Here is a 141,537-nt window from a genome sequence, read left to right on the forward strand (position 1 = left end):
AAGCCCTGCTGTTGTTTTTTTTTTTTTATCCAGTTAGGTTTTTGATGAGGTAAAAGTCACCCTGGTTTCTGCAGGTGCAGAGTTGAATGAAGGAGGTGCAATGAGAGATCAAGAAACCTTCATCACCTCCCTGGCAGCCTCAAGGTAGCACAAAGCAAATAAAACTCAAGGTTGTTACTGGTTAGGGCCTGTGGCAGCCTTGAGAATTAGCATCTGCCTTCCAGTAAGATTTTAGCCAGATTTCCTCTCCCTTTTGTGACCTCTTGGGCCCCAGACACAGTCTTGGAGTGATGATAAGCTGCATTTTTAATACACCACCCCCTGACAGCATGGACTGCTTGGCATTCACCCCAGGCCTTCCACAGGATCATTTGTGATCCCCTGGACTGCAGGGACAGCTCTGGACATCCCCACCAGCTCCCAGAGAGGGCTTCAATGCCAAATGAACACTCCCAGAGCTGCAGAGCTGCTCTCCCAGCGAAGCAGCCCCATGCCTTGTGCCCACGGTAGGACACTGCAGGTGCTCACACCACCAGCAATGAAGCTGCAGGTGCAAAGCCCTCTAAATTCAGCATAAAGCTGGGTTGGCCTGACCCTGGGGGACGAGAGGGGAAGAAGGTGAGGAGCAAGGCTTGCTGGGAAGATGCAGGAACTCCTCTGCCAGAAGTGATCTCCAGAGCTTGAAGTTAGCCAGGGGAAAAAAGTCACAAAGCACACACTTCTAATGGCAACACTGCATTGCTTGTTTGCATAGAATCTTCTGCTTTCAAGCGATCTATAAATCAAAATACAACCCTTGTAATAAGCTGGCCTTGCCAAACACCTCCTCTGCCTTCATCCAGCTGAAGGCTCGTCAACTGAGAAGTGTCAACCAGCTGAAACTTCAGGATACCCTAGATAGGAAAAAAACTTATTCAAATTATCCCTTCTGGCCTCAAACTCCAAGAGCTCAAACCTTCTTTGAACCCTTATCAAAAGTGAAGCCATTTCTTGTAGCAGCCAAGCTAGCTGCCAGCAGCATAGGAGCACACCACTCACCTTAAAAAAGCCAGCATTAATATTTACTGACTGAATGCAGGCTGCAGAACAGCTCTTATCTGTGCTGTTTAATTGTGCCAGCTTTAAGAGCAGCCCAATAAAGGCATGTCAGCAAGGCTTCTTTTTTTAAAGAGTGTGCCAAGGGATCTTGTTGTAAGTGAAGATCTGGGAGAAAAGCGAGGAGATTCATTGCATTAAGTGCTCGGTGTAAAAGTGGGTTAGACAGAACTGCTCTCCCTGGGGGGCTGCCTCTGCCAGTCACCTGGGGAGAAGGATCTTTTAGAGAAAAGCCAAACAGTCCTCAGCTCTACCCAGTGAATTTAGGATGGTGGCCCTTTGCCAGCCCAGTTCTCCTCCTCAGCATGAGCACTGGGTGGGTGGCACCCTCAGCCCCCCGTGCCCATTGGCACAGCTCAGTGAGGACATTCCACAGCAAAAGGCAAGCTTTCCCATCTGAGCCTTCAGATGCCGCTCCTGGGGTCACATCTGCACCACCACTGTCACTGCTGGGACCAAGGTCCCCTCACAGGTTCCCTGTTTGTCTCCCTACACTCCACATTCTCACTGCCAGACAATATTTTCCTACTGGCTCCACTTGGTGTTTCCCAGGGCAGAGTACCAGACATCTGGTTCTTTTATTTGAATTGTGGCACAGCAACACATCAGCTCAAGGCAGGGAGGGACCCCAACAAAGCAACCCCTGGGCTTGTCTGCCCACCCATTCCTCACACAGCCTTCGTGTCTCTCTCGGTCCCATGGGGATATTGATATTTGTTCTGGGGCCTTCTCTGGGCCCTCCAGAGTCTCTGGGTGACTGCCAGCCTCCCCACCCCCTGCCACAGCTCCAGCATCACCTGCCCCCAGCTAACCCAGGTCACGGTCTGGAGAAACCCCAAGGAGCAGCTTCCAACCACCCCAGCCCAGTGGGAAGGCAAGGCCTCACAGGGCATTTCCCAGCTTTCTTATGCCCATGGTGGGTTTCTGTCCCTTCATTTCACAGCCCAGCACTGAGGCACAGAGCAGGGCAGGCTGCACCCCTGGCCCTGCTGGCAGCAGCATCCCAGAGCCTGCAGCCTCGCTGCTGGGAGAACTGGGAGCCACAGAGGCTGATTAGCCTTGTTTCTCCAGGCTGCAAGGAGAGCTTTGAAGATGCAGGCAACAAAGGGGAAAGTTTCATCTCACCTGAAGCATTTTGCTAAAAATAGCTGCTCTTCCCCATCACAAGCTTGCATTTGGTGCTGTAGTATTTTAAAGGGAGGTTATAACAGACAGCTCCCTCCTCTCACCCCACTGGATCTCAGCAGCAGCACATGCACACACACTTTACAGCATGCACAGCACCCTGACAACCAGGCTGCTCTCAAGGCTCATCAGTATTAGGTCCAGCTCAAGAAGCAAAACCCAACCCATTTGCTATGGAGCAATAATTGCTCACATCCCCTTGCCCTTTGCAGAGGAATCACAAAACTCAGCAGCTCACTGCAGGAGGAAGAAGGCTAAAACAAGAGGCAGAAGCAAGAAATAATCCCTAATTCCAGCAAAGAATGAAAAACCCAGGCTCTGCAGTGCCTTAGACCCATCTCTGGGGGCATCTGGTTGCACTGCTGACACTCAGTCCCTCATCACAGCCCAGAGACCTCTGCCCCACAGTTCTGCTGCCAGGATTAACCCAGCCCAACCTAAAACCTCCCACAGAAGCACAGCACCTATCAATCAGTAAATGTGCTGATTGGGATCTGCAGGTGATTTTTCTGCAGTCTGTGGGGTGGGCACAGAGGCTCTCTCCAGGATCACAGGAGGCTGGAGAGGAGCTGGATGCTGGCAGCAGTGCCAAGGTTGCTGCTCCCAAGCCCAGATTTTGTTCCTTTTCAGGCCCTAGGTGAACACAGCCCTTTGCCAAAATATTCAGTGCTTAGAATAATTCCTCAGCAAACACCCCACCTGGAGAGCAAAGCCTTCCTCTCTCATGCTCTGGTTTTGCAACAAGATGTTTTTGCAGGAGGGTTTTAAAGTCATCCAGTGTGCTACAGATCACCAGTGGGAGATGATGTTTGGGCTAATGCTCAACTACATCTCCTAGGGCAAAGGCCAGCGAGAAATACTGCAGGAGAGCAGGGAGGGAGGGAGAGGAATTCCCTGAGCAGAAATTATTTTGAGCACAGAAAGCTGCAGAGCAGTGTGGAGCGAGGCAGAAGAAATTCAGGAGCGAGAGAGGTGGCTGTGCTGGGGGGACACAAAAGGACAGAGAGGAGAGGGAGCTCTGGGGACTCCTCTGGGGGGTAGGAGTGGGATGCTGATCAGGGGGGCTGTGTGTGTGTGGAGGATTTCTGTCAGGAGCTGGCTCAGCAGAGCTGCTCCCTGCAAAGGGATTCCCTGTGCTGCCTGCGATTGGTGCTGGCACAGTGACGAGCTGCTGGAGAGGATTCCTCTTCCCTGCACATCAAGCCGAGCTGGAGGAAAACAGCAGCCCCATCCCCCTCTGCTCCCCTCCAGAGATGGGGGATTCCTGCCTCTGCCAGGGCTGAGCTCACACAAAACCACACAGCCTCTGCCCAGGGAAATCCCGGGGGATTTGTGCTCTCTGTAAGATTCAGGAGGGAGGGGGCTGTACCAGCACAGCACTGAGGAAGGGATTCAAAAATTCAGTTCCTAATGAGAGCCAGCACATCAGCTGCTGTGCCTGAGACCCCCTGAGCCATGGGAGGGTCCTGTCTGTCCCCACAGATGGGGACACCGGACACCAGCCAGTCCTGCAGAGCAGTCCAGCTCCTTCCTGCAGGTGAGGCAGCCCACGAGATGGGACCTGGCTTCTGCTCATGCCTTAAGGAGCTGCAGCAGAGGCTAGATGGAGTTTAGGGGAATAAAGAGGAGATTTATTGAAGTGCCTTCAAAGGCCACACCCTGGCAGTGCCAGAGCCACAGCCGTGGCTCTGCCTGGATGGCTCCAAGATGGGAGCAGAAGAGGGCTTGGTCACGAGATCTCACATTTTTATCAGTTCTGCTCCATTTGCATATTGGAGTTCATTGTCCAATTCCAGCTCCAGCCCATGCAGTCCCATCCTTCTTGTTTTTCTCTCTCCAGCCCATGTTGTTTGTGCTCTTGGGGCTGAGATTTGGATAATTTGTCCTTGGTCCCCAGCTGGAGCAGGAATTGTTTTGTCTCCCTGCTCTGTGCAGAGAGCTCTCCATCCCCTAATATGAAGCCCAGACCCACACACTAAAGCAGCACAGAATCTAAAAAATAGAAAAGCCAAAACCTGAAGCATCAGTTCCCACTGACCAACCCCTTCTGCCTTTTCACCCTCCTGAGAAAAGGACACAAGTGTCTCCTCACCCATTCAGATCGTGCTCAACCACATCTGAGTGCAAAATATTAGAGCCTAAAGCCTGTGTGGAGTTCAAGGTTTGTTATAGTGACAAAACACTGCTCTCTGACATAGACCTCTGTGGTGACCTCAGAACACTGCTCTTTTCTTGTCCCTCCTGCCAAGGGAGGGTCACCTTCACTCTTACCTTGAGGAGGATCAGGAGCAGGAGCTGGCTCATGCTCTGCCCAGCTGGGAGGCATTACAATAGAAATTGCACTGTAGGGGCTCAGCTGGGACCTTCTTTCCAGAAACACCTCGGCTGTCTGCCTTCCTCCTTGGGTGTGAGCTGCAGGGGGATCCACAGAGAAGCACCCCTCTGTGTGCTGGGGAAGATAGAGGTGGGCATCCCACCCCTAGCTGGGGCTGGTGATGCACTCCGAGCTGTTACACAGCTGTAGCATCCTGGGGAAAAACTCTTTGGGCTGGGTGTCCTGCTGGTTGGGCATTCCCAGATGCCACAGGTGACTCTTCCCAGGATCACCTCTCACTCTAGGCTGGTGCTTTGGGGAGGAGCAGCACTCAAAGCCCTGGTGTGAAGCACAAGGCTCCCAGAGCCACTGCAGAACTGGGGGCTGCTGGAGGGGAGCCCCTGCAGGAGACCTGGGCCAGCCTGCAGCCCTGGCCAGGGAGAAGCCAGAACCACACTGAAGCGTCCCCTTGGCGTCATACCCAGGCAAAAAGCAGCAGGGTGTTTATCCTGGCATAGTGGGGCACTGTGTGGTTGTCACACTGTCCCAAGTCACGTGCAGGGGGGTAACATGTGCCTGCCTGCTGTACCAGGGGACAAACTCCTTTGGGTGGGGAGGTCACCCCTGGAGTGGGAACAGGGACTTGTGCAGCTGCCATTGGTGCAGGGAGTCCTGATCTCATCTCCAACATCCCAGAGATCCCCTGTGAAAGCAGTGAAGGTTTTGGCTATGCAGAAAAATCTGCTTTTTTAACTCCTCTGCCTCTTCACTCCTCCTAGTTCCCCAGGGAATACTCTGTGTGAGTTCTAACAGTGAACAAGAACTACTTAATGCTTGAAAAGCCCTGGGTCTTAAACCATTTTAAAAATGAAAAAGGTAAGGCAGAGTTGCTGTCTTCATCCTGCAGTGGGGAGGGTAAAGTACTCCAGAGTGTTGATGAGAAATGTGGGATATCACAGCAAAAGCAGAGCCTGAGCCTCCTGCTGGAACCCCAATCCCTCTGCACCGCCTGCCTTTGCCCCCACAGGCAGAGATCTTGGCAGGAAATGGGGGACTGGCAGATAAAAAAGTGGTTCAGCCGCTGTGCCCCTCTCCCTGCCAGCCGGGTGCAGTGATGCCGTTTTTCTCCCGTCGTTGTTCAGCCTGGCAGCACAAGGTGGAGCGAGTGAGTGCGGCAGGAGGGAGGGAGGGAAGGAGAGAACGCGAGTGTGCGAGGTTGGCATTTTTAAGTCTATCAAACATTTCTCCGTGTTGCCGATTGCGAAGTGCCGCCCGCGGCCCCTGCTCCAGCATCCCGCGTTGCCATGCCAACAGAGCCAGCCTGCCCCTGTGTCGCCAGGGGCCACTCCGCTTTCCCGGGAGCCGCGGGCTCCTGGCAGAGGGATGTGCATGTGCCTGGCCGATTCCGACTCCCAACAAGAGCATTCTTCGGTAATTGCCCCCCAGAACCGGGGATGCTGCGAGATGATTTACCCCTCTTCAGCGCTTTTAAGATGCCATCGCCAGTGCTTGACTTAATCAGGACATCCTGGCACGAAAAGCAGCTTCCTCCTGACCTCTGCACTTCCACTGTGAACTGGACATGATAAAGCAAAGAGCTTTTCCAGTTCCCTCCAAGCCTGGAGAGTTGTGGGTGTAAATGGCACCACCAGGAGACAACAGACCCCCTCGGGGTGTTGGCTGACTCCAAGGACAGGGGAGCAGTGGATTTGCTGCCCGGTCCTGAGCTCACACCAGTGTGACAAGGTGGGGATGTGGCACGGGGCTTGTGCTGGGAGGGAAAGCAGGAGCACATCAACCAGCCTGGGAAAGCAGGAATGCCCTTGGATCAGAACTGCCCTGTGTGGATGGCTCATGGTGTGAGGGAGGTTGGGCTGATCTCCAGGGCTCGCTTGCCACCAGTGTTTCTGTGATGGATGTCTGGGCATCACTGATTTGTTGGTTCAGTTTTCCCTGCAGAGCTGGGCCGTCCTTGCTGGAAGAATTATGTTGGTGGTCTGGGAAACAACTTCACATCCAGGAGCTGGAATGGTGGCCTGGAACAGGCTCAGAAGCTCTTCCTTCTGCTGGGTGGGTGCTGGCTGTTACATATCAGTAATGAGATGGTTGGCTCACAATTAAGGGGTGAACATTAGCTGTGTGTTAAGAGAAGTTTGGTAGATGTGCAGCTATGTTACTGCAATGTGTCCCCCTTGCATTGCTATCATGGGATGGCCTTGGTCATTGGGGCATTTGGGGAGATTGGTTTGTTACTGTGGCAACACCTGCCCTCCAATCAAGGTGTAAGAAAGTGATCTCCACCCCTGGATGGCAAGGAAGGAGCTAGAAGACAAGACTTTAAGAGGAGCTAGAAGCATAAAAAGCAGAGCATCTTCATTTTGAAGATGAGCATGTGGCTGGTAGTCGTGGGGGCTCCTAGCGCTGTAATTTTGCCTTATTTAGTCCTTTTGTTGTTGCTTTTTTTTGTTTGGTTCATTTTTTTGGTTAAAGTTTAATAAGCCTTTAAAATTTTAAAAAGTGGACAGTCATTTACCACGTGGCTAAGGCACCTTAGGTGCAGGTTCCCTGGGGACACAGGCATCCAGCTCTGTCTTTGCCCCTGGCCCTGCCTCTGCAGCCTGGCCCTCATGGTTTTATCTACAAAGTGCTTTGTCCTCTCCAGCCGTGGAGGAAAAGCCTCCCCTGCTCTGGGGAACAGAGACTGGAGCAAGGGAAGAGCAGAAATACAGGTCAGCTCACTTCAGTGAGTGTGGTGGTGTGCTGTGCCCTCCTTTAAAGAGCACCCAAGAAGATGTGAAGCCCTGAACTGAGCTGGTGCTGTGAGGTTTTTATCCTTGGCAGTTCACTTCCCTTGGGACCCTGGGGAGGGCAGCAGGGGCATTTGCTTTTATCCAGCTAAAGAAACCAGCAAAAACACACCAGGGGTATCTGCAAGCCCTCTGTGAGCAGCTGCTGGCTGTGGAACACCATCACCAGCCAAATCTGTAACTGAGATGGTGATCCTGCCTGGCCACACCTGCCAGGTGTGTTTAACCCAGCCCCTGCTCATCTCCTCCAGCCTTTTGGGTTGCAGGTGAGGACCAGAAACACCAAAGCAAGGAGAAGGTGGTGCTCCGTGACCTGGGAGTTTAGGGTTTGCTGGGTGCCAGCTCCCACCTGCAAGCCCTGCCTGCCCATCCCACAGCAGAGCTGAGCTCTGTGGCCATTCCTGCTCTCCAGCCCTTGCCCTCCTGCAGGTTTGCAGCGAGCTTTGCAGGATGCTTTGCACTTCTCCTTCCAGTTGCTTGGTTCTCTTGCCTCCCTGCTGTTTCCTTGGAAAAGTTAATTTCCCCTATGGACTTTCTTTAGATGGAAACATTCCCCCTCAGTGGAGATGGTGAGCACAGAAAACAACAGATTCCAGCCTGAATGGAAATAATTAGAAACACCTTTTGGTGAGGAAGAAATGGGCATGAACTGAGAAATCTTGCACCCATATATCCATGCCTAGGGTCACCCTTTGTGTGAGATTTCTTATATTGTTTTCTTTTTCTCTCTCTTTCACTCTTTGTTTCCCTCTTCTTCTGTCTCCAAACAGCTAAAGGTGAAGGAAATTAAGATTAGATGTGGCCTGGATTTATGGCAACAGCTTCCCAAAATCTCCTGTTCCAGCTCCAGCTCACTCCCTACCACCTTTTGCAGCAGCTGTACCAGCAAAAAACAAATGTAACATGTTACTAAAGTGTTATGTCTCTTTGTGCACTCACCTTAGGCTGGTGCTAGCTGCAGCAGGAGGTGTTGGGTGGTGGAAAATCAGATGTTACAGCTATTGCTTCAGTTATAGATAGCTCTGCCTGGGAAAAGGCAGTAGAGTGCGAGGGGATGGCTGGGAGAGGATTCACAGGGAACACGCTGAAACCCTCCTCTGAACAGATTTTGGAGTGTTACTCCTGAAAAAAAAAAAAAAAAATGCTTTTCCTTGGGAAGCCGAGGCAAGGACAGCCGTGGTCAGCAGTGCAGCTGGCACGGTCAGTGTGGGCAGTGCCCGTCCTGGGCTCCAGCTGCTCCCCCTGCAAGGAGCAGCAGCCCCCAGGAATGCTCTCAGGTGCTCTGCTGAGCCTGAGTTTTTGAAGAGAGAGCAAGAGGATTAATTTTCTCAGAAAACACGGCACAAAGTGGAGATGTTCTGCCGAGAGAGGATGATTTTTTTCCCCCTCCATACTCATGATAGAAAATTGTAATAGGCTTTGTTCTGATGAGTGTTGCAGTACTTATCAGGGTAAATTTAGTATTGCCTCCTATTATAAATGACAAGAAAGGTACAGCTGAAAACAAAACTTTATCCTGACATTTCAGAAGCAGCTGTACTTATATAAAATATTTTTGCTCGTCTTTTCAAATTGGGATCAATTAACTGCTGGGTTTGGAATTTCCTGCCAGGTCAAAGTCCTATTACAGCACTGTTTATAGTCAGACTGGGTAAAAAACCACCAAAATGGAAAGTACTGAGGTAAAAGTTTTAATTATTAAGAGTCTAGAGCTGAGAACAGGAAAATCACAGCCCATCAACAACCCTACTGCTCCCTTACCATGTGAGTGTGAGCAAAATACCTTGTTTTATGTGTCCCAGAGGAAACATGGATGAATTCCTCCTCCTGAGGACACTGTGGGATGGTGTGGGTAGGCTAAAACAGCAAAAGGGGAAGTGGAAGGGTGGCAAAAAGGGATGAGGATGTCAATTTTTGCAATGTGCTCTGTGCAGGGGCAGAGTTGGTGTCAGGGGAGTGGTGTGGGGGGCTGAGCTCAGCCTCCATCCTGACCCAAAATGGGCTGAAATGAGCAGGGAGAGCTGGGCAAACCCCACGTGTGGGACAGAGCAGCACTTCAATACATTTCTTGGGAGCGTGTGGTAGGGGGTCCCCTCTGCTCTGGATTAAATACAAGGACAGATGTAGAGGGAGATCTGTGGGTTTGAGAGAGATTTTGAAGAGCAAAAGCAATTGGTATGGATGGAAACCACTTGCTCTCCTTGTCATTTGCTCCTTCCTTCCTTCCTTCCTTCCTTCCTTCCTTCCTTCCTTCCTTCCTTCCCTAAATGTGGAGGAAATTAAGATTACTCTCACAATCTCTGTGTGGCCATGCCTTATCCCCTCAGAACACTTTAAGTGGGAGTAGAAGCCTCCTGGGGATTTCTCTGAGAGCTGGTGCCACTCCCAGTGTCACCTGGTGTGGATGCTCACTGCTCAGAGCAGCTCCCTCAGCCCAAACCGGCGTAATCAGCTTCAAAACTTGTCTGAGGGCAGCAGCACTCTGCATATCCCTCAGAGATGAAGAATCACTACAGGTGTCAAAGGAAAGCTGCATTTTGCTGCAGTTCTTCTGTCAAAGCTGGGACAGCCTGAGCAGAGACAGCAGCTGTCCCTGTGAGGTGACAGCCAGGAGCCTTTGCAGCTCCTTGAGTGCCCAGGTGTCTTCTCTGGGCTCTCCTTTCTCCTCTCTTTCTCCCTACCCTCAGTTGGGTTTTTATCTCCCTCTTGGTTCTTGGCAGGTTTTCGTGGCCGTGTTTTCTCTCCCCCTTCCCTCTGCTCCCTGCAGACACAGGCAGCCCCGTGGCTGGAGCTGCTGCTCCCCAGCCTGGAGAAGACCTGCCCTGTGCTCCATCACTCTCAGCCTGTTGCCAGGCAACCCAGCATCACACGGATTTCACTCCCAAGCTCCCAAACAAACTGCAGATACAGGGGATTTTCCTCCTGCTCGTCCAGAGAGGGACCTCACCTGCCTCCCTGGCAGCTCTGAGGGGTCTCCAGCGGTCACTGCTGGCTGCTGGCTTTGCTGCAGCTCCTCACTTTGCCTCCCCACCTGCCACCTTGGCACCTGGGAGGGCACACACTGAGTTTTGTTGGTTTGTGGGGCTCCCTGTGGGCACAGCCCCACTTGGAGTGGCGGCAAACCCTGCCATGATCCTTGTCTCCCTCAGGGAATTGCTGAACAGCCATCCCACCCTCACACTGCCCAGGGCTGGGGAATTACACAGGAGTTCTGTTTTCACGACTGCAAAGGCTGCAATGGCTGCAGAAGTTGAGGCAGAACCCCAGGTTGCCTGCTGTGAGCGGGCTGATGGACTGCCAGATCTGCCTCAGGGGCAGGACACACGTCTCACTGTGTCCCAACCCATAATGTACAAACCGTGTTTCCTGACAGCCATATAACACTCCTGAGAGCTAATTTTGGCACAATTATCACCCTTTTCAGGTCGTAAAAGTCACTCAGCACTCAGCCACCTGATTAGAGCTGTCAGCCAAAGCCTCCTGCAGCCACTGCAGGGGTGAAACACCACGGAAAAGCACACATGGGTTGTCCCATGAGCCAGACAGGAGCACGCATCATGTTCCCAGGGGGAACGTGCTGCAAATCCCTGTCCCAGGCAGGAGGAGTGCCAGAGGAAGGAAGCACACCTCTCCCAAAGCAGGATGTGCCTTCAGAAAGCACATTTTGCAGGTGTCCTCCTGCATTTCCACACTAGCAGCTGGACTCGGGAGTGTCCAGCTTCCACCACAGAGTGACCAGCTTCCATCACAGAAAGTGACCAGCTTCCATCACAGAGTGACCAGCTTCCATCACAGAAAGTGTGTCCAGTTCTTCCATCACAGAAAATATGTCCAGCTTCCATCACAGAAAGACTGTCCAGTTCTTCCACCACAGAAAGAAGCCTGCTAGCTGGCTTGGGTGTCTGAGAGAGACCAAATTTGTCAGGTCAAAAACCTCCCAGCTGGGAATGGGGCACTACCAATGGAGACTAGAACATGGTTAAGGGGGTCCTGATCTGCCCCAGAGAAGGAACTGAGCAGAGCAGCTCTCTCCCTCACGATGTGACACTGGAAAGGTGCAGACTGACACTATGGGGATCCTCGTGCATCCTTTGCTGGGACCTTTCAGGCTCCATTAGCTCTCTGAAATGCCTGTGCAGCAATGCACACGGCGTGGGGCATAAACAAGAAGATTTAGAGCTCCCTGTGTGGTCACAGAGCCATAATCTCATCACAGTTACAGGTCATGGGGAACAGGAGAGCTGCTTGAGGCCTGGAGGAAAGCCAAGTCACTCCAGTGCTCAGAAAGGGCACGAAGGAGGACCCAGGGAGCTGCAGGCCAGGCAGCCTCAGCTCCAGCCCTGGAAAGGTTATGGAACAGCTCATCCTGAATGCCATCTCCACGCATGGGGAGGAGAAGGAGGTTACCAGGAGCAGTCAGCACGGGTTCAGCAAGGGGAAAGCATGCTCAACCAGCCTGATAGGCTTTGGGGATGGAATGGTGCCTGGTAGGTGAGGGAGAGCAGTGGTTCCTGTGTGCCCTGGCTCCAGCAGAGTCCTTGGCACTGTCCATTACCTCCTCACAGGGAGGGTGGGACGCTGAGAGACTGAGGTTGGACAATGGGTTGAGAACTGGCTCAGGGGGCTCTGATGGTGGCACAGGGTCCAGCTGGAGGCCTGTGACTGGTGCTGCTCCCCACGGGACACTACTGGGCCCAGTCCTGTTCAAATTAATTCAGCCATGACCTGGAGGAAGGGGCATTGCCTGTGGAGGACACACCACGAGCTCTGTCACGGGACAAACACAGGGGAGGACTCCAGGAGATCCGGGCCTGACCCCCGAGGCTGAATGGAGCGCAGGTGTCCCCAGGGAGCCTCTCTTGTCACCTTTGCTGTGTCCTCTTGGCGCAGGTGCTGGATGCTGCAGGGCTTTAGGGGAAGGCAGGTGGCACCTGCTCTGGGAACACTCTGTCCCTGCAGCCAGCAGGGACCAGCAGCTGGGCTTCTCAGCTTCCTCCTGGGTGCTGAGCCCTAGAACAGGAGAGCTGCGGGGCCAGAGGGAGAAAAAGGAGATGAAACCATCCACATCCCCATGTGGTGCTCAGGAGAGGAATTTTTTACTTGGATCCTTGTCGTCCATTCAGCTGCTGCTTCCAGATGTTTTTGTTGTAGCTCCGTGGCTCAGACCAGGAGCTCTGACTCAGAAGGGGACTCCTCTGCTGGCACAGGTGGGCAGGAGCATCCCTAGGAGTGAGACGTGGGACTCCCTCTGAAATGGGAAGGCCTAAAATGGGGGACATGGCCCTCAGTGAGTCCATCACTGACAATAATGAGCAGGGAGGCATTTTTGGGCACTTCCTCCCTCTCTGCAGGGGCTGAAGGGCCTTTTCCTTGCCTTGTGCCCTTCACACTGCCAGTCCCAACACGATCAGAAATGCCAGTGCTCCTCCTGAGCACCACGATGGAAATGCAAAGAGGAAATCATCCCGGGGACTACAGACAGACAGATCCACAGGACTGGGCTCTGCACCCCTCAGCACGTGGGCAGGGGTGGATCCACAGCTGCCCTGGCACCACAGCTCTGCTGGGGATGTGTGGCAGCCCTGAGGCTGCCCTGCACACCTGCCCTCCCTGTCACCCACCTCGGGGTGGCTGCAGCACATTGTCCTTGTGCCACAGGACAGTGTCACTGTCACCCTGCAGGCTGCCTGTGCATGGCAGGAGGAGGCTGTGGTGCTGGGAGTGATGTTCTTTTGTTGTAGGCATGAGGGCTAAACTTCAACCACCACAGCTATCAACAACCCCAGCCAGCACAGCACTTCTGCACACTCCTAACCCAAGGACCTGTGCTCAAAGGCCAGACCATTTCCTGAGTGAAGGAAAGCCCAAACTGAACATTGTCTGCAGCCTCCTAAGCTCAAAGACAGGCTGGAATGGGTGGTGGTGCATGAACCCACCTCCAGGGACAATCCTTTCTCCCTTCCCACCACATTTTGATGCTCTGCTTGTAGAGATTTGAGCACATGGGCCATACAGGACTGCAGGTAAATTCTGCTCATCAATTCCTCCATTCACAGTTCCTAAGAATGGTCAGCATTCCCACTTACTCTGGACTGCCTTGCAAAGTGGTGAAGGATCTTTAGCTCAGCAAAGATGGGGAGCCCTGTGGATGCACTCTGCGGCATTTCCTCACAATATATAATAACATCTAGCACCTGGTGTGTCCAGGCAGAGAGGCTCCTGGGCTAACCCATGAGGAGGCATTTGTGAATAGGCATTTCCTCAGGAATATATAACATCTAGCACCTGGTGTGTCCTGGGCTAACCCATGAGGAGGCATTTGTGAATCAGAGGATGCAGAGTCACTAAAACAGGAGTCACAGCTGCCCAAGCAGCTGCTGGTAGCTCTCAGCCCCACCAGTCCAAGGGGGCTGTGACTTGTGGTCTTTCCTTGCCAGCACCTGAGGGTGTTTAGGTGGTCCTGGGGGGGGATGATGGAGCCTTTGTCCTCTAGGATAGCTCGAGGGAAACTTTTCCTGCAGGAGCTGGGAGTGCAAAGGCTCTTTGGTTTAGTGAGCTCAGTCCTGGATACAGCTGCAGCAGGAGACAGAGGCTGTGTTCTATACAGGGTGGGAAAACTCCCCTTTGTCTCTGCTTGTCTCTATCTCCACCTCATGAGGAGCACTTCATTTACTTTCAGGTTGTTTTCCACCTTCTGCACAGAAATGCCAGCTGTAAGGCTGTATTTTCTCCTTTTCTGCAGGACTTCCATTAAATTCCTGGTTTTATAAAAGTTCTTTTGCTTCCTCAGCTCTTGTCCTTGTTCTGCTCTAGAAGAACAACCATCTTCTTCTGGGAATTGTTGGCTGGGCAGAGGAGCCAGCTCTCCAGCTGGCTGGGAGAGGGGGTGAGGGAGATTTTTCACCTTGATGGCAAGCCCTTGGGAAAAGCAGAACTTGGGGCTTGGAGCTGGCTGTGACACTGGAGAAGAAGGGAGGCCAGGGTGTGGAGATTTCAGCAGAGCAGCAAGTAAGAGAGGAGTGAAAATGAGTGATTTGGTAGTGGAGGACAGCAAATGGCCACAAACACGATGCCCATGGCCTCTGCAGGGTGGTTACAGCCACAGCTGGCATCCCCAGCAGCCTCTCACGGACACTGGCAGGGTCAGAATGTGACCTTCAGAACAACCCATCACTGGGCTCTCCCTGGAGAGCAGGCAGCTCCCAGCAGGGGAGGGAGACACAGCTTTTGGGGCTCTGGGAGGGGCCCATCTTCTGGAGGGCAAGGAACAAACCCCTCAGTGAGCATGGGCACATCTGCATCAGCCTTCATGAGAGCCACCAGAGGTGGGCACTAACTCCAGAGCTCCTCTATCCAGAACGTGGCTCCAGGCAGGGTGTTCAGCAGCACCCAGCAGCTCCTTTGGATGCATTCCCTGCCAAGCAGGGCTTTCCAAAGTTCCCTGTTGTGGCTGAGTGGTCAGATAATTCATGTGACACGGTTTCTGCTCCCAACTGGGAGAACTTGCAAGCACAAATGTCACCATTTGTGAGCATAATTTTTCCTCTTCGTGTGTGCCTCTGACATTTGCTTTTCACTTACCTTTCCTGCCAGTAACTTGCAATCAGGGCTGGTGGGAGGGAGCAGAGCAAAGGGGGCAGAGCAGGAAGGGACCAGGCAGGGCTTAATGGGGCCTCTGGTGCCCGGGGGCAAATGCTTCTCATCTCCCCAAGAGCTCCTCCCTGGTGCCCAGCAGCTTAAATCAGAATAAATGCTTCAGAAAGCCAGTGCTGTCAGGAGCTCTGCGTGCTGGCAGCAGCAGAGGAGGTAAATGCTGTACCTGTACACAGCCAGCACCTGATGGCACCAGGCAGCTCATGCTGGGCACGTGGGGACATCCTGCAGGACCAGACCTGCTGGGCTGGCTCCTCTTCTTCAACAGAGTTGTGAAAAAACCCTACAGCTCTGGCCATGGACCCTCAGCCACAGGAATTAGGGAGCCACAAGCTCCTGGGGGTGGTGACAAAGCATGAATTGCCTGTGACACTGGGCATGTGGGAGCCCAGGAGTGTCCTGAGGGCACAGTGCAGGGCCAGTGCTGGGAGCCCAGGCACACAGGCTTGCTCTGGGCTGCCATGCAGTGAAATGCCACCAGCTGGGTGTCCTGGAGAGGTCCCTGCACCCTGCACTCACTCCCTGTGGAGGCCACAGTGAGTGGCCAGCAGTGAAAGCCATGGGCAACATGGCCCTGACTCCACAGGGACAGGCACATTCACTGGCAGGTGACAATTGCCACTTACCTGCTTTGGTCTTTGGGAAGGCAGTGGAGATCACTGCTCTGAGCTAAATTTGCTAAGTCTGGACCAGCAGGGGTGGTCTGGGCACTAAACCAAGCAGAGAACCTTTTCCACCAGCCTCAGCAGTAAGTGAGAAGACCTTCTCCCCTCCCACTGTAGCCCAGGCTCACTGTAGATCTTAAACCTTCTCCCAACCTTCCTTTCACCCACGAGCCCCCCACGTTCAGTGCCCCCAGTGACTCCAGGCCAGCTCAGCACAGCACTCAGCTGTTCCTTGGTTTGGTGGCTCTGCATGGCCACAGCCCATGTGGCCTGCCAGGGGAAAGCTCCTCAGAAAGGTCACTCCCCACCAGGCTTTTTGGGAGAAGGAGATTGGGAGCACAGGATCTGTGGCATGCCTCTGATGAGGAAACCACATAGAGCCAAGCCAGGCATGAGGGAAAGGAGCATTAGGAACCGCAGACACAAGGATGCTCCCAGATTCACACAGAATTCACAGAATCACCGGGTTGGAAGAGACCTTCAAGACCATCGAGTCCAACCCAGCCCCAGCACCTCAACTAAACCCTGGCCCCCAGTGCCACATCCAGGCTTTGTTAAACACACCCAGGGATGGGGACTGCACCACCTCCCCAGGCAGCCATTCCAGAACTTTATCACCCTTTATGTGAAAAACTTTTTCCTGATATCCAGCCCGTATTTCCCTTGGCACAGCTGCAGGCTGTGTGCTCTGGCTGTGTCAGTGCTGCTGCAGAGAGAGCCCAGCCCCAGCTGAGCACAGGCACCTTCCAGGAGCTGTGCACAGTGAGGAGGGCACCCCTGGGTCTCCTTTTCTCCAGGGGAGCACCCCCAGCTCCCTCAGGGGCTCCTCTCAGGTTTGTGTTCCCAGCCCCTCTCCAGCCTCGCTGTCCCCTCTGGATGTGCTCAGTGTCCCCAGGTCCTTCCCAAGCTTAGGGACAGAGCTGGTCACAGCACTCGAGGTGTGACCCCAGCAGTGCAGGGACAGGGCAGAGTGACCTCCCTGCTCCTGCTGGACAGATCTCCCTGCAGGGAGGGCAGGCCAGAGCAGCTCCCCAGTAGCCACTGGACATTACCCTGTGCCCCTTCAGAGGCATTTTGGAGCTGGTCCTGCCCAGCTGCAGTGACACATCTCTGCCCCTGGTCCCAGAGGGCTTTGGAGACCATCTACACACGGGTGCCAGCCAGGACATACCTGCTCAGAAGGGCTGCTCTGAGCTGCCAGGCAGGTGCAGAGGAGATCCCATCCAGGCTGGTGAGAGCTCAGATGTTTCCTCCTTGAGCCATGGCTTCTGCTCTGCATTCAAAGTGCTGCTGGATCTCTTCTTTTTCCTAGAGAAAAAAAAAAAAAATCCTTCGTGGTAGTACATTACTGCATGCCTGATGGAGAGTTCCTTCATTATATTATTTTTTAAGACAAAGATCAGAGGCTGGTGCACAGGAGGCTGTGATGATTTCTATGGCTGTTACCATTCCAGCAGGCAAAGCCCCAGCACCAGGAGCTGATCCCCAGCAGCATTTCTGGAAGTTCAGGCTCCCTTTTCCCACAAACTCCATTGTATGCATAACAGCATCCTTCAGGGAGAGCTGAGCATCCCTCCTGAGCTGGGCTTCCCCAGCCTGGGGGAGTCTCCAGCCCCAGCAGAGCCTCCAGATCTCCCCCAGTGCCCCTGGAGGAGGCCACCAGGCCACTGGGCTCTGTGGCATGGAGACATTCTGAGTAAATCACCTCATTTTCCATCTCTGTGGCTGCAGGAGGAAGCTCAGCCTGTGCTGATGACAGTGTTTCAGGCAGCCACAGCACCCACCAGCGCTCACAGCTGAGCCACTCTTGCCCAGGCACAGCCCCCCTCTTGCCAAAATGCCATCACCTTTCCCATCATCTTCCCTGCGCCCACCTCCCCGGGGAAAAAAACCCAAAAATCCACCTCAGCAAAAATGCTCATCCATCCTCTGTGCAAGCCAGCAGGGGTTAATGCTGTCAGCCATGACGTCAGGATCCCAATTTGTCCGGAGAGTCCCCCTCCCCAACCACAAACTCCCTCTCTCCTCCCCTCCTCTTGTGACTTTGCAATGAGCAGCAAAACTCCACAGGAGCTGCGGCACCAGCACTAGGGAGACATCCAGCCCTGCCTGCGAGAGCAGCCCTTCTGCAGACAGGCATTGATATTATTTTCTACACATGCATATATGTAAATTTTTTTATTCACGGGGCTGCATTTGCTGTTCCTTTTTTATTTAATTTTTTTCTTTTTAGCCTTTTCACAAAAGCCCCAAACCTCGCGTGTGACGAGCCTGAGATTTCCCTAAAATAAAATAACTGCACAGTGGGGCTGGGTGGCTTCCCCTTCCCCCGTTGGAAAATAAAGAGGAAAGGGGGAGCAAATAGGTAAAATCCAGAATAAAATCATATTGCTCGAAAACTCACACGTCCTCCCTCTCTCTCTCTCTCTCTCTCTCACACACACACACACACGCACACACACACACACGCTCTTTCTCCTCCTCCTCCTCTCTGAAGGTGGGTAGCAGGAGCCATGCAACATCTGCAGAACCGGATGGCAAAAGAGCAGGAGGAAAAATAATCCAAGTGGAGTGCTCAGGGGACACTGAGTTGGGTTTTTTCTTTTTCCTTTTTTTTTTTTTTTTTCATTTTTTCCTTCTTCTTCTTCTGCCGCGTACCTGTGAGATTCGATTTCACATTTTGCTGAGCCCATTTTGGGGCATTTTATTTTTCTTTCTCTTGGGATTTTCTCCATTGCCAGAGGATGTCTCTTGTTGAGAGGATGCTGACAGAAAGAAGAAACGAATTCTTTGACTGGCACTGAAGGAGCGGGGGGGTATTTTTCCCCCTCATTTTTTAATTTTTTGTCATTATTCTTTTTCTCTAGGAAATCATTAACTGGGGGGGGGGTTGGTTTCTTTTTTCCCTCCCCCCCTTTTTTTGGAGGGGGATTTCAGAAGATCCATCTTTCTTTCCCCTCCCCTCCAAAGATTTTTTTTTTCATCCTTCGTCTTTGTGGAAATGTGGACATTTCAGGCAGACAGATTGAGTGGAATTGTCTCTGCTTTAGCAGCTCTTTGTCTCGCCTGCTGTGCGCAAAGGTAAGGATTGCGATCCCAGGCTGCAGGGACGGGGGGCTGGCACAGGGCTTGTTTGTCTCGCTCGGGCTTTTCTCCATCGAGCTGGATGTGGGCAAGAGGAGGGGGTTCTTTCCCCAAATCGCTTCCCCTGCCGAATGCTGTTGTTACTCCCCAGCCCGCGCCGCTTGGGGGGAGGAGGGATGCTCGTACACGAGATGCGGAGCAGACTCTGCGGCCGGAGCCCACCTCGCGGAGCGTGTGTGCGTGTCCCCCTGCCCAGCCCGGGGGAAAATGGCCAAACGAAGGGCTTTGCCGGGGAACATGGTGCCCGCAGGAGCCCCGGAGCTGCGCTGCCTCGGCCGTGCTCACGCAGCCGCGCGGGCTGCGCCGTGCCACGGCCGCGGCTCTGCGGAGCTCCGGGGGCGATGCCCGCGGCCGTGCCCCGCGCGGACCGTGCCGTGCAGCACCTCCTCCGTGGGTGCCATCCGTCCGCACCCGGCCCCGCGTGTGCGCAGCCGGCCGTGCCCCGTGTGTCGCTCTGCCCTGCGTGGCGCCGGCCAGAGCTGGCAGCGCTGCCCTGCCCGCTCGGGCTGGTCCCGGGCTGTGCCCGGAGCTCTCGCCGCGCTCCGGAGCTGCGGGCAATCGTGCAGCCCGGCCAAGGTGTGCGGAGCGCACCTGTTTGCTCGCTCCTCCGCTGCTTTCCCGCACGGGGGGAGCGCTGCCTGCTGCTGCTGCTCACCCTGCCTCCCTGCCTCCTTCCCTGCCTCCCTCCGCACACCTGCGGGCAGGTGCGTTTGTCCCTGCGCGCTGGCGGGGGGAGCTGTGGCATCTCCGTGCCCAGCCGTGCTCGGGCAGCAGCGCGCTCCCGGCGCACACACGCAGCCCTTGCGGGGCTGTGGGTGCCCACATTTGTGCTCCCATCGCTATAAACACGCACAGGGGGCTGTGGGTGTCCACATTTGTGCTCCCATCGCTATAAACACGCACAGGTCCTTGCAGGGCTGCAGGTGTCCACATTTGTGCTCCCGTCATTATAAACATGCATAGTTCCTCTTGGGGCTGTGGGTGCCCAGATTTGTGTTCCTGTCATTATAAACACACACACACACACACACATACACACACAGTCCTTGTGGGGCTGTGGGTGCCCAGATTTATGCTCCTATGGTTATAAACATGCACACGCACAGGTCCTTGCAGAGCTGTGGGTGCCCAGATTTGTGTTCCTGTGGTTATAAACACGCACAGGTCCTTGCAGGGCTGTGGGTGCCCACATTTGTGCTCCTATGGTTATAAACATGCACACGCACAGGTCCTTGCAGGGCTGTGGGTGCGCAGATTTGTGTTCCTCTGGTTATAAACACGCACAGGTCCTTATGGGGCTGTGGGTGCCCACATTTGTGCTCCTATGGTTATAAGCATGCACACGCACAGGGCCTTGCAGAGCTGTGGGTGCCCAGATTGTGCTCCCATGGTTATAAACACGCACAGGTCCTTGCAGGGCTGTGGGTGCCCAGATTGTGCTCCCATGGTTATAAACACACACAGGTCCTTGCAGAGCTGTGGGTGCCCAGATTTGTGTTCCTGGTTATAAACATGCACACGCACAGGTCCTTGCAGGGCTGTGGGTGCCCAGATTTGTGTTCCTGGTTATAAACATGCACACACACAGGTCCTTGCAGGGCTGTGGGTGCCCAGATTGCTCTCCCGTGGTTATAAACACGCGCAGGCGCAGGCGCGCCCACCCTGCCCACACCATTCATGCATGGTCCCGCTGTGTGGGGACACACACGCAGGCAGCTCGGGAGGCACTGGCCAAGCTAATGTGTGGCATTCAAAGCCCACAGCAAGCCCCTCTGCTCAGACGTGTGTCCTTGCATGTGTGTCTGTCTGTCCAGCACTGATTCTCACCCATAGTCTGCGTGTGTGCCTGTGCACAGCTCGGAGACAAAACACTCTCCATGTGCACGAGCCTCCAGCTACTCCTACACACCCCAGCCAGCAGCACGGGGTGCTGGGATGGAGAGGTTTGGCTGCAAGGGTACGTGGCTGTGCAGAGCACATGGCCACAGACATGGAATCAGGGGCACAGCGCTCCGGAATTCAGATCACAGGCTGGCTGTGAGTGCTCCCCGAGCGGATGCAGACCCACATTCGCCAGGAATAGCACTGGCATGCAGCTGCTCGCCCACAGCTGGGCAAATGCACGACTTGCCTCCTCAGTGGGAGGGATGTGGCTTTTTGGATCACAGGGAGCACTGGGAGGCAAAAGACCTTGTCCTTAATCATGATGGTTTATTCCCTCACTAGGCCACATTGTAGCCGGTGAGGAGGAAAGAGTCCCCGTGGCTCTCTTCCCACTCTGCCCCTTTCTGCAGGGCCCCTGACACATTGTTTGCTGTCTCTACCTCAATTTCCCTTCTTATATTAATGAGACAAACACTGACTCCCGAGTTTATGCACTGCAGGAAGCCAAGCAGAGGTGCCAAATCCCTTGAGAAATGCACAGTGTCCACATTATGAACATGGGAGTCTGTGTACCTAGGAATGGCTGTCTAGAGATGAACGAATGCTGCTGCACGCTCCCGATGCTCAGTGACAGGACTGTTCTGCATGCTGCAAAACCTCACACACGTGCAGAGAAATCCACAGGTGCAAGTGGACCTTGCAAGCCTGGGCACGGCGTTGTGAAAGCGCCCACCCGTGCACACCTCCCTGGCCTTTCCACAGCGATTAAAGCCCTGCGAGGAAGGGCTGTACCCTCTCAGGGGCACGCTCAGGAGTGGAGCTCAGACCCCTTCCCCTGCCAGCACGAGGGCTCCTTGGCTGTGCGTGCACCAGAGCTGGGTGCTGCCTCACATTTGCACATCCCCGTCCCGCTGAGAAATTCCTGCACATCCAGAGCCCCGAGAGCTGCCCAGGCTCCCAGGTGGTCCCACGTGCCTCCACCCACAGCCCTAGGGAGAGTTTGGAGCACCAGACCCATAAATGCCTGCTTCTGTGCTCCTCATAAGTGGTGTCCACAGCCCAGTGTCTCATCACACCCCAGCAGAGCAGGGTCTGCACCCACTGTCACCCCCAGGCACCTCCAGGCCCTGGCTGGGACGTGGTCACACACATGCACACACCTCTGTGTGTGTTATGTAGCCTCACCCAGTGCTCCCCTGTGTCTGTGTGCACAGGCAGGATGTCCCTACCCCCTCCGTGCAGCCTGTCTGTGTGTCTGTCTGTCTGTGTGTGCAGACACAGGGACATGCCAGCGGCAGCCCCTGGCACAGGGCTGGAAGAGGCAGTGGCGTGGTGCAGCTTCCCAGGTTGCTGGGATGGATGTGGGAGGCGGTGTTGACAGGGAGACATGCTGTTGTGGTGGGTGACTGCAAAGAGCAGCAGTTGTCACCGGCAGGGTCTCTATTCTCATGCAAAGCAGGGGACGAGGGTGGCACAGAGGCTGGGGATTCAGGCACAAAACCCGATACACCCCGCAGCACTCAATAGGGCCAGTATTTTTAGCATCCCCTGCTTTCTGGTTTCCCACCTTCAGTTTAGGTTTGGCCCTGGGGCTGATTTCAGGAGGAGCTCCTTCCTTGCTGTAACGTCTGGATGGGTGGTAGGGAGGACATCTGCCCCCTCTGTGTGCAGGTGAAAGGGCTGCCAGGGAAAGGATTGCTGCTCTGGCACACAGAGGGGAAGATGGACTCTCCTTCCCTGGCTCTGCCTCTTGATCTGCGTTGCTAAGAAGTCACAGTGATGCTGAGTGACAGAAACTGAATTTTTACATGGCAAAGATCAGCCGTATATCGAGGCCTTAGGAGAAGAAGCAGCGTTGCTTTCTTCAATATCTTCCCTGTTTGCTTCAATAAGCTGAAGAAAGCCCTGGGTGCAGAGGGAAGCAGAGGCTGCACTGGGCTGTGTGACAGGGCAGGGCGCCTGCTGGGGGCCACTCCTGTAGTGGGGACCTTGGGACGTGCCAGGTCTGTGCTGGCTGATGTAAGACCTGGAGCAAGAGCCCAGCTGGGCTGAGGAAGGGGAGTGAGACTGCAAGGGAGAGCTGCAGCTGCCCCAAGCACAGAAAGGACAATTTCTGCCTCTGTCTGTGCACCCCTCTGTGGGCAGGAACAGGGAAGCCCCCCAGGTGTGTGGGTCAGGGGCCAGGGTGCCTACACCAAAGGGACACCAAGGGACAGAGCTTGGGGTGCCCTGGAGTCAGGGTGAGCTGCAGAAGAGCAGCCAAACCCTGCTGAGACTTCTGAGCCCCTCCCAGGATGGTCAGGAGTCCTGTGGGGCTCGTGGGCAGGTGGGGGGCTGGGAGCTGTGCCAAGGACAGAAGACACGAGTGAGAGAGAGCACAGGGAGGCTCTGCTCGTGGCTGAGGTGCTCTGCTGCCCTGGGGTGTGACGGATGCTAAGGGACCTGGCCGGGACCCCTGGTGCCACACGGGATGACGAGAACTCTCTTCTTTTGTCTTTCAGCCCCTCCACTGGAAATATTTCTGTGGTGAAAGAGATTGTGGACAAACTGCTCAAGGGCTATGACGTCCGCCTCAGGCCCGACTTCGGAGGTACCGTGGGGCAGGGGCAGGGACAGGGGACAGGGACAGGGGACAGGGGATGTGCCTGTGCTGGCCCCTTGGCACTCACACCGCGGGCAGTGCTCCCCTCAGACATCTCCAACCCTATCCCTCACATCCTTACATCCTTCTCCCTCACATTTCTGTCACCCCTCCTGCTTTTCCTTCTCCTCTTGCTGGCTGCTCTCCTTCCAGCCTCACCCATCTCTGCAGGCAGATGTTTGTCCATGGTGTGACATTTCTGGGGATATTTTGTCACAACAGAAACACTCAGCTTTTCCTCTGCTCCCAGCTTTCCTCCATCATGGACAACAAGTGACCCCTCCTCCATTTCTGCTCCCAGTGCCAGATATTTTGGCTTTTTTCCCTGCAGAGGGTCGAGGGGATTGCTGATGGGGCTGTTGGTTGGCCTGCAAAGCTGCTCCCTCAGCAACAGTGAGGCATAAAATATTCCCTGGGGAGCTGGTGGCCTGGCTGCCACTCAGCAGGAGGGGCAAGGGTCTTCAATGCCTCCCTTGGGTCCTGTGAGCAAGCAGGAGAACCACAAGGGCCTGGTGGAGATGAAATATGGAAAATCTTTGGGCACTGTCATGTTCCCAGGTCCAGTTGAGATCCATTTCTTGGAGAGGAACAGACACTGGAAAAGCACAGGGAGGGGGATTTGAGGGCTTCTGGACTCAGCCTGCCAAGCTTGGCTGTTTTAAGTCTTTTCTGGGCAATGTTGAGGAGATGTGAGGGGCTGGGGGATGCTCAGCCCACGGGAGGACAGCTACACATCCAGGTGTCCCTCTCCACAGCACTGATGGGCAACAGGCTCATGCCTGTGCTCTCAGGGGGAAGAGAGGCCAGGCACAATTATTTAGTGCCTCAAGGGAGCAGTTTTCTCCCAGCAGGGCTGCTCCATAGTTCCCAGAAGCTGGGAATGAAGGAATATCCTCCCTGCTTTCAGCAGGGTTTGAAGGCACCATCGCTGTTCCCCACGACCAAACCTGTCTCTCCTTGAAGCCTCTGGTTTCCCTGCACCTCACCCAGACCTGCCCCATGCTCTGACCACCCCATACCCTTCAGCAGAGTCCCTTCCACCCCACAAACACCATCCCCACCACCCTCATCTCCTTGTTCTACCCCGTGCTGGAACAGGGGCTTTCAGGAGGCAGCACCAAGCCCTGCTGGGCCTGGCCTCAGGGAGGGCTCTGGGTGGGGAGATGGTGCCCACCCCTCCACAGTGCTCAGGGACCCCTGGGAGGTCACCCAGGGCAGTGGGAGACATTCTGGCTGCAGCATCCTGCAGGCAAACAGGGCTTCCAATCTTCCCTCTCTCCTTTGAACATGGGATAGGCTGGCTTTGATTTAAAGGCTCTGCCCAGCAAACACGAAATGTCCCTATGACCTGGCCAGGCCTGACCACAGAAATTGGTGCAGTCACATTTTATGAGGGTGAGAGCCGTGGAGATGACATAAAACTGGAAGAGGAGCAGGGTGTAGAGGCATGGCAGGGACTGTGATCCAGTGCAGCAGGAGGAGAGCTGGCTCTGCAGTCAGGGAGCACAGGGAGCCACGGGCTGGGGCCACCAGGTTTTGTTCCCTGATTCCAGGCCCTAGAGAACCCAGGACAGGGCTGGGCCCTTCCTCTGCCAACCCTACAGATCTGTGCAGTGCTGGGGCTGGGCTTGGCAGGCACTGCAGGATGGACGGGGCTGGGCAGCCCTGGCTTTTCATTTGATTTGGCTCTGAATTCCCAAAGTGCAAGCTGCATTTCTCCTCACTCAAGCAAAGAAATAGAGTTATGACCATAACTCCCTTCCCAGTAATTGCCCCACTGCTGCCCTTCACCCTTTCTTGTCCTTCCCTTTGTTCATGAGAGCAAGGTCCTGTTGGGGAGCACCTTGGTGCTCGTGGTGCAGGGATGCCCAGACTATCAGCATACCTGGCACCCTCCCCAGGACAAAATTTCTGCAGCATTTCCAGCTGGGCTGACACAAGGGTCTGGAGGCTGGAGATTGTTGGTGTTCCAAGGCCAGGGAAAGGGGTGGAAGGTTCCTTGTACCACTGCTGTACCCAGAGCTCACCAGCTCTCTGGGCTTTTGGAGCAAGCCCATTTCTGGGTGCAATCCAGTGGGATCATGCCAGGAGGTGTCTAACCCTGTGTGGCTCCCAGTCCTGTGTGGAGAGGGTGAAGTTCTCCCCAGTAACTGGTGTGCAGCTGGCACAGCCACAGGACCCACAGGAACAGCCTGAAGCTGTGCCAGGGGAGGCTCAGGCTGGATATTAGGGAAAGGCTCTTTCCCCAGAGGGTGATTGGAACGTGGAACAGTCTCCCCAGGGAATGTTCATGTCCCCAAGGCTGCCAGGCTCCAGGAGTGTTTGTACAATGCTCTCAGACACAGGCAGGGGTTGTTGGGGTGTCCTGGACAGGGCCAGGAGTTGCACTGGGTGATCCTTGTGGGTGCCCTCCTGCTGTCATGTGCTGTGATTCTGTGGGAAAGGCACAGTTTGGGCAAAGCCCTGGGGCCTGTGTGTGTGCAGCCCTGCTGTCCCCAGGGCCGTGTGGGACTGAGCTCCAGTTCCATCACCCTGAGGACTGCCCTGCTCTCCAGGACTGCCCTGTGCTCCACCTGGACTGTGCTGCCACCCCTCCTCTGCCTCCCAGCTGGGCAGGTGGGCTGTAGCCTCTCTGTGGGAGGAGGTGATCCCACCACCAAGGTGGCACCCCAGAGGGGTGGCAGGTCCTGCTGGGAGCCCTGTGCCCCACAGGGATGTCATGGAGCTGCCTCAGGGCTGGCCAAGAGTGGCCAGGGGCTCTGGAGGACAGGCAGCTGCCTGCCTCAAGTGGGAGGAGTGCCCAGGAACCAGAGTGAGCTGTGCCTCTAAAGCCAGAGCCCTCAGCTCCCTGTGGCTCAAGGGTGAGGCACCAGGGGCAGGAATGTCACAGCAGCCAGTGCTGGGCTTCCTGGAGGTGTGGGCACAGCCAGGTGCTTCCCAAACAGACTCCCACATGAGGAATGCAACCCACCGACACGATGAACCAGTCTGGCTTCCCTTTCTCCCTTCCCTGCTCTTCCCTGCTGCTTTCCCCATGTTTTCCTCCTGCAGCAGAGTTGTCCTGTCCCCACATCAGTGGCAATCACCCTGCCCTGTCCCCACCCTCTCAGCCTTGGGCACAATGTCCCAGCTCCACATCCTGGGGTGCCTCCCCCCTTCACTCCTGCCTGCAGAGCAGGAGCAGCTGGGACCCTTTGGGTGTGAGGGCACATGGAAGGATGTTCCCATGTTCCACCTGCCATGCTGAAGCAGCTCTTTCCCCTCACCATCTTTCTAAGAGAGTCCCCAGGCTCATCCCAGCACCCCGACCCTGCCCAGGACGTGGTGCTTCCACAGCTCCAAACACAACTCGTGGCTCCCCAGTTATCTTTTTTTTTTTTAATTTTTTTTTGAAAAAGAGAAAAATAACTCCGCCTAATGCCAAAAGGAGGACAGGCCTGCTGGGGATTGCAGTTCACTTTTTAATTTTGAGATGCCTCGTTAGCTCTGGGCCGAGCTGAGTGGCTGAGAAGCATCAGCCTCTCGCTCTCCTCCCTCTCCCCACCCCCCTGGAAACCCATTAGGCGATGAGCAGGTCAGCTCTCAGGGGTGGTGCTGGGCAATGAGTGCCATGTGCTCACCTGGGGAGCTGGGCTGAGCAGGGGACACCAGAGGGGACAGCTGGAGCCGTGGGGAGATGAGGGAAAAATCTGGGAGCAGCTCCATGGGAAAGCCAGCGTGGTTAGGAGGGAGCAGCCTGAGGGACAGGCCCCTCTCGTGTTTCAGCTGCTGTCCCCAAGCCCTGCAGTGTCACCCCGTGCTGGAGAGACGTGGGACAGTGCCAGGGTGGGACAGGGCTGGTACAGGAGAGGGCCTGGCAGGGAATGAGGGGACAGGAGCTGGCAGACAAGCCCAAAGGGTCTGGCCAGGGTTGTGGTGGGATCTGGAGCAGCCTTCAGGAGGGGTGTGCAGGGAGCAGCAAGAGACAACCAGGCCTCCAAGAGACAGATCTGTGTCCTGGCACTGCAAGACCAGAACAATGCAGAGAGGGGGTTTTGGACAGCACATGCCAGGTGGGTGCCATGAGCTGGCCCTGGGGGATGGACAGCCTGGGGTCATTTATATAGCACACTAATTCCACCACCAGGTGAGCAGGATGTCCATGGCTTAGGGCTGGCTGGGCAGGGGGTGCTGCAGATAATGTCTGGAATCATCTCAGAGCAGCACCCTGGCTCCTGTAAGTGCTCTTAGGCACTCACTTCCAGAACCATTAGCTCCATAGGAGAAAAAAAGGGAAAGAAAGCAAACTAAGATGGTATTGCCCCAGGGTAGAGAAGCAATGAAGGAATGGCAGGAAGATCCCACTTGAGCTCAGTGACTCAGCTGCTCTCTGTTGGTGCAACGTTTCCAGCCCAAAACTTTGCAAGAGTTCCAAGCAGATGGCTCTTGATGGTTTTCCAGCATCGTTTGCAGGTCTTGGTAGCCAAAAGCAAGGTGAGGGCACTCTCTGCTCCTTGCTGCCAGCCCTCCTGGAGTGCAGGGTTCCTGGTGTTTCTCCTGGGGGGAATGCAAGTGTCTGGAAATGTCTGGTGAGAACAGAATGACCGTGAAGCCCTTGGGATTGTACAGTAAATCCTGGGTTTTCGTGCCTGTGGATCCAGCAGATTTCCCTGCTCCATTTTAAATTCAAACCTCCCTAAGAAAAATTAGCATTTAAGGGGTCTTGGGTTGAAATGAGCCTGCGTCCTGTTCCTCATCTACTTTGTGTGATGGATGAGGCTTCCCAGCTCTGATCACCCTCATTTAGGATATCCAAACCCCTCTTTGCTGCAATATCTTGGCCTTCCTCCCTTCTGTGCCCTGCCCCTCCTGCTCTCAGCCCCTCTCGGCTCCATCACACCTCCACCCTCCCGGGCACCCAGCCCTGCTCCCACGTCCTGTTTATTCCCCAGTATTCCTTCTACAGTGGCCACTCCAGATTCAGTGGAGCTGGGGGTGAAATCCTCAGCCTTTCCCTGTGTAACAGCATCACTTGAAAGCCAGAATTGTAAAAATAAATGATTGCTGATGCATAAAGTGTTGCAGTGAAGCATTGTCAGTGGTTCAGGGCTCCAAAACTGGCGGGGCTGAGCGGCTGCGCCGGCTGGCACGGCTGCAGCAGCAGGGGATGGGGTGCTTGTGTTATTTCCCTGCCCAGCAGCCCTGTGTGCCTGGGAAACTGCTGCTCTTAGTGGTCCTGTGCTGGAAGGAATGGGAATTTGGTTTCTTCCATGGTCAAGGCTGGCGGTATTGTTCAAGCCTTCCCAAAAACATCCCTGTTTTCCACTGTGTGTCTGGTGGTGGTTTTTTCCAGGCAGCTAGATTGCTTTGGATTTTTGAAGGGGAGGGGGGGAAATTTTGGGAAAAATGATTCAGAAATTTCTGAGAACGAGCCAAAGCGTGTACGTGCTGGGTTTTTTTCCCTGTCCTAAAATGTTGGGGGATGAAACTGGCGGTACCTACTGCAGGGCTGGCCCCTGTGCATGGGGAGCAGGCATGTCCCCGGGGCCACCAGCAACCTGGCTGGCACAAGGGCTGTGTCCCCACTGCCTCTGGTGCCAGGGCAGCACCTCAGAGCAGTGGTGCTGCTGCAGGAGGACCAGGATGTGGGGCTGGAAGAGGGCAGTGGGTGCTGGTCCTGGGCTGGTGTCAGGGCTCACCTGCCTCTCTAGGCTTTAGTTCTCAGCTTTCCACCCCTCTTCTGTGGCAAAAAAATGTTTAAATCTCAGAGCAGCTAGATTCAATTTTCCTTTTTCTTCTGAGATGCCTTGAGCCAGCCCTTTTGGGGCAGGGAGCTGGGATTTGGCAGGAAGGCTCTCGTCCCACCAGGGACAGCTCCTTCCCTGCTCGCAGGACTTGCCCAGAGCTGGGCACGGGGTGAATGTGAAATGCTGCACTTCACAGAGCCTGACTCCACCAGGAAATGTCACCCTCCTGTCCCCACACCGTGGCTGGGCAGAAAGCAGCTCTGAGTTTGGAAGCAGAGGGGTAATTATGGATCAGGCTGGGGAAAGGAGTTAATTGAGGAAGGAAAGACAGAAGCTGTCTGGGAAGTCTGTAAACCCCAGTGTCACTCAAGGCCAAAGGAAAGGTGAATACCTACCAGGGCTGTCAGCAGTCCCACTTTCCTTCCTGAATAAAGAGCATTAAGAAAAGGCCATTCCTGGTCAGTAAAACTGGCTGCAGCTGTGCAGCCCTCACTTCCTCCCCAGTTTATGTGACTTCTGGCTCCAGACCATGGGTCACATCCTCTCTAGGGCTAATCCAGAAGGAAGATGACAACCTCCTGCTGTTGTGTCTTACTTCATTAACTGAAGTGGCAGGAAATGAAAGGATCCCGTCCTTCTTGGGACATATGTGGATGTTAACACATTGCCACATGATGGAATTTCTATTTTTTTCACTTTGCTCTTTTTATATTAAATACATGCTGCGAAAAGGACTTGGAGGCTGTAAAGTCAGCCACACAAGACTTCAGAAAAAGCCAGAATTGGGTTTCTCCAGGGATCTACGTTTGGTCCCCTTATGAGGGCACATCAGAAGGCAAGGTCCAAGAGTTGCCTCCTCCTGAGCAGCCCTGCAGAGCACTCCAAGGTGCCATTTACACATGGAGCTGATTTTTCCCCTTCCCTTCCCTGCAGAGGGGGACAGGCTGGGGGCATGGCAGTGGGGACAGCTGAGGTGGCCACAGCAGGTGATTAGGGTGGGTTGATTGTCTGATGCAAAGGCTGGGAGTGAGCACCCCAAGTCCGTGTTGGACTTGTGCTTTCCTGGCTGTTCTGTGCTCCGACCTGCTCTCCACACACCCTCAGCTGTTTTTGTGAGTGCTGTCAAGCACAGCAGTACAGCAGGAGCGTGTTCACACCTCTCTCCCGAGGAGCCAAAGGTATCCCCTGCTGAGGGGTGCCCAGGGAGGGGGTGACTTTGCAGGATGCTCGGCAGCACTGGAGGCAGGCAGTGCCTGTTTGGAGCACAGCTCCTCCTGATTTCAGCCACAGTTGTGAGCACTCAGCCCCGGTGCCCCGAGAGAGACACACAGAGTTCACTGAAACCCAGGAGCTCCAGGTGGCTGGGGTAGGACAGAGCACACAGGAACCCTGTGGCACAGCCACAAAAACATCTTCCCTTTCCTTGGACTTCCCCTCACTCACTGCAGGGTGGGCAGGGCACTGTCAGCGCTGCCCTCCTGCAAATCCATCCTCCATCAATCAAGGAAAAGGAATGAGCAAGGATGCTGTGGACAGTTTAATTAAGAACTGGCTCCATAACATCCATTCAGCAGTGGGCATCCTTCCACCTAACCTTCATCCATTTTGTTTTCCTCACGATTTTGTTCTTGAGGGCAATAATATTTCAGGATGTTAGACCAGTCGCTTCCTCCATTGTGACAGAGCTGGTGAACCTCTTGCTGCACGTTGAACACCCTTGTGCATTCAGGTGTGGCCACACTTATCATCCTCCTTTCGAGACAGGAGTCTCTGGCACAGAGCAGTGGAAGCTGTTTCGGGAGAAGACAGCAGTGGAGATGAGCTCCCCTGAGCCTCAGCCCAAAACTGGCCTTGGGTTTCTGGGCAAGCTGTGTGCCTGCCACAGAGCTGTGCCTGCTTTTCAGCATTTGGTGTCCAGTGAGGAGCATAAAGTTTCACTGTCATCCATTTTCAACTGGAACTGGAGGAGATGCTGAGTCTCATGCCTGTGTGGGATAAATGCACTTGGTTGCCCTTTTTCTTCCTTTTCCCCCTTGGCTGGTGCAGCCTCTCCCTGCAGCTCTGCTCAGGCCCTGGCACAGCTGCTCTTCCACTCCATGGCAGGGCCCTGGGCTGGCAAGGACCTCTCAGAGATCTCTCTTAAAACAAAGACGTCATCATCATTTTAACTAAGCTTTTATTCCAGGAATTTTGCCTCCACCCTTAGTCATAGATTTTTTTGCATCAAGATGCAATACATTTGAGTTACTAATTAGCAGAATAATTCCAATACTTCTTAATTAATTAACTGACTAAAAGCAGATTGTTGTTTATAGCCAGATTGGCCACCTCACCTGGACCCATGCTCCTCCTTGACAAACATCTACGTAACACTCACCATTTCTGAGATTATTCCTGCCAGTAAACTTGCCTTCGAGGGACTGCCACTGAAAGCACAATGTGAAAGGAGTGTAAAATCCATTAGTAGAAGTCCTTTTGATTGCTCAAAATATATTCTCACCGCCCTGGAGCTGTTCATCAGAGCAGCTTTACATACCTGCATTGTTCATCTCCTAAGACTCCCAGTATCCCAGTTAGGCAGAGAAGTATTTTTAATCCATGTAACACGAAATAGAAAAACCAAGGAATGTGCTGCCGTTGTGCTGCTGTGTGAAAGGGACTCTGTGTGTGCATGTCACTTTTCTCACCCATGTCTGGTTCAAAGAAAAAGAGTTGGAGGCTACAGTGTCAGGCTGGCTGGATGTGAGAGGGTTTTCTGGTGGTACTGACAGTGTCTGGTCTGAAAAATCCATTCTTGCAGAGAGCCCTTTCTGGGGGTTTTTCTATCTTGATATTTCACATGAAACATCATGCACTTGTTAAAGCATGATGAGAAACACGGACAAGACAAAAGATGTGTTTAATGAAGGCACGAGGTCTTTCAGAGGAATTCACATCTCCTGTGTGAGAAAGGGCAAAGTTGGGTGGTGGAGCCCTGCAGGATGAACAGAAGGGTCAGTAAAACAGGTTTTCTGGAGACCCAGGGATCGATCCTGTTCTCGTGAAATGGAAGGAAGCAGAGCTCTTCTCCCTTCCTGCTGGGATGTGGGAGCACTGCTGTTTGCTTTGAGCAGGCTGGGTTGGGCAGCACTGATCACACCTTCCTATAGGCTGTTCTTCTGTTGTAGCATTTATCCCTGGTTCTGGGCCATAGCTAAAACCTCTTTTTTTCCCTCTGATCTTTCCCCCCTCCCCTTCCTGTTTCTCCTGTTCTTTGCAGTCCTGCAGGAATTGTGCTGTTAAATAATTGTGCTTGTGACAGGGGTGAGCCTCAGCCCAACCCACCATGTCCAGAATTCCCCTCCCTAGACCTCAGGACCTCTTAGTTCAACTCTGGGATGACTCTGAGTGCAGCTCTAGTTGGAAGAGAGACTCTGTAAAATTACATCTTGTTGTTCCATATTTATTCTCCCTCAGTGGTTTCCATGTCAAACTTGCTCAGTTTACCAGTCAAAACAAGATATTTCTACCTGCCAGCTCTGCCAGCTCAGCCTGGGCTCTGGAAATCAAGCTGTGCTCTCTCTGCCCTGGACATCATCACTCACCAGAAAGGATTCTCAAATCAGGGCTGAGCTGGATGTGATGTTGAGTGTGCACAAATAGAATTTGTTCTTGGGTGGTATTAGGGGCTCTGTATGACAGATATCAGCAAGGCTCCTGTGCTGTGATAATATTGACTAACAGATCTCCCCACCACCTGGGGGAGGATGGGACACCTCTGGGGACATTTTACAACTTGAGGACACCAGAAGGGGGAAGATTTTTGGGAGTGATGGTGAAAACCCACAGCAGCACCAGGAAGGGCACTGGGAAGCTCTGCTTCCTGCTATTCTCTTTATTTGTGAGAACAGACCTAGCACCTCCCGAGCTCTGGGCCATTGCTTGGTCACCAAACTGTGACCTCTCCTTCAGCTGTGGTGTCCTGTGGAGCCCCCTCAGGGAACAGGCAGGTGAGCCCACCTCTTGCTGTGGAGAAATGTCATGGTATAGCCATAGGAAAGGCTCTTAATTAATGGGCATTAATCTTGTTCACAAATCATTCCTCTTCTGGTGGGTGAAGCAGAAGGACTTTCCTCAACACCCCTTCAGAGAAAAATGGAAATTTTGTAAATTTGATCATTGGCAAAATGTTTAAAAAGCCACTACAAGTGGCAGAAAATATATTTACTGTGTATGATTGTGTCATAGAGTAGGAAAACCAGGGAGGGTGTCCTGTCCTGCTTTCAGCTTTCACTCCTGGGCTTCTGTAGTAAATCCCCCTCAGCAAGGAGGGGACACCAGAGCCTTCCCTGTCCCCATGTGAGGCTCCACTCTGAGCTTGCAGAGCCATTCCGGGCACTGAAAGCCATGGTGGGCTTTTATCTGTGACCCAGCCCAGGAGCAGGGAAGAAATTTGGTGACAGCCTTGGTTCCTGGGACACTTTGTCACCCTACACTCACGTTTGGGACAGTCAGCTGAGCTGGGAGAGCACCAGCGTGCCCCTTCCTCTTCCTGCAGAGCCAGGATGGGCTTTCTGGCCAGCAGATCTCTCCAAACACATCCCCTCAGGTACCTGGAGTAGTTCTGACTCTTCTCTTACACTCTGTGAGACGATCCCTGCTCCCTTTAAGGTGCTTGGTGCTGGTGACACCACAGCAGGTGACAGGGGAACCTTGTGCCAGGGGAAGAGCCCTGTCCAAGGGCTGCACTGGGTGCTTCAAGGGGTGATGCACAAAAAAGGGGGTGCCCATGGCAGTGGCAAAGCTCTGGGTGTACGATCAGAAGCTGTCAGGTGAGGAAAGGAGGCCACCCAGGTCACAGATGTCACCTGGAGAAGGTCTGCAGGAAAGCCCACTCTCCTGGCCTCTGGAGAAGGATCTCAGCTTGGCAGGAAATTTTTGGAAGTGAGGGAGAGGGTAGGCTATGAGCTGAATTCCTCTTCTTATCCTCCTTTCACAGCAAAAATAGAACATTTATCACAAGTTCCCTACATGTTTTTCTTCCCTATTGCACACTAGCTCCTTGCTAGTATTTGAAGCTCCAGAAAAAAGAAATTGATGAGTACTCAAGTTAATAATGTGTGCTTATTGTGTTGATGAATTGCTGGAGATGAATATATATGTAAAAGCTCTGCAAGATTCACTCATCCATGCATCCTGAGTGAAAGCAATTATTTTGGTGAGCAAATGGGACTTAGTTTTATGTCTTAATAAAGAGGTTCTGGGCTAAAAGGCAACTTTTGTTCCGGACATTATTGCAAATCAAGCCTTACTGAAATAATGGACACACCAGCACAGGGGGCAATCTTTCAGAAGTGATCATCCTAGAATCCTTTTTTCTACTAAACTCTTTATATTCTTGGTCACCACTGAATTTAGTAAGATCTTCTCTGTTTCAGACTGCGGAGAAAGGGCAGGACCACCTGAACAAAGCACATCCAAGAGCCTCAGAAACTCAGGGATGAAAACTTGTGATCCCATGGATGACATTTGGAAAGGGGGAGGCTTAGTTTTTGTGTGTGCTTTGTTTCTTGTGATTCCTAACCGAGATATGAATTCAGTGTGAATGCAATGATATTTTCAGACCTGACTCACTCCATTTTTTTCAATACGTGCCCTGTAAATTGTCCTGACTGCCCCTAAGCATAAGCCTTGGGCATGATGCAAGTTTAGCACCAGGTCCCAACCTGGCCATCTTGTTCTTTTTGTTTTTTCCCCACATGCTGGGGATGTCCAACTGGATCCAATCCAGGAGTTACATCCTTTAAAGACAAGAGTCTGTAAACAGAGATGAGGAGGTGTGACTAACTCATAAAAAAAATTGAAAACAGGGAGGAAAAAAGAGAAAACACCTTGTTGTTGTCACTTTGATAAAAATGACAAGTCCAGGTATTTTGTTGTTGTTACAAACACTTCTAAGACAGAGAAAGGGATTTGATGTGAGCGGAGGAGCTTGTGTTAACCCATTTAAATTAATTTGGCTCAGCTCATTTGCAGCTAAGGGGATTAGATGGCTCAGGATTTGGTGATGTGAGAACGTTTTCCCAGACAGGTCACATCCCATAGTCCAGGCCAGGTCTGCAGATGTTTTGGGGAAGGATATTTGCAGTGCACACAAAGAGGCTCCTCCATGGAAAAAACATCTATTGCTCACGTGCCAGGAAAGCCCAGCACTGAAAAGCTGGGTCAGCACCTTTGTGCCCTGAGTGGGCAGGTGGGAAGTGAGACATTCCAATGGCAGCTCGGGAGAGAATTCCAGAGCTGCCAGGCTGGGAAAACTGCTAAAGGACCTCACCTGTGGGGCACCCTGGCAACCGGGAATGAGGGGTGGAGCGGCCTGGGGAGGGAGGGGCTGGATCCTGTGGGGTGGGATGGGATGGGATAGGATAAGATGGGATAGGATAGAGGATAGGATAGGATAGGATAGGATAGGATAGGATAGGATAGGAGTCCCACACATAGCAGCACCACCCCTGCCACTGGGGGTGGTTTGGCTGTGAGGAGGAGGGTGGTGCTGTGCTTTTCCAGGTATTTTGCTGCACTCCTACCTCCTGGCTCTGTAAGGAGTGTTGTGATGCTGGGGGAGGTATCCCAGCACTTGGGATTCAGCCCTAAACCTGCTTTAAAACCTGTGTGCCTCTGTGGGCCTTGTAGCACCAGAACTGGTACAGAGATGGAACATTTTGCATTGTAATGAGTGTTTGTGAGGCTGTGATGAGTCCTGGGGGCTGGTCTGCTCAGAGACTGAGATGGGGAGCTGGAGATGGGGCAGCTGCCTGTGCTGAGTGTGTTCTGTACATGGTTAAATACCCTGCTTACTTTTGCACCCAGGGATTCAAAATATCTCGTGTGTGTGTGCAATCCTTTCTGAAGAGCTGCCCCCTTCAAAAGCAGGGTGACAGGTGCTGGGCTGGGAAAGGAGGAGCAGGAGGGTGCCAAAGTCTTCTCAGCCTGCCACAGCTGGGGAAGCAGAGTGTCTGGAAGTGCCCTGGCTGGGTCTAGGAGATGGGGCAAACACAGGCTCTGAGTAGAAGCAGAAGGACTGGGCTATTCCTGAGTCCACCAGAGCTCCCCAGGCAGGCAGAGCTTTGCCCCAGGGCTGCTCTGGCAGGGCCCCTGGAGAGATGCAGTTCCTGCCAGGATCCTGACAGAGGTAGGAGGGAAGTCTTCTCAGGTGGAGCGATGTGGGGGTGGCTGAGGAGCGTGGGCACAATGCTTCACGCTGCTGCTGGGGAGAAGAAGCCTGGCTTGTGTTGCTTTGCTGTCAGTCTACAACAGGCACTTGCTTGGCAAGCCCCGCTGTCCTCCTGCTACTACTCGTGGTGGGAGAGCTGGAGGGACCTGGGATGCTCAGTGTCTCTGCTTTCCTGGGGTTTGCTCGGTGTAAACACAGGGAAATGTGGTATTTCATAGTGCCAGCTCTGCAGAGAGGGATCCTACAGGGGAACACCAAGTGTGTGCCCCGCAGGCTGCAGAGCCTTGGGGCTGGTCCCTGTGGGTGCCCTGGGGACACGGGGAGGGCAGGTGAGCCTATCCTATCCTATCCTATCCTCCAGGGCAGGCTGGAGCACTGCCTTCATCTGCCAGGGGCCGGGTCTCGATCCACCTTCTGCCATGCCCCTGCTCCAGCAAAGCCTCCAATGGCAGTGACACCCCTGCAAAGCAAGCTGGCCATTGTCTCAGCTGGGCACTGCCAGCTTTAAGGGATGGATGGGAGCTGGCACTCAGCCCTCTTGGTAAAGCTCTTAAGGAGTTGATTGCTTGGACCCACTGGTCAATGCCAGGGTGATGGTGGTGAGTTCTGGTGAGGTGATGCAGTTGTGTGTCTCTAAATTAGAGCTTGACAAACCTGAGAACTTCTTTTCCTCTTGCTTTGCTGGTGCCTTACCAAATGTGCATCACTGGGCAAGAGATTCACAAGCAGAAGATGTTGGAAAACTGTTTTCATCACTGAGGATGAAACAGCTTTAAAAATCTATCTCCTGAATATTGACCTAGGTCTCTTCCAAGAAGAGATGATGTTCTGGGCAGTCAGTAACTATTTTTTAATGCTGAGAGCCCTGTGTGTGTGTACAGGTGCTCTGTTGGACTGGGTCCACTGGCAGTCCAGATGCTGTCAGGCTTGGTGTCTACTCTCTTGTTCCATTTTTAAGCCTGTACATTTGAGACTTTGTTTTTATTCAGCTTGGGTAGCTGTCTACCAACATCTTTTAAAATCAACCTTGATTTAGCTTCCTCTGTAATCCTTCAATCCCTCTGGGACAACCTTTACACTGTTTTTGCAGCCAGCTGATTGTTCTCTCTCACTTCCAAATTTCCATGGGATATTTGCAATATCCCACTCTAATACCTACTAATCCATTAAAAATACCCATGAGATAGATTAGGTAATCCACTGTGCCTCACAGAGTGTGCTCCTCAACTCTCTGCTCCCCCTGGAACAGTCCCAGAACGGGTGCTGCCTCTGCCCTGGGAAAGCACTGTTCCTCCAGAAGGATCCCTCAGCACTGGCTCAGGAGCAGGCACAGTTTGCTTGAGAAAATGTTCTGTGACTGTTCAGGTCCATAGGGAGGCTTCATGTGACAACAGGCTGGGACTGAGGCTGCTGCCATGCAGGTTAAGCTGTGTTTGCAAAGAGCATCTCAGGGAGCAGTGCTGGCAGGAGCAGAGGTCAGCTCTGCCTGCTCTGCAAGGGCTGTGCCTCTGATTCTCACTGAGCAGGAGCCTCATTGCTTGCACCCTGTTCTTGTTTGGATATTCCAAAAGTCTGCTCAAGAGCTGTGCTGTGGCTGTACCCTTCCTTGGGTGTTCCATCCTGCCTTTGTGCTGTCCTTGATATCCTGGTGAGAGCTTCCTCCAACTTGGCATTTTCCTTGGGAAGTCCCAGCCATTCCCCTTTCTTAAATAAATATTTCAAATCCCCTTGTCAGACTGGGTGAGGTGACAATGCCTGGATGCCAGGAGAGGACAATGGCACGGGCTGGAAATCCTCATTATCCTCCTTGCACAGGGTGCTCCTGTGCCTGGTGTGGTGTAGATGGATGGAAACCCCACCAGGGTTAGGCAAAATCTCATTCTGTGCATGGGCTCAGTGGTGTAAAAAGGGCCAGGCACTCCCTAAAGGAGTATGGGAAAATGTAGGAAACCTAAGAAATACCCACAAAACTGTTTTCTACCAGACCTACTTGGAGAGCAGCTGCAATCTCCATGGGAACTAGTGGGGGTAGATATCCTTCCTGCCCCTGCAGAGCCATGAATCCATGGGGAAAGAGCAAGCATTGACATCCCCAGACACCCTGGAGGCCAGGGCCCTGTCTTTTAGCCCCAAAATCCCACTGAGAGATTCCTCAGCAGTGACAAGTCCCTCATAAAACCTGTCCCCCCAACAAAAAAGCCAATGCCAGATTTGCTAACTTGCCTTGAGACCACCTCTCCTTCTGGTAATGTGTAAGAGTGTAAAGCCATGGAGGGCTTTGCCCTTTTAAATCCAAGGGATTCCATGGGGTGACCTGCTGGGAGTAGAGGGAGAGCTCCAATATCAGCCTCTGAATGTGTTTGATGTTTCTGGCTGTTGTGCTAAACCTGGCAAAAGAAATGTACAGCACTGGCTGTGGGTGGGGGAGAGATCATGGGAATAAGAGTGGGGAAAAAAAAAAAAAGTGGGAAAAGGATTGGAAAGTGTTAAATGGATGTTTAAACCTGGATTTTACTGGAAAAGTTTGAGTAGGTTCTTAAGGGACCCTGCTGAACTCAGTGCTTCTAGATGTCACTGCAAATCAGAGGTGCTGGATGAAAGTGGTTCCCAGAACATTTCTGCTTTCATGATCCATGGTCAGCTTTCCTTGTTCCTCAAGCAATGTTAACACTAAACTGAGTTTGTGCTTGATGCTGTACATAAGCTAAAATAAAAGGAAAGGAACAGGAAAATCAGTGTTGGGAAAGTTCTTTGTGATTTGGCCTGTGTAGCCTGCTGGGCTGGCATCTTTTAGATGTTCTCTCACTGCTGTAGCAGAGCCTTGGTCCTGAGATCTGTAAGCACAGCTATTATGCAGACAGCAATTTGTGAGCTCCTCTTGCAATCTTCCTGTGTGCTGAAAAGCCAGGAGCATTTCCATTCTGCCTGCACTGGAGTGTAGTAAATTTGAGTGTCCTGACAACAGGCTGGCCTCTGAGTTATCTTTTGGGTGGTTTCAAAAAACTATGGCACAGGACTAATTAGTCCATCAGCCAAAAATGGTTCAGGGCTATCTGTTTTGGGAGGGCCAGAGGGAGATTTATGAAGGGGATGAATGTTTCCATGCTGGCAGCAGCTCCTCAGCCAGCCACAAGCCCAGTGCTGGATGTGCTGCCTTCTGCACCTCCAATTACCTGGGAGCTCCTGGCTCCCAACTCACCACGTCTGTCAGGCCTTGTGTAACCAGCCCGTGACGTGGGCACTGGCTCTGAGCTGCAAACACAAAGCCAGGCTGCCCCCAGGTCCAGTGCTGGGGACAAAGCAGAGGAGCAGCCTGGGTGAGCCATTTCCTGCAGAAAGAACGAGTGGCTGCTGAACGCCCCTGCCTCGCTGAGGAGCGAAGAGTGGAGGGAAAAGTGCTGGCAGTGGAATGACAGCAGTGTGCTGGTCGTGCCTGTGGTGAGACTGAGATTGCCCCAAGTGCTGGTCCTGTTGGGTGGGGGGTCACTGAAAATGCAAACCTGGCCCCCCTCCTGCCTGCCTGCACCAGCCTGTCTGTGCAGAAACACTTCCACCAGACAGTGCAGGGCAGCCTTGTCTGGGACTGGCTGGTTTGGGGCTGCCCTTCAGCTTCTGGAGGGTTTGGAGTGAGGAGCAGGGCTTTGCATGGATGGAATCTCATGCCCATGGGTGTTTACCATTGCAGGGTAAGGCACAGACCTGTTCTATATGTGGGTTTAGTAGCTGAAGCCTCTAATTTCCTCTGGTTGGCTTTGTTTACTCAGCAGAAGACCTAAAAGCAGCTTTCCTGCTGCTGCAGGGATCTCAGAGACTGGTGATGCCACAGGCAGGGTGCAAGCAGGGAATGCTGAGGCTCATGCACAAAGCTGTCTTGAATAATTTCTCCTCTTGTCCAGAAGAGACAGGGCTGTGCTCCCTCCCTCTGCACGCACGATGCAGTCCAGTGGCAGGAGCTCAGCTGCCCCTTTGCCATCTCCAACCTCCTCCACAGAGTGAGCAGCTCCCAGGATGGCTGCAGCGGGTTTGGAGATGTTTCTGTGGGTTCAGGAGGATTCTGTGCAGGAGAGGTTGTTTTTTCTTTTGTCTCTATGAGTGTGTCGTTGCTTCAATGGCTGGTTTGTGGATACCAGGCTTTAAAATAGAGATGTAGACAAACTGGCAAAAGGCCAGAGGAGAGCAGCACTAATTGTCAGAGCTTTAGAAAACATGACCTCTGAGGAGAGGTTGGAGAAATCAGGTGCATTTAATCTAGACAAGGCAGTATGGGTGGGGGAGGGAGGGGGATGTCATGGTTTCTCAGAACATAAAAGCTGTTGTTAAGGAAGGATGATTGATTTATTCTTTCACTGTCGTGGAGAGGTGGGGGGGGGAATGATGAGACCAAACTACATTTAAACTGCAGAGAAGATTTGGTTTGGATATCTAGGAAAAGCCTTCAGTACAGTGAAATGTGGGAAGGTATTGTTCAGGCAAGCTGTGAAGCTTCTGACACCCTGTTAATGCCTTTGTTCCTGTAGTTCAGACTAAAGGGTAATTTTCAGGCTGATGCCTGTCCCTCAGCACTGCAAACCTGGCTCTGCCAGCAGGGCCAGCTCCACGTGGTCAGGAATGCAGGAACCAGGAGCCTTGAAGCGCTGGCTGCAGCTCATAAAAATGATGTGGCTTCAGTGGCCCAGAAATGGAGCTCTGTTCTCCTGCCCACTGGTTTGGAGTCTCTTGGCTGTGCCTGAGTTGCAGTTGGAGGTCTGAAGGCAGAGGAACCCAAGCTTGCTCAGTGTTGACTTCCTTGGGTAGGAGTGAAGAGGGGATAGCTCAGACCTCAGCTCCGGGCAGCTACCTGAGTAATCACCTCCCTGTTTCACTGAATTTTGTGCTTTTGTCTCAGTGAGCTCAGAACCAGTCTGAGTTCTGGGAGAGATGTCCCAGTCCAGGCTGCCATCACCTCTGGCTGGAGTGCAGGCACACACAGCCTTGGAAACACAGCCTTTCTTCTGCACTTGTGCAGAGTTATTTCTGTTAGCAACGTGACTCCAGGTGCTGGGGTTTGATGCATTATAAAATAAAATGTGAAAGTAATAACTGGTTGCTGGGAAAATATTGCAGATTAGCACAACTTGTTCTCTACCTTGACTGTGTTTATATTTGACAAGTATCACTTGCAAAAAAAGGACAGCTTTTATTATAACTCTTTTGTCTGCTTCTCTTCCAACTTCCTGAGTGCCTTATTCTCAGGCATCAAACTACTTTCAGGACAAAATGTTGGTGAACTCTCCATTGGTGGTGAGAAACAGGGATGTGTGAGGGTGCCATTCACTGCAAAAGTTGCAGAATTTCTCACACTCCCTCACTCGTGATCTTGCCTATAAATCCTTCCCAGGCAGAAGCTTTTTCTTTAAGGGGAGGAAGTCTAGTTCTTTGTAGCCACTGGCAAGGCACAGACAAAAGCATGGGCCTTTAATATCAGGTTTACTTCTTTTGCCCTGTCTCAGATCCACAAATGCAGAGTTCTGTCTCTTCTGGACAAATCTACAGATGACGTTATCCCATACTTGAAATACCCTACTTTTGTATCCCTCTTGCCTGAAGCTATTAACGTTGGCAGAATTGATGTCCTTTGTTTATTTTTCTGTACTACTTAAAGTCTGAATGTTGGGCACCAGCTGGCCTGGTTTTCCATTGGGCTGCACTGAGAGTCAGGACATATTTTAGTGCTGGCTGTGTCCACGCTCCTGAATGCCTGTCCTGAGCAGACTGGGAGCCAGCAGGGCTGGAGAAGAGAAATGGTTGCCTGGCATCAAGATGAAGTAGGTGCAGTAAAGGCAGGGCTTGCATTTGATTGTTTGTAGGACAGTCTCACAGGAGCCCATGGGCTGCACACCCCAGGGCTCGCAGGTGGGCAGTGGAGCCTCCCAAATCCTCTGATAGATGGGATGTGGAGGAGCTGGCAGTGCCAAGAGGAGCCCTGCTGACTCTGCAGGGAGCTGATCCCTGCAGCCCAGAGCTGCTCCTGGAGCTGGGAGAGGGGAGCTCTGGAGCTCGTCCCTGGCTCTGAGTCACTGCATGACCCGGGGCACTCCGATACCACGGTGATGAGCACAGCACAACTGTCTGCATGGATAGAATGGGCTGCACAGGCCCTGGGTTTGACAGATATTTGTGTGTCCCCAGTGCCCCCCTGCTCTACCCACCCAGCCTGCTCTCAGCCCTGTTGGTGCTGGGGAAGGAGGGATGCACAGTGACACCAGCACTGGTGGGGCTGGGCTGGAGGCCAAGCAGGCAGTGGGGCACTCTTGGAGGGAGCAGCCCTGCATGGCAGAAAGGCTCTGGAATGGGAATGTGGCCTCTGCCAGGCTCTGCTGCAGCCCTGTGCGTGGCCCTGACTCTCCTCCTGTAACTAATTAGCCTGCAAGATCCTCAGGGCAGCGCTGGCTTCCTCCTCCTGCTATGGCTTCTATCATAAGGCCCTGATTTCAGGGGAAAAAAAAAAAAGACAAACTATCAAAGTGAGACTTCCTTAAAAGCTTTGCTGTGCCTGTGTCAGCCTCTGGCACTGAGAGGCTGCGGGAGGATCGTGTCTCCCTGGCGTGACTGTTGGTTATTTTCCCACCTGGCTCCCTTGTGAAGGATGAAGGCACAAGCACAGCTAAGATGTGACTGTGGTGGGATCTTCAGAGGCTCCACGAGGTCTCCTGAGCACCCCAGCCTCGGGCACCCTGTCAGGCAGCCTGGGGTGCTGCAGCCTGCGCTGCCTCTTTAAGGAGATTTGCATAGCAGGGCCTAATTACAGTGGTTGATTCTGATGTTTTCAGTGTTGTTCATATTCCATTAAAGGATAATGCTGCTTAATTTGCAGCAGAGGGTCTCGGTGAACAGCACACCCAATCACAAGGCACCCCTAATGACACTGCTTCCCTACTTCTGGTAACACATAATTAAAAAATCACTCCATTTCCAGTTGTGTGGTTCTCCCCTCTCCCCCAATCTCCTAATTACTTTCTAAGCCATTTCATGATTATCTGTAAATATTTCAGCACTTAGATCTACTAATGAGGGCATGGAAGAGTTAATACCTTGAGTGGCACAACTGCTTGCCTTTCCCTTTCTAGTGATGCATTGCAAGGGATCATTTTCCACTTTGCATTGTGTGGGAAAGGGGCTTTTCTTGGGGGGGGATTGGGTTTGTGCTCTGTCTTTGGGGTCGTGGGCCTGAGCAGGTGAGGGGTAACATGCAAAAACCCATTTCCAGCTGCAGGAGGGTTTTTGCTGGGTTTGGTAGTGGGTGTGTACCTTGTTGTAAATTGTTTTACATGGCTTAAACCCCACAGTAAGGACTGTCCTGTTCTCTAATCCGAGCTCTGCTCTGAAAAGCCACCTTACAAACGCTGCTTTTTCACTTCATGGATCTGTTTCCTGTACTTGTCTGGTGCCTTGGGTATTAAAACTCACTTGGGACTTTCAGACTGAGTGCTCAGAGCCAGCAGAGTGATGGAGGAGTGAGCTGGAGCATGTTTCCTGCCTGTGGCTTACATGGCCTTGGGTGCTGAGTTCTGTGTATGGTCAATCAGGACCACCTTGTGTGAGCCCACTAGGAGCCTGCTGATGGTCTCTGAAGGGATTACTTGGAATAACCAGAGATAATTGTGTTGCTAGGGGGTAATTAACTTCCAGAATTAAAAAAAAAATCAAGCTTAGGCTGCACTACTCCTTGGGGTGAGTCTGTAAGTCTGGGAGTGAGAGAAATCAAATCACTTGAGCACATTCAATTCCATGACACTTAGGGAATGTGGGGCTGCTTAAAATCAAATCCATTCATTTCTAGGCAATTCTTATATTGCAGATAAGAGAGGAAGACTTGAATGTGGTCCTAACCCAGCCTATTTGTGTTTCAGGTAACCCTGTCACAGTGGGAATGAGCATCCACATCTCCAGCATTGACCAGATCTCTGAAGTCAACATGGTAAGTTTGAAAAGAAAGAGAAAGGGGGAAAAATTAATAAAGGGAAAAAAACCCCAGCTATAAACTGTTCTTCCATTTTCTGGCTGAGATTTCCTTCCAAGGCAATGGTTTCTTGGAGGTATCTGCATCTCTGCTGGCACCTCTGGAGCTTGTGCCATCTCATCTCACCCAGAGTAGATTCTTATCCTTTCTATGCTGGTGGCAGAGGCACCTCCCCAAGTCAGAAAAGCTTATGCCTTAAAAAAGCAGATGTGAATCGTATTTTTTTGGTTGATACAAAGGTGGCTTTATGGTCAGTCTGTCCCTACCAAGTTAAAAACAGTGAATTTTCATTTGCTGGTGGTAATTTAACATTTCCTCGGGGATCTGTGCTGGAAAGAGAGGCTCCGAATGAAAATCTGGTTTTGGGTGGCATTGATAGATTGGAGCTTTTTCTACCGCTGTGAACAACAACAAAAAAATTATCTGCTCAAGCAGCAATAGTTCGTGGTGAAATCTGTGAAATTTGTTGATTACTTTGTTCATGGTTTAGGTTCACATCCAGGAGCGTCCCTCAGGAGTCCTCAGCACCCAGCAGAGCACATAGATTGTGTTGTAATTGCCTAAACTTGCCTTTCTCCCTCCTGTCCAGGGGCTTTTCCTCCAGACTCTGCTCCTTTGCAGAGGCTGAGTGGAGGGGAGGCTGGTGGGAGCCTCCTGGCAGCTCCTGTCCAGTTCCTCCCTTCCTGGCCCGTGCAGGAGCATCCTGGGCCAGTTTAGACTCTTGCAGTTCAGGTCGATTAAAATCTTGCTCTGCCCCTGCTCCTGTCCCATTTCCCTGTCTCTGGCCTCTCCTGCCCTGTTTCCCTGGCCCTCCAGCTCTTCTGAGGAGGGAGGTGGCACAGCCTGACCAGTTGGGTTTGTTCCCAAGCTGCCTGAAAAGCCTGGATTCATCTTGGAATGACCCAGGGGGAAGAGCCAGCCATGAACCTTCATGCTGCTGAGTGAAAGCTCCTTTTGCTGACTCTGCTACCATCCCACCTCACCTGAACTCTCTGCATCACCTGTGGCACCTCACTCCAGTGACAGCGACACTGGGCCCTGGGTGTGGCCCTAGATTTGGGTTCAGAGGCACTGGGTAGCTGTGCTTGAATGGTTGTTTAGGCTCAGCTTAGCAGGGCCACATGGTTTAACCCAGTTCCATCTCTCTTGCCTGTCAGGCCACAACCCAGCTTTGAGACATCTCCTCCCCCAGGCTCAGCTTGGACCTGGGTGTTCTGGAGCAAATGTGACCCTCCTGCTAGAGCCAGGATGGACAGTTTGGGCTCTGCACTTGTGCCTCAAGACCAAGATTTGCACAAACATAACTGGCAGGGGGTGAGGGGTTGGTTCTCAGCTGTAGCCACGGCCTCTGTGAGGCTGAGCAGCTCTGTCCCAGCACAGCAAGGACAGGGACCTGCTGGAACCAGCCCAGAGGAGGCACCAGGATGATCAGAGGGATGGAGCAGCTCTGCTGGGAGAGATGGGATTGCTCAGCCTGGAAAAAAAAACAGCTTAGGGGTGGCCTTCCAATACCTGAAGGGAGACCACAAGAAAGGTGGAGAGAAACTTTTACAAGGGCTGGAGTGACAGGACAAGGGAGAATGGATTCAGACTAAGGGAGTAGGGTCATGTTGGATCTTAGGAAAAAATTCTTACTCATGAGGGTGGGCAGGCCCTGGCACAGGGTGCCCAGACAAGCTGCCCATGGATCCCTGGCAGTGCCCAAGGCCAGGCTGGATGGGGACTGGAGCAGCCTGGGACAGTGGGAGCTGTCCCTGCCATGGCAGGGGGTGGAACAAGGTGATCTTTAAGGTCCTTTGCAATCCAACCATTCTGTGAAGGCAGCTGAGCCCTGCAGAGGCTGGTGCAGGATGAACCTCCTGCTGGGGAGGTGTCCATGGGCCACAGGGGCTGATCAAGTGCTTGTCCAGCAGGTGGGAGCAGCTGTGGCCAGGCACACTGTACCCATTGTCCCAGCAGCACTTTCCAACCTTTGCCATGTGAGCGTGGTGCTCTCCCCTCTGCTGGGAGCCCCTGCTCCCCTCTGCCACACAACTGGGGAGAAACAGTCATAATAATAACAGTAATAATCTCTGTGATGCACAGATTTCCTGGCACAGACCTTCCTGCTGCAGAAAGCACAGTGATGGACACTGAGTCCTTTGAGGGTGGTGGCATGGCTGTGGTCAGGCTGGGCACCACTGCCCATGCCACACTCCTGTGCATGTGAAGGAATGTCACTTCTAGGCTTTTGATTATCCCTCCTGGCTCTCTGTTTGGCAAGAAAAATGTCCTGCTGATCTTCCCTATATAGATTGGGGCAGGGGGAGAGGGTATGGAAAGGTTGGGGATGGGAGATGAGATGGCTGCAGGTGAGAATTTATTCAGGATCAAGATCTCTGAGCACCGTGGTGAGGCAGCTTCATAAAGGGGTTAAAAATCAGAATCATCTTAAAGAACAAACATTTAGGGAGCAGAAGAGTTCTCATGTGATGTAAGTTTCCAGGCTGAAGGGGTTTTATGTGCATCATTCTTCTGTGTGACAGATGCCCCGGGGAAAGGGCTGTGTTTTACCCCTGCTCTGGACATGGATACTGGCAAGAAAAACAAGGCATTTTTTTGGCATCATGTGTGCTTGGGAAAGGAACTGTGCAATGAATAAATTAAAGGCACACAAGTGAAGCTGGGTTGTCACGGCGACCAAATAGCTTCTATTGTTCCACAAGGAGTGTTATTACTTACTACCCCTTGTAGGATAATTAATTAATCCTCAGACATCCTTTTGGGAACAATGGCCCTGGTGCTGGGACTGGGCAGGCTGAGGAGAGCCCCCGGCTCTCCCAGGCCTTTCCCTGGGACTCCTGGCGCCTGCTGGCTGCCTGCTGGTGGGGAACAAGTGCTGTCAGTGACCAGACCCTGCATGCTTCCCAAAGCTGCTTTCCACAGGAGCCCAGCTGGCTGCGGAGCTGTGGAGCAATCCAGCTCCATCCACGAGCACTCCTTGCCCTCACTCCCACGGGAGCCGTGTTCCCAAAATGAAGACGTGGTGACATCCCTGTCCTGGAGGACACAGGGTTCCCTGAGAAGGCAGCACAGTGATGTCCCTCAGCTGGATGTTCCCAGACACTGTGACACACAGAACGCCCTGCAGCTGCCTGTAGGTGCCATGAGTGTTCTGACACCCAAAGCTGGTGCACCTCCAGCTCCCCGAGGGCCATTCCCAGATCCTGTGCCATGCCAGGCTGCAGGGCGTTCACAGGCACAGTGACAACCTTCTCCCAGTCATGAGAGACCAAAACTGCAGCCCTTATTTTAAAAAGTGTGCCTTCCTGGATCATGGCAGCTGCTGCCTGTGTGTGGTCAGCCACAGGTGCAAGCTCACTTTCTGGAGTGCTCCTTTCTTGCTGTGTACCCCCCTCAGCATGGCTAAGCAAAGCTGGGCTGCAGCCTCTCTTCTTGTCAGTGATTAGAAGGATTATTTGCTGAGCCAAGATCAGTGACATCAATTGAAATGTCTGGGGAAGGATGCCAGGGGCCAGGCCAAATAGGTATTGGGGAGGGCACATTTGAGTGGCAGACCCTCTGGGAAGTGCTGATCCATGAAGATGAAAGGCCTCACCGGAGGCTTTTCATCTCCTGTACACGTTTGCAAGTCGGGGATTTGAAGGCAGGCTGAGAGGAGGAATGTCTTCCTGCTGCTGTTGAGTAGCTCAGGTGAGCCATGAAGGACAGAGGGATGGTGGCTCCTGGAGAACTCACCCAGCCCAACTCCTTTGAGGTGACCTGGGACTGAGTTGCACTGAGCAGGATGATGCCTGAGATGGCTACTTAGAGCAGAGGCCAGAGAGAGTTAAAATAAAAAAGTGGGTATTTATTAAAGCCTTTAACAGGCACACCTTGGGCAGGGCAGGAGCCTGGCAGAGGCTACACCCAAGGTGGTCATGAGTTCTTTGGGCTGATATAAGTTTGGTCTATTTGCATATCAGAGGTTCATCCTCCAGTTACAGCTTCAGGGGATGAAGTCACATTGCCTCAGTTTGCTTCCCCCTAATTTGCTTTTGTTTGTTCTTTTTGGGGCTGTGATGGTGAGCTTGGCTCTCAGGCCTGGAAGGATTGTTCTGTCTGACCAAACCAAAGAGAGCTTGCTAACACTCTGTATGGAGTGCAGAGCTTCACACAATGCAGCACAGGATCTGAAAAATAGAAAAGCTAAGGCTTAAGGCATCAAGGGAACAGTCTTTAGGTGTTTATGGACTCTTGTTGGTGTGCAGTGGCTCTGGGGCAGTGGCACTTTGAGGTCTCTTGGTGTGGTGCCAGGTTACTGAGGAGCCCAGCAGCATTTCTGAGCTGGGCAATGAGGAGCTCTGGCAGTGTGGAGTTCGTGTCACACTCAGCTGGAGCAGGCTGGGGGTGTCTGTCCTTGTGCTTCATGGCCTGAATGCTGCCCAGACTCACTCACCAAGGGTCTGGTTCTGGGGTGCAGTTCTGATGGTGTCCAGCACCCATGGCTTCAGAAGGAGCTGCAAGTCTTCCCCCACTGCTGGATGCCCTTCCATCCAGCTGAGGACTGGCCTGCTCAGGGTGTGCTGTATATTCCTGCATGGTGGGACTAGACAAGGACTAATCCTTCCAAAGCAGCCTTTTCCCTCTCCAGGCAATCTCTGGGGATGTATTTTTCTAGCACCAGACAGTTCAGACTCTCTTGAAGTATTAATGAACTATTTCAATAAGGAAAACTACCAGAAGTTTTGTATGCATTTGAAATAAGAGGAGGTTACCCTTCATAAGGCTTCAATTTTCCTGCCCTATGATCTGTGCAGTCCTAAACCTGTTCCCTCCTGTGTCTGCACACCGTAGACAGCTCGGAGCATCCAGCCATTATAGTCATGATTTCTTTGTGCCTCCTATAATTTATTCATCCCAAGATGCTCTCCTACATCTGCAATAACATCATTTCAGTTTGTTATAGCACCGGCTTTAAAGTTTTATAAACCTGGTGACAAGTTGAAAAGTTACAAGAGGATTGTTGCAGAGGGCTAGTGTAGGAAACAAGGCTTCCAGACAAAAACATTTGCAGGAATAGGGCTGTGAAAGGAAGGATGCCTGTGGGATTGCCAATTCCCTTTGCTGGGGGACAGCCTGCAGTGGGGAGGGGTTGGGGTTCAGGGCATGGGGCTTGGCAAAGCCGACCTTGATGTTTTGCTTCAGAATGGTCTGGGTTGGTAGGGATTTAAAGCTCATCTCATTCCAAACCAGGACACTTCCCACTACCCCAGGTTGTTCCAAGTCCCATCCAACCTGGCCTTGGACACACCCAGGGGCTGCCACAGCTTCTCTGGGCAGCCTCTTCCAGTGCCTCACTGCCTCCCAGCCCCGTGCCCCTGCTGCCAGGCTGTGCCTTGCTGGAGTGACTGCTCTGGTGCTGGCACTGGATCTCTTGGAGGTTACAGCAGGAAGCATCGTGGCTGTTATTTCCCAACTTCTCGAAGCTTGCTTCAAAAACAAGCTGTCTGGTTTGGCAGATTTCCCTGCTCAAGGATGTAAAGCATGTCTCCAGACAACCATGAGCTGCAAGGGTTTTCAATTGGCTTCTAACCCAAAATGAAGTGGACCAGGTTCTGTGTAAGAGTGTTCTTGAGGAGGCCAGTTCATCCTACAACCTGCTATGCCATCATCAGTGGGGCATTACCCTCCTCACTACATCAAATTTTCCATCTTTTGGGTGTGCTTGAAATAAACCCTGTGGTGGAATGTGTCCTGAGCAGGCTTTGCAGTTCTGTTTTTACTGGGATATATGTGCATTTGCAATACTGGACAAACCCAACTTTGCTGCAATGTGTCCTTGAAAAGGATTTTCCATTGCTGTAGATGCCTTGAGCTTTAAAAAACAAGATTTTAAAGAAGAAAGTTCTACTATTATGCAGAGCCTTTTAGTACCATCTACTCTCTTCAAATGTGTCAATGTTTTCCTTACTTTTAATTGAAAATGTTCTGTTTTGTTGCTGTCTCTTTTCAATGGAGAAATGACATGCAGATACTTCTCAGTCTCTACGTCCTTGAGTATCCAAATGTTTTTTTTTTTAAGCAAAGGTTAAAGCATTTAAATCCTGCAGTCAGAGTTTTCTGGAGTGAGATACAAGCACGACGTGACACTCCAGTGCTGCAAATGTTTCTCCTCTACGTCCTTGAGTATCCAAATGTTTTGTTTTTTTTTTTTTAAAGCAAAGGTTAAAGCATTTAAATCCTGCAGTCAGAGTTTTCTGGAGTGAGATACAAGCACGACGTGACACTCCAGTGCTGCAAATGTTTCTCTGTAGCCTTGGGTATCCCCAGCCCTGTGACACTCTGGTATCTAAACTCTGTGTGTGTGTATACATCACATCTTGGTATTCAAGGCTGCTGAATATTTAGGACTGCCAAAACATGGGAGAACCGGGAGGTTGGTGCTGAGCTGCAGCTGGTGCCCTGCCATGGTGCTGCAGGGAGCACAGTCCTGCTGGACTGCTGGAGGCTCCAGGGATGGAAGTGTGGTAGGTAGCAGAGGGGGCTGTGGGGCCTTGGTGGGGATATCAGGAAAAATGTCTTCACTAGGTGAGTGATTAAGAATTTGAACAGGCTCCCCAGGGAAGAGGTAAAGTCACCATCCCTGCAGTGCTCAAAGCCCAAGCAGGCCTGGCAGTTTGTGGTATGGTTTAGTAGCCATGGGGGTGTTTGGTCAAAGGTTGGACCTGATGATCTTGGAGGTGTTTTCCAGCCTTATTGATTCTCCGAGCCTTGATCTGCTCGTGGTGGGGATGGTAGAGCTCTGACGTGGGGTGAGCAGCTATCCCTGCAGGCATTACAGGTGGGGTTTTGAGCTTTTCTTGTACACAAGAGGCTTCTGTGTGAGCTACACCAGGGTATTGCAACAGGCAGCTGGGATGGCAGGTTCCTTCAGGGCTGGAAGGGCAGTGCCCTCCTCTGCTGGGGTGACACAGCTCTTGTCCTTCAGCTCCTGGTGTGTGGGGCTGCAGTGCATGGCTTGGCCGGGAAATCAAGCAGTGCTGCTTCTGTACAGGTGAAACTGCATTTCCTGGAGGGGAGAGTTACAGGGGAGGCAAAGATCCCTGTGCACACTGCCATCAGTCACACAGGCACCCTGGGGACTGCTCATCATGCTTCTCCAGCTGTGGGAAGTGGGAGACAGGTGGCCACTTGGCTGGCTGGGGGAAAGCAGCAGCTTTTTCCTGCTGCTGGAGGGATGTTTGGAGCAATAAAAGATGGCTGTGGCAGAGTGGAGAGCAACCTGCAAACCACTCGGGACTTGGCAGCTTTGAGATGCTCTTGTTTGCATGCAGAAGGCACAACTGCCTGCTCTGTGGCTTGTCTGGAGAGAGGGCAAGAGGAGAAATCCACTGAGCTCCAGAAACACCTTTGCAAAGCTGATGTCAGGGACCCACCTCACTTGCCATCATTAGATTTGTGGTTAGGATTTTTTTATCCTTGCAGCAGTGATATCCTGTGAGTGCTGAGGCTTAGAGTGACTTTCACCAGCACTGGCACTGCCTAGAAAGCCAAGGATCAGATGTGGACATCACACAATGCCCTTCTTTAACAGAATTCCCACTGGCTGTGCTGAAACATCCCTTGGGCTGAGATGGAGTGTGAGGACAAGGAAAGCATCTGGTCTCAGGAGTTCTCTGCAGGGTGGTGGTGAGGGGATTGGGGGCTCAAGTTTAAACAAGGAGTAGTCCTCTGTCTGCCTGAAAGATGGGGATGGTTATTCCAAGGGGGTTGAATAAAATAGTCAAGAATAAAGTGAACTCCTGAAGGAGCCTGAAGTGCTCCCCATTCACTGCTCCTGAAATCAGTTGCAAAGAGATTGTCCCGGCTTAAAAGCTAGAAAATAGGTCAGTGTGACTCATATGTCAATATTTACTGCATTTATGGCAACTTGTAGAAGGGAAAAATCTCGCCTGCCTTCCATAATAGTTCACAAGTTCTCCCATTCCCATGACAGAGCTCTCCCCGTGCCCTTGCTCCTGGTTCTGCTGCGGCTGCAGTGACAGCCCCGTGAATTCACTACTACTGCGAGTCCAGTTGCTAAGTAACAAGCCAAAGATCACCATGCAGTCTCTCCAAATGCCGTGGCCAGCTGGAAGCTGGATCTGCACAAAGCCCCAGGAATTCCTTTGGAGACAGAGGTCTCAGAGCCTGTGGAGCAGGGAGCAGCAATCCTGCCACCAGGCAGCCTGAGGCTGAGGGGACAGCTCTGCTGCTTCCCCAAAAAGGGCTCCCCTCTGCTTGTGCTGATGGGCTGTGACTTTTTCAACAGTAATGATGACCTTGGATGGATATTTTTGTTGGCCAAATGGCACAATTTGGCCATAAGTAGGAGGTGAACTGTGGGAACCTTGCTGGAGCAAAATCGCAGTTGAGGAAAAACTGAACTGCTGGACAAGGGAATGATTCTTGCTCCTGAAGCTTCCTATTCTACTTTGCTTGTTTCTGCCTGGGAATCTTTCAGCATTCACCTGATATCTTAATGGGAGAGCTTGCAGAATCTCTTTGTCTGCACAATGGGAAATTCTGGGTTGTGGCAAAACTGTGGGGTGAACTGGCTGATTCCCAGCCCAGAGCTTGGGGTTTGCAGCATGAACAAAACCTGGTGGCAATGCTTGCCAAGAGTGATCCCCCAGCGTGGGTCTTTATCAAATTCAGGGTGATCCTGACGTAGGGAGTAATTGGCATTTGACTCTATTGATTCAGAAGGCTGAACAATTGATTTATTAAAACTGTACTATATTACATTAATACTATATTAAAACTATACCAAAGAGATACTGAAAGGATACTACACAAAAGATAGTAAAGAAAAACCTGTGACTGTCTGAGATAGCCAGGACACAGCTTTGAGTGATTGCCTAATGAATCAAAACAATCTGTAGTAGAATTTAATTGACAAACCACTTCAGGTAAACGATCTTCTTAACACATTCCACATGTGCAAAAACAACAGGAGCAGCAAGTAGAGATAAGAATTGCTTTCTCTTCTTCTCTCTGTGCTTCTCCAGGAAAAATCCTGTGAGAGAGAACTATGTCTCTCTGTGTTCAGAGAATGGGAATACCACAAGTCCTTCCAGGGTGCTGCCCTCCCTGAGGAGCAGGGAGTCCTCCAGGACACGTCTGAGCCTCGGGAGGGCTGGGTTGAGGCTGCTGCAGCGCTCAGAAGCGGGGTTCCCATGCTCTGCTCACCAGGCAGTTTCCCAAACGGGGCCGTTTGGGTGCACCCAGAGCTCCCTGAGCCCTCGGGAGGTGCCTGCACCCCACGCCAGGAGAGGAGTCGTGCTGGGGAGGAGGAGAGGCTGTGGCTGGATGCTTTGCAGCGTGCCTTCAGCTGAACAGGGCTATGCATTGCAGTGCTCCATCTGTTCCTCTAGCAGCCGAGTTATCTTTAGCTCTGAACATGTCAGTGTTGTATGGTGCTGGTATGAACCACTTCAGCTTGCACCCCAGCACTCCTGTAGTAGTTAGAATTCCTACTGCATAAAACTGCCTGGGATAATTTCCTCCCCCCGCCCCCCACCCCTCCTTGCTTAAATTTTTATTCATGTTTTCACATGGGCAAAACTCCCCCAGCCTATATATATATTTTATATATATACATGTATTAAAAAGCTGGCTCTATTTGAGAGCAATGTTCCAAACTGCCACCTGTTTCAATAGCAATGTTGCAGCATTGGAGAGGATTACTGCAGAATGCTAAAGTAGCTCTCCCCCCAAGTGAAAGCTTCATCTGATTTGATTGAAAACCAAATTAGACCTTGAGAATCTGACCTTCTGACATGCTGTCATATATACATTTAAAGCACCCAGCAACAGAGAATGCATTTTGTGCAAGAGTGCCAGTGCCTCAATATAGAACCTAAATCCAAATACAAGTGCTTGCGTGTCGTGCTGCTATTTGAATATGTAAATAAATGGGGCTATAAATAGCTCTATATGTTATGTACATGTTAAGTGAAGGTGGCAGATCCGACAGCTGAATGGCTCTGCTGTTTCTGAATGCTGGGAGAGGCTCCCTGCACGCTCCCCACATCTCTCGTGTTTGCTCCTACCCCTCTCAGCCTCTCTGCTATCACATTTTTCAGGCCTCTGGAGAAGATCGTGTGTGGGGACAGGAGCTGTTAATATTCTGAGTCTGTGCTGAGTTGCTAGGCTACAGAGAAAAAGGAACATTCAAGGAAAAGGGATGGTGGAAGGAAGAGGGTCTGCTGAGCTGCTTGGAGATCCAGAGAGGTCCTCTAGTCAGATGAAGGGATCGTTTTGGGGAAGGAGGGCATGCACACATGTGGGATGAGCTGTGGGTAGTCCCTGCTGTCCTGGCACAGACAGAATCTCAGGCCAGCCCCAGCCAGGAAGGAAATGGCAGAGGAGGGAGTAAAAGGGAAGATGCACTGGCTCCTCCTATGCCACTGCTCGCCAGGTGTGCACAGCTGCTCTCCTGCTGCCTGCTCCAGGCTGTGCTGGGTCACCTGGCTGAGCATGCCATCTCACACACCCCTGCCTGCATTTCCCAGGGTGTGCTGACCTCCCCGCTGAGGCTCTGGTGAGGAGGGAAGCAAACCCAAGCCATTCTCACTGCTTACAGGTTGGATCTCACCTCCTTCTCCCTCTGCAGCACCCTGCTACCCCAGCACCCCTGAATCTCCAGTGTGCCTGCAGGGGAAGGCAGCCTGTGCCTTCTGTGTCCCTGACCACCTCCTTTGATGCTTTCCTAGGTCACTGATACACAAAGCATGGACCCTTTTATCCATCAAGAGTCTGTAGCTAGGATTGCAGGGGATGTGTGGTTTTACAATACAGAAGCTCCTGTCTGAGCCTCGTTATTGCTTGCCCCAAAAAGGAGTGTCAGGTACTCAGCTGTACCAGTGAGCCATCAGACCCTTCAGGTGCTGTGAGCTCCACTCCTCTGGAGGGATGGGTTTGCCCTACACTTCCCTCTGTATCAGATCCCTCAGGAAAAAAAAAATTAAACAGTGCTTTTGGGTATTTTTATTATCTGGATACTTTATTTACTGAGCTCACGTGGGCTCCCTGCCAGCTCTGCAAATAGAGCTCCTTGGCTCCAGGACTGTTGGTCCTGGTGCTGCAGCGAGCACTCACTCAGCGTGGACAGGGACTGCAGCTTGTTCTCCCCATCCAGTTGGCTGTGAAGTCAAAGCCTGCTCTGCTTGTGGACCTCCACAGCCTGCTGAAACCTCTTTTTTTTTTTTATTTCCCCTTCATGCATCGTGCAATAAGCTTGACTTGTTCAGCAGAATCAGGAGTGTTTCCTACAGCTGCAGTGTGAATGCTGTTCTCAGTGCTACCAGCACCCACCCACCAGGTCTGGGATCCCACAGTCAGCTGTGGGCTGGATGAAGTGGGAGAGGGCCAGGGGCTCCATGTGTGGGCATTGCTGCTGGCCTCAGCCTGGGCTGGCTCCCTTGGAATAACCCATGCATGGAGGAGGAGGTGCCATCACCCACCCATCATGCTGGCTTCTTCCAGCAACCCTGGCAGTAGAAATGCTTCCCTAGAACAGATCCATTGATCCCCTGCCCTTTCCAGCTGTCCCAGCACGACTGGGCAGTGCTGTGTCCACACTACAGCAGGTAAAGCTGCTTGCTGCCCTTTTCTCTAGCACCATTCCCTGTCACTGAGCTTGTCACTGAGGGGCGACAGATCCAGCTGTGCAGAATATTCACGTGCAGAAAGTCACCCCAGATACAGAACCAGGTCTCTGGGAGCAGGAGGCTGAGGGTTTGCAGAGGAAATGGTTTGCATCCAATTTGTTTGCTCCTGCTGAAAAGGATGCCATCCTCTGTGCTGGGACCATGCCTGACCTAACTGAACCCCCAGCCAGAAATGCGTTCTGCTCTTCATCATCTACTTCATCTTCACTTCATCGTGTTCTGCTCTTCATCATCTTCATCTTCACCTCATCGTGTTCTGCTCTTCATCATCTACTTCATCTTCATCTTCACCTCATGGTGTTCTGCTCTTCATCATCTACTTCATCCTTCCCACGTGATCAAACTTTGCTTTCTACAGGAAACAAACACCAGTCTAAGTTTTTGGTCAAGCCAATCTGTGCCAGCCTAGCTGAGGTGATGGTTTCACCCAGGAGGTGCTAGTTGTCTTAAATGATTTAAAGGAGTTGTTTGCCTCTGGCTACCTCCTGGGAAATGACATCTTTCTGGCAATTTTCAGAACCTGAAACACGAAACTTTCCTTCCCTGAGTTAAAACAATGTCTTCAAAGCCCTGTGTGCTTTGATATTGTTGCAGAGTCTCACGGTTTCAATGCTCAGAGCTGAATATACTGCATTTTATTTTGCCATGTAAAGTAATAATATTGCTTTTTTTATAACATGAATTCATACCTCTGCAGCCCCAAACTGCACTAGAGGTCTTGACAGCACAGGGAATTACAAGCTCTGTCTAATTTTTTTTCCTCAGGGAGGAAAAAATAATTTCTGTGTTTACACATTTCGCACTTGCCCAGAGATGTGGGGGAAAGGTTTAGGAAGCATCACTCATCTTCCAGCATCAACTTTCCCTTGACATAATCCAGTTTTCTTCCTCCATCCTTCTGAGAGCTTTAGAAACTGATATCTTCACTAGTCACTGTTCAAACGTCTCACTCAGATTTAATTTACTCTAATAGGCCGGTTGTTGCATGTTTAATTAAATACCAAGTAATTATTAAAAGCATTTTTGAGCTTTCATGGCTGTATATTAGATATGCCAATATGTGTGTACAGGAGGACGCTGGAAGCACAGCCTGTGAGGCAGGAAGGGAGGAAAGGGGGGCTGGGAGAGGGGAGCAGAGAGGTGGGATTCAGGCAGCAGCACTGTGGAAGGCAGGGGGGTAGGGGGCTGCATTAGTGCAGGTGAGGATGGCCTTGGAAAGCAGCAGGGTTTTCTCTGGTGGGTCAACATAATTTGTTTTAAATCATCAAGCACTTCACACCAAAAAAGCATCTTGTAATAAAAGCAAGTTCTTGGATTCCCTTTCCCAGCTCTGCAATGCCTGGTCAATTCTTCTCTGGGACTGCACAGAAACAGGGCATTAATGCTCATGTGTCCCACACTGTGGGCATGGGTGGCCTTGTGCATGCCTGGGGAGAGATTAAGGGTGATAACAAAAGGGGCTTAGCAATATTTTGCCTTAAGTAAATATGGTAAGGGAGAGAGGGGACTTAGGAAGGCTTGGAGCAGCCATTTGGAGACATCGGAAGCTCTAGCAAAACATAAGTGTGAGTTCCCTATCAGGTGCCAGCCCATCTAGGGTTAGAATGTTGTGTAACAGCATCCCTTTCTGCCTCCAAAATGGCCAAATTCATGTAGTGCCTGTCCCAAAATCTATGTATGGCCTTGCTTCTCTGCCCTTAGGTGGGTGTCTGGCCAAAGTGTGCCCTCCTGTGCTGGTTTCATGGCAAGCTGCAGGAAACAAAAATGTGTCCCCATTAAGTGGCTGCTCTCTGGAAAAGGCAATTTCTCAGGCTATGGTGGGCTTTGAGAGCAATCCAGCTGGTGGTGCAGACACAGGACAGCCAGGGGCAGTTGGGTTGGCCTTTGTGGGCAGAGGAGGAGAGCAGCCCTCAGGAACGGAGTGCATCAGCTCACAGATTTCACAGCCCAGGGGCAGAAAGTGCCTGGCGCTGTTTCCAAAGCGCTTGCCTGAGGATGATGTGCTGCAGGTGGTGATTTTGGGATTGCTGCCTGTAACTCTGAGCAAGGTTGCTGTTCTGCCTGTGCCCACAGAGCAGGTGATGCTCATCCCTGTGCCCATCAGTTCTGCCTCTTTCCAGCAGACTGGGGCAGCTCCGCTGGTGCCACGTGGCGCTGCCTCCTGCTCAGACAGGGCTCTGAGGCGCAGGCTCAGGACTCTGAAGGCCTTGTCACAGCAGATCCCTTTGGCCCAGGACCCAGCTATGTCCTCTAGCTGACACCTGCAGGGCCAGCACCGTTCAGGTGCTGCAGGGACAGGGCCAGGCAGCAGAGAAATAGGGCAACAAAGCCACACTTTCCCCGCACACCCTGGGATGTTGAGGATATTGCAGACACCTGTCCCAGTTTCTGGTCATGCATTCAGCAATTAAACACATGCAAATTACTACAAAAGTAGATCAGATTAGTGAGGGGAACATATCCATGCAAAGTACTTCTCAGGTCTTGAAGAAAATGAGTTCAAGAGCACACAGACCTGCAGCACAGAAGGGCATAGAGTATACCCTAGAAGCCAGCCTCTCCTTGCACTGCTGGAAGAGTGCTCTCCCTGATTCTGCTGACATCTGGCTATTCAAAAAGAAGGAAGGTGGGAGAAGATTGTGTCTTTCCTGCCTGCTAGGCTGAAGTGTAGGGAGAAGGGCAGTATCTGAAATATTTGTCACTTTATGTACAACAACTGTCATGCAGAGCTCCAGACTTGTAAGCTGGGCACTGGCACTTGCACCAAAACAGAAATTAAAAGCAGCATTTTGGCAGGATGCTCTCCCCATGAAAAGTACAGTAAGTACAAAAACTGCTGCCTCCTGCCTCAAGCAAAGGTGAGAGTTGAGTCTGGAGAGACTCTGTGCTGTCTCGGGGCTGGAAAGGCTGCTGGCAGGTATTTACTGATGGCAGGTTAACTGGTGCACCTTCAGCTCTGGGATGCCTTGATTTATCTGCTTGGAGATGGACAATGCCCTCTTTGATGTGCTTGTTGAGGAAGGGCTGTGGCCATTGTGCTCAGTCCTTCCTGCACATTCCTGTGCATTCCTGTACACTTCTGTACATTCCTGTACATTCCTGTATATTCCTGTACATTTCTGTACATTTTTGTACATTCCTATATATTCCTGCACATTCCTGAGCATTCCTGCACATTCCTGTATATTCGTGTACATTCCTTCCGGTACATTCCTACACATTCCTGTATATTCCTGTATATTCCTGTATATTTCTGTACATTCCTCTACATTCCTGTACATTCTTGTACATTCTTGTGCATTCCTGTGCATTCCTGTATATGTCTGTACATTCCTATATATTCTTGTACGTTCCTGTATATGTCTGTACATTCCTCCATATTTCTGCACATTCCTGTACATTCCTCCATATTTCTGTGTATTCCTGTACATTTTACACCGTTCCAATTCCTCGCAGCTGTCTGCAGGCAGATCCTGTCTTCTCCCCTTCAAAACAATTCCTCTTGTTTCTCCTATCCCCTCCTTCAAATGAAACATACTTGAGGACTACTTTGTCCTTTAATTTCTTTCCCAAGAATGACGGGAACAGGAGCTGGTGTTTAATCATCAAAGAAGTTGAAGCCAGCAAACTGTTCATTAGTCTCTGGCAGTGGCAGCTTGGTTTTTACTAAGTCAGATGTTCCATTTTTCTCCCTCTTTCTGGAGCATCTTGGCTTTCCTAATGTTCTTTTGTGATCTTGGACAAGGAGACCATATGTCATTTGCTTATATAGGGAAGGACTTTTATTTGGTTGCTTCTCCAAAAGGAGGTTCTTTATCAAAGTCAGGGGGGAAAAAAGTCAAGTGGTACAGCCAGAGCTGGAGGTGAGTTGCAAAACCTCCTTTATCCCTCACGCCCAGAGCCCTGCAGCAGCAGAAGAGCAGTGCACTCTCTCCTCTGCAGAAAGTTATTGTTCCCAGTACCTTGCAAGTGCTTGGTGAAAGAGCCTCCAGTAGCAGCCTGGAACAGTCACCTTCACTTTCAAAGCCCCACTGAAAGGTATCCAACTCATTTGTCATCCACAAAAATGGACCAGGCACAAAGCAATGTCTGTGTTGCCAGAATTGCTGTGTTCTGAGCAAATATTTGACCTCTCCACACACATTATCCTTTCAATTTCTGGTCCTGGTGCCTGGGTCTAGTGGAGCCCCTAATGAGCCTGCACACTTCTGCCCCTGGACTAGTTCAGTGCTGAGGGTTCTCTAGGTCACAGCACGAAGGAAAATGATCTGACCCAGCCTGCCCACGAGGTGTGTCTCTCAGGAGCTGTGCTGGGGGTCTGGGGAGCAGCTGCTGGGAGTTCTGTTCAAACATGGAAGCAGTTGGAAGACGGAGCCTTGCAGCATTCTTGAGCTATTCTTTCCTGTGAGTTCCTTTCCATAAGAACTTGAATTTATTTTCCATATTAATGCTTAGACCTTCCAAAATACTCCTATGCTCCTGACTTCATGCTTTTGTAACATCTAATTGCACAGACTCTGTGGAAAGTTATTTCCATTACCTTGCCTTCAGTCTATTCTTGTGCAACAGCCCATTGCTGAACGTCAGACTCTGCCAGAGCTCTGCTCTGTGCTTAACCCCTGCAACAGTTCTCCCTGCCTTGCTGTCTCCTGCCTCTATCAGAGCCTCTCAACTAGTTCTGAGAGGGTTTGTGATTATTTGTGCTCTGATGAGTAACCCTGAAGTGTCTAAAAGGAGGTGGGACGCTGTGAGCCTGAGAGCACAAGGTTGTGCTTGTTTACCAGCTTAATACATGCACTACAGGGAGTGGGAAAAGAGAAAATCTGACTTGTACCTGTTTAAAGTGATGTGCATACAGTGAAGGACTCACAGCCACAAGACTGCAGATGCCAAAGGTTGAATATTTTGAGAAATAAGATAAGCTCTCATAAGAGAAACTGACTGTCTTCAATTAAGAAGGTATCAGCTCTGACTGAGGAGATCCTTAAATCCAAATAGCTGCAGAATTAAGTATCACAACAAAATTTAAACTTATATTCCATCCTGTGGTTCTCTTTCCTGTTACTGAAGACAGGCTATGACTGTATAAAGACTTTTGGTCTGACACAGTGCACCTCCAAAGCCAGCACAAACACATTTGTAAGAACTGCACTCGGGTTCAGAGCATGTTTGTGTCCTGCAATCTGACACAGGACTGCAGGAGAAGAGGGGCTCCTCACTTTTGCATCCCTCCTGTCACTGCAGTGGCAGAAAGGGACACGATGCCCTGTGGTGCCTTAACTGCTCCTGCCCACCCCTTGCTGTTCCTTGCCCCATGGACAAGGAGGCTCAGGTTCCTGAGCTGAAGGGCCTTGGTGGTTTGGGCACATCCCTGCACACCATTTAGCAGCCATGGCTGGCCCACCCAGCTGTTCTGTGTCCCTCACTGAGTTATGGTGGCTTCAGGTAATATCCCAGGGTGTCGCTGCTCCAGCAGCAGCCAGCCCGTGCTCCCCATGCCAGGAGTGGCTCCTCTCCTGCAATGGTCCCCTCCCCTAGTTCACAGGTCCTCTCACTGCCTTGGTCCCCCCAAACTTTGCCTTCCTCTGCACAAGCCTGTTTGTTCCTGTGCTCAGATCTGGCATCTCAGCCTGGGACACTCCTCCAAGAGGCAGCTTGGTGTGACAGTGACAGTGTGACATTTCTGCTCCCGGCCTGCACAGAGCCAGCACCAGAGGGAGGGGTCCAGGGCCAGGCCAGGTTTGCTTCCCAAGGAACATTTCACTCCCAAAAGGGGCTCTGTGAGGTGGAGGGGGAGAAGCAGCTCATAGGATAGATGTCAATAAAGGTGTCTGGAAAATGAGCCAGTGGAAATTCATTCTTGAATTCATAGCAATGGTGCCAGCTTATTTCCCTCCTTGCTGTGACTCAGCTGCTGTTCCCTCAGACTTCTCTGCCCTGTCCTCTGAGAGTCTGGGGAATCCCTGTGCATGCTTGGCTGAGTTTGTTGCCTCTGGGGTTCTGCAGAAAATACCTTGCTCCATTCATGCCCCTGCCGTGTCAACACTGCAGCCGCTCACAGTGTACACCAACTTTGGTTTGGGGGGCTCAGCTGAGCTTCAGGAGAGGCTGCAATTATCAACATCCTCTCATCTGGAAATGGATTTTAGCATTCCTGTCCTCAGCAGCTGGTAGGACACCCCATCATCCCAACACGTGGGGCCCCCAGGTAATCTCCTCATCCTTTTGCAGTATTTTCTGTGTCCCTCTAGGTGAGCTCTGCTCACAGGGGAGCACCTCTGCACCATGAGTGTCTGCCAGCTCTCACCTCTGCCTCGTGTGCCTCACTGAGCAGGAAGAAGGAGAGAGAAAAAAGCTCTGGAAAGGTTTTGGAACCCTTGGGAGCGGGGGTGTGGGGGGCTGGTGCTGGCAGCTGGCACAGAGCTGCTCAGCAGAGCCAGACAAGTGCAGGGATCCCTCAGGGACAGCCAGGCTCAGCAGCTCCCCACTTTTCCAGCAGCTCAGGGGCCATCAGGGCTGCAGGAGGGGAGCTGTGGCCATCCACACACAGCTGGGATAGGAGGGCAGCTCAGGGATGCTGCAGGGAGTCCAAGTTTTCTACAGGAAGAGTGATAAAGTTCTGGAATGGCTGCCCGGGGAGGTGGTGCAGTCCCCATCCCTGGGTGTGTGTAACAAAGCCTGGATGTGGCACTGGGTGCCAGGGTTGAGTTGAGGTGCTGGGGCTGGGCTGGACTCGGTGATCTTGAAGGTCTCTTTCAACCCGGTGATCCTGGGAATTCTGTGAAAGTCCTGGGAGTGGTGCTAGAGCTGGGAGCTGCTGGGTACCAGACCTTGGGGACAAACTGAGGGATCTGGCCTCTGCTGGGCTGGCAGAGAGGGAGGAGAGGCTTCTTTGAAGCACACAAGTTCTTTTAGCAAAGAGGCACCTGCTTTTTAGGTCAGTGAGCCTCAGCAGGGCTGAAAGAGCTTCCCCCTGGCCAAAGCTCTTCATTCTGGCATTTCAGCTCCCACAGAGGATGCTGGGCAGGGCAGCCTGACATGGCCAGCTCAGCTCTGGTAGCAAAGCCCAGTTGAGAGTTTGCAGGTATCTTTGCAAAGCTTGCTTTCCCTTGGGATGGAAAACAGGAGAACAAGGAGGGGCATGCAACTTCTGATCATATCTACCCTTCAAAAGCTCCCTTTGTCCTGTCCCAGCCTTTGTTTTTTAAAAAATCAATTCCAGGGTCATGCTGAACACTTCCCAAAGTGCAGTGCAACCTGCAGGGAGTTTCTGGTGAGGAGTGGCACCTCCCTGCTGCCAGCCTCACTCCTCCTTCCCCAGCAGGCACCAGATGAAGCAGGAGCTTGCACAGGGTGGCCTGGCACATGTGTGCCCCTTCCAGAGTGGGTCCTGCCTTCTATCCCAGGGCAGGGTGAGCTGGGAGCTCCCCACAAAGCTCTGCCATGCTTGTCCCAGCTGTGTTGGCCATGGCCAGACTCTGGCCCTGCCTGAGCATCCTGTGGTCCCCCACAAAGACCAGTGGGATCCATCATTTGGGAGCATTTTTGTTGCTGCTGGAGCCGCCCTGGTGCAGGGTGGAGAGGGTCTTGGCTGCCAGTTTAGAGACAAGGGAAAAGTCAGATTTTCCTACATCTCTCTCCTTTAGAGACAAGGGGAAAGTGAGATTTTCCTGCACCTCTCGTTTGCTCCTCCAGCAGCCCCATGGAGAACTCTGCTTACTGTGTGTGTGTGCAGAGGGAAAACCCCTCACTTACCCTGGCAGGCAGCAGGAGACCCAGCTCTGCTGTCCCAACAAGACACCTCAGTGGTGAAGTGGAAGGAAGAGCTGGAGGGGTGTGTGGGCTCCAGGGGTGTCTAATTCAGAGTTCTTCACTGAATCTGGTAAATTGGCCAACTGCTGTCAGCTGGTGATTCTGGGAAACCCAGCTTGTGTCATATCCGTGGCATCAGCAGGCCTGTGAGTGTCACGGATTAGTGGGAGGTTTGGGAAAGCCTCATATTAGCCCAGTGACAGATAAAACCCCACAACAAAGGCCACGTCATCCAAGGCTTGGAGGAAAATCAGGCTCATTGCTTCTGATTCCTGAACCTGTGAACCCCTGCATGCCTTGGCTCCATCTGGCCATTCTGCAGAGCAATGTCACCCTTGGCCATTACTGCACGTGCTCTGGAAGGAGGGCTGTGATTAAGGTCCCAGCAGCTCTGGAGCCTGGCCAGGGTGTGATGTTAGGGTGGCACATGGGTACTCCTGGCCAGGAAATGGGGGGTGAAGGGGAAGGCAAGCTCACTGCTTCCTCTCCTGCCAGTGTTGCCTCCAGCCCCAGCTGTGCCTGCCCTGTCCCTCTTCCCCATGGCTTGGTTCTGTCTGTGGGAATGCATAAAATCAGAGGGTTTTGGGAAGGCTGGGAAAGGCAGGCCTCAGAGACAGCAGAACTGTGATTAGAGTTAAGCAGTAGCCATAAAATAAGTTAGCAGGAAAATTATGTGAAAAGTAGAAATGTAAGGACAAATGGAACAACAGTCTGTGTATTAACTCTTGTCTAGAATAACTCCCTAAGCTACAGAAAGGTATATCTAGTGAGATATTAGGAAGTTCTAAGCTTAATAATGGAGCTCTGTGCATTGTGTTTTAAGGTTTACAAACAGGTGTGGTATTCAAAATAAGCAAGCATTGTTTAACCGAAGGTACGTGTGCTTGTAGTGGTTGGATAGAACTACTGTCAATAGGCTTTCTCTTTGTGTGATTGGTCAAAAAACTTATAAAGTGAGTTGTAACATGAAGTTCTTGGTCTGCTTCCTGGGATGTGAGCTGCTGGTACCTTCCCATTGTCATAACCATGCAATGAGACTGATGTTGGAAAATAAAACAGCTCAAGACATGTTCCTAGCAGTCCCATCCTGTTTGTGATTTGTACACAGCCCCTGGTCCAGCTGTGCCTGCCCTGTCCCTCTTCCCCATGGCTTGGTTCTGTCAGTGCCCCTTGTCCCTGCAGGGAGGGCTGGCCACTGTGGGGTGGACACCTGCCCTGCTCTTCCTTCTGCCCAGAAATCCTGCCTGCTGCTCAGCAATGTGATGAGAGCAGCAGAACAAGAAGTGGAGCACAGGAATCAGCAGAGAGAGAGGCTGAGGGAAACCTGAGGCCCTGCAGGAACCATGGTTATGAAGTGCTCACCTCCACGATGCTGCCCAGAGAAATCTGCTGTGCCAAGGAGCCCAGGAAGGCTGGAGAACAGAGCTTCCCCAGGAAGGTTTCTGCACCTGAAGAACATCCTCTAGCTGATGGCTAGGGCGTAGGCTTTTCTGTCAGCACCCCTCTGAACTTGTTCCATCAGTCCTCGGAACACAGAGGATGTGTTTTAGAAGGTGCATTGTTCACTTTGTGAGCAGCTTGCCCTTTTTGTCTCCTGGACATCAGTGCCACCTCTTGCCTGCTGCTGCTTGAAGGCTGGCAGGAGCCTGCAGTGACAGCAGGGTGGCCTGGTTAGGGGTGAGGTGTTGCAGGGCTCTGTCAGGGATTAGGGAAATGCAGGTCAGTGAAGGAGCTTGCCAAGATGTGTGGGTGGAGTTCTCAAAGAGGGGGGGATGGAAAGGATGCCTCTGTAGCCAAGTGTCCCACAGGCAGGGATGAATCTGTTACCAACAGGAGTAAGAGGATTCAGGAATTTGGGTGCTCTGCTCCTCTGTGCTCTCACTGCAGTGCAGCCCCAAGCATCCTGGGAGGGATTCTGGGGACAACATCTTCCTTTGAAAGGTCCTGACCAAAACAAGAATATTTGTGCCTCTGAGAGATGGACTGTGAGGCTTCTGAGGCAGGAGTTTACAGTCCTTTAAAAAGCAGAGAAAATCAGCTCCTTGGGCAGATAGTTGTCACTGTGTCTTTGTTCTTTTCAAGACAGCACAGAAAGTGGCAGATATAGCTCTGTATCTGGTGTGCTCCGCAGATTTACACCGTGACCTTTCGGATGTGCATGTGGGTCTGGATTTCTGAATCATGGTTAGATATCCAAAAGCTGGCATTATCCGTGATGTGGGATTATTTGAGCTTGTTTTCAGAGGTGTTAATCAAACCTGGCTCTGAATGAAGTCTGTGGGAGAAGACAGGCAGGCAGATGCCTCAGTGCTCAGCCCAGATGTTGGCGCATGAGCAAGCTCCTCACCAGCTCCTCGCACAGAGCTGGGATTTGCAGAGCAGAAAAGCTCATGCTGCAAATTCATGTGGTCAAGGGGATTCCTGTGGCACTGCAGGGACTGCTTGAGAAGAGACAATGTGATCCCACCTGTTCTAGATCATTTGCAAAAATGCTTTTTATTTAATGACTTGGGGAAAAAATCTCTGACTTCTGTAAGGTCACTGTCAACTTGTGCCCTAATCAATCAATAGATTTTAATGCCATCTGGTTTACCCCAAAAATCTTGTCTCCCAACCTATTTAAGGCCTGTTGTGAGAATGTTTCCTGAGAATGTTTCCTGTCATTGGTGTGTACAAGACTCCTTCCTGTACTGCTTGTTTACCTGAGAAGATGAAGCTGTTCTATTGTGTGGCACCACACTGTGCCTTGCACAGGCTGATCCGAGGCCTCTGGATGTGCCCTGGCTGTGCCCAGCAATGGGTTTGGTTTCTGCACAGCTACAGCCACCAACAGCTCCTGCTCCCTTCTATAAAATTCTTGTGTTGGCAACAGTTTTAAGTGTCAGCTTTTCTCTGTTGGACTGGAGGAGAGCAGGAGGTTTGTATGGCATTGTGGTAGCTGGGGGTGGTTGGGAATCACAGAATTATTTAGGGTGGAAAAGATGTCTAAGATTGAGTTCTACCTGTGACTGAACCCTGCTTTGTCAGCCAGACCATGGCCTTGAGTTCCACATCCAATTGTTCCTTGGACACCTCCAGGAGTGGCGACTGCACTCCATTCCAATGTTTAACAACCCTTTCCACGAAGAACTTCCTCCTGATGTGCAAATTTATGGGAAATTTTTCAGGGAGCTGCCCCTTTACCAGTGGATCATGCTCCACTGATGACAGATTTCCTCCCCGTATGTCCCTTCCTGAGAACCACCACGAACTCCCAGCTCAGCTCCCATAAGGAGGCAAGGCTCAGGGCTTGTCACGGCTGGCCTGGCCCAACCTTCAAACCTTGGCCTCGAGGTGAGGCTCTCCCTGTGCCCTTTGGAACAGCCCCAGCTTCTGCTGAAACTAAACTGGCTTTTACCAACCAACGAGCAGTGCCTGGACATGGGTGGATTTTATTTATGTCACCTTTGTGTGAGGGAAGTGGGGAACAGCCCTGGAACTCTTTGCTGGGTAGCCACTGTTGGCTAAAACTTATTCCTCATAAATTCGAGCACCCTTTGGTGCTCCCATAGCCTGAACTGCTGCTGGTGGTACGGACAGGCTCTCAGCAGGCTGGGACAGCAGGAGTAGGATGCAGTTTTTCTTGATTGGAAACATAAATGGCAAGGACAGCAGAAACAGGGGACAAAACGTGTAATGGTGTTTCGTCCCCTGTAAAACTTGGGCTTGCTCCCGTTTTCACAGAACAAATCACAGCACACACTCCTCCAAAAAAAAGAGAAAGAGAAAAAACCGACCAACCAACCAAAAATTTTAAAAATCCCAAAAAACAAACCTAAAAAAACCGCCAAAACAAAACACCAAAAAAAAAAAAAAGAACAACAAAAACAACCAAAAAAAAAAAAAAAGAAAAACACCACAAAAAAAACGCCTTACAAAAAAGTGTTGGAGGTGTGGACCCACACATTAGGGTGCCAAGGAACTGGGGGAGGTGTTGGCAGTGGTTGGTGAGGGGCTGGAGCTGCAGTGGCCCCAGGCTGACGTGTGCCATTTCTCCACCAGGATTACACCATCACCATGTACTTCCAGCAGAGCTGGCGGGACAAACGCCTGGCCTACAACGACCTTCCTCTCAACCTGACCCTGGACAACCGGGTGGCTGACCAGCTGTGGCTGCCTGACACCTACTTCCTGAACGACAAGAAGTCCTTTCTGCACGGGGTGACGGTGAAGAACCGCATGATCCGCCTCCATCCTGACGGGACCGTCCTCTACGGCCTCAGGTGAGTCCAAGGCTTTGCTTTAATGGTTCCTGTCAAAAACCACACCTCGTTTGAACTTCTCTCGTCTCTAAAAATATTCTGGCAAGGCAAGGACCCAAAAGATGCTCAAGTGCTACTCGGTTTTGTGTTGCTGTTTCTTTCTAACGTTTCCTGTGCTGCTATAGATGGATGTTGGAGAGGGGAATAGTCTGCTCTGGGCGTTTCAGGTCACTGTCATTCATGTTGCATAACACTTCCATTCGAAACACTAATTTTCAGTTGCTTATAATTTTCTGCAAGTTTGGGCTATGGAGATGAGCCTTTGTTACTGTGGTATCCAAGACGAAATTTCTGCAGCCTTTTAGTCAAGCCACTTCAGTCATTTCTTGTGTTCAAGATAGGTTTGTGTAAGGCTAAGGAAAATATCTGTTTACTAGAACAATTCTGAGGATGGAGGCTTGAAAATTGATATCTGGTAGGAGAATGGTCCTCAGTGAGGAGATTTTTTTGTGGTGTCTGGAACAAATTGACATAGGCAAGTCCAAGGCCTTTGAAATTGCTGTGCATGTGCAAAGTGCAGGGAGAAAAGGTTGGTCTTACTCTGTTATCTGGGTATGTGAAGGGGCCAGGGTAGGTAATAAAGTTGAATGGAGAGGCAGAGGGTGAAAAGCTGCAAATTTGCAGCTGCAGGAGGCTGTAGCTGAAAATCCAGGAAGCAATTTTTCCAACCCTGTATTTGTTTGCTTTATTCTCAATATATATATATATTTGTTTGGGTTTTTATTGTTGTTGTTGGGTTTGTTTGGTGAGGGTTCTTTATTTTTGTCTTTTTTTTTTCCTTTTCAATTACCAAATTCACAGCTGGCTCTTTTGACCTGCCTCCACAAATATTTGTGATAGCATCTCTGGGCTTTTGTCCCAGAGATGGAGGGAAGGGGAAGGAAAGGGGGAGGAAAGACCATTCCCCTTCAGAGAGGGTACACCCACCCTTCCCATTTACAGTTTACAGCTCTTGTGCTCTGTGGCAAAGTGTGACTTTAGGATTATTTCACACCTCTCTGAGTGGCAGGGCTGTTTTGGGGAGGGTAGGGCTGGGTGTAGGCATGGCAAAGCAGGAGGCTGCCCAGAACATCATCCTGCCAGAGGTGCCCTGTGCTCTGCCACAGCAGCAGCAGCACTGCTGGTGCTGAGGGACACCCTGGGGTCCCTGGGGTCATGTCTGGGCTGGTTTTGCCTTTCAATTAATGGAAGCCTTCTGCTCCAGGCCCAGAGATGGCAAAAGGTGCAAGAAACCAGCTCTGTGACCCTGTCCCTGCTGTGCCTCTCCCTTCCAGGACAGGTACATCCATATCTCTCCATTGCAGTGATGTTGTTGGTCTGAACCTGTCAGAGAGCCCTGAGCTGCCTTTGCTGACCCACCAGGGAGACTGCAGCAGTGCCACAGCTGCCTCCCCCAGACTTCCTCATTGTATCCCACCAGGAGAAGGGCAGGCAGGCAGATGTTTTGACTTGGAAGCAGGTAGGAGTACAAATTCAGGAAGGAGGGGGCAAAGAGTGCTGCTGAGCTCAGGCTGCTCTTTGCTGCTGATCAGCCCACCTGAGCACAGAGCTGCCTCCCCCAGGCTGGTGGGCAATCTCTGCACACACCTGCACAGCACAAGTACAAGTGCTGGTGTATTTTTATCAGCTGCTATTTAGCTTGAAGAACGAGCAGTGTGAACCCAGCAGCATGGGGGATAGGCAGGGCATGTCCTTGGAGGGTTTGCACTCGAGCTGGGCCACTGTGCCAGCTCCTCATGCACTGTCCCTTCCCTTCTCCTCCCATTCCAGCTCCCTGGAATGACCTGTGCAAATGGGAGAGAAGAGGAAAATTGCACCCAGGCCAAATGAAAGAAAATGACAGCTGTTTGCCCGCTATTTCCAGGGCCTCAGTAAGAGCTGCCTGTGTTGGTTTAACTTTTGGCTGGTTTTCCTGGAAGCTGCTCCCTTGCCCCTGGAGAAAATGACAATGGCAAAAGTGAAGCTCTGAGCAATGGCAGCTGCTGCTCCCCAGCAGTACCGCAGGTCAGGATGGCTTGCTGAAAGCACTGGGGTTATAAACCAGCTGCCCTGATTGCTTGAAGCCCCTCTAGCTTTGCTCACAGTGGTAGGAAAAGGATTTCTTTAGGGCTGCTTTCTGTACTGACTCCTGGACCTCCATTCTTGCTGAAAACAGGAGTACTAGGTCCAGTTTTTTCCAGGTGCAAATAACAGTGATCCTCCTCAAAAATACACAGCAAGTGTAAGCAAGGAAGAAAACAGTCCCTGAATATTCACCTGAGCTCCCCTCCTCTCTGTAAATGTGCAGCCAGGCTTGCCCTGCCAACAGGAAGAGAGGTGCAGGTGCACCCTGTGCTCTGGAGCCTGTTCTTGTCCTGCATTTTGTGGAGGAATTTATGAAATGGAGTCGCCCTGATGGCAGAGGGCCAAAGGAGGCCATACCTGTTTCTTTTCCTTTGTTTGCCAGCTCCCCTGGAGCGAGACCCCACATCTCCTGCTCCTCTCCCTTCTCGCCAGCCGCTTCCCCCTCCTCTGAGCTGATCCTGTAGCAAAGTGACTCAATCATGCTATTTGTGGCACAACAGTCATTTTTTTTCCAGCAGGCTCTGATGTCAGAGAGCAGGGAAGGATGACATCCTGGCAGGCCCTTGCCTTCAGCAAGTGTTCCAGGGACCAGCAGGACCAGGTTCAGTCCCTGCACCAGACCCCAGGGTCCAAGTCAAGGCACACCCAAGTCATGAGGAGTTCCTGACTACTGTGAGAACACGAGCAGGCTCCAGATTACTTGTTTGCACGAGTAAATGAAGCCCTGTAATCCATTGTGAGAGCTGGGTGTCAGAAAAGCACATTCCTCTTGGTTTTGGTGGAATTAGCAAATTAATGGTTGAAGGAAGTGCAATCCAGCTCCATCTCAGGGAAGCGTTCCATACAAAAGCTTACTCCAAAATTAATTCCCACCGGGCTCACATTAATAGCTGGTTGCCAGGTCTCCAACAAAAGGAATGAATAAACAGCAGCAGCGATGCTGGGGAGCAGGACTGGTGTTTCCTACCCCCTTCCCCAAGCAGTTACCAGATGGCACAAACCCCAGAAGGCCAAACAGAGCCAGCCCAGAGGGCAGTCCCAGCTCTGCAGGCACCGTGGGATGGGAGGGTGCAGGAGGTGTTACCTGGCCCCTGAACACCTCGCTGGAGTGAGAAGTGCCTGTGGAGCACAGGAGGGATGCTCACCCAGGGTGTGAAACAGGGGAGTGCTAAAATGATGTGGAAATCCTGCAACAGAATGGGAGGCTTGAAGGTGCTACCCACAAAGGCAAAGCTGCTGGGTGGTGGAGGGAGGTGGATAAAACAGTGAGGAAAATCTGGATAGCACTGGCTAAATTTCATATATTTTTCCACCTAATGGCTTTTTAAAATTTATTTTTTGGTCAGAAATTGCATCGGTTCCATCAAATTTTGAACAAAAAATTAGGGAGACATTTTTTCATTTAAGAAAAACCATGCCAGCGCATGTTGATGTTTCACTAAGGTCAATATTTCTCTCACTCTTACAAGATGCTTTACAACCACCATTGATGTTTGAGTAACAGAATTGCCAAGGCCTTCTCTGGACCTCCAGACACTATCTGGAGCCCTGCCCCAATATTCAATAAGCTTTACATTATCACACATTCAGGCTATATATTGGTCTGGTATTTTTATTTCCTTGCCCAGACCGTGCAGCATCCATTTGGTAGTGAAACAAGTCGACACTTGTCAAGTGCTGATGTCACCAGCATTTTGCTGTCTGTTTTCAGAGAGCTAAAAATAGCAACCACTGTAACAATGCTGAAATTCTCGTGTGGTAATTGGGGAATCATATTTGAAACCAGCTTTAAAGCATCCTTCAGGGAAATCTTGAAGCCGTTTGGTGTCATTCTAATTAGAGGCAGAACCGGATTTTTGGCAAAGCAGGTGATTAGAGGAGGCTAGGTTGCCTGCCTGGGCTGGTGGGGAATCTGGGATGTTGGGAAGCAGGCAGGGAGCAGCGTGGACGATGCCTGGCTGGCGAGGAGCCCAGGCAGTGTAAACTGAGCAACTGGAAAACTGCAGAGGAATTTGGTGGTGGAGGCTAAATCCTGTGTGGAGGGAAGGAGGGATCTCCTCCTGCGAAGGTGGGGGTGGTGCTGGGGAACGTGTGCATGTGTGAGGTGGGGGTTTTTATTCCTGGCCCTGGTGATGTAACGAGGTGTGCTTAAAGGATGAGTCAGTTCAGGAGCACGCAGAGGTGCCAAGGCACCGTGGGGTGCCGAGCCCAAGGAATGCTCTCCTGGGGAGGCAGAACCCTCTCATCAGTGAAAAAAAATCCCTTAAAGCAAGAGGGAGAGAATTGCCATGCTTCAAACACCTCAAAATGTTTTAAGCTGAGAGATGCTGGGTGTATCTGTTCTGGCAGCACCTAATTTCTGCCCTCCATGGTGACTTCTCACCAGTCAGCCGCTCCTGGTGCCACCAGCCCTCTCACTGCTGACCCACGTGGGGACCAGACCTCGCTGCTGGGCAGGACAGCAGCCAGGACATCCCTTCTGGCCCACCTGGCATTGTGGAGCAGAGCAGGGTGATGTCAGACATCCCCCCAGCCTTGGGGACACTGTCACACTGTCACAGCCCCCCGTGCCACTCCAGAGCCTGCCCTGCCTGCTCCCCATGGCTGGGGCTCCTCCTGGGGGCTTCTCCACAGCCCCCATGCCCAACCTGGCCCTTGATCAGGATCCAGCCCTGGCAGTGTTGCATTCCCCACGTCCCAGCCTGGGGTTATTTAGCTCTCCAGCCAGTAGAAAGGTTTCTTTTGCTCCTGTCTCACTTGGAGCTGCTGTCTGCACCATATCCTTGTTTTCTCCATAGGTATTCGTTGATTTTCTTCAAGAATCTGGCCTGATGGGTTAAGACAGGACTTTTTAACACTGAAGAGCTTTTTTCTGTGCTGAGACCACTGAGCAATTTTCTTCTCCCATCTCACAGGCCAGCAGGGAAGAAATCCACTATTTTTGCTTCCCTTTCCCTCCCTGAGAGAGTTTTCTCTGGAAATGTGAGAGATGATTCAGGCTCTGCCCTGCCTCTGGGAGCTCTGCCTGCTCCCTCTGCAGGTTAGGCAAAGGCAACAGAAATCTCCCCTGTGACAGCTGGGGTGCTAAAAGTTGGACTCATATCCATCCATCCATCCATCCATCCATCCATCCATCCATCATCCATCCATCCATCATCCATCCATCCATCCATCATCCATCCATCATCCATCCATCCATCCATCCATCCATCATCCATCCATCCATCCATCATCCATCCATCCATCCATCCATCATCCATCCATCATCCATCCATCCATCCATCCATCCATCCATCCATCCATCCATCCCTCCATCTATCCCCTTGGAGATGGTCCTGGAGCCTTGTCCTGCTCCCACCCCCAAGCCCTGCCTTGGGCCAGCTCCTTAGCACAAAGATGTGGAGGTTGGAGAAGAGTTCCTTAGGTGGGTGAGGTGAAATCAGGGTTTAATGAAGAGCTCAGCTCCAGCTGAGGTTAAGGATAGATCCTCTCCTGCATTTTTGTCTCCTAGAGTTGGGATGACGGATTTAACAGGAAACACTTGAAGAAAGTTTTAATAATATGAAATTTCTCAATAATCTTAGAAGACATGGAAGAAATTGGAGCTTACTAAAGCAGGACAAAGCAGCAAAGCCAAAGCTGTTCCTCCTTACTATCCTTGCACCTTTACAAGAACAAAAGCAAGCACCATCCTGGCTGGAATTGCTGCCTGTGCTACATCTCCTCTGAGTCTGAGTTGTTTATTAGCAGAAGCAGAGGTCAGGCAGCATCCACTGTCTCCTGAGGCAGCTGGTGTGCCCTGAGCCCCCAGCTCACCCTGGCAGCATCTCTTCATCTTCCTGCATATCCTGTCCCAGCCACTGCTCTTAAGCCTGTCCCTGGGCTTTGCCTGTTCTTTGCCACCTCCCACAGGTTTAAATTTTGCTGTTTTATTAATGCAACTTGTGCCAGCCTGATGCTCTTGAAAGGAGATACCTCTGCTTAGTGCAAATCACTGACCTCTGAAACAAGTGTAGGAAAAGAACCTTTTCAAAGGTGTTCCACCACTCTCTTGTCCCCCAGTTCAGCTGGCAGCTGGCCAAATGCACGGTGCATCTGGGATGGAATAAAGGGGCAGAAAAACAAAACCTTGCAGTCAAGGCAGCTCAGCTTTGCACTCTGCCAGGGTGGAAAAATGGTGGGTAGGAGGAGTGGTACCCTGAGCATTGGCTTAGAAAAACTTCCTTTTCCTCTCCCATCTGAGTGCAGTGCACACTGCTGTTTATCAGAGGATGCCTATGCAAGCACAGATGCTTTTGGAAACAGAGTGACCTTAGCAGGACTGTGCCAAGGCTTGTGGAATCAGTTTTAGGCAAACAGACATGAGGGGAAAATATTCCATATCCTTGCCTTGCTCTTGGTTCAATCATGACCTCCAGGAGTCTGCAAAGATCAGGCTGTGTTAAAAGAATGGCAAAATTCACCACGGGTTTATAAATCCCTCCAGGCCCTTGGAAGTTTGTGCTTACTGCCAGGCAGAAGGTGACATTTGCCAGCATGTTTTTTATGACTGACTTTGAGAATGTACAGGATAAGAACTCGGTTTTGGTTTTATTCCCATGTTTAGCAAAACAGTAATTTTGCCTCTCTTTCTACTCTTAGTCACCAGAATTCCCGTAGGAGTCTAACTTGCCCCATGGGGCGAGCCTGAATAAGTCCTGCAGAACCTGAGCTTCCATCCCTTCTCCTTATTGCTGCAAACTGCTGTGAGCTTTGGGAGTCTGCATCCCGAGGGGATGCGAGCATCTTTAGATTCTCGGGAGATCTGGAATCCAGAAAGTTGTAACCAGCAACTTAAATGTTTGTCTTTGGCTGTGAGAGTGTTTGTGTTAGTCCCTGCACCATGGCACTTCATCCATAATGGGGAAATAGGGTGAGGTGTTTGCTGGCTGTGTCTCCCCTGGAATTAGAAGGGCAGTGGTGGGGGGATTTGTGCTGTTCCCCTCCTGTTCTCAGCCATATTGAGTTTTAGTCAGCGTCCTTTCCAAGCCAAAGGTGTCAGGGAATATTCCTGCACACTGAACATCAGTGTCCTCCACAGTCATTTGTTTCCTGGCTTTGCTCTGTGTCCAAAACAGTCCCTTGGGCATCCCCCGTCAGAGCCCAGCAGAGGCTGGTGACCATTCCCAACAGGCTTTCTGCATGCAGCCAGACCCTTTTCTGTGAGGTAGAAATTGAAATGTAGACCAAGACTGTTCCATGCCAGTTGACACTGGCCTCAGAAACCAATGCCAGGCATTTTTAATTTGCTGGGATAGACAAGTCATGATGCAGAAGTTTATTTTGTGAGGATGAGGTTTAAGGGGAAAGCCCCCCACTCACTTCAGCAATGCCTTAAAGGTAATGGTCTTCTGTTTCCTACTCAATCCTCCTTAGAAAGCCTGGACTTGCTCCTTTTTCAATCAGGCCACATTTTTGGGAAGTAATCCTTTACCCCTCACACTTGTGGCTGGTGAGCTCGGCTCTCCCAACACTCTGGAGAGGATGCAGAGGGTGAATGGGTGGCCAAGGGTTTTCAGAGCCTGCAGCAGAGGGAGATGTGGCTGGGGCAAGAGATGATGAATGGGCAGCTCCCCTGAAGGTGCCCAGCACCAGGGTAAAGGAGGAGGTGGAAAGGAGACCCTGGACTGCAGCAGGGTTTAATGGCAGCTTGGAGCTCTAGGGTGCTCTATGCCTGTGCACTTATATAATCATTCTAGATAAGACAGAAGAAGCCATTAATAAATAAACAGTGATGAGGAGGATCAGAGGGGGAATGAAATGGCTGGTGGTGCTCATGTCAGAGAACTGAAATATTTGTGGAGCACTGATGGTTTGCAGCAGCCTGAGCGCTCCCTTTTGAGCTGCAGCTGTGGTGGGGCCATGCTCTGCTGCTGCCAGGCTCGGTGCAGAGCAGCAGTCAAGGTTGCAGCACCCTCCCCATGCCAGCATCTGCTCTGGCCATACGAGCTTCAAGAGGGCAGAGCTTTCCTCATTGTAACAATCGGACACCCAGACTAGTCCTGTGTGACTTAGAGCTCCATGGATGTTCTTCTAGAGGTGCTCTCTACCTCTCCTGGGGATGAGGGCACTCTCCAGGGTGAGGTATCCGTGTTGCTTTGCCTTCTGCTTGATCCACTTGATGCTGGCAGAGAAGGGGATCTCCATCACCCTGCCTGAGCTGCTCAACATCTCATCCATGTCCCTTTTTTCCTTTTTTCTTCTTTTCATTTTTTTTGGTGAGATGCACAGTGCTTTCTCCACAGCAGTCTCCCCCCAGATGACCCGTGTTTGCCTGCCAGCTGTGCACTGGAGTAGCAGGGCAGTCAGGCCTTGGCTACTCGGATGGCACAACTGCCTACAGACCTCAGGAGAAACAATTAGGGGCAAGGACAAAAATGGCTTTTTTTTTTTGTGAGCTTTAAAGGTTGTGAGGGGCTGACCCCGAGGCCTGTGGGGTGGGCAGGGTGGGGAGGGGAGCTGGAGGGTGCCGTGGTGGTGGCCGGGCTCAGTGTGGAAGGCGCTGATGCTTCGCTGAGCGCGCGGCGTGGGAGCCGCTCCCTCCACGGGCAGTGTCTCCGTGAATCGCCATCAAAGCAGATGAAATTTCACACCACACAAATTTCTGAATTTAAAAGGGGAGGGAGGTGGGTAGAGAAGCAGGAGAGGAGGAGGGGGAGGGAGAAGATGCGGGCTGGCCGGGCGCCAGCGCCTCATGCTAGCGCCACGGGGAAGGTGGCATCCTTCCCTGGCGTTCCCTCTGGTCCCCGCGCTCCCTGCTCCCTTTCACTGTGCTCACGTCTTCTGGAGGCAGCGTGCTCAGTCTAGAGCTGTTTACAGGATGATGGTTTGTTCCCTGTCTCCTCATCTCCCGCTCACTGAGCGAGTATCCGCTCCTCTGCTTTCCCTCTTTTAACCTCTCGTTCTCCTCCGGCTCCTCCTCTCCAGGCTGCTTTACCCCGTGTGTCTCCTGATCATCCTCCTCTCTTCCCTTACCCTGCTGCTCTGTCCTGTGCTCTGTGTCATCTCCACTCCTGCCTTCGCTAGCTGTGCTCATGCCATCATCTCTCCTCATTTTTCCACCTCTTACTTTCCTTCCACCTTGATTTTCTCTTTAGCCTGTTGAGACAGGAGCTCCTAAGTGTCAACCCCCCCTCCACCCCCCTGTCCTGTCCTCCCCATGCAGTCTCCCACGTGCCAAGCACACCCATCTCTTCACACAACAGCTCGGAGTGTATCAAGGTAATACATGTATACCCATGAAAGAATGAGGCAAAGGTTGGTGCTGTGGCCTTCTGGACCAGAGGTGGCATGTGCTGTGACCCCAAAAGGTCACTGGGGTGACTGAGATTTACTCATGCTCCCCTTTGACTGCAAGGTGTGCATGAAGCCTCTCATCCCTCCATGAGTCCCACCTGCCCTGGGTACACAGCCACCAAAGGAGCTGGAGAAAGCTCTCCTTGGCCCCTCTGGGAGCAGGTGAAAGTTGACTCTTCAGGCAGGGTCTATCAAAGGGAATAGAATGTCCAGGATACTTCATAAGGTCTGAAGTCTAAAGAATCAAACACCTCCATCTCTCTGGGACACACCACTTGCTCTACCCCAAGCTGGGTTGGTTTATCAGGGTTTAGGAAGCCCAGAGGCAGGATCTGAGCTGGACCTGGCGCCCCAGACCTGCTGCCTCTTGAATCTTGTTCCACCCAGGCCCCCACGCTCGGTGGTCCCGCGGTGCTGGTGTCCCCAGGCTGGGCAGGCACTGCAGGTGAAATGCTCTGGGACGAGCAGGTGGCTGCAGCCTAGCACAGCTGTGGATGGCTGTGCCACCTCTGCTCAAAAACCACAGCAAAGCCTGACACGGCTCCAATTTTACCTGCCCAAGCAGCTTTATAAGGGCAGATCGCCCAGAGTATGGGATCTGCATCTAACTGGGGTATCTCTAGAGGATGCTGAGCCACACAGTGTGGATATACCTGTCCTTTAATTGCAAAGAAAGAAATTATCTGGCTTTTTGAGGACAAATATCCTCTTAATCTTGTTTTTCTCCTTTCTGTCCTACCTGTCCCTTCCTTTTGAATCAACAGGGCTAAATTCTGCCCTGATGTAAATCTCTGCTGATACAAATTGGTGTGATCTTGCAAAAATCATTGGCGTGGCTGCGGATTTATCCCAGCTGCCAGCGTGAGCAGGGTTTGGTGCATGGAGTGTGGTAGCCATCTCTCACTGTGTCACGCTCTGCATTTCCAACCAGCACTGCAGGTGATAAGCAAATCCTGGCGAGAGGGTCCCTGTGTGAGCAGAGCAGCCTGCATGTCCTTTCTGCAGCCAAGCCAGCCAGCCAGGCTGCGATTTTGGGATGGACACTGTGCAAAGGTTTTAGCCCGCGGGGCTCCACAAATGGGGTGGAAAATTTTCATTTAATACATTTTTTTGCATCTCACACTTTAGGGAAAACAGGGAAGCACATTTGTGGCCACGATTTCCCAGGGGTGCAGCATAATCCAGGGAGTGGATGCTGTGTGCAGCACAGGGGGATGACTCATCCCACTCCTTGGTCCCTGCGCCCGGCCACCGTGGACTCTGCGCCTCCACCTTGGGCTTTCCTGCCAAGGTTGCAGCTCCCCTTTTGGTTTGCCCCCACCACCACCACGCCCAGTTACCCCAGCACAGCAGCAGGATTAGGGTGGGACAGGCATTGTGCTCCCAGCTTCCCTCTAAAGCTGCCCAGCTGGGAGGCTGTGAAAGCAATCCACGCAAGGGCAAGGCTGCGGTGGTAATTTTTTAAGTGGTTCCTGTCCTGATGTCCTTCTCCCCCCTCAGAGCTTTCTCCTCCACCCCAAATGCATTACAGATGAAAGGGTTAAGAGCTCGCCCGGGCCCCCTGCTCGGAGAGAGGGCAGTTGCAGTGTTGTATCTAGACCCAGTGAGGATATATATAAATTCCCTTCGTCTCTTCGGATCTATTTATAGCACGGCAGGCAGTGGCAAAGGCTCTCCTCAAGGCTTCATCTCCTACAAACAGACTTCACAGACAGCAGAGAAGATAAATTTAGCACACGAGATTTCTTAAAGAGCCAGCAGCTCTGCGGGGCTGCCAGCCTGCCCTGCCACAGCCCCTGCCCCGATACCCCCACTGGGGCAGCCCTCTTCCACCTTCTCCTACCCTCCCTTCTTCCCCCCTCCTCCCCATTTCCAATTTTATGTCCAGCTTCACCCATATTCTCCCCCTTTCTGGTCTCTTTTTCTACCATTGATGTTTTTCGCTTTTTCTTCTTTTTTTTTTTTTTTCCCTTCTCTTTCACTGGTTCGCCATCTCATTCTCCCTGCTTTCTTGTTTTTCTTTTTTCCCCTCTCTTTTCTCTCTCCCAGGCCACAGGGCTCAGAAGATAAAGCTTTCTAGTTAACAGTTCACTGGTTATGCCTACATAGTAAAAAATGTGTAGCTTGATTAATGCCTTCCAGATGGTTAATTGAAAAAATAGGGGGAGAATGCAGCAATCTCTCCCCCCTCTCTGCACACATCCATCGCATGGGAAGACTGCATCAAAGGGTGAGGGGAGCAATAGATCTGAGGAACAGGGGCAGCCTGTTAACTCCAGGGCGCTGTTGCCATGCTGGGGAGTTAACTCCATCCCTGCCTCTCATGCCCTCATCGGTGCCACCCCAAAATCCCCCATCCCAGAGACGTACAATATTCCTTCTTGTACAGCACACACAGACCCTGCTGGCATCCTCAGCTGAACCTCAGCGCAGGCACTGTGCTGCTCTGTGTCCTCACCGTGCTCCAACACCCCAAAGCAGCACCCACCCTCATCCTCTCCCCGTATTTATTTTTGGGGGGATGCACACACACCCGCAGCATCCCCCAGGTGTCTTTGATGGCCACAGTGATTTGTGCACGGGTGGCTCCGTTAGCGGGGCCGTGGAGCGCAGGGCTCTGCCAGATCCCTCTGGGTTTGGGGTTTTGGGTTTGGCAGTGCCAAGCTGGGCACGATGGAGGGGCACAGGGAAGGGGGGCTGTAATTCGGGGGCTGGGGGCAGCTTGTGAGTGATAATGTGGTCGGCAATGGGTCACTGCTGGGTGATGGAACCAACCCATCCCCAGGCTCACGGACACGTTCCTGCTGTCTCCCCGTTCCACGCTGGCAGGCTCCCCTCTCCCCCCAGCCGGAGCTGTGCCTGTTGCCGGGCTCTTTGTCTCTCCAGGGAGAGGCAGAGCGGGCACAGACCCCTCCCCACCCCGTTAACAGAGATGCTGCCTTGCTGACGCGAGTCTCGGAGGGGTTGTGCCCTGCCACCGGGGGTGAGCCGCAGCAGCCCCCCGCCCTGCACACCTCCCACCCCGGATCTCCCTGGTTTCCAGGGAAACAGCGGCCCCAAATGCTGCCTGGCTTTCACTTATGCCTTTCATTTCTCCTTTTATTCTTTTTTTTTTTTTTTTTTTTTTGTGTAAGAAAAAAGCAGACACAACAGATTTTTTTTTTTAAATTTCATTTCATTTTTGTCCCTCTTCTCCTTTCAGGATCACCACCACGGCCGCCTGCATGATGGACCTGCGGAGGTACCCGCTGGACCAGCAGAACTGCACGCTGGAGATCGAGAGCTGTGCGTATGCCTCGGGCACATCCCCTGCCACGCCGTGCCACCTGATGCCACCCGCCCCGGCCAGGGCTGCCACAGCACCCGTGGGGGAAATTCCCGGGAGAACAGGGCTCTGGCAGCAGGCTGGGCTTTAAAATCAGTCCCAGGAGGGTGGGGAAAGCCTCCCTAGCCTCAAGGAAGCCATGGGAAGCTGTCCTTGCTCATGGCTGGCTTCACTCCGTGTGGGAGGTGGCACCCAAGCCCTCATCCCTGCCTGTGTGTTCCCTGGATGCCCATGGAAATCCTGTTCCAGCTGTGCTGGCAGAGGAGGTGCAGCTCTCCCTGGTAAAAATGCACAGCAGGCTCCCTCCAGGGCTGAGGGGCAGCACAGCTCCAAGTGCAGCCTCGGGGGGATTGTCTGGGAACTGCTCCTTCCATCAGGGAGGGGTCTGGGAGCTGCTCCTTCCATCTGGGACAGATCTGGGAACTGCTCCTTCCATCAGGGAGGGATCTGGGAGCTGCTCCTTCCATCAGAGAGGGATCTGGGAGCTGCTCCTTCCATCTGGGACAGATCTGGGAGCTGCTCCTTCCATCAGGGAGGGGTCTGGGAGCTGCTCCTTCCATCTGGGACAGATCTGGGAGCTGCTCCTTCCATCAGAGAGGGATCTGGGAACTGCTCCTTCCATCAGGGAGCTCCCACAGCCCCTTGGCTGGGCGCTGCCCTGCCCATCCTACCCATGCAGGGTCAGGGGATGGAAATGAGGTCCTGCTGCAGGCACGAGTGCCACAATGTCATTTCTGCCACTCCTCAGCAGTTTGGGAACCGTTTACAGTAGAACCAAGCAAACAGAAGGCAGGGAATTACCCACAGTTCCCCATGTTGTGATTTTGTTCCTAATGGGTCATGTCAAGCCAATTTGTTCATCAAAGCTACATTTCCTCACAATATTCCTGAGACCCAGGCCGAGATGAAGAGATCCCATTGTTTCCTCCCTCAGAGCTTTTGTCTTTTACACACTTGCACATTTGCAATCTGTGAGGCTCCATTTTCTTTGCTTCCACTTGACTCTGGAACATCAATCCTTTCAGGGCTGGATTATAAAAACAATGTATTTAAAAGAAAACCACCGACCCAAACCTCAGAGAAAAAGCCCTTTTCTGATGCAGGGGTGCTGGGTTTGGGAAGCAGCTCAGGGCTCTTACCTGTAGGAGATAAGCACTGCCTGTTGATCCCATCCCTCCACCCCAAAAATAACCCTAAACACGTATACCCTGCCTATCTGCGTGCCAGGATCCAACAAAAACCTGATGAGGCAGGCTGCAAACAGACTGCTAATCTGACATTTTAAGACGTCACATCAATACTTTTCGATATTTCAGATGGAAATGACTTGTCTTTGTGAAAGTTCGTTTACTTTTTAGAAGTAAAATGGAAATTTGGTTTTCTCTTTAAAGCTAGAAATCAAAGTGAAGCATTTATTTTTAGAGCAAGCAACCTTTCCCTTTAGAAACACTTTTTAAAAATGGCTTCACGAAAAACATGCCCGATTTCATATTGCATAATGCCATAATAAAAAAATTAAAATACAAAAATTGGTACCCAACACCAGCAGGCCACAGAATAAATGGAATAGAGCTAGTTAACTGTGAGATCTCCTAAAATTAGTTACTGCAATTTGACATTTTCATTGCTGATCAGGAAGTAAATTTGAAGTCACTGCTGTTAAATTTGTGGATGATGAAGATAGCAGCGTGCGGGGCTTCGCTCTCTGCGCACTTGAATCCTTCCCAGTCGGAATCCATCCGGAAGGGCTTTGAACACAGCCGAGTTCTGTGAGCTCTGGGCCCGTGTGCAGGGCTGCGGGGCCGTGCCCAGGGCTGGAGCCACACGGGGGGCTGAGGCAGGCTGGAGGCTCTGTGCCTCGGGCAGGCAGGGCTGGAGCGAGCCCTGTTATATAAATATAAACCTGGGGAGCCGTGAGTCAGAGCTCGGCATTGATCGGCCTCTGAACGTGTCACTGAGATGGGGAAACGGGCCCTGTCTGTGTTTGGGTTCCAAAATTTAGGGAGGAAGCTGAGAAATCAGAAGAGGTTGAGGGAAGATGCTGAAAAGTGTTTCAAGGGCTGGAGCAGATGTTGTGCAGTGAGTGAGAAACCTCAACAGCTCAGTGTGGTTTGTTTACTGCAAAGAGGGGCAGAGGGGAATTGTTTCCAGGCTGGGCTCACCTCTGCAGAGGGGGAACTCTGGGGGGAAAGGGCTTGGGAACCTCCTGGAGAAATTGGGAACAACCACAGGAACCTGAGGGTCTGAGCCAGATGAATTCCCACGTGAAATCGTGCACAGTGTTTCTGAGCTGGGAGGGGGTTGGAATCAGCAGGAGTGGAGGGGACCTGGGTGTTTCCTGCTGGCTCCAGCCTGGGGTGAGCGATGCAAACACAGGTGCTGTGCACAGAGCTGGAGTGTGAGCAGGATAACCAAGGGTCCTGAAACCCTGGGGGCTCAAAGGTGTGAGGGTTTTCCATTCTGGGAGCAGAAACATGCCAGCTGGGGGAGGAGGAGGAGCCCTGGCTTAGCTGATTTCCATCAGAAGCAGATGTGGCATGATATTTGGAAGATTGGGTTTGTATTTTGGCACCCATGAATAAGCGCAGTAATGAGTGAGAGTGGGCTTGGAGACTGCACACTCATCAAATAATTCCATTTGGGAGGACACCTCGGGGTGTCTCTAGTCCAGCCTGCAGCTCAAAGCAGGGTCAGCTGTGAGATCAGAGCAGACTGCTGAGCCCTTTATCCACTCAGCAGCTTCGGCATCACACTGTCCTCAAAGGCTCACCTCTGATCTGGGGTAACCCTCAGCCCCCAAAGAAGAATTTCTCCTCAGTGCTGCATTCAACAGCTCCTCATTGCGTTGCCCAGAGTGCTGGGTGTGGTGGCACTCTGCTGAGTGGCTGTGAGCCTGGCATGGCCTGTGCAGGCAGGCTGCTGTGCTGCAGTGCAGGTGCTGAACACGAGCTGTCTGTGGGCACAGCTCTGAAAGCAGCCTTGCCCCGAGCTGCACCAAAGCCTGGCCATTTCTTACTGCTCCCAGGAGGCTTTACTGAGAATCTGAGACCACCCTTGTGCAGCTACAGCCAAAGGAGCTCAAGACATACAGTGATTTGATTTTCAAGTTGTGGTGAATCCTTGCCCCAAGGACAGGGCAGGGCTGTGGATATGGCACTGGGGATGAGGGTTTCGTGGTTTCACCCCCTGGCCCTCATTCCCCACGAGTCCAGAGCACTTGGGGGCCACATTTCCAGCCCATGCAGCCCTGCCTGCCATGTATATTTTGGGGTTAAAGCAAAAAGCTTGGCTGAGTTAGCAAACCCATGGCCCTGAAATGTAAGGGATAAATATTTGAGGCTGGCTCCCCTTCCTCTCTTCTCTCATTACTGCTCTTCTCAGCCAGCTTGGTAAAACAGCCCCCAGCCTCAGAGACTCTGTTCACTTCTTGGATCTGAATTTTGACTGAGAGCACTTAGAAAAGGGAGGTGCTCTGATCTTCAAACTTCTTTTCAACTGCTGCTGTAGATCTTCTCCTCTCTGGGAATTTTTAATACCGAGCTGCCCTGCTTACCCCGTCCCACCAGTCTGTACTGTGTGGTCTCCCCCTCCTGGTAGAAGGAGGCAGTATTTAAAAAGCGAAATGCTGTGTTTGGTGCATTTGACAGAGGCTCCTGGTGCACAAGTCCCTGTCATGTCAGCCATGGAGATCACATTGTGCAAGTCGAGGCTGGATGCCTCAGCTTTGCTCTGAGTTCTAGCCAGAAGTGGGAGCCCTGGCCAGTTTTTCTTCTCCTGGGGACTGTATTGCCAAGCTCAGCTGAAGAAGTAAAGTACATCAGCAGGGAGAGGCTAGGCTTGGTGTGGGCTTTCTTTTGGATCCTTTTCCAGATCAAATGGTGCAAATGGAATTTTCCCCTGGCCCAGCCTGTCAGCTCAGCTCTCCCTGTGTGCTCCTTCCTCCCTGCAGATGGTTACACAGTGGATGACATTGTCTTCTTCTGGCAAGGGAATGACTCTGCTGTCACGGGCATGGAGGTGCTGGAGCTGCCCCAGTTCACCATCATCGAGCAGAGGCTGGTCAGCAGGGAAGTGGTCTTCACCACTGGTGAGTCTCTGAAGGGATGCATGGAATGGGCAAACCTGCTGCTGATCAGTTGGTCTGAGTCCCTCTGATTCAGATGCTGGGGCACTAACTCAGGATCTAGGCTTCATCTTGGGGTTCCTCTACAAAAAAGCGTCTTCTGTACCCACCAGTTTTGCTTTTTTCTCTTATTTTTTATTTCTTTTTCTTTTCTGGTTCCTTTCTTCTTTTTTTTTTTTTTTTTTTTTTTTTTTTTTTTTTATGTCTGCTTCTCTTCAAAGACTTTCAGGATCATTTTCCCCACTGCAATTTTTCCCATTTCTTAGTCAAAATAATGAGTGAGCTCAGAACCTCTTCAGAAGGTTCTCAGCCATCATCAGATATTTTATGTGGTTTACATCTGGGTCTCAAAGCTAATGTAGGTGCAATAGTAAGGAGAAAATATGTCCATTGAGAAGCAAGTGGGCTATGAAATGATGCAAACCCATCTGTACATGGCAATAAAAAGGTTTGGAGAGAATACCTGGGACGATTCAGATGCTGCCAGCTGGAAAGTTGGAGGGGGTTGGATTTTGGTTGCTGGTCTGAGGTGGAGTTCACTGCCAAAACAGCACAGCACACACCTGTCAAAAAAAAAGACTGGTGAAATATTGTGTTCAAGTCATACAAGTGGCACATGGTGGTGAGAGAACAATACCTCCTTTTTCCCAGTCTATATCCTTGATGGTTTAAAACTGCTGTTTTCTTGTTACTTTAGCTGCCAGCCAGGATTACACCCATATTTCAGGCTCCTGTGTTGCCTGAGGGACAGAGGTGGGCAGGAGAAATGATTTGGACTTTGTCTCACAGCAATGAAAGAGGCACGGCTTTGTCCCTGTCAAAATTAGCCTGCTCCAGTGGAAGGACTGTAAAAAGTACTTATTGTCCTTACTATCCTCATTAGGTTTGCTAAAAGATTAGTAGGAAGTTGCAACAACTTGAAAATAATAAAAAAGAGACCTTCAGATTAACTAACAGTACTCTATTTGCATATGAATTTGCCCAGTCTGGCCATAACCCATTTTTAGAACAGCATGGGAAAAATATGATTCAGATCTTCATTGCTGCTTGGAGGCAGAGCTGGCACACGAAACACTGGAAAATCATCTCGTGGCACCCAAATATAGGGTTAAAATCTCCTGTGTAAGCCTCCATCATATTGACTGGCACCATAACAGCAATTCCAGCACTGAACAGCCGTTCTCCCATGATGGCTGATATAATAATGTCACTTATGCAGAATTTCTTTTGTTCTTAGTACTCTGGGGAAACTGATCAAATTCTGAAGGGACTCCTTGCAAAAACTGACCAGTCTGCAAAACCAGCTGCAGAAAACAGGAGATTTCTCATTGTTCCTGCCTCTTGAGAACTTTTTCCAAATAAAATTTCAGTTCCTAACCTAAGCTCTTAGCACAAATCCAGCCTTGCCCTGCTCTCACAGCACATCCTCCTTTGATGTCTCACTGGCAGGTTCGTATCTGCGCTTATCCCTGAGTTTCAGGATTAAGAGGAACATTGGTTACTTCATCCTGCAGACCTACATGCCATCCATCCTCATCACCATCCTGTCCTGGGTCTCCTTCTGGATCAACTACGATGCTTCTGCTGCACGAGTGGCACTGGGTATGGACATTTTTATTGTATTTTGGAGGGGTTTTCTTGAGGGAGATCAGCAATAACTAAGAAAATACTTTTTTTTCTGAGGTAGCAATTAAGCAAGTCTGTCAAAATTGTCACCCCAAATGGACAAAAATTTTTTTTCTGAAAAAAACTTTACATTTTCAGTCAGAAGAATTACTTATTTTGTTTTGGTTTTGTTTATTAGTACTTCCCTAACTGGAGTCTGTTTAATTGAATCCGTAAAAGTCCTACCAAAAATGTCCTGGGTGTGTGTTTAAACTCTCTAAACAAAAATGCAGATGGTCACTGATTCTCAGGAATGTGGGACCCTGACATGCCCTGAGTTCCTTCACTCTGGTTTGCACTGGTTTTCTTAGGAAGAGAAATCTGGCCCCTCTTTGTCCACAGGTGTACCAGGAGTGGCCAGTTGTGTGATTAATGCTGAGGCTGGATGGCCAAAAAGTTGTATGGGAATGGTTAAAAGATGAAAGAAATAAAGGAAGGGGCATTGCACGTTTTTCTGATAGCTCAGGCCTCTGCAGACAAAGACCTTCATGGCCAAGGCAAATGTGGGACAGCAGTTGAAGTCCAAGTCCTTCTTTGGCACATGCTCCCCTAAATAGGAATGTTTTCCTATAAGAGGGGGGAAAATGAGGTCTTTTAAGCACCAGAAGGGAAGTGGGGGTGGATGGCAGATGAGGGTTTGGAAGGAGGAACAGAAGAAGGGGGGATGGCTGGCATAAGAGAATGGGGCTGTGCAACATGAGGGAAGTTCCAGGGCAGTAGGAGAGGTCAGGAGAAGCAGGATGGATCTGTGAGTGGGACAAGGCTCAGAGAGGCAGTGCAGCTCAGGTACAGGCTGGGTCTTACAGCAAAGCTTGGGGGCTTCAAGCAGCTCTAGGAGAATGAGTTTGGGAAGGCTCGGAGGAGGGGTGGGTTGTACAAACGTATAAAAGAGGTGATTTGGCTTTTCCTGCTTGGAGATGCTGGAGCAGGGAGGGAAGAAGAAGAAATTGGTAAATTAAAAGGGTAAGTTGCATTGGCAGGAGTGTAATCAGAGAGACAAGAAAAAGAGACCATGGCAGACATTGTGGAAGCATAAGCAAGAAGGTGGAGGTGAGATGCACAGCTGTTGAGTTTCTGCTGACATCTGGACTCAAAGAGAAGACAGAAAAAGAACATTGTAGATCAGAACTGCAACAGCTCTCCCTAAACTATTCCTGACAGTTCTTGACCTAACTTATCCATAAAAAGCTCCAAAAAAAGAAACTCCCCAGCCTCTTCTGGTCACTTTGTCTCCAGATTTACCTGATTGCACAGTCAAAGAGCTCCTCTTTGCCCTAAGTCTCCATTGCAATTCGTCCACTTCTTAATGGAGACATGGAGAACATTCTATTCTCCCTTTCCTTGCCTCAGATTCCTGTATATTTAGACTACTGCCTAAATATAGCCCATATTGTGTGTATACAAATATATCTCCCTTCTGTTTACCCAACTGAAGGCTAATAGTTCTCAGTCTTTTATCAGGAATGACACCAAAGCACGGCGAGGGTGAAGGGGAAGCAGGGCAAGCAGAGGTCCAGGGTGCACAGAGAGCCATCACTGTAGTGGTGGGGCTGAAACCACAGGAGCAAATTAAGGTCATGGAGATTATTAGAGCTGCCAACAGAGAGATGAGGAGGGAAAAAGGAGAAAATAAGATCAGCAAGGTAGTAAGAACAGCTAGAGAAGCAGAGGAAGACTGGGTTGAAGGGGAAGAGTTACCACCCCAAAAAAGAAGTGTGAAGGCTCGTTGCCATGTTTTTGGAGCTGGCAGAAGGCTGTCAAAGAGGCAGGTCTGAGGCACAGTCCAGAGAAGGGAGGAGTCTGAGAAGAAGCTGAAGAAGAGGACTGAAGATGTGAGAGTAATCATAGTGAATCAGGCTTTCGGAACTGAGTAGATGGGGACAAAAGTGTTCACAAAATGCTCATTTAAGATGTAAGAAATGTGAGGAGGCCTAAAAAGGAGAGTGTGAGAACATGGGAGGAATGTGTACAAGCGATAATTGATGTAATGAATGGTAAAGCTGGTGAGAGGAAGGTGGGAACTGATGGGGTCAAGGACAGAAGCCTTGACAGGCAAAAAAAAGAGAGCGCTATGAGAAGGAAATCTCTTCACTTTTTCTCAAATTCATTGGAAAGACACAGCAGTTTTATAAACTCACGATGCCAAGGATGCTGAGGCATTCAGTAGCCCACAGTGAAGCCTGATGAGTTCATGAAGGAGAAAAAGAAGGAAAAGAGGGTAAAAAAGAGCAACACTGAATGTTTCCTACCACTGAAAGAGGGAAGAACAGGGGGACTTAAAGAAACAGGGATGCTGATGATGCTCAGCTTTGACACTTTCTCCAGCTGTTTGCTGCTGGATCAATTTCTGCAGCAATTTGTAGTGGGCATGTGGGCTTGGAATAACGACAGCTTCCTTCCCAGCTGCACTGCTCCCACCCCTCCTGAGGCTGCCCAGCTGGAAGGAGGGATGTGGGAGCAGAGGACAGCATTCCAGGAAACCATCCCACGTGGGTAACAGAGCACTCTCCTCACAGGGGTCACCACGGTGCTTACCATGACAACCATCAACACCCACCTGCGGGAGACTCTCCCCAAGATCCCCTACGTCAAGGCTATTGATGTTTATCTCATGGGCTGCTTCGTCTTCGTGTTCCTGGCCCTGCTGGAATATGCTTTTGTCAACTACATATTCTTCGGGCGAGGGCCGCGGCAGCAGAAGAAGCAGAGCGAGCGCGTCAGCAAGGCCAACAACGAGCGCCACCGCTACGAGGAGAAGAGGGTGAGAGAGCAGGTTTGTCCTCTCCTTTCGTTGTGGCAGGAGAATTCAGGCTCTCCACTGGGTGAGCTGCAGAGCAGCCTTTGTGCTCATCACAAGAGATGAATTCCAATTTTCCCTGTCTGGTGATTACTGGGAATTTTTCTGCCTTGATCATCCTCACCCAGTCGCATCAGAACCCTCCTCTTGTGTGGGGCAGGTGTAGCCAAAAGTCCCTCTGTGGCTTTTTGTCCTCCTGTGTTGGCAGAACCACACTTTCCCCACTAAAAGCTTTGCTGCAAGCACAGGTGGCTGCTCCTTCTACCCCAGCAGCAGAGGACAACCCTCAAATGCAGCATGTTCAGAGCTCACAAATGACCCCATCAGGGGTACAGTCACCAAACTCTGGGGAAGAAAAGGAACTCCCCAACACCATTTTTTAAATTTTAAATGCATTAGTTTATTCTGGCCAGGATGTGCAGTGGAAATCATTCCAACCACATGTGATTCTTTACCAGATTTTTCACATATTTATATGTTAAAAAAACCCAAAGAAATTCTCATTCTTTGGTTCTGCATTGCACAATTCTTAGTATTTGATCTCCTATTGGCTATTGATTCTTTCAATGCTATTTTTGGTCCTCATTCTTTGGCTATCTTATTAATCTTGTCCCAGACTGGCAACCTGCCAGGGCTTTAATATCTGTTAATGTCTCTCTATCTCCTGTGTGTCTTCTGACTACTTCCACCCTGTAGATATTAAGCTCTCAGAATCTAGGAATCTTCTTTTTGTTGATTGAGGCCTCACCCAGTGAGACTCAAACCTCGATGAACGTAATCTTTTGAAGAGAAACCTCAATTTCCTCCCCCCTTTGGCAATGGTGAACCAACCCATGACTAAAGTTAATTTTGTATAAGTTATATAATTTCCAACAGTATTGCTCCCCAGAAATCTGTTCAGAATCACCCCTAATGTTACACAGGACACCCAGTATTGTATTTTCTGGGAAATGTCCTGACGAAGCCAGGAATGATGAATGTGACTCCATGTTCTCAGAAGGCTAATTTATTACTTTATAATACTATATTATATTAAAGGATACTGTACTAAAGAATACAGAAAGGATACTTATATTAAAAGATAATAATAAAAACTCGTGACTCTTTCCAGAGTCTCGACACAGCTTGGCCCTGATTGGCCAAAGAGTCAAAACAACTCACACCAGAATCCAGTGAAACAATCACCTGTGGGTAAACAATCTCCAAACACATTCCAAAGGAGCAAAACACAGGAGAAGCAAATGAGATAAGAATTGGTTTCCTTTTCTCTGAGGCTTCTCATCTTCCCAGGAATAAAATCCTGGGCGAAGAGACTTTTTAAGAGAATGTGAATGCCACAACCCAGTACTTCTGTGTCTGTGTCCCCCGCTCCAGGTTGACCCTTACGGTAACATCCTCCTCAGCACGCTGGACATGAACAACGAGCTGCTGGCCACGGACATGATGAGCAGCGTGGGCGACTCTCGAAACTCTGTCATGTCCTTCGAAGGCTCAGGAATCCAGTTCCGCAAGCCGCTGGCCTCTCGGGATGGCTTTGGCCACCACCCGACCCTGGACCGCCACGTCCCGCTGACCCACCACGCCGCCGCCCGCAACCGCGCCAACTGCCGCCTGCGCCGGCGGTCGTCCAAGCTGAAGCTCAAAATCCCAGACCTGACAGACGTCAGCACCATTGACAAGTGGTCACGGATCATTTTTCCAATCACTTTTGGATTCTTCAACCTTGTTTACTGGTTGTACTATGTAAATTGATGCCTGCGGCCTCCGAGAGAGATAATAGGGACAGACACTCAGACAATGACAACACAGGAGTGTTGTGGTCTTTTGGGTTTGGGTTTTACTCTTTACTATCATTGTCATTTATTCCTATGGTTCATTAGATTTATTCTAAGCTTACTCTTCTCTTTTCAGCACATGTAGAACCACGGAGTGTGGGGTGGGGTAAAGGGAGAGAAAGGTATGGGAGGGGGTTTGGTTTCAGGGAGGTATGTGTTTGTCTTGATTTTGGTTTCCTGCTGAAGGACTTACACCATTGTAAAAAAAACCAAAACAAAACAAAAAAAACCAACAAAAACAACAAAAAACCAAAAAAAAAGAAAGAAAGAAAAAAGAAAAAAAGACAGAAAAAAAAGAAAAAAACACACAAAAAAAACCCCAAAACCAAGAAAAGTTAAAAAAAAAAAGAGGGGGGAGATTTAAAGAAATTGAGTAAAAAACTGGTGGGGGCGATAGGTTATCTTTGGCTGTGTTCACTAATGCTCTATCCTCACTTCCATTTCACTACTGAATTTCATCTTTCACTTTTCAGTCTTATTATATATTTTTTAATCTTTCTTCTGTCACTGCTTTTAACCCCTTCATCTTTATTCTTTCATAGATTCATGAGATGATGGGGTTTCATTCTCACGCTATGAGATTTTTCTTTTCTTTTTCTCTCTCTCCCTCTCTCTTGCTTACAAGCCTAAAAGAGTCTTTTAAACCAACAAATAAAAAGAATATTTATTTTGGAAGAGCTGGGAAGGGAAGGGAGGGGAAGACGAGGCAATTATTTGGGAGGGAAGGGGCAATGTGGGGTTTATGGGAGGGGGGAGGAGGGAACTTATCAAAACCAAGGCACATTTGCAAGATGCCTTTTTCCACCTTCAGGAGTTTGCAAGCTGTTTTTCCTGTGTGAATGTGCGTGTGTGGAGCATCTGTGTGTGTGTGTGTGTGTGTGTGGGCACGTGTGTTCATGGATGTGTGTGTGCAAGCATGTTTTCTGGGGAGGGGGGCTGGGGAGGGGGGTTTTGTAATATCTTTTGTAGAAAGAGAACACAGATGACATTTAACTGGCAGTGTGTTTGTCGTGGGGGGAATAGCAGGGGTTTGTTTGCTCATTGCAGCTTCACCAGGTTGGAGGTCGTGGTCCCAGATCCAGAGGCAGAGCTGGGGAGGCAGGGTGTGCAAATTGGCACTTGCTGAGGGAAGAGAGGGATTTGGGGATCAGCAATAGGGCAGTGCTGCTGGTCACTGCTGGCATCTGATCTCGAGGAGACTAAGCTGATTCAGTCCTCAGAGGAGGGGTTGTTCCTAATTATCCCCACCCTGCATCTTCCTTACTGAGCCTGGAGAGAAAAGCAATTGAAAGACTCTAAAAATTCAACCCTTTCCCCCTCTCCCTGTTCCTTATGCCAGACAATGGATCCACACTCCAGCCTTCTGAGTGACCATAGCATGCATCAAGGCACAGGAAAGGCTGGATATCATTTAACTTCATTATGTTGCAGGATGAAAAAAATAGGGAAATTATAATGATCCCCTTTCCTAAGAAATTCAGGAGCGAATGGTGGGCTGGCAGCCTCTGATCTGTGCTGCTTCTACCAGGCTTCACTTTATGTCTGTTAAGGTGTAGAGAGTGTAGAAAAAATCACCCTGTGCCCTTCCTTCAGATGATGAAGCTGAGGATGAGGTGGAGTTCCATGGAGCATCATCCTGCTGGAAAATGATGGTCTCCAAAAGCTGGGCAGGGGGAAGGTTGCAGTGAAAATGCTGAGCTTGGTGCTTGTGGAAGCCCCTGAGTCTCCATCAGCTTCCAGCCACAGGCATTCCTGAGGAAGGCACAGGAAGGGAACTTGGCCTTGGACAGCAAGGTCAGACTTTTCCAAAGGAGCCAGTGACTTTCAGGAAAATCACTGAATTATTGGCCACTTTGGCAATCGCTGATGATTGATAATCTCCCTTATAATATTAATAAAAGCCATGAAAATGTTAAATTCACAAGTGCAAAATGTTAACCCTAGGGTCATTCTGCCATTCCTGGAGTAATGATAAGAACCTTGTTCTTACCTGATAGAGTTTTTTCGTGTCAGACCCACGGACACCCACATTGCCCTTTAGCCAACCATCCTTTTATTTTCCTGCTAGCATTCTCTTTCCTTTTCCTTGATTCCCATTGCTTAGGAGAGCAGAGTGATCCTCTGAGACCAGGGAAACTCCTGTTTTTCAGATGACCCTGATGCACATCTTTCATTCACTAATTTATGTCTGTACAGTACTATGAAAATGTGAATCACTTCAGGCCTGACCCAGTAACACTGAAGTCAGGGAAAGTTTTGCCTGGACTTGGCTGAAGCAGGATCAGGCCTCATCAGAGTAATTATTGTTATTTTTATATCAGTAACGTGTCTTATGCAGAATCTGAAGCATAGGAGTAGAGCATCCCCCCTTCCCCATGTGTCTGTCCCCCTTTCTCATGTTCATGCATGCACATGTTTGGGCCAGGCCTCCCTGGACTCACCAAGGTTTTAGCACAATTGTTCAATCAGATTCTCCCCTGCCCTGCAGAACAGTCTCCTGCTGGTTTCCCCATCCATGAGCAGTGCTGTTGGGGATGGGTTTTCCCCAAAAAGCTGCAGTTCATGGTGTGTATGGGTCTGTATAGGAGTAGAGTCTGGAGGATCAGGTAGTTCTGTCTACCTGATCTGCAGGAATTTAAAGCTTGGCCAGTGGAGAAAGTTACACTTCCTAGTGTGATTGTATTCAAAAATATCTTTTAAATGCTTTAACGGAAGTCATAAAGTTGTGCTTTATGACAGCAGCAGTAGAATGTCAGTGGGTATCAGCATGGCATGGCTGCAGCTCCCACATGGAGACTGCCTATCAGCAGGTCCAGTTTGCAAGGGGAGCCTAACCAGGTGATTGATGAGTCAATAAAATATATAAAAATTTACCCTTTATATATGTGATTGCAATGTAAAGGGTGGTCAGAAGGATAAAACTGGGGAGAAAAAGAGGCAGTTATAAAAAGCCTGTTAGGATTGGAGGGAAAACAAATGGCTGTGGGGTAAGAAATTCTGAAGCTGAGGAGGATGACTCAGGAACTCCAGGAACCCGACAGTTGTAGTAAAAGCCTGACAAATGTGTGGCACGAGTTAGGCACCTGAGAGCTGTCTGAGCTGGCCCCAAAGGCTGGCAGGGCCAGCAGCACACAGATGGTGCAAACCCCAGGGATGCTCTCTGTTTCTCAGGAGCTGAGCCCCACACGGGGTGGGGTCCTGAGCAACCAGTGCCCTGCAGGTACAGCCTCCAGAAAATGGAGATCAGGCACAGGGAGGCTGTGTTCAATATCTGAGGCTTCAATCCAGGGTTGAGCCCAGTGACAATCCAAAAGCTTTCCAGGGAAAAAAAGCTCTGCTTAGCAGATTTCTTCTCCTGCTGGAAGCCAGACTCCTGTGCTGTGGCCTCAGTTCTCTGTTGGCTGGGCTCTCTTTCTTATCAGGAGTCATCCTAGTTTCTCTCTTTGAATGTTTCTAACTTGGTATTACCAGGTCAGTGTTACTCACAGAGTCAGTACATCCCAACTCCTGGACTTTTGGGTCCAGGACAATGATCTTTGCCAAAGAGTGTGTGGTCAGGACTGGTCACAGTTCCGGAGCTGCCTTACACTTGCTGGTGATGGGGCAGAGTGCTGGAGAACAACAGAGAGTCCTGGGAGTGGGATGAGGAATAGGAAATGGGAGGGAAGGATGCTGAAGGCCTTTAGGAATGCTCTGCTCACAAAGTGAGGTGGCACCTCTGTGTCCCCCCTCCACAGCTGCCTGCCTCCACCCCTAAGGAAGGCAACAAACCTCTCTCTTGTTTTGAGGTCCAGCCACCCAAAAGGACACAGAGAAGGAAAAACAAGGCATTTTACTGATACTCAAGGCTCAGAGGTTTCAAGCCATCACAAGCATGAGTGTTACCAGAAAGGTGGAGGGGATTTCCATGCTGCATCTGGTGTGCCCACTGTTGCCCTCCTCTTCTTCACAGAGGGGAAAGGGCGACAAGAGGGTTTGTGAGTGCTTTTCCAAAGTGGAGCTGCTCTGGCTTGCGCTGCAGTGGTGCAGAAGGCAATGCTCAGGGCTTGGTTTGTTGGTAGCTTGGGGCAGGACTGCTGCTTGCTGGGTTGTGCTTTTTAGCATTTGAACATGAGGGGTGTTCCAGGCTGCCTGAGGGCGTTGGGCTGGGGGAGAATGTTTTGCACCTTTTCCATGTGTAACAGCCTAGGGAAGGCATGTGGAAAAGGAGAAGGAGGAGCAGAAATAGAAATGAAATCTCTCTCAGGACATACATGGCCAACACAACTCTATTGCTTCATTTTCTGATACTGTATAGTGCTGTCACTCAGGGACCTTTAGTGGCTGGGACCTTGGGACTGTAACTCTGCCTGTCTCCTTCCTATCCCCGCTTTGCCTTGAGTGTTGAGAGATGAAAAGACAATGAGAGGAAGTGCAGAAGAGGGAAACAAGCCCTGCTAGCAAACCCCTGCTATTCCATGGGTGACAGAAAAGCTTTGGTTACTAAGGTGAAAGGAAGATGTAAACCTTTATATTCATGGCTTCAAGCATAAACCAGCCACTAGTGTATATAGGATAAGTTTGACAGTGCATGAAACAAACAGGACTGTAGGTTCTAAATGGCATCCAACTTTCTTGCATGCACATCTGACACCACGCCAGCAGCTTATGTCTTGCAAATAAGTAGGGAACCTGCCAAGGCTTGGCACTTCCTCTGTCCAATGGACAGCACATCCACTTCCCAGAAACTGAGCCAGGAAGGGAACTGATCTGGCCAGCCTGTTTGACCAGGTCTGCTCCAGAGGGTCTGGCAGGAGGAGATACGGGGTGGGGAAGGGAGCTGGTTTTGTTCTCTTTGTTGTGGGGAGGAGGAAGGGGTTTAAATCTCTGAGCTGTTTTCAGACAGAAGAGAAGCCTCTGGAGCTGCAGACCAAAGGACAGTGGCTTTAGGGAAGGTGGTTACTGGAATCCTGATGGAGAGGATGGGTTGAGGAAAAGGTGCTTGGTGGGAGAGATCTGTAACTTCAGAAGCAGAGCAAATAGGAGAGAGCTTTTGAAGATATATGTGCAATACAACAGGTTTGCAGGGACTGGAGCACTGGGGGCATCCCTGAGTCAGACAGGCTGGGTACAGCTGCAGGCAGCACTCCAGGAAGCCCAGCCATGGCAGCGGTCCCTGGTGGGCAGAGCCTGTCCTCTCTGGGGGACAGGGAAGTCAGGAACAGGGAAAAGAGGGAGACTCAGGGTGTGTGGCCATCAGCAGAGCTCAGTCCCTGGGGGCAGGGACAATCAGTTGCATCCAGACAAAGTTGCAGGAGCTGGGCTGAGATGTGCAGGGGAGTGAGCGCTGTGCCAGGCTGGGGCACGGCTGAGCCCTGCCTGGTGTCACACCAGGGACACCCAGGCAAGAAACGTCCTGCTGGTTACCAAATGCTTTCTGGGAGAGGAGACTGGGCTTCCCAAGCAGGGCAGGATGTCTTTACAGTAGATGTGAAAGTTGGGATGGGGCACGGTTTGGGTGAGAGATGTGAAACCAATGTGTTGGAAGCAGGACCTAACGCAGATGCTGGGAGGGAGGGAGGGAGGGTGGGAAGGTGGGAGGGAAGGGAGCAGAGACTGGGGAAGAGAAGATGTATATAGTGTTGGGTTTTATTTTTCATTTCCTTTCGTTCCTTTTATTTTTTAAGAAAAAAAATAAGTTGTTTGATTTCTAATGTCTTGATGTAAACCAAATAAAAATGGTTCTGTACATTCAGAAGTAAAGAACAGCTGAAAGGTGACAAGTATAATAAAGAAGCACTGACCTTCAGGCTACTATAACCATTTCCCCAGACTTTTCCCACAGGACTGGAGGGCAGACCTGTGCCTGTGCCTGCACAGAGGTGCTGGGATGGTGACCTTGGGGCTGGCTCCCTGATCCACCTGTGAGTGCAGCACAGAAGAGGTGGGCAGTAGAGGTGGAAGTGATGCTATGTAAGTAACTTTTCAGTGTTTGATCCCACCACCCCTGAGGCCAGCAGGAGGAGGCTGTGTGCTACATCCCAGTCTCTTGTGCACAGGGTCTCCTCCCAGAGCCAGCCTGCACCATGCCTTACTGCAGCTGGAGAGGTAGGGAGGAGGGGAGGATGGGATCAGCTGTCCCTTGGATAAATGGGGCAATGCAGGTGGAGTAAAGGCAGCGGGAGCCTGAACTGGAATTGCCTGTCTTGTGTTTAGTGCTTTGGAAAAGCAGAGGGCAGTCTCGCCTCCATGGGGCAGAAAGTGTGGCTTCTCTGCAGTGGGGCCAATAAACCTCCTGTTGTTTGTGTTATTGCAGCAAGACCAAAAGGAAAAAAACAAAGCAAACCAACACTTGGCGTGGATGGCTGACCTAAGGGGAGTCTCAATCCTCTTAGGAAAGGCCATTCTTCAGCAGAAAGGTTGGAGTGCATCAACATGGGACAGCCCCAGAGCCCCCATCAGCCCTTTCTGCTGCTGGCCAGGCCAGCACTGGAGGGGAGCCAAGGGCAGGTGCTTTGCTGAGGCAAAACAATGGGGACTTGTGTGAGCATGAGCTCTGACACTGCACTGTGCTCTGCCACAACTGTCCCTTGCTCCCAGAATCTGGGAGTGTCACCATAGAGACAAAGGACCCACAGCACCCCAAAGCTTCCCAATGGACCCACAGCATCCCAAAGCTCCCCAATGGACCCGCAGAATCCCAAAGCTCCCCTCCCCAGCTCCATACCATGGCTGTCTGCTCCCATCTAAGACAGCCACACCTTGCCAGTGCCAGGGGCAGAAAGCACTCACTGAATAATACTGAATATGTGTGTGACAAAGTGAGGAGAGGAACGTGGTGATAGACCCATTTATGATCCAGGGATGCACATTTTATCATTTGCACAGGCTGAGCTTGGCATTTATGCTGGCAGACTTTTCCCCCAGAAAGGATGAAACAGTATAGCGGTGAGTAACGTTATCTTTTTGAAGGGGATGATGATTTCTCTTCCACTATGTGTTTTAAACAGTGTTGGTTTGCCTTCTGTGAAACCTAATGCCTCCCAGCTCTCAGTGCTCTGGTGTGGGGAAGCACCAGAGTTAATTGTTTCACTTCGTTAGATGCTGTGTCCACGTTTTTTGGGAGCCTTGCTGGGTGTCTGATGGACAGTGTCCAGGCATGAAGACCAAAGATCTTTCCTTGGCTCTCCCAGCCCTCTGGCCATGCCTTGCTTTGCTGGATGTGCCATCACGTGGCTCATGGTGCCCAGCCCTGGCACTGATGAGCCTGCAGGGAGGGTTTGGGGATCCATGGGCTGGGAGAAGCCAGGCCAGCAAGGAAGGAAACTGTGCTTGCCTTTGTTGTGATGCTGGTGGCCCTTGGGGCCTCAGACAAGGGCAGTGGCCAGGTTTCCAGCAGCAGGAACAGCCTGTCTCAGGTTAGCAGAGCCTTTTCTCTCTGTGGCTGGTCTCTTGCCTGCAGAGCAGGGAGCTGGCACTGCCCCTGCACTGACAGATGCTCTGCTCCACGCTGGGATGAACTTGCTTGTCTTGGCTCTGGCTGTAAGGGAGTCCTCTCGTTTCACCTGTAAGGGATGGTGCCTTTGGCTGGGCTTTTCTCCCTCAGCACCATCCCCTGGCTGGGCTGGAGCCCTGCAGTGGCCACTCCCAGTTATGCCAGAGGGTCTCAGTGCAGGGGCAAACAGGGAACTCCTGGTGACAATATTGTGACATGTCAGCTGGGAGCCCAAGGTGCACCTTGTGAGAGAGCTGGTGATGCTTTAACCTTTTTTCCCCAGAAACAGTGTCCTGCAGGACCTGAAAAAGCCTGGGGACACTGTGCTGCCTGCCTCAGGGACAGCTGGGGACCCACGGTGGCTGTTCTGGACAGGAACAGGTCTTCTGCTAGTGCAGCTTTTGTTAGAGATCTTTTTTTTTTTTGTTAGATATCTTGCCACCCCTGTGGCCCTTGAGTGTTGAGGCAGACAGAAGGAAGATGTGTCCCAGAGCCTCTCACAAGCAGAGACTGGGCACAAATCCCTGAGTTTCAGCCCCTGCCAAGGCTAGCAAGGTTAGGAAGGGAATTGGCAACTTTTCCCTCTCCCATCTCACTTGCACTGAAGCAAGAAAGGGATGGGCAAAGCAGAGATTAAACCCACACAGGCCCAGCCCAGCAAAGCCCCATGTCTTGCTCAAGTCTGAGCACAGGGGCAGACATGACAACTGCACATCTTGAAATCCTGCCTGGACCTGACAGGTTGGGCTGGGGCCAGTGAGCTTGGCAGGCCAAAAGGGAAGATTCTGAGGGAGCAAACCCCTAGGAAGACTCAGCAGCTGGCACAGAGAAGGGTTTCTGGTATCTGGGAGGATGAGCAGCTAGGGGCTAGAGGAGAAAATGGAAAACCTGGGGATAAAGGAAAGCCTCAGGAGTCACCCAGAAATATCCCAACCTCTGGCAGATACACGTGACCCTGGTGGTAGGGCTGTGGTGGGGTCTCTGGGGTGGGTTGTTTTGCTTTTATTTTCTTTTTCTACTGCCTGGCACATCATAATATTGTGTCTTTGTGTGAAATCACATCCCCTGCCAAAGGAGAACGCAGTTCCTGGAGGGCAAACACCCTCTCATGGTGTGCTCACCACGGGGATGTTGCACCAAAAAAGACACAAAACAAGGCTGGGGCATCTTCCCAGGAAAATCCGTTCCATTTCTGGCTCATCCTCTCCAGCTGCCCCCATCCATCTCCCTCCCAAAGACGAAGAAGCTGCAGTGTCTTCTCTGGCTGGGGACAACTGCTGGGGCCTGAAATCCAAACAGCTGAACAACGAGAGGGCAGGAGGATCAATGTCAGTGTCAATGTGTGCTATCAAAGGGACTGCTGTGAACCATCTTAACATACTCTGAGTGGCTGCATTGCATCCTGTACAGCGTTATTAAAAAAAAAAAAAGGAAAAAAAAAGAAAAAAAAACCCAGAACAAATCACCCATTTTTATGATCTTTAATTTGCATTTTCTGCATGAAATAAGACCTTGATCCTTGTCTTTTTTCACAAAAGCAGGTTCTGCTTTAACTAATGTAAAAAAAAGGGGAAAAAGGAAAGAAAAACAATGTTTATAGCAAAGTGATTTAGATGTAGAATTTTTTGTAAAAAAAAAAAAAAAGAAAACAACAAAAAAAAGGGAAAAACCAACAAAGAAATAAAATAAAATGACCTAAAGAGCCATCTTTGTCTACTCTAGAGGTGGGAAGGTGTGACTGGTGGGTGGCACTTTCTGCTGTGCCTGTGGGAGCCCGGGGCAGCCAGGAGGGCTCTGGGAAGGACGTGGTCACCAACTGCTGCCAGGTGCTTTCAAAAACTGTCTCCTTCAGCTTCTTCTAGGGACAATGGGCAGGAGGGCAGGGGGAAGGGTGGGGAGGGGCAAGGACAGATGCCTTGATTTTCTTTTGGGGTTTAGTTTGGGGTGTTTCCATTCCTATAGTGACAGTTTTTGAAAGGTGATGAACAAAAATGAAAAAAAAACAACAAACTTGAAAATAGTTTACAATTTTGTACAAACATGATAAATACTAACAGCAAATGTTTTTAAAAATGGTCCATACCAGTGCCAAAATAATGTAATGTGTACATTAATTTATTACATTTATTTATTCTCTATTTTTTTCTTTTCTTTTTTTTTTTTTGAAAAAATGTGTTAAAACACAAAAAAAATTTTGTTTTTTAACAAATGCTGTATGTGGACATAAATGTACTTGAACACTGTTGGTTATTAACTGGTTAGGAATCTTTCTTGGCCTTTTGGGTTTGCGCTTTTTTTTTCCTACCCAGAACAAAAATAACACGTATAAAATACAGCCTTTGAAGGTGAAACCATCAACTCCTCTCTGCTGGTCTGAGTGTTCTCTGTGCTTCCATTTTCAAGGCACTGTCTTTAGGCCTTGCCATAGAGAGGACTCCACCTTGTCCTGAGCTTTGAACACAGCTGTGTTAATCTGAAAGAGTGTCCCAAGGACTTTGCTAGGACCTAAGCAAAGGTTTTTTGCATTTACAAACGTTCTGCTGGCTTGAACCAAGAGCTGGAATGTGCTCAAGCTCCACGACACTGCCTAGAGCAGAGGGGAAAATCAGAATAAATTCCCACTCTTGTTTTTCCACCACAAGGTGAGTGACTTACCCTAACTCTGAGGAACAAAGATCAGGAATTCTTCATTTTTGAGGGCTCTTCAGTCCTATTTCCAAAGCAAGTGAAATATTAAAGCCCTGGTAGGCTTTGCCATGCTGAACAAAAGGGAACCAGTCAGGACCTTTTTCAGAAATGACTGATGCACTTCCAGCAAGATATGGAGGTATTTAATGACCAGACTTAAGCTCCCAAATTTATTTTTGGAAGTTCAAGAGGCCATCTAGAGCTCTGTGGATGCTCAAGTCAGGCTGCCTGTCCAGCCAGGGAGGTGGGGGACTCTGCTGTCACCCATGGAGGGACTGTGGGGACATGGGGGGTGCTGGCAGGGATGGGATTGTGCTCAGTGATGCTGGCAGGAAAAGGAGGGAGCTGGCCTTGAATCCCCACTTTCCTGGGCTGCAAAGGGATGTTACCAGCCCAAAATCCATTCCCCACCCAGGCTCTGCTCTCCAGCTTGGTGTGCTCCCCACCTCTGTGGTGTGAGCAGAAATGCAAGGTTAGAAATACAAAACCAACAGTGGCAGGGATGCTCTGGGAGTGTGCTGGGCACTCACAGGGCCATCCTTGCACCCCTGAAACAGAGAGCTGCTGCTCCCCCTGCTCAGGCAGGAAAACAGGAATATTTGCAGTGCCTGAAATGCTCTAACTGGGCATCCCAGTGTCCAGAGCTCTTCCCAGCCTGGACCTACTGCCAGTGGGATCAGTGTGGCTGATGGATGGAAAAGCAGGGATAAAAGTCATGCTAGGAACTGCATTCAGCACCCAGCATGTGAAATCCAGTCCTGGTTCCCTCCCCTGAAGTCACCACCCACTCAGCAAAAAAATTCTGATATTTCACAGGTAATGGGGATGAAGGTTTTTTTTCTTTTTGTCTTTGGACTTTATTTTCTTTCACTGAAGTCTATATATAACACAAAACCATTTTCTTCTTTTTTTTCAAATCTGCCAATTCAACTTTCCTCTCTCCTCAGCAGCCATTAGGCCAGTTCTTGTCTCTAAAAGCCCTGAAGCCCTGCTGAGCTCAGAGGCTGCAGCTGCAGCCCCAGCAGCAGGGAGGCCCTGGGAGCATCACTGCCTTCTCTTCCTGCCTCTTTCTTCCCTGTGGAACTTCAGCTTTAAGCAAATATGGGATCAGCAGGAAGCACTGACTCCATGCTTGCTGAAAGGTGAAGTTATTTGAAACCTGACACAGGAGCTGGACATCTGGTCCTCAGTCTTGTGTGTCCAGACTCTTGAGGGTCTCATCCTCTCCAAAAGCATAGATGGAAGATAAAGAGACTGTGCTCCCCAACACAAGGCAATTAATGATCATTAATGGTGCTAGAAAAACTCATTGAATATTCAAACAGTGATAGAGCTCCACATTTTCACAAGTCCTTAAGTGATTAAAGCATCCAAGTTCCTCTGGCTTTTCAATAGTTTGAGGATTTAAGTTGCACAATAACAATATCCAAAGTGACATGCAGAGTTTGTAAAGACATTAAAGCATAGTCAGGCTGGTTTATCCTGGAAATTCTCTTGGGGCTGGAAAGAAGAAATCCTCAGGATCACTTTGTATAACAGCATGGAAGAATGTCAGTCCAAGCTCTCCTAACTCCATTTGCAGGAAATGCCTCTGCAGCTCAACCTCCAAGAGTCTGGAAGGGAGCAACAAGGCAGAGTTTAGTGCATTGTTCTGACAGCTACCATGCATTAAAGCAAATAAAAGCCTCTTCAATATGGGAGAGACTAGAGATTCTAAAAAGAAAGGGAGAGTTATTTGGAAATTTAATAGTGATATCTTTAATGCGTGTGAAATCTTCAATGTCAAAAAGATCTCATTTTTGTTGGTATGTCTTTGGAGCATTTTGTCTTCAGGAATCAATTATGTTTTTATCTGTATCAGCACCATTTTCATTGTCTAATTTCAGGCAGGCAAAGGCAGAAGAATGGAAGTTCAGAGAGAGACAAACTGAGAGCAGAGTTGATACTGAAACTTAAATGAAATAAAGTCTGTTATTTCAAGGCAGCTGAAGAACATTTCATTTGAATCACCGCAACTTGACATTTTTTACAGTTTTTTGACAAAATGCAAATTTTTGAAGGGAAAAAAAAAAAAGAACAGACAACATTATCCGGCCAGTTGTGTTGTAAAATGTCATCTGACAGACTCTGTGCTGCAAAGTCCTTGCAAGCCACACAGCCTGGAGACCATAAATCACCAACTGGACCCGGCTGCAGCCCCAGTGCCTGCTTTGGGGCAGCCTGGGCATTCTGTGCTGGCAGCTTGGTTTGGATCCTGCAGCCTTCCCCCAGACAAGAGATTTCTCCAAAAGAGGATGATGCTGCAGCAGCTGCCCCCACCAGGCACTGTGTCAACAGTTTAAATATTAACAGTTCCACGTGCTCCTGCCAGCCGGGGAAATGCAGGACCAGCCAGAGGATTTCACCTCCAATCTCACTCCTGGATTTTACCCCCAAACAGAGCTGTGCAGTCAGAAACAGCCTGGAGAGAGCCCACATTGCTGTCCAAAAGCCAGCTCTGATATTCCAATTCTCACACCAAAAGGCTGTGTGGGAAGACAGGGCTTTTCCACAGCTCCAGGGTCTGCTTGGGCAGGCGGCTCCAAACACACTCAGCATCCCAGGCTGTGACTGCTGAAGGGAGGAAGGCTCCTTGTCCATCAAACTGAAGAACTAACACCTCCAAAATGTGGCCAAAATGCCCCAAAACCCTGCTTCAAAGAAAGTTTATGTGCTCAGGGACAAACAACCCAGCAACAGACATTGCTGACAAGCATCCTGTCAGAGTCTGCACCAGCCTTGGAAAATGAGCTTGCTTAATTCCTGACACCACACTGGGCTCAGTGAAGGAGCCTGGCCTTGCAGCAATGAAGGCACAAATTATAAAAGCAAAGTCTGTAGCTGGAGAAACAGTCTCCGGAGAAGTTCCTGGTTAAAAATGTAATCTATGTCAGTGGTTTTTTATGGTCATCTCAGCTCTAGGATCAAAACTTCACCTCTGTAGCCTATGTGTGAAGTATTACTCTCATTTGTGTGTTGTGTATTTATAGGGCAGGTCCTAGACCAGGATTTAGAAGAACTCCCTAAAGCTCATTACACCTTGTCAAGGAAGGGTCTGACTTCAGCCAGGATCCTATGCTCTGTGGAAAAAAGATCAACCCATCCCTTTCCACTGTCCTTGCACTTGTGGGACAACAGAAGAGATCATCAGCAGCAGTCTCTGAGGTGAGAGGTGTCAGGGTAAACTGCAAGAACAACTAGAAAGTGCAAGCCAGTGCAATAAATACCAGCAGACAAGGCAGACACGACGTGGCATTCACATTCTCTGAACAGACAGAGACATAATTCTCTCTCAAAGGTTTTTTTTTTCCTGGAGAAGCACAGAGGGAAAACAATTTTTATCTCTACTTGCTGCTCCTGGTGTTTTGCATGTGTGGAATGTGTTAAGAAGATTGTTTACCTGAAAGAATTTAGTAATTGGATTCTAGTAGAGATTGTTTATGTTAATTAACCTATCAAGTCCAAGCTGTGTGGACTGTCAGTCTGCAGACAGTCATGAGTTTTTCAGTTAGTGGTAGGTATGATATAGCATAGTATAGTATTTCTCTTTAATATAGTTGTTAGGAAAAATAATCCACAAACATCTGAGGTTTATGTCCAAAAATGAAATGGAAGAGTCCTTTTTAACTTTATTTTAATAAAGGGAGAGGCCATGGGGCATTCGTCCTTTTTATCCTAATTTCCTGGCCACATTTCCCTTCTCTCTTTCCCCATTGGCTGAGGTACTTGAGAGGTACAGAGTTCCCAAAACACCTGATACCAAAGATTTCTCTCTAATGTATAACACTCCCTTTAATTTTTAATTCTTACAGAATTTAGGAGTTTTTCTTCCCCATTGTTTCTTTCATCTTTCAATGTCTAATTTCATTTATCAGCACACCTAAAGTTTATTTGTAAAAGCAAATATCTTTTTCCATTCATCAATCAGTGGAATCCTTCCCATTGTTTCTTTTATCTCCCAGTGCTGGTTTTATCTACCAGGAGACCCACAGCTTGTTTGTAAAGACAAATCCTCTATCCCTCTCATAGTTGAAATGTAATATAGTATAGAATAATAAAGCAAGTGCTCAGTATTCCAAAGCCTTGCAGTCAGACACCAATCATTCCCTGGTCGGGAGCACCCTGTTTTTCCATAACAGGAGACTGTTCTTCATCCACCAGGTCCAGAAGGAAGAGCTGAGTGCGTGCAGCAAAGCCAGCATTCGGTGCTGTGATCCAGAGCTGGGAGCTTGGAAAGGGCCCAGGCACCCATCCCTGGTGCCACGGGGCAGATCCATCCTCACCCGCCCACGGGCTCCCGCTGTGCACGCTCTCACTCCGCGCCTTGCAGGGAAGGATGAGCACATTTTCAGCTGGAATCCTCTCCCCGTTGCCATGGGGAGAGAGAGGAACCCTCCCTGGGGTGCTGCAGCAGTACAGCAGGAGCTGCTGCTGGCGGTGCCAGATCCTGGGTTTGCAGGCTGTGCTGCAGGTGGAGTTTGTTTGCAGGGTATCGGTTTCTCTGGGTCTGGATTGAAGGCACTGAGATGGTAGTGTCCTGGTTTAGGGCAAATTTGAGAGAAAACCTCCAAAGGGGGCCCCTCCAGAAAGCAAACCCACATGGTCCTTCCCCCCAACCAGTTCAGGAAGGATTCCTTGGAGAGAAGTGGAAAGAACCTGTTTATTTATCAGGCAAAACACCCCCAGCACACAAAATTAACAATACCAGATGACAACACTCTTTCACGGCTCTGTAAAAGATGACAAATTCAGAAAGTCTCTCCAGTGGTCACTCTGTTATTGCTCCCTCCAGGGCTGGGGATGGCTGCTGCAGCCACAAGGTGCAAACTCCGGGTGCTTCCCAGGTCCCAGTCCGGAGCAGGCACGAGTGGTTCCAAGGAAAGGAAAGAAAAACACTCCAGGGAAAATTTGGACCGCCTAGCTAAACTAACTAACCAGAAAAAGCAAAAGCAGGAGCAAAAAGCAAAAGCAGGAGCAAAAAGCGAAAGCAGCTCTATGTACTGCCCTGTCTCTGTGTCCCGCCGACTGTGGGGGAGCGAGCAGGCTGATAACAAAACAAAACTCCGCTTTTCAGAGCCAGTCTTGAAGGCACAGAACATGATATCCAGCATCAACAGACACACAACTGGGGATACAAGCATCATACCATCACCCTAGGACAGGGAGTTCATGTCGGGACTCAGGTGTTTATTATCTCTTATCAGTAAAACAGTCTCACAACCATGAGTTCTGCAGCAAGGCACAGAATGGGTAACTATTTCTTGTTGTAAGGTCTTTTAAGACTAAACTGTCCAATTAAGAACTGACACCTGGATTATTTTCCCTTTTAACCCAATAACTGACCCCAAAGAGCTGCAATGCAGACTGTTCTGGCCAATTACAAAATGCCACCCAAACCCATGAAGAAGGAGGAAGAAGAAGCATGAAAAATAAACCCAGCACAACACCCTGTGCCCTCCATCCTGCTTCCATCCACAACATACTAAAAATCCCAAAACCTGAATTTCTCAGCAAGTGATACACCTACACTACTCTCTATGATCTATTTCACACTTTTGTGGATCTAGTCTATCTTGAAGTCTGGGAAACTTTCTCCATGAATGAGGGTCAAAGTCAGAGCTCCCCTGGGGGTCAGGGCACCCCAGAGCAGACACAGAAATATTCCTGGCGCCCTGGGTTTCCACAGCAGGGCAGGGCAGGAGGTCAGCACTGTGCTCAGCAGCACTGACCACGCTCCTGCAGGGGCAGAACTGCTGTAGCACCTCAGCTCTGCACCTGGACACCACCCTGGGCTGGCAAAGACATTCCTCACCTGCTGTGCACCTGCTGGCAAGGTGCTGCTTCTGCTTAACATTGGAGGATACACACTATTATTATTTAATATTTTTATTCCTTTTCCCAAAAAAAATATTTTCTTTTTTTATTCTAAACTTTGAGCAAAATCCATTCCGCCATTTTGAAGTCAGATGGGTGAAAATGAGCCAACTTTAAATCAGAGTTGTCAACTGGTTTAATTTAATTTGGTGAATTAATCATGAGCCTAGTTGTAAGTCCTTCTTCAAAAAAAAAATCACAACAACATGTTCTTAGATTCATGGGAATAAATCCAGGGCTGTGTTTGCATTTAAAAACAAAAAGTAAGTTTCTGTCATGGAGACAGACTCTCATAAATGTGACTGCTGGAGCCTTCTACCAGAAGATAAATTAAAAGAATCTGTCATTAAATGATTTTTACTGAGGTAATAGGTTTCAAGTCAAAAACAAGATTTTGAAGAAGTAGAAAGGCAAATAACTCATGATTCTGGATATTTGTGTCTAACAGGTTTCTGTACCCAGTCCAAAACCTCCTGAGGTCCCTTTCCCTGCAATATAAATATAAGCGTCCAGCCCCAAATCCCCAGAGGAGAATATGACTGTCTCCTCCGGGACTCTCTCAGCACAGCATTTGTGACCAGCCTGGCTGGACAAAGGAAGAAGTGTCATTAATGCAGTACAAGCCAGGGTGGCACAGAAGCACAGGGCTGCTCTTGTTTACATTTTTGTTGGATGAAGTTTCCACCTGGCTTCACGTTACGAAACAGCGAAGATGATTCACATTCCTGGAGCACGTGGATGCCTCAGGACAGAGCAAGAGTGACCACACAAGGTTGGTATAAACAGAAAAACCAGAATTGTAGAGCTCAGGCCTGCAGACTCCCTGGTGCAGATCCCATTCCACTGGAGCATGGCAGAGTCAGAGTGTTTGTGGTCTTGGTGGGGGAGGCACCCAGATTCCTGCTGGAAGGAAGAGTTTGCTCCTGCTCTGGTAACGGTTCAAAAAGAGGAGATAGGATTGCATCCCAATGAGACTACATTATTTACTGTCCACATGGAGCTCCTTGGATTCCTTGGAGGCAGGAGGAGGTACCTGCTGGGCATGTTAGGGAGGAACTCCCATAACCCATAGTGAGTGCTGCACTGGCAGAAGCTGTTGTGCACCTTAGATCACCCTAACTGAGTGAAAAGGATGTCCACAGGAGGGTGTCAGGAAGGATAATGGATTTAAAGTTTAAACTTTAGGAAATTCTTCTCTGTGAGGGTGGGAAGGCTCTGGCACAGGGTGCCCAGAGCAGCTGTGGCTGCCTCTGGATCCCTGGAAGTGTCCCAGGCCAGGCTGGACAGGCTTGGAGCAACCTGGGACAGTGGAAGGGGATGGAACAAGATGGTCCCTTCCAACATAAACCATCCTGGGATGTGATGATCAAACAGAAGAGGAGGTTTCACCATCACCTCACCTCCCTGCATTTGCACACACTTTGTCCTACTTGCCACTACACAAAGTTCCCAGTTCACGTTGAGGGGCTGGGATAGCGAAAAGCATCTTGGCAGACCTTAGAGGTGAGTGGACTGTGTCTTACAGAAGAGGATTAGGAAATCAGATCAGCACTTCATCGTCATTGCTCGTGGCAGGGAGGGGATTGATGTGTAGACAGGCAAAAGGAAGATGAAATTCTCACCACTGAGGGAGTATTTTGCAATTTCCCCTCAAACCTGTGCCTGGTACTTTTACTTAAAGAAGGTCATTCACAAGAAGATCCCCTTCCATATGCAGCTCCCTCCAGAGCTTAGATGTTCTTGTACGGTTTATAAATCATAGAGGCAGCTGTTCCCATCAGCATTTTTCTTCTCTCTTGAAGTACTAACAGCCCCAGCAGCTGCTGAGTCTGAAGGTAATTTCACAAATTAACCTGAGAGCAGCCCACAGTCCCAGGACAGCAGCCCCACCTGCTCCATGCATCTTCCTGAGAGGGACAGAGCTTGCAGCCTCAGCACTTCTGTAAGCTTTCCAGGAGGATGGGAAAGTCTTAGGAGGGGGAAACCTCAGCTGGATAAGTGTTTCAGCCAGAAGGCAAACAGAGAAGACAGGATGGATGCATAGTACAAAGGCAAAGTACAGAGCAGAAATAAAAATGAAAGGGGGAAAAGGCTGGATGGATGGAATGAAGGACATGCAGAGTAGTTAGAAAATAAATAAATAGGAGTAAGACTGGAGCTGGAAGAACTTGGTACCAGAAGCAGCCAACCAGGTCACAGGAGCCAGGGTCCTTGGTGGGTTGAACACCTTTGTTTTGTTTAATGATCTGTCAATTTTTTCAATACCACAGGGTACTCATGCCCAAAACTTGCCCATGGAGATTTGTCCTTTTGTCTCCCTGGGGTGTGAAACTTGTGAACTCAGCCCCAGCTCTCCCCATTTCAGCTGCAGGGGCTGAGCCATGAGCTCACTGCAGGGCTGCTCAGGTGAGGAAAACATGCCCTGTGGTACCCAGGGCTTCAGGGCTCAGCTTTGCACAGGGAAATGTGGTGATGGGAGAGCTCTGTTGCATTCTTGCTCAGGAGCTGCTGGAAAATGGGACTTTGTTAAATGCCCCACACGACTCCTGCAGGCACTGCAGCTGGGGGCCAGGACCTGGAATGGCAGAATAAGGCATTTGTTAATGGAGATGAATGAATGGGGAGCTCCAGTAATGGGTCTGGGTTTCTGTCCCTAGAAATCCATTGCCTACACTGGGGTTTCTATTTCCCCTTTCAGGCTGATTAATGAAATGATTTATTGCTGTAAATAGAGAACAAGAGACGAGGAAGGGGACTGAAACCAGCAGAGTGGGTTCCCTTCAGTGGCCAGAGGATGCTTGGCTTCCTCAGCCCAGGGCACTCCTGTCCTCCTGCCTGATCAGCAGCTGCAGATCAATACTGCCCAGTGTCTGGGGGTCAGCTCTGTGTAGAGAACAGCTCTTTCTGAGCACCTTGGCAGAGAGGCTGGAGGAGGTGTCCCTTGGGTGTGGTGACCTTGTAGAGCACATAGTGAACGTGAGCATGAGTGTGTGAGCTGTGCTGCTCTGGGGAGGGAGAAATCTGAGCAGACTGGGGCCTTTCCCTGAGCACCCTGTGAGAGGAGAGCTGTGCAGGTGCTCTCCCTCCTCCATCAGCAGGTTCCCTTGGCCAGCACCTTTTCCATATGGTGCTGTCTCATGATGTTCCCACAGGTCAGGAATTTCCCTGACCATGGCCAAAAAGGCCCTAAAGGCAGCCAGTGGGGCAGCAGAGGGGGTGTGCAGCCTGTCTGCCTCCCACCATTCCCCAGTCCTTCCCTAGGCACAGGGTCAAGCCCACTCCCCACCTGCTGCTGGAGAACTCCCTCTGGGGATGCAGCCCTGCCTCCTGTGACCATTCTGGCACTCATGGAACCTGGAGAGCCATGGAAATGGGAGGGATGGAGCAGTCTGCTGTGCCCTGCCCGCCCCAGAGATGTGGGTCCTGCTGCTCCCATCCCCTTGGGGCAGAGGAGGGAGCTGAGTGTGACTAACTGCAGAGCCTGTGGTGGCATCAGGATTTTTCCTTCTGCCCCAGTTCTCTGAGACTACTTGGTTTCTTTATTTCTTCTCTTCCTATGGGGCTAAAAAAAGAATTAAGCCTTCTGTATGAAATATCTGATTCAGTGTAAATCCATACACTCCTCATCTCCCACCCTTCTGTGAGAATTGCTTCTTCACTTTGACTAACAAAAAATAGAGTGTTTGCGTGAGCACAGCCCTACTTACAGGAGGAAATGAAAGTTCAGCACTGCCCACAGTTTGGGGCTTTGATATCCTTGAACACATTGTCCTAAACCAAGAGTTCCAGATATCCCACATCCAGAAATGGGATGTGTTTGAAGTGTATGCCAGGCCTATTCCTGAGGGTGCTGAGCACCTGCAGGATGGGAAGTGGCAGCCCCAAGGTGACATTGGGCATCCCTTGTCCTCCTGAGGAGCTGCCCCTCCCTCAGCTGCAGCACCAGGCAGGGGAGAGCACAGCCCTTACTCCCACTTGTGCTTTTGCTTCCAAGAATTGTTCTTTGGTAAGGAGCACTTTGATTAAAGGAACTAATTTACAAAGCAACAATAAGCAAAGAAAATCCTTGTGTGAACTCTCTACAGCAGCCACAGCACCTCGTTGCTTCTAAGCTCTAAAGACCAACTTGACATTTCATTCCAGCTCCTGTGAGGAAGCAGCAGGGACAATGGGCACCAGAGAGGTCATCAAACCCTCAGTCCTCTGCCTCCTTCAGCAGCCAGCTCCTCCTCTGCAGGCTCATGATTACCCCAAAGCAGCATTTTGGGGTCCCAGGCATTCTGCCCTCAGATTCCACTTCAGGAGGAGTTTCCTGTGCAATGTCACATCAGATTTACACTTCCTGCCTGCTTCTCTGCTGTTTCATTTAATAAACGTGTTCCAGGACTCTGTGCTGGCCTCACACAGTTTTCACAGCTCTTTTTCCTCCCAGTGCCTGTCCCAGCTTTCTCAGTCAGGACCTTCAAAAGGCTGTGCCAGCCTCACAATTAGAGATTCACACCCTGATCCTGCCCTCAGATGTGATGTCCCCTGACAGCCTGTTGGCCAGGGAAGTTGTGGGTGCCTGGAAGTGCTCACAGCCAGGTTGGATGGGGCTCTGAGTAGCCTGATCTGGTGAAAGAGTCACTGTTTTCACAGGGGTTTAAAGGTGGCATTCTATTGTGCAGGGAGTGGGAAGAGTGGACTGAGCACATCAGAAAATCCAACACTGAAGTCTCCACACTGAATATTTGAAATAGAAGATTTCCCCTCTTTTGGTGACAGCTGCTTGAGAATCTTCTCTCTTGGTGTGCTCTCTCCACACTTCTGCACCTGGAGCTCAGCTCCCAGGAAGTTTGTTTTTGTGGCTTGGTTTGTGTCTGTTGTGCTCCAAGCAGAGGCTCTGCAGTGTGTCCTGCTTTTCACAAAGAATTGAGAGCTCTTCTTGGGTCCATGGAGTTTCTTTCTCATTTAATTTGCTCCTAATTAATTGTCACAGTAAGGGGATGGGAGGCAGAATTGCAACAGAAGAAGTTCTATTAGAGAAAAGGAAAAAATTTCCATAGCAAAGGCAGTCAGCCAGCAAATCACAGGCCCAGGTCGGCAGCAGGATCTCTCTAATTGGAGTTACTCATTATTTGACAAAATGGACCTGAAGACCCAAGTTAACTTCAAAGATGGTCAGAGCTTCAGTGCTGGGGATGCCCCTGGCACCCAAGGACGTGGTCCAGACCAGGGGAAAGAGCTCAGATGTGCAAACATGGCTCTGGAATAGGATTCAGTGAAGCAAACTGATTTGGGTGGAGGAGAGTGAAAATAAAGCACTGCCTTTATCAGTGGGGCTGTGTCCAGAGGCCAGGAATTAAACCAGAAACACACACAGGCGTTGGGATGGGGAGTTATTTAATCAGCTGCAATTAGCTGTGGGGTTTGTCACTTCAGCTTTTTGTGTTTGGACTGATTACAATTAAAATGCAAAGTTCTGACTGTTTAAGCACTCCGTGCTAATTGGGGGATCAGTGGGCTGTCTTTTCCCTTTCTCTTCCAATTTCTTTTATGGCTTTGTTTCCAGCACAGAAGGTGGGGCAAACCGAGGGATTTGAAATGAAGGAGAGAGGTGGAAAACACCAAATAAAACCTGTGTGGGCAATTCCTCCTGAGCTGGAGAGGGAAAGGGAGCAGGGGTCTTTCCTGCATGGGGAACAAACCTTTGCAAAGGGATGTGATCATCCTGCTTTCCTCTCCCCTGGTTACCTTTGGTTCAACAGCTGTGGGGATTAATTGAATGAGGTGGTTGCTCAGGAGTTTGCTTGTTTTTGCAGCTTGTTTTTGTGTGGTGAAAGAATTGTGACTCAGAGCAGCCCTTTTCTTCACCAGTGGGTGCTTTTCCAGGGAGAGGCCTGCTTTTTGGAGAGGGCAGCTGAAGGAATATCACAGCAGCCTTCTCCACACCCCCATCCAGCACCTGCATGGTTTGCAGTCCTGAGGCAGATGTGGGCAGCAATTATCACACCCACGAGGCTGCCCCCATCAACAGGATGCTTCTTCTGCCTGGAAAGGGAAAATGCCACTAGGATTTCTTGAGTGAACAGTGAAAAGGAGCAATCTAAGGCCTCCAACATGCAAAACAGCAGAATGGAGATTTCTTCAGGCACAAATAATGATTGGAGAAGAGTCTTGAACATGGTAGTGGGGTCAGGCTGCAATTCCAGCCAGAGGATCCCTGCTCCTGGTGCCAGCTCTACTTTGGCAGCACCCAGCAGGGAGCAGCTCAGTGGTGAGGTCAGGATTCAGGGGCAGCGAGGCAACAGCACCACAAAAAGAAAAGCATTGACTGCCACGATGAGCAAATGTTGCTGTTCCCACCCAGAATTTACACCGTCAGCTCTGCTTCACAGAGAGCTGTGGTCAGCAGTGATGGGCAGCTGGGCAGAATCACTTCCATCTGCTGAAATCATCTTTTAAGCAGCTGAACGTTGCTTGTGCTTGTGTCTGGCCCAGGCTGTTGTCAAGGTGAAGTGTTACCCCTTCCTTTTTGATGGAGAGCTCAGGCCCAGGGCTGAAATCCATCCAGCTGATGCCAGCAGGGAGCAGAACTGGCAGAAACCTGGATAATCCTGCCAGAGGGGTGTGCAGAGCTCAGGGAGGACAAGGGGAGTGGGAGCCAGGGGTGCCGAGAGTGGCAGAAGGACTGGAAAGCCCCTCAGAGGAAGGACAGCAATTCCCTGCAAACTCCACGGCAGGAGCCGGAGGAGGGCGGGCATTGCACAGCTCCTCACCTCAATTCCACAAAAACTCGGGCTGCCCATCCTGAATGCCCCTTCCAGGACAGACTGCAGGGTGCTGCAGGGCTGGGTGGGTGGCAGGGAGGTGACACCTCCATCTGCGGAGCAGGGATGGCTCTGGAAGGGCTGGGAGGAGGTGAAGCCCTCCCCAAACATGCAGAGGGGAGGGAGTGAAGGCTGAGCTGCCTTCACCATGGCCAGGGCCTGCAGGAGGCCTCTAATGAACCTTCTCATGCCCAGCCAAGCACGTCAGCAGAGCAGCCCCATCCCCAGGGAAGGGCAGGAGGGGTCCCAGGGGCTCTGCCACAGCTCCCCCTGATGCAGCTCCTGCTCTCGCTCCACTGCTCTCCAGAGATGGGCAGCTATGTGTGAAATGTGCTCAACTTTTCTGGGTTTTTTCATGAATTCAGTGAGATTTACTGCCAGAAAGAGGGGAAGGAGACAGCCAAGGGGCTTCTGATCCTAGTGGGGAGTGCAGGGATGTGGAGTTGAGGAGGGAGAGGAGACAGGGGGCAATGAGGCCTGCAGGTGTTGGAGCAGAGTACTGGGAACACCCTGCCTGTTGTTGGGGTGGTTTATTCTTTTATATTTCCATATATTTGTAATCCTGCCATTCTTTAGTGTCTAACTCTAAACTCCATGTACAGTGTGAGCTGCTGCTTTCCCATTCTGGGCAGACACAGCAATTCCTCTCCAGGCCTGGCAATCAAGGACTCCTCACTGCCTCAGAACAGAGAGATGGAAACAAAAGGGAGTTGGGGGAAGCAAACCTGGGGTCAATGACTTCATTACCTGAAGCTGTAATTGGAATATTAACCTCCAATATGCAAATGGACCAAACTTATAAAAATGTGACAACCCCTGACCTGTCATCCATTTCCTGTGTGTGGCCCCTGGAGGGGGCTTTGTCTGCCCTAAATGTACCTGAAGGCCCTTCAATAAATATAACTACTTTTTATTCTCCTAATTTTGTCTGGCCTCTGTTTTAGGTAGCCCCAAAAGGCATCATCCATGTACTTCCAAGTGAACCCAGTCCCAGCTCTCCCCTCAGCAGACCCCAGTCCAGGCCTGGGGGCAGGCTGGGCCAGGCGTGATGTTTCTGTTGCTACACAAGCTGCCCAAAGAGCTGGGAATCTGGCTTGAAACAAGAGCCAGAGTTTAATGTCCGAGTCCTTGAAGCAGGACTTGGGAAGGCCAAAAGCCCCTGCTGTGCTGCTGCAGGTGTGTCCTGAGCTGCAGGCTGGGTGCCCAGGTGCTCTGAGGACAGCTGCCCAGGCACACAGGAGTGTGAGCAGCAATTGTGAGCAGCAATTTCCACTGCGTGGGTGTCTCAGCTGGAGCCTCCCTGGCCCGGCTCCCTTTGGGGGTGCAGATGTGTTCAAGATGTTGCTGCCAAAAAAGCTGTGGGAAGAACTGGAGCAAGAAACCAAATTCCGTGTGGTGTGGGGGAGAGATTATGATGCACACAGCTCTCACTTTCTTATAGTCTCCAGAGCAAGGGGAGATATTTAATGGAAATGTGCTTGGGCTGGCAGGGAAGGAATTTTTTGGCAACACCTCAATTCAAATTTCGTGCTGTAAAATGAGGTATTGCTAAGACAAACTCCAAACTAAAGGGCGTGAGGGTTTCCAACCTGTCTTCCTGAAGGAAACTCAGAGGCAGAGAGAAGCAAACCGTGTTTGCCCAAGAGCCCTGGATTTTTATTTTTTCCCCACTTCAAGCACACAGAAGGAAAGGTGAGCAGCATTATCAGGTCACCTGCTTGAAAACAACCATGGGTGGCAAAGGGACTTTCCAGAAATCACAGGGAGAGTAGGGACCAAACCCAGTGTAGGATCACCCAGGTTCTGTGGGAATTCTGTGTGTCTAATGTGGGAAGGCAGGAGGATAGAGCTGGGATGAGGAGGAGACACTGGGGGCACTCTCATGCTCTAGAGCAATGTACAGCTGGGCTGTTTGCCTGAATGTGCCCAAGCTCTGGAGCACCAAGCACCTAAATGTGCTTGTGAGGGAAAACCTGATGTGCCAGTCTAACAAAGATCCCAGCTTGCACAAAAGCAGAGAAAATTGCATTCAGAGATGACATTTTTTGCCAAGTAGGAAAGACCATTTATGGCTGTTTTCCTAAGTGAGGGAAGGAGAAAAGAGAGGGAGCCACTGGCCCCAAAAATAAGGTGAAACTGGAATTCAGAGACTCAGATGCAGAGACTGTCTTCTGACCACAGCAGGCTGATGAGGCTTCTCCTTGTGTAGGCTGGTCCTTACTCCAAAATAATTGGGGCAGAAGGATGGGATTGGCCGCTTTGATCTCACTGCTGTCCAGTGAAACCTTCAAACTGAGCCACCAGCACTGGGTTGTGCTTGGAAAGAATTTGGGAGCATCCCCAGGAGCTGAACAGTGCCTCTGTAGTGAGCCTTGGCCTCTGTTATTGCTGGCACCGAGATGTTTCTGCAGCCAGGAGGCAAAAGAGCTGCTCAGAGCAAAGGTTTGTGCTCTTGTTCTCCCGACAAAGGCCTTCAAACAGCAGCAGAACTCGGAGCAGAGCCGATAAGAGCTGTGCTATTTTCATCCCTCCGTGTCTCCCTTGCCTCACACCGACGACGTCAGAGGCAGCCCAGGCAGGAAAGACCCTGGGAAGGGCTCTGGAAGCTGGCAGTGCCACAGGAGGATGGCAGTGCCACGGGAGGATGGCAGTGCCATGGCACAGGACAGCCCTGTCACCTCTCTGTCCCCCTGGATGGGCACTGAGGCCTCCCCAGCCCAGCATAAAAGACTCCTCCTGCAGGAACAAATCCCACACCCACAGAAACCTTGATAAATAAATCAATAGGGCTCCGTGCTCCGCTCCCAGACGCTGCTGTGGAAATCCAGAATAAGTTGAGTGGATGAATTCCAAATGGACCCGTGTCAGGGAGAGCCGGATTTAGCCTGAATGGCAGAGCAGGGAAATGAGATGCTTTTTGCTCGCTGCATTGAAGCATAAACATCATTTCCCCTGTGAAGTTTTCCAGCGATGCTCTGGAATGTAGCAAAAGGGAGCTGTGGCTGCTCAGCACCACTCCTTCCTTTAGCTGCCCTCTGCTTGTTGGCCCAGCAGCAGCATCACCTGAGTGTCTGAGGGGCAGAGGAGCACACCTGTGGCACTGCTGGAGCCCAGCATGTCCCAGGTGGGCTCTCTCTCAGCAGGGATACCTGTCATGGAGCAGGGACAGCAAGCTGAGAGACCTGCCCTGACCCACTCCCTTCTGCCCAAATTTGAACCCCATCTCTGGGGCTGCTGGAGCAAAATCTCTTCTTTGCCATGAATTAGGGCAAAGATCTCCTTGATCTTTGCATGAAGCCCATGAAAATTGTAAGAAAGAGGAGGTAATGGGGTTTTTCTTCTTCAGATTTCTTTTACTTGTAATGCACCTCATTCTGCTTTCAAGTTGATTTTTTTTTTGAACTCAATTATATTTTCCCTTGTCCACCCCAAAATTTAGCAGGAGGTTGTATAAAAGAATAAACAAATAGCCCTAAATGAAAGCCTGCAAGCAACACAAAACAAAACAAAAACAAGAAAGCAAAAGAGTGCCTTTGTAACCAAATTGATGTCAGCATCTGTGGAAATGAAATATTTAGCCCAGGATTCAGTGCTTATCCTCCTGGCGTCAGCTCTAATCCGAGCTGCCACTTCAGAAAATGAGCAAACAAACAAAAAATAGCCCAACCTTTTCCCTTACAGTGTGGGTTTCAAGGCTGTAAATGTGGAGCTGGGAATTCATCCCAGGGAGTTTCTGTGCACAGATTGTTGGGGGAACTCGCCGTGTCCCATCACGGCTCCTGCTGCAGTGTTTCCTCCCTCCCTCCCTGCCCCCAGCTGCCTCTCCCTGTGCTCATCCTGATCCCAAATGCCAGTGCTGACAGCACCCCAGAGGGACACCAGCAGCTCTGGGGGCACTGAGGGTTTTTAATTATTTTGTTATTTTCTCCTGCTTGCTGCTCTCTGCTCTGCTGGGCACTTGTGCCTCTCCAAAACAATGCCAAGCTCCAAGTTGTCCTTAATAATCCACCTTGTGAAAACTCTTTAAACTGACCTTTAAACAACCCCTAAGGAGATTCCGTTTGGGGCTTTGGGTTTGGTTTATTTCTGGAAGCAGAAGCAACAAAAACTCAAATAATATTTTTAGCCTTGGACACTGCAGGAGCACCAACAAATCCAAAAATATTCCTGAAAAGCAAGACAGCAGGGGTCTGCTTGAACTATAAATGCCACAAAAATAGTAACCCCAGGAGAAGCTTCTCTTTTTTTCAATGCTGAAAGCAAATACTTTTCCAGCCAAAATAGAAGTTGATGTAACAGATTTGACCTTTCTTGCTGTCAGCTGTCCACCCAGCACCACCACCATATTCACCATGTCCTCAAGTGCCACAGCCACGTATATTTTGAATGCTTCCAAGGGTGGTGACTCCACCACTGTCTTGGGCAGCCTGTTACAGGGCTTTATGACCCTTTCAGTTAAAATTTTCCCTAATATCCAATCTAAGCCTGCCCAGGCACATCTTGAGGCCGTTTTCTCCTGTCCTGTTGTTTGCTTATCTGAGAGAAGGAACTGACACCTCCTCACTGCAACCTCCTTCAGGGAGTTCTAGAGACCAAGAATGTGCTTTTCCTCCAGCTGAGGGTCTTGCACTGATTCTTTCTGTTTCAAGGACTGATGGTTTGATCTTTCCCTTGTCTCCAGAGTATGCTGCACTCCTTACCTGGAGCCAGGTCTGGAGTCTTCACCTCCATCCAAACAGGCCAATTGTCCCCACTTGAGGAGGGTCTGAGGCTCCCAGCTGTCCCCTTGTCCCTCTGCACAATATCAGAGCTGGGAGCCAGTGCTGAGGTTGCTTTTAATGACCACAGCAATGTTCTCAGAGCAGAGCAGCCTGCATGTGTTCAAAGCAGCAAAATTAAGCTCCCCCCACACCCAACCCCAGCCAGAAATTAAAAGTACAGCAAAGGTTGGAGGGGAGATGCTCAGCTGGGTGTCCTGCCTGCCTGCCTTGGCCTGCCTGCCTCTCAAGGAGTTTCCTCCCCAGTCCTGTCCTTCAGGAAGCAGTGCAAGGGATGAGGGGGATACTGGCAGCAGTCAGTAAATCTTTATCAATCTTTTATCCATAAATGTATGTCCACTTGTAGCTCAAAATACATGGCATTTAAATGATCAGCAGCAAAACAATTTAGCAGGGCAAGGTTTCAGCAGCTCAATGTTCTTCTTTTGTCCATTTCAGGACTTATTTTTCCAGTTGAAATTTTCTCCCTCTTTTGGGCTGAAATGAAATGCGTATGAAACATGGAAACCATACCTGAACTGGAAAATATTTCCCTCTGCTTCTGAATGGCTCCTTTCCCAGGCTGCCAGCCACCCACCCAGCTCTTTGCTAAGTCCCTTTGGGCACCAGCAGCCTGCCAGCAGCTCATTTCTGCATTCCCAGCCCTGCAAAATGCAGCTGCTGTTCCCAGCAAGGCCTGATCTCACAGTGGGATGCCCCAAGAAGCTCCTTTCTGATAAGGCACTGTTGGCTGCAGGGCAGGAAGGCTCTGCAGAGGGATCTGGCCAGGCTGGGTCCACGGGCTGAGGCCAGTTGTGTGAGGGTCAGCCAGGTCCTGTCCTGGGTCACAGCAACCCCCTGCAGCTCCAGCTGGGCAGAGGGGCTGGAAAGTGCCTGGAGGGAAAGGCCCTGGGGGTGCTGCTCAGCAGCAGCTCAGCAGGAGCCAGGTGTGCCCAGGTGGGCAAGAGGCCACTGGCACCTGGCCTGTCCCAGCCATGGGGTGGCCAGCAGCACCAGGACAGTGACTGTCCCCTGATGGGCCCTGCTGAGGCCACTCCTCAAGTGCTGGGGTCAGTCTGGGGCAAGAAAGACATTGAGGGGCTGGAGCATCACTTTGGCCACACAGCAGAGCACACAGGAGTGCTTCCCCTGAGGATGAAAGAACAAAGATTCACTCAGAACCTGTGTCCTGTGTCCTGCTGACCACGGACTGCGAAACAAAGACTCAGAGCAGCCATTCCCTGTCCTGGGGCTGCCTCTAAAGCCCTGACACTGCCCATGCTGTCCCTCAGGAGCAGGAGGAGGTGGTTCAGATGCTGAAAGTTGGCACAAGGAGTGCACAAAAGAGGCTTTGTGCAGGTGTCTGTCTTGGCTGTAACTCTGTGTTACATAAAAGTGATGCAGTTTTCTGTGCAGACAAAGCTTTTTCTGGCTAGAAAGGGCAGATGAGAGATGCAGGTTTGGGAGAGCACCAGGGACAGGAAGGGGAGGATTGGGATCTCTGATTCAGTCCTCGTCACTCTGGGAATTTCAGCAGCAGCAGCAAGCTCCTGAACCTTGTAGAATAGTGACTTAAAACTCCCCACAGCCACCAGGACAATTCCCATCTGTAGCTGCAGCAAGTGTGCTGTTCTGAGCCCTGGACACCCCTCTCTCCCTTGGGATGTGTTACTCTTAACCCCAACCCCAGCTGCTCCTTGCCATCCCCACTGAGGAAATCAAACCATTTTCTCAGCCCTGCTTTCCTCACAGAGCAGGAGGTGAAGCCCACCTTAGACTGAGCACTGGTCCAAATGGACACCAGGAAGACAGTCCTGGATAAGCCTATCCCTGCAGACAGCTGCTAACCAGAACTGTGGAAGATTTGGGGCCAGATGAAACAGCTGAATGGGTCACTGTGGAGAGCAAAGCATCTCCATGTGGCTGCAGCAGTTACCTGAACTTGCAGCTTATTGACGTGAACAATGCCAGCAGGGATGTTCTCAGTTTGAGTTATGCCTTGGTTTGAAAAGCCAGGTGTCTGCTAAGGAGGGCAGGAGCCTCCCCTGAAATGGAAAATGTAAACCCCTTCCTCCAAATTATTATAACTTTGAAATTATGGAGCTCTTAGGTAAAGGTATGGGAGTAGGAATAACAGTTCTTTACTAGGAAAATTAAAAATACAAATTCAGTAATACAAAACAGTACTGACGGAGTCAGAACATGCCCTGGCCCCCTGTGTGCCAGGGTGGTGGCAAGACAGTTAGGAAGTATTTATTTTGGAGTTATGAGAGTTAATTATGATGTTTCCCTCAGACTATTCCACAAAGGGAATTACGGCAGCCTCGTGGTATTTGCCTGTGTCTGATGGAATGCACTTAAAAGCCTGGGTTTAAATCACTTGTTGATTTTTGGGGGGCGTTGGTTTAATTATATTGGTTTAGAAAACAAGGTCTTCAGCATGTTGGATGCTCCTGTGAAAAAGTTACTCTTTGTCTAGTTATTTCATTAGAATTATGCTGGTACAAACACTCCGCTGAGAATATAGGAAAAAAGAACAGAAACGACCAAGAGAAGTAACCTAGACCAAATCAAGCAGTCATCTAGCCAAACTCCTCCAGAATTTATGAATCTATTTTTATTATTTGTATTTGTATTATTTATATTGTATATATGAAGGCACTTGTCCTACTGGGCAAGGGTAGCAGGCCCTGGCACAGGGTGCCCAGAGCAGCTGTGCCTGCCCCATCCTTGGCAGTGTCCAAGGTCAGGCTGGACGGGGCTTGGAGAAACCTGGGACATGGAAGGTGTCCCTGCCCATGTCAAAGGGGTGGAACAAGGTCCTTTTCAACCCAAAACTCTCTGTGATTGTCTGTTCTCTGAAGTCAGCCCAAAACAGCACAGGTGTCCAAGCTGCATTGGGAAACCACAGTGTGATCCTTACCTGGTCTCCCCAGCTGGGATGCAACCTCCAGAAAACACCATGAGCAAGTTCCAGGGGTCTTTTGGGGTCCTAGCTTCAGCAGTGACCAAACCTCAGAACCTCAAACACCCATGAACATATTAAGCAGTGGGCATGTGAAGACACCAAGTTAATTCAGTTGTATTACAGCTGAGGTAGATTTAGATCTCTACAAAGTCTGGCACTGGTTCCTATTTTTCACCCAAAGTGTTCTCTTCAATCTTAAAAATGGCTTTGATATGTGCTGAGTAGCAGAGAGGCTGTGATCAATTTGTTAGAATGAGTTTATTAAAGAAGAGAGTCCTCAGAAGAAGAAATTGGGAACATGGCACCTGTAATTATCTCTGTCAATTGAGATGGATTCTGAAAACCTGAGCTTCCCCACTCCAGCTCTGCTGCAGCTCTGATCTTTCACACACGCTGCAGCTCTGAGCTCTGCTGCTTGATCTGCTTTTCTCCCCTGAGCACTGGGGGATTCCTTCCTCTCCCCTCCCCACTGTGCCATATATAAAAAACAAATATGCCAAATTGACAAAAATTTTCCTTTTTCCAGTTAACCCAACCTATGTGCATGTTTGTGTCTAATTTCACAAACATCTTCAGCCAAATGTATGCAGGATTAGTTTTGACATCAAGCTGAAATGTTTTGAAATGGCCTTTTTTAAACTTTCAACACTGAAGCAAATTTTGTTTAGCCTAACATTAAAAGGCAGAGTAGATGATAAAGGATATTTTTCTCTTCCTGTTGAAGGAACCACTTAGGCCTGACTTAGTTTTGCCAAAGTGGTTGACCCAGATTCCTTCTGCTTTCTTTGGGTTCAGCTACTCACATGAAAAATAGTCTGTTCAGCCAGCTGTAATCCACACATCTCTGCTGGTTTCTTGCCTTCTGCCCTGGTTTTCATCCTGCAAGGTCTGTTGCCATCTTTCCCCACCTGGTTTGGTGCCAGCCCCCACTAAATCCCCCTTGTTTTGGGATACAGCCCCTTCTGTCAAGGCTGTTCCTCTGTGGAGGGCCATTTAATTGTCTGGCACAATTCCCTTATTGTCCAGCACCACAAATGTATGTACACATCATAGGAATGAATAATGGATGCTAATAATGCACAATTAATTCACCATGAGTGTGTGTTACAGGGTCAGCATCAGGAGTGGGACCAGCACAGGGCAGTTCCCCATCCCCCTGTGGGGCTCCTGAGGAGGGGTTTGATGAGACCTGAGCACGGTGTGAGCCAAGGGGGCTCCCACATCACCCCGGGAGGGTCTGGGGGAGGAGGAGAAGCTGTCCCTGTGCTCTCAGAGAGGCAAGGGCTGGCAACAGCAGAGCCAGGAGCTGAGTTACTCCCACATGGCACTGTGTGAAACTGGGCAGGGGATCCTGCCTCCTCCTCATCCTCCCGACCCAGGACAGGACATCAGATCAGCACCAGCTGTTCTCCAAACTGCTGCTGCTGCCAGGAAGGTCCTGGGCAGAGCCTTATCCTCCTGCTTAATCGCATTTGTTCCCCGTGTCCCCATCAGTCAGGCTGGCACTCACACATGACAGCTTTGATCTTCCCAGCCCTGCTGTGGGAAGCCTGGCAGGGCCAGGGCTGCCTGCTGGGGACCATTAAAGCCCACTGGTCACTGTCCCCGATGGCTGAGGCTCTTTGCACCGAGTCCAAGAGGCTGGGTTAGCCTTGGGCACGAGCAGGAGTGGTTCCCACAGCCCCCAGTGCCTGTGCTGCCCTCCAGGGAGCACCCACCTCCTCCACCTCCTCCCTGTTCCACTGAGCATTAGCAAAGCCACAGATGGACTCTGGCTGGGACCAGCCAGAAGGATGTGATGGGAAAGGAGTATCCAGAATAAAGCTATTTCTTCTTCCTGAGTGCCCCTGGCTGTGCCCAGTTAAAAATTCCTGCCCATGGGAATGAGGGAATGTCCCTCTGGAGTTCACAGCTCTGCTGGGGTGGTGAGGATGGACCCCACGTGTGTCCAGCAAAGCCCTCCTGTGCTCCCTGACAAGCAGGCAGAGTCCTGCTCTGTCCCAGGTGGGCTCTAGGCATGGCTGAGACCCCAGTTCCCTGCTCAGCCCTTGCATTTTGTCACATCTGTGAGAACCAGAGGTGCAATACAGCACAGATCCTGAGTGTGCCCTGTAAAGGAGCTTGGTCAGGCTCTGATCTCAGCCACAGGCACAGGAGAGCCCAGCACCACCAGCTTCTGAAGGCAGCAGTGAGAATCAGCCCCACATCTTGGAAAACCCTGCTCCCACCCTACTTCCACTGCTGCAGCCAGACTTGTAGGGGTCAGGGACTAATAACAGCTTGAAATATCCTCCCAACAGCACCAGCAGTGCAAGTGCTGAGCAGCCAGACAGAGCTGAGCTGTTCAGCAGCTTCTCTGCTCTTGACTTTGCCCTGACCCTGCTTTTCACATGTCCCTGTTTCCAGTTTGGCTGATGCCAAAGCTGACAGGCCACTGCAGTGCTGCTGCTCTCCACTGCTGCTCCTCCTGCTCCTCCTTCACCTTTGGCTCCACACTCCTTCCCTGGCCATCCCTGCCAGTGGAGCAGCTGCTGTCAGCCAAACCCTCACTTCAGGGGAAAAAAGTTTAAATTGCTCCAAGAAGGACTCTTGTGAAGATGGGCTGAGTTTGGAAACTGAGTCTCTTAAACCAAGTCTCCAAACCAGGGAGCCCATAGAAGAAATTCCCTGTAAGAGGGACCTGACCCTGAGTTAATCTGAGGATCCCACGTGTTTCCTGTGCCAACCTCCAAGCCCCAGAGATGCTCCCACCCTCCCAGAGCAGGCAGGGCTCCCAGCACAGCCCCACCATGGCAAACTCCTCCCTGGCTAGCCTTGGACTGCTCCCTGCCCTGCCTCAATGTGGCGTGGGACAGCCCCAGCACACCCCAGGTCAGCTTTCCGTTCTGAGCAATGCATTTAAACTGTACCAAACACAGGAAGAGTTCATGGTTCTGCACCACATAAAAACATGCAGAAATGTGTTTGACAGATCCATCAAGTTACATCAGCAGAGAGCCTGGTGTTTCTGGAGCTCTCCATGCAAAGCAGGAGGAGTTTGCCAGAGGCTTTCAGCAGAGCTGAGCTGCACCTTGGAAATGCAGCTCTGCACAAGATCATCATCTGCTCACAGCCAAGCACAGGAGCTGTGGGCTCTCCATCCTGCTGAAGGGCTGGGCAAGGGTCAGTAGAAACTGTAACTCATTGTATTCCCCTCCTGCAAAGGTGACTTGTTCCTTTAATTTCTAGATTTGCCTGCTGCAAACTACCAACAGGCCTTGCTGTTTATCCAGTGACAGTCTGAGCATGGGGACAGGTTTTTCTTCTTTCAACCTCCCTTTCCCATCTTGTCTGCCTGGGAAATCCAGCAGAAGAGGAAAGCCAAGGAAAAGAAAACCAAGCTGGGAACAGAGAGTGACCAAGTGGCAGCACTATCCTGACCAGCCAGGGTGCAATCTCACCACATTGACAAAAGTGAGCCTGTGTCACCATCAGGAAAAGGAAGATGTTGCCTGTTAAGTCAGGAATAGTTGAGGACAAAGCTAGAAACCATGTCAGAGCTGAAGTGTAGCTCTTAAACTGATGGTTGACATGGAGGGGGTCCCAGCTGAGGCTGATCCAGGCAATTAAAGCCTATTAATGAACACAGAGGCATGAAAAAGCCTTTTCTGGTGTAGTACATGTCATTTTTCCTTTATCAGACTGTCTGATCATCACACACATTAGTTGTCCTCCCAAGAGAGATAAATGCAACAAAAAAGACAGTACCAAGGGAAAAGCAAGGATGCTGACAGTGCTCCAGGTAGAAAAACAGCACAGATATTTCGGTGAAGCAAGTCCCACCCCTACCCACAAAACACTCCAGGAAGCACTCAGAAAGGGGAAGGCTGGGAGAAAATCTGGGAATTAGGAGAATTGAGGTGTCAGGCTCAGCCCTGAGCCTGAACATGACCCTTCTGCCAAGGAAGAAAGGGCCCAAAGCCACCAGTGGTCACCTGGCTGCCACCATGGCATTGTCCCCCTCTGCAGGGGGTTAGGGGATAATGGCCCTGCAGTTCCTGCAGCACTTTCCTTGCTCTGCCAGGGAAATGAAATACACAGGGTGACAGGCTGGCATCCAAGGACAGAGTTCTGCAAGGGTGGGGAGAGGGGGGATTCCTTCAGACAGCTGGGCTCACACAGGGTGACAGGCTGGCATCCAAGCACAGAGCTCTGCAAGGGTGTGCCTGGGGAGAGGGGGGATTCCTTCAGACAGCTGGGCTGGTGCAGCCTGGCCTCATACAGGAACCTCTGAGTTTATCTTTCAGCTTCCAGGATAAAGTCAGGAGCTGTTCCAAGCAAATATTTAGGAAAAGAGCAGCCTAATTTATGGAGCTGAGTGAGAGGGTGTCAAGGCCTGACTGGGCATAAAATTAAACCTCAGTGTTTGCTGCTGCTTCTCCCTGACAGGTGTCCAAATCTCTGCTTGGACAAAACTGGTTGTGCTGCCTGCCCTGAACTGGCCTGACTGGAAATTCTCCACTGGAGTCTTTCCTGGAGTCATTGAAATCCAGGGTGTGTGGGAATGATGCTGCTCACAGGTGCTGCTCACCTGTGGCCACAGAATATAGCAAGGCATATTTTTATGGGCAGTGTATGCAGGAGGAGGGTCAGTACCAGAACATCTTGATGCCCTTGACAAGAAAACATATTATTTTTCTTTAAAAATACCACATTGCATGTGGTTCCCTTGCTTGAATCACTTGGGTATCACACTGGATTATATTGTACCCAGATTAATCCACTGCATCTACCAATCCATCTGTTAATGCTGAAGAATTCCCAGAATGTGAAGAATTCCCAGATGAACATGTCTTCAAGTGTTTATTTAAAGTATTTGGCCTTGCTAAAGACTTCATGTGATCTCTCTGGAAACGAGGAGTGTTGCCCTTGGTGCAGCTGTGCTGCTGTTTGTGGAGGGATGTGTGATTTTCTGAGCTGCAAAACTGCAGATCGGGTGGGGGAAATGGGGGCTGGATTGCTCCTTAGGAATAGGATGGCAGAGAGCTTTGACATCTCATAAATTAGGAACTGTTGTTGCTGCTAGGACTATGTCCCAGACCCCACATGATTTTAATCCTGGGAGCAAGCAGCAGGAGGAGCTTTGGTTTGTGTTACCTGCAGATCACAGAATAATCATGGAGTTGTTAAGGTTGGGAAAGGTCTTTAAGATCATCAAGTCCAGCTTGGCACCACCACCATGCTCACCACTGAACCACAAGTCCTTTGAACACTTCTGGGATGGTGACTCCACCACTTCACTGTTCTGATGTTTGACAAATCCTTTCAATGAAGAAATTTTCCTAATATTCAATCCAGTCCTCCCCTAACATAACTTGAGGCCATTTTCTCTGTCCCTGAACCCTATGGAGAGGAGCATCAAGTCGTGCAGTGCTGCTCTATGAACAATATTTTCTAAACAGGCAGGAACTTCTCCCTGACTTCCTGAAATCTTAAATTTGGAGGGGGAAAAGTATTTGATTGCTTACCCTCCACTCCTATGGAGTGTCTTATCTCAGAATAATTGGTGTTGACACACAATGGTGAAGTAGGAGAATTTGGTGTGAAGGGTCTGGAGATGTGGATCTGCTGCTGAATATTTGCCTGAGACTTTGGTGTGGAGGAGCGAGAAAAATCAGATAAGAAAAGCCAGAATAATGAGGGACTTCTGAAACAGTAAAGTTTGCTTTGGCTGTGCCTTAGGTCTGGAGCTCTGAGCTTGGGATGGTTTAATTTTCCCCCCTGGTGTTCAGGATGTGTTGCTGAGGGGACACTGAGGGGACACAGAGCACTGCAGTAGTGCTGCTACTGCAGTTTGATTTGTCTAATGCTATGTTGATAGTTAATGATTGCTATAATTTTATTTTTTAAAAAGAAGTTATTTATGAATTTTCTTTCCCTTGGAGCTGAAAATAATAGCAAAATCAATCTAAACTACCTAACACTAAGAAAACAGATAAATTCTCCAGATCATCAAATTAAGCTGCTCACAGAACTCATGGTGGTTCTGTTCAGTTGCATCTGTGGGACCCCAAAATAATTATTGCCATCAACAAAATGTGTGATGGGTTGGGTCTTTGTGGGGGGAGAGTTGGGTTTTCAGTGGGGGCTGTGAGAAGGGAAGTACAAACACCCCACACAATGGAAAACATGAAGGTAACTGCTGACACCCCATAGATTTAATAACATTTGGTATTGGCTTTTTTTTCCTGCTCAAAAGAAGCACGTGGATAATGGCAGTGATGAGAATCTGCATTTTACCTTGGGAAGAAGCAAAGCAAATTCAGTTTGTGAGTAAGTTTGTCTGGCAACAATGTGGAAAGTCTCTTTTTTTCTGGCTGTAGGGGACAGTGGGGAACCTACAGAAACCTAGAAAAAAAAACCCTAGCATCCTTTAGGAAGGAAAACAAAGGAAAGGTGAGAAAAAAAAAATCAGAGTTGTTGGGGTGGTGTTGGAGTTGTTTTTGTTGTTTGGGATTTTCTACTGGCTGTGTCCCTGGTTGTAACCATGACAGAGTTAGGATGCTGATAGATTTTCCTAAATATTTCTGCCTTATATGAGGTGTTCATGGTGTTAAAGACCCAGCTGAGGTGCAACAGGAGGTTGCAAGCAGCATGGTGGGCAGTGGATTAGCAGGAGAGAGGATCCTAATCCCAGAAAAAAATGTTCCCTTTTCTTTGGAGAGTGACATATCTGGCATAGCTGCAGTATTGGACTGTCAGCTCTGAAGGAAGGCTCCTGGGAAGGCAGAAGCAAAGCCAAAGAGAAGGGGGAGAGGGCAGCACAAATGTTCTGAGCAGAGAGCTGCAGACAGAGCAAGAACCAAGGGTGCAGTCCCAAGGGACTGTGCTGAGCCTGGCCAGAGGAGCTTTGTAGATGTCACCAGCCAAACCCCAGGAGCACGGGCTGTACTTTCCTACCCAAAACACAGCAGCAATCAGCATTTTGACTTCAGTTTGCTCAGGGCATTTTGGTTTTGGTTTTTTTTTTTTTTTTTTTCTGTTTATTTGTTTATCTTTACAAATACTTGCATGACTTTTGGTGAGGTTGTACCTCCCCTGGTCTGTGTGCTCAGTGCAGGCTCAGAGCCATCTCCCCATTCCCAGGAAGTGCTGGGTGCCCATCTCTGCTGTACAGCAGCAGTTTTGCCAGAGGTGCAGGCACAGCCTCCTGCTGGTGGCCAGGCCAGATGCTGGCTGCCTCTGCACTGCTGTGATGCAGCAGGCTGAAAGTCCACCTCGTACTGGGGAATACTTATTTTTTGTGGGCAATTTGAGACCCCCTGTCAGCCTTTACCCAGCCATGGGAGTCCTTCATGCTGGCAAAACAGCTGGGATTGAAGGTGGCAAAAAAACTAGTTCCATTCCATATCTGGGATCACTGGAGTGTCACAGTCACATTCTCTGAAAATTCCTTTTGCCCAGGATTTTTCTCCTGGGAAGCTGAGAAGCCTCAGAGAAAAGGAAAACGATTCTTATCTCATTTGCTTCTCCTGTGTTGTGCTCATGTGGAATGTGTTTGGAGATTGTTTCATTGGATTCTGCTGTGAGTTGTTTTGACTCTTTGGCCAATCAGTGGCAAGCTGTGTCAGACCCTGGAGAAAGTCACCAGTTTTCGTTATTATCTTTTTAGCATTTGTAAATATCCTTTCTGTATTCATTAGTATAGTTTAGTATTCTTTAATATAGTATCATAAAATAATAAATTAACCTTCTGAGAACATGGAGTCAGATCCATCATTCCTTCTCCTTCCTCACGGCATCCCACAAATACTGGAGGACACTGACAGCACAGGTGATTATGGTCAGAGTAGGAGGTTGAAGTTGTCTTCAAGGAAAAAATCCAGATAAAGGTACACAAGGTGAAATATGGAGGCTTTATTTGCTCACCATAAGCTTACAAAGCTTTCTCTTCCAGTGAAAACTAAAACACAGCTCTCCTTTCACTGTGGCACTGTCTAAATCTAATGTGGTCCCACCTATGCTTAATTTAGCTTTTTATTGCCCATGTCCTTTTTAAAAAAAGAAATAAATACCTAAATTTAGTATCACTCATTTCTTTGTCTAAAGACACAGCCTGAGGAACTGTTGCAAATTTGCTGATGAACTTCAGCTGAGGAAAGGAAAGAAAAAGTTGAAAGACTTCCCTTGAAAAACAGCAGGTGTGAACACCTGGACACTCCAGTGTGAAGTGGCCTTTTTTATTTTTAAATTGGCTTTTTTTTTAAGTAGTTAAGAAACTCAGAGAAAAAATGAGTTATCAGATAGGAATAGTACCCTGAGTGAGTGCTGATATTGAAAATTACTTGTTCTGATAATGGGAAGCTGCCCAGCTTTCTCCCTTTGTGATGAATGCAGGTGTCTCCTGCTTTCAATTTTTATAGACTTCACAGTGGAGAGAAAACTGCTTTTGGAAACCATCTGCTCTGTGACAAGAAGGCTCCTGTAGTTTGAGCCTGGGTTATTCTGTGTAATTAAGTGGAGCAAGAGGGGCTTCTGCAAGTGGTGATGCTCCCTCAAAGGTGGAGTGCACTTAAAACAGGATTAGCCAACAAGCTGATTTAGGGGATGGAGTCAGACAATGCAATCCTCCCAAATCTGGCTTTGCATATGGAAAAGGAGCTGGAGAAAGCAGGGGCTGAGGGCAGACCTGCTGCCTGGCTGCAGCACCATCCCTCCCCTGCTGTCCCAGCCTCACCTGCAGGAGGAAGAGTATGGGCTTGACTGGGGAGGCATCTGTGATCCTGTGGTGAAAGGAAAAATTGTGTGTAATCGTTTTGATTCTCCAATTTAAGATTCCCCCAATTTTGAGATTTTCCTGGCCAATGCACCAAAGAAATGTGGTGGGTTTGGTGCTGGCCAATCACCAATACACTCACTTCCTGCTGTGAGATAGGAGTAGGAAAAAGGAAAAGCAGGCTCAAAACTCTAAAAGGGTATAGAGAAAATTTTATTAAAAGTAGCTAAAAGGAAAAACAAAAATGGTAAGAATCAAAACAAACTCTTTAGAATACTTCTTTTCCCCCCACAACCTTTTATTTCCCACTGACAATATAAAGAAACTAAACATAAGATTTCCAGTCACTTTACCACCTCTAAAGTAGTCTGTCTTTAATTCTCTTAGGGAGAGAAGTCCCTCTTGTTAAGGTTATGGAGACTTCTCCACAAGAGGAAAAGGCAGTTCTCTTGTGGTCCTCAATTTCATCACGAGCAGCAGCTGCCCAGGGAACTCTGCCATTGTGAAATCCTTCCCATTGCCACAAGCCTTCCCACAGCTTGTCAGTGGGCCGTGTCTACTTATGGGGTATTGTTTTAAAGATGAGCTCTTCAAAGGCAAAAGGTCTCATTATCTATCTCAAAAATCATCTTCATCCCTGGGAACAGAAATCTTTTTCTTCTCCGGGAAGTTTATCCATAACTTCGATTATAATTCTGGGAGGCTAGAAGGGAGCAGCCCTTGGAAATTAAAATGAGATTTAAAGGAGTAATTAAGGGTTCTGCCACTGAACAACACTGATGAACTGGCTGGGAATAAATCAGATTTCACTTGAAGGAAGTGACCTGGAAATATATTATTGCCTGTCCCTTGGCCAAACTTCCTCACCATGGGGTGTCATTGCATGGAGCTGAGGTCACCCTGGCTGGAGCTGGGGAGGGCTCAGCTGGGGAGTGAAACCTCCTGGGCAGAGCCTTGGCAGCCTCTGAGGTGGCTTTAGTTCCAGACCATGGAAATAGCAGCTCCAAGTAGACCAGCCCTCATTGGTACAATTTTGTCTCTTGAAAATGCACACAGAATCTTTTATTAAAAACCCTGCAGATGAGTTAACAGCTGGGGGAAGCTGGAATATGATTAATGTCTCGTGAATTAGCCCTGGAGGTACTTTATGGAAATAAGATTTACAACACTATTACACGCAGTCCTGAATGTGCTTTACATTTTTAAATGAGGGGAATGAATGTTTCTCTGTGCTCTGCTCCCTTCTCCCTTGGGCCTTGCAGAGGTACAGGAAGATGATCCCAGCTGATCTGGGATGGAAGGCTTTGGTGCTCGGGGAGGTATTGGACTGTGCACTTAATTGAATGATCTTCCTGGCCCCAGTGCTTTATCAAGCAAGGAACCAAAATGTGTCCTGACACGTAGGATGCAATTACAAGTCATTAACAGAGAAATTAGGGATGCCAGGATGGAAAGAAGGGATCCATCAGGCCGGTTTGTCCATCCTCTCTGCCAAAGCAGCATTGCTCCTGACAGCACATGCTCGGGTGCTTCTGGAATAACTGAGCTCCTGACACCTTGGGCTGCTGTGGTGCTCTGAGCAGCCCTGCTTATTCCAGTGTTCTAAATGTTCTACTTGAGATTCTCCCTCCAGAGCACACAGGCCTTGCAGAGGGAATTGGCAATCCCTGTGGAAGGGTAAAGGTGGCTGTGCCCTCGTGGGAGCCCTCTGCAGCTGGCACCAGGTTACCCTGGCTTTGCCTCACTGCAAGAAATGCTATTAATGACCCTGTCTGGCCATAGGAGAACTTTCCCAGTCCTTATGTCTGTCACAGAGGTCTTTCCAACCACAACTGTTCCATTATCAACCCAGTACCACCCAATATTCACCTCTAAACCACGTCCTCAAGTGCCACATCCACACCTCTGCTGAACACTCCCAGGGATGGTGACTCCACCACTCTGAGCTAATTTGTGTAACACAGGGTAATTAATCTGCTGGAAAGATGATCTTTGGGGGAAGGTGATGAAGCAGGTGCATCCACTTGGTTGTCTTCACTAAAGCACTGGTTTTAGTGGGGGTTGATGATGAAAAAAGAGCTCTGAACTGGCTTTGAGCTCATGCTGGTTTTTATTTACCCCAAATCCAGTACTTTTCCATGAGTCTCTGGTGTTTTTAAAAGCTGTTTAGGAGGAGACTGTTTTGCTAGTGCACTCTTGCCATCCATAGGCATCCCTGAGCTTAGCAGTGAGCCTTTCTGCTGAAGCCCCGGCTATCCCAGGTGATCCTGGACCCCAAAATGATGCCAGCCAGGTCTGCCTCAATGTCTGATATGATGTCTGCTCCAGACAAGCTGAAGGCTACCATTATTCTCTGATTTACTCAGTATTTTTCAGAAGATTTGAGCAATCTGAGATAAATTTGGGTCAGAAAGTGAAGATGGCTTATTTCCCCTTTACCCTAAATGCAGCCTGATCCACAGGTAGGCGTGTAAGGGGCTGATGTGACACAAAACTTTTCTGTGACACGTCCAGGAAAAAACTTGTTTTCTGTCTGAACTGCACTCAGGGAAGCCCAGCTCTGCTGGGAGCAGGGTGCAGAGCATGGACAGCTCCTGGCAAGGTGGATGCCTGCAAGAAGGAGGAGCAGAGATGGCTAAAGCTCCAGTGTGGCTCATAGCCAGGGCCCTGGGGCACTGTACCTCGGGCTGCTCTGCCCTGTGCCAGGCAGCCATCAGGTGTCCCTGTGCAGTGGGCTGGGAGCCCAGCTGCTGCTGGCTGCTGTGGTCACATCGTGTCATTCTGCTGGCCTTTCGAGGGACCAGTGACTTTGATGCCTCAAGATTTTAGCTTTTGTATTTTCATATATTTGTAATCCTGCCATTCTTTAGTGTAGAACTCTGAACTCCATGTATGGTGCTAGCTACTGTCTGCACATTTTGGGCAGACACAGCAATTCCTCTCCAGGCCTGGCAATCAAGGACTCCTCACTGCCTCAGAACAGAGAGATGGAAACAAAAGGGAGTTGGGGGAAGCAAACCTGGGGTCAATGACTTCATTACCCGACGCTGGAATCGAAATATTAACTCCCAATATGCAAATGGACCAAACTTGTCAAAACATGAAAACCCCTGACCTGTCATCCATTTTGGGTGTAGCCCCTGGGGGGCTTTGTCTGCCCTAAATGTACCTGAAGGCCCTTCAATAAATAAACTGCTTTTATTTCTCTAATTTTTTCTGCCTTCTGTTTTAGGTAGCCCCAAAAGGCATCCCCTTTCTTCTGGGCTCACGGGCTGAGGCATGGAGCTGGGAAACTCCTCTGGCTACGCTTGGCAGCGATACTAAAACCAAACCTCTCTTGACCCTTATTTTGGTTTTTATTTCCATCTAGTGGCAGGCCTGGGGAACTGAACGTTTATATCAAAGTGAACGCTGTCCCAAAGGGTGCGTGATGTAATCTCATAGCCCCTTGCTCTCTCTTTAATATGTTGCCCCCACCAGTTTTGTCTTTCAGTTGGGACTATATTTCAAATTTGCTGGTGCCTTCCCACAAATGCAACCCTGAATCTCCATGTGAAAATATGCTTGTTTTACAGCCCATGCCTCCCTCAGTGTTTGGCTCTCCTGCAAAGTGTAGCTTTAAGGCAGCAAATCCTGGCAGTGACAGCAGTTGCACAGGGCACAGGAATGTTCCCTCTTTGTCCCTGTTGAAGGCTCTGTGCTGGTGGGAGTGAAAACACTGAATCTGCAATTAGCAAAGCCAGGAATGAAGTGTAACAGATCACTGACTGTACTGAACTTTGTTTTTAACTGGATTGTCAATCTGGGTAGGTATTTAAGCATACCTACCTAAATAAGCATACGTACCTCTCTAAGGTGCAAGTCTTCTCCGTTTTCCTGTGACTAGCTAAACCCCAAAAGAAACCCTTTTGGATTAAAATAGTGCTGCCCTCAAATACCAGATGCCTTTGGACAGATCACCTGCAGGCTTGCTATGCTGTCACTAACACGAGGTTCATAAATCTTTAATCTGAAATTGAAATCTTCCAAGAATCCCTATCTGAAACAACATGAAAGTCACCAGGCAGAGACCTGAGCTTGTACCACAGAGATAAATAATCCTAGAGTTGTACTTTCCTAAACTCTGCAGGATCTTCTGTACATCACTGCAGCTCCCTTGGAGAAATTATCGAGGCAGAGGGGCTGTGGAAAAGAGCGGTCATGACTGTATTCTCAAATTAATTATAAACCCATCCTTTCAGGCTTTGGGATCAAAGACTGGGGATCTTTTTCTGATGACTGCAGATACTATTTGGGGGATCCTGGCTTTCATGCAAAGGACATTCTGGAGCTGAACACTCTTCTCCTGTGCTGCCTCAGCTGTCCACCAAAAAAGTGCTGATTGATGCAATGCACTTTGACTTATCTGTTAGAGGGTTTTGTTGATGAAAATCAACAAAATACCTTCATAACAAGTAGATGCAAGTAACTGAGGTGGCTGGTCTGTGACTGGGCTCTTACAAAAGGCTCCCAGGTAAAGGAGACAGTGATGCCTTGGCAACCCCAGTGAGGGAAAAAAAATGGGAAGAAATAAAAAAAAGGGGGAGGTGGAGGGATATGATCAGATGATCAGACAGTGAAAGATGCAGTCTTGCTGCTAAAGATGTGGCAGAATAGTAAATCTGTCCTAACCAGAGATACAAAAAGGTGAAGATTCCAGCTCAAGCAGAAAAAAAAAGAAACTGGAAATCATCTCAGCTGTTGACAGATTGTATTAAAAAGAAAATAAAATTCCTGTCTTAGATAGCAGCCCCTCCTGCCTGTGACCTTTGCTGCTCCTTGTGCTGCAGCACAGCTCTGGTGCTCCGTGCTGGAGGGATGTCAGTGCCATGTGCAGGAGTTTTCCCATGGGCTGCAGCAAGGTTTGCTCCTTGGCTCCAGTTTCTCCGTGTTTCTGTCATGCTCCACTTGGCTCAGGGTTGCCAGGGTGTAATGAATGATCTGGGATTGCATAACTCGGATTTCAGGGAAAGGCAGGAGATGAATGAAGTGTGGCTGAGGCTGGAGTGGAGCAGGGGGGTGGCAGAGTCCTGGCACATCTGTTCAGGAGAGGAATTCAGTGAAGGAAATGGAGCAAGCCTTCTGTCCTGCAGCATTTCAGATTTATAAGGCACACTGTGCTCCCTAAAGAAGCAGACTCCCTGCTTCCCAAAATTCACCATTTAATGTTTTCTTTCTCAGTATTTAAGCACAGCTGCCCTCTGTGAACTGGGGAAGTAGGAGGAAGTGAATGGAGATATGAAAAATAGGGTGCTTCATGGTTGGTTTGGAGGGGAGAAGTTTTTCTCTCCTGAAGTTCTGGTCTTTCTCCTCCCCAGGATCTGACACTGCAAAGCAAGGTTTTATCAAATGCAGAGCAGTGGGTGATGCCTGGGTGTGCTCATGAAGGAGTGGATGTGCATGAGTTGTGTCACTGCACATTCCTGCTTTGTGGTAAACAACCAGGAACACAGAACAGCAATATTTCTGGTTTAAATGTCCATCTCTAGTGGATTTTTAGCTACATTTATGTTGCTGTTTGCACTCTGTGATGTCTCTGATCCTCTGGCTGGGGCAGAGATGCTCAATGCTTTGACTGAAGAGCTGTTAGAGCTGAGGTGGGGTTTGGTCTGCCTGGGACCAATAATGATCATTGCTCTGCCAATTGGAACAGCTTCAGCAGGTCCCAGAGGGGTTTAGGAGTGAGGGGAGAGAGGTCTGGATTCACCCTGCTGGGTCCCCACCAGTTTTCAGCTTGTGCTTGCTCCCAGCTGCTGGGGAGCTGCAGGCACCCACCCGTGGGCAGGCTCTGGCTCCTTGTTTCACTTCTGATGTGTGTTCACCTGTCTCCACATCAAATTTCCATCCAAATCTTCATTCAGAGTCCCCTTGTAGAAGATAATTCCTCCAGTCACTGCAGGGAGAGATGAACTGAGCTCTGAAAGTTGAGCACAAGTCCCTCTGTCTGTCCCTCCCTCCCTTCTCAACCTTTGACTTTTTTAGGTCAAACAAAGCCTTTTATCTGCCTGGTGCCTTAATCTTTCCTGATGATAGCTACCAAATATGTTGAAAAAGCTTTCCTGCATTACGATAAAGCATTGCACATTTTCATCTCATTTTGGTACCTCTCATCCTGCCATAAGGTTAAGGCAATAAATAACCTGTGGGAGATTTTGGCTCTCTCCTAATGATCTTTAACTCCTTAAAATTATTTTGTGAACCTTAGCCTACATTAACTGCTTGCCTCTATTTATGGCTCAGCAACCACCAGCAAGTTAGAGCTGATAGATGAGGCAAAAGCTAAAAAGGGAACTTTTCTGACATCACAAGAGCTTTAAAAAAAGTCCTGTGCAGCTATTCTGGGAGCTCAGCTGCCAGGTTGGCACTACATGGGGTGTCACTGTGGCTGCAAAAGCAGCCGTAGCAGCACGTGGAGCATTCAGACAAGCAGGCTGCAGTTCTGTCTCTGCTTTTCCTGCAATCAAACACACCTGAAAATTAAAAAGAAGCAAAGTCCAGCCAAATGTCAGTGATGAGGGGGGTCATTCCTGGCAGGCTTCGCAGTTTTGTGCTGGCACACACATCACAGCTTAAGGCAATTCCTCCATCATGGAATTACTGAGGCTGGAAAAGCCTTGTGAGATCAACAAGCCCAGCCATCAGCCCAGCAGCACCACCATGTCCTGAAGTGCCACATCCTCGTGGGTTTGCAACACTTCCAGGGCTGGTGACTTCACCATTTCTCTGGGCAGCCCGTGCTAGTGCTTTACACCTTTTCCATCAGAACACTTTTCCTAATCTCCACATCTGACCCACATCCTGACCTCACAGGGCAGTGCTGGTCTGTCAGAATCAAAGTGACCCCCGTGGCAGGGAGAAATGATGAGGAGGACTCCATCTTATCAGAAGGCTAATTAATTATTTATTATACTATATTATTCTATACTATATTACATCTATGTTACACTACATCTAAACTGAATCTGCCAAGCACCCAACTGCCCAGAATCTCCTGACTCTCAGCAGTCCCCACACACACACACGCTTGGCCCTGATGGCCAAGGAAACAAAACCCCATCACTCTGGGTAAACAATCTCCATATTGCATTCTACTTGGCACAACACAGGAGCAGCAAATGAAATAAGAATTGTTTTGATCATTCTTTCCTCTGCTTCTCTCACTGCTTTTCTCAGGCTCAGAGAATGTGATCCCACACTGGTCGATGGTAGAGATGCACAAAGAATCATGACAAAACTGCTGCCACCTCTATTTTGGTTCCTTTGGCAGCAGGACTGGACAAATGGGTCCATTGGAGGCTGTGCTGTGCCTCTGGGCTGGTTCTGGAGGTCTGGGTTTGGCACAGAGGGCCTCACCTCACACTCACCCGAGTGGAAAATGCCACTCTGGCACCACCAGTGACCAGTGGCAGCCAGCAGTGACAGATCACAATGAAAAAAATGCAGAATTGGTCCTTAAAAGTGAGACATGAAAAATGATCATCGAGCTCCTCTTTTTCAACAGCTTTCATGCCACAAACACGATGATGAGAAAAACACCTCCCTGCTGCCCAGTGCTGAGCAGAAATGAGGCATTTCAGGGCTTGCAGGAGCTTCAGATGCTCACAATTTGCTGGTTATCCTAATGTTTTGCCTTGCCTGACCTATCTCCTCAGGGCAGCAATAAAAATAACCAGCTTCAGTCCACTACTTGGCTGCTAATTGTCCACTTGTAGATCTCAGTCCCAGCTGGGCCTGCTCCTGCCCAAAGGCAGTTGTGCTCAGTAAAGTGGCTGCTCCCATTTGCAGCAGCTTCACAATAGGAGCAGGTGGCTGCCATTTTCCATGCAAGAAAGCTCTTTGGAGGGAAGGAAAAGGGGCAAATGAGGAGAGGAAAAGAAAAGAAAATCCAAACAAAAACAAACAAGGAGAGAGGAGAGCCTCTGCACTGCTGAGGTTAAAATGGATAGAGACCAAGAGGGTACAGAAATTAAAAAAGAAGCAATATTTCAGGGCAGGGGAGGGAGAAGGGAAATGCTGCTTCTGTCATTTCTCTGCTAACCACTGCACCCAGGGCTGCTCTCCCTGTTTTCCCCCTCGATCAGTATGCAGCATCCAAGTATTTCCCAGTGAAGATGCAGCCTGCTCTACAGCTAATTTTAGCCTCCTGATTATGACTTCCTTCAGTGAGCTACCTAGCCTTGACAGCTTACAAGTAGTATGTATTTTCCCTGGGGTGCTGCAGACCAGAGGTGGAAACCTGCAGCGAAGCACAAAGAGAGGAAATGGCAAGAAATCACTTCACGGCTGCGAGCTTCAGAGCTCTGCTTCCCTGAGCAGGTGAAAAAGGAAACTTCTGAAGAGCCTGTCTCACCCTCTCACCACTCACAGGCATCACCTGCAATGGGGACAGCACAGAGCTTGTCTCTGGGAAGAAACAATAGAGGAGAAGTGCCACAGAAGCTGCTTGTTCAACAGCACCGCTTAGCAGAAGGCAGGGTTTTTGTATCAAAGGGAATTCTGCTATTTTTGAATTGTTTATTCATGCAGAAAGGTTGACAATGAAGCCTTTGAAATTATTTTCTTTTTTTTTTTGCCTTGTGACAACTTGGGAGGGAACCTGTCAGTCTCTGGAAAGGCTTTATATTGCTGTGCTCAATTCCTGGATGTGTTCTGCTGCACCATCCAGGATCTCCAAAATGTCACCTCTCTGCCCACATCGTGTACACAGGACATGAGCAGAGTGCAGGCAGTGGCTGGGCACTCACTGCTGGCCTCTTTCCCATCTCAAACATCTTGGAGCCACCCAATAAAACTGATAGGAGCAGTTTAGAGGCAAGGGAAAAGCTGTGGCTGTTCACTCAGCCTGTGGCTGAAATGGAGATCTTCCTGCAAAGGGACATTGTGGGTGGCAAAGGTTTATATGGGATCCAGGGGGGGATGGCCTGGGGGAGACAACCCTAAAGTGCTGCTGGAGACAGAGGGATTGCATCTGCTCAGAGTCCCAGGAGCTGGAAGGGTTTTGAGGTGTTAGAGACAATCAGCATCTCACTTTTGTCCTGCTCTTCACCTTCTTTGCCTTTGCTTTCAGCTCCTGGTAGAAGTGACACAGGAACTGATGGACAGGCGTGTGACTCACAAGCTCTCAAACTCAGAATTTTATGCCCTCTTACATTTTTTTATTCTATACAAGCTTTTTTTCTTCACTGTAAAAATTATTTCTATTTGGAAAAGGAAAGGCAAATTCTTGTAAAATTCTTAAACTGTTTGTTAGAGCATTACTAGCTGTTTTTCATTCATCTTTTAGGATGAAATGTCAGGTTTATATGTTGAGATTGTTCTGTATTTTCACAAGATGTTCTGCCCTCAGGCATACAATGTTTTTGAAGCACAATCATCTTTAGCTCATGAATTTCCCAGAACAATGTTTAACAATGTGAAAAACTGTCCTGGATGCAGGTAAGGCTTTAATGAATTGTAAGAGCTTGTTATTCTGATGTCCAGGTCATCTCATTCCAAAATAACTCCAGGAAGGGAATTTTTCAGAGGGGTTTGGGCTGGGAGGCTCAGTGCTCAGACTGTCACAGGAGGGATTTCTCCTTTTAGTCAGGAATATCTTGTGACTCTGCTAGCCTGAGGCTGTAGAGGCTTCCCCACCTTCAAAGGGCTGAATCTGTGGCTGATGTTTGGATGTTCTTGCTGTGGATTTCACATGGGAAAGGTGTTCCAGCTTTTTCATTGTCTCTGGACAGAGGTGCCCAACAGCACAGAGCTGCAGCCTGCTCCTTGTTTCTGAGGGAGAATTGGCTGGGGTGAGCAATGAGGGCTACAGTTCCAGACTTGGATGTGCACTGAGCAAACGAGGGTCTCTGTGCAAACCCCCCAGTGATTCCATCTCCAGGGAGAGCTGTGCTTTGCCAGGACTCCAAAAATTCATGGAGAAGCCAGAAACTGGCTGGAGAACACATGAAGCAGAGGGAAAAGAGGTTGGAAACCAGGCTCTGGGATCTGAGAGCTCTCTAAACCACAGAAGATAAGTTTGTAATTATTTGTGCAGATTCATCCAGAGATACCCACACAGTGAGTTCCTCCTTTACTTGGGATGAGGCAAGCATGGATTTGACTCTGCTTGGATTGAGTGCAGGGATGAGGCAGTGCCTGGCCTTGGGTCATGCCTTGCTAAAGATCCTCTCCACTTCCAGGGCATCTGCAACATCCTGCCAGCACTGGGCTGAGCTGTGGACCCTCAGAAACGAGGGTCACTGTGCTGGAGCCAGAGCACGAGCACAGGGCAGTGACAGCCCTGCAGACCTTCCCTTCCCAGTGAATCTAGAGCAGATTGATGTGTGACAGGCTGGGACAGCACAGCTGGCACTCCTGGCAGTGCCACCTTTGGAGAGCTGGAGAGCAGTGCTCCTGAGCAGCCTGATGGAAATAACACTCAGGAGCATTTCTGCCATCCTGGCCATGGCCAGCTGCTGTTTGCTCACACAGCACTGAAAAAAGGGTTTCCTTGGTTTATTAGGTTTTTCTCTCAGATCTGCTGAAGGCAGTGACAAGTTCCCATCCTTCAAAAAATTCAGTATAACTTGGAAACAATGGGACTTGGGGATCAACAGTGACTGTAATAATATTTGCCTGGCAGATTAGCTCTGAGGAGCTGGTAATTCATGAGCTCTTTGTTCCCCATGGTTTAGTGCCCATGGATTCTCTCTCTGGAAGTGTCTTGCTGCAGCATTTCTGCCTTTTGAGGTCAGTGCAATGAGCTGCGTGGGTGTTTTTAGACATGAATCACATGCAAAGGCTGATTCTCTTTTTCTTTTCCAATTTTTTTTTCCCCTGACATACTAGACAGTTAAAAAAAAAAAAAAGGTAAAAA

The 141,537-nt window shown here is 50.1% G+C and overlaps 1 protein-coding gene across 2 annotated transcripts; it reads left to right on the top strand.

Annotated features, from left to right (window-relative positions):
• Positions 1–18,502: 18,502 nt before the first annotated feature.
• On the top strand, positions 18,503–91,987 carry LOC120512662 (gamma-aminobutyric acid receptor subunit beta-4). 2 transcript variants are annotated; one of them, XM_039731226.1, is made up of 9 exons: positions 18,503–18,800; positions 23,249–23,337; positions 44,217–44,284; positions 67,876–68,096; positions 80,737–80,819; positions 84,809–84,946; positions 86,432–86,584; positions 89,164–89,420; positions 90,819–91,987. In XM_039731226.1, exons 1-9 carry the CDS (start codon positions 18,721–18,723, stop codon positions 91,194–91,196), a joined length of 1,467 nt encoding a protein of 488 aa, XP_039587160.1. In that variant the 5' UTR covers positions 18,503–18,720; the 3' UTR covers positions 91,197–91,987. The 2 variants fall into 2 exon arrangements, with proteins under 2 accessions (XP_039587160.1, XP_039587161.1); XM_039731227.1 differs by having other exon boundaries at positions 89,164–89,408; positions 90,819–91,271.
• Positions 91,988–141,537: the final 49,550 nt, after the last annotated feature.

Source organism: Passer montanus, unplaced genomic scaffold (genome assembly GCF_014805655.1).
Source record: "Passer montanus isolate IOZ18808 unplaced genomic scaffold, ASM1480565v1 scaffold76, whole genome shotgun sequence".
Taxonomy (NCBI): domain Eukaryota; kingdom Metazoa; phylum Chordata; class Aves; order Passeriformes; family Passeridae; genus Passer; species Passer montanus.

Excerpts from the sequence above, each read along its gene's own strand:
- LOC120512662 (XM_039731226.1), top strand. The coding sequence starts at position 18,721 with ATGTGGACATTTCAGGCAGACAGATTGAGTGGAATTGTCTCTGCTTTA. Across the intron at positions 18,801-23,248 it reads CTCGCCTGCTGTGCGCAAAG|CCCCTCCACTGGAAATATTT; the intron begins GTAAGGATTGCG and ends TTTGTCTTTCAG. Across the intron at positions 23,338-44,216 it reads CCTCAGGCCCGACTTCGGAG|GTAACCCTGTCACAGTGGGA; the intron begins GTACCGTGGGGC and ends TTTGTGTTTCAG.